This window comes from Juglans microcarpa x Juglans regia, chromosome 1D, assembly GCF_004785595.1.
Source record: "Juglans microcarpa x Juglans regia isolate MS1-56 chromosome 1D, Jm3101_v1.0, whole genome shotgun sequence".
NCBI classification, from domain to species: Eukaryota; Viridiplantae; Streptophyta; class Magnoliopsida; order Fagales; family Juglandaceae; genus Juglans; species Juglans microcarpa x Juglans regia.
Window position 1 is genome coordinate 34972362 of NC_054594.1, and position 137480 is coordinate 35109841.

Sequence of the window (137480 nt, forward strand, 5' to 3'; positions counted from 1 at the left end):
CTAATACTAATATATAGCTATACTAATCACTATAACTATATATAGTATTAATATCACTATTAGTATAATATATAATATTAGTAATAATTTAGTATCAATGTATTATTGTATTCCATAAAGTATAACATATAGTATTAGTATCACTATATCACTATAATATTACACACACACTATATGTAGTACTAGTAGTAACACTATAATAGTATAATATATAGTACTAGTATATATTAATATATTATAAGAGTTATAGTATAATATATGTATATTAGTATAGTTAACTTAATATGTTAGTATTAATATCACTATAACTATATAGAGTATTAATATCACTATAATATATTTTTAGTATTAATATTACTATTAGTATTGGTATAGTCTATAGTTATTTAGTATGATAATATATATTAATTTTGATAAATACATTTCTATACATTTGATCATATACACTCATGTAAAAAAGTGTGTCTAACCATCGTTTAATATATTATTAGTAGCATATATGTTACCATTATAGACTATAGTATTAGTAATAATACTATATTATAACTAACATATAGTACTATACCAATAGTATTACTATCTACTAATAGTATTAGTGTATTACTAATATTTATATATATTAATATATATATATATATATCAAGTTTAAATATCATAGTATAATACACTATAAATTTTAGTATGTATACAGCCACGCTCAAGTAGCCCTCCCCTCACCTCTCGCACCGTCGCACACAGCCCATCTTGCATGCAGGGGCTGCCACACAGCCCCTTTCTCTTTGGTATTTTCTATTCTTGAATCCTCTCTCCTGCATTTCTCTCCCTCATCTTGGACGATTATTCCTGCTCTAAATTTAGGAAATTTCTCTCCCACACCGTTGCACGTACAGTCTCTAGGATGATTTTGCTTTGGAAATGATTTTTTTTTTTTTTATGTATTTATATTTGTTTTATGATTTTTATGTTGTTGTACATATCTATTTGCTTGTACAGTCTGCTTAGTTCATTTTTTCAATGATTTTTTTTCATCGTCTGTTTGGTTGGTGAGAAAGCACTAGAAATAACTTAGATTGAAAATGTTGGGTATCACTATATCAAATATAAGTCATTGATGGCTTGATAGAAAACTCATCTAACTGAGCCTCTAACACTCAGTACTTTTATTTTTGGATCTGGAATTGGTCATGAATTTTGCTAATAGTAAGGAGAATGAACAGGTTGGTTTTTTTTTTTTTATCCCAAATTCTATTTTATTATTTTTTTGCTTTATAAGAACTTATTGGGAATTATTGTTAAAATCTTCCTCCTCTGGTTGTCGTATTACTAACTTATGTAATATGCCCTGCAAATATAATTCCTCTAAAAAATAATGATGTTTCATATATGGTCATAGTTGACTCATTTAATATTAGTTACATAACACTTATCCGAGCATAATATATGGTCTTTTGGAAGTATTTTTCATGTTGTCTATAGAGAATAAGAAGCTGAATGACATGCTTAATGCTATCCGAATATTTATTATGTGGGCTGTACGTTAATGCATACGTGATTGTAGTTTATTTCCCATAATTTGGTTGAGTTTGGTGATGATGGACAGTATGTATATATAAGTTCAGTTCAGTCAACTTGTCGTCAACTACTCAGATATACTAATAAGAGTCATTGTCCTGATGAATTTTGCTATCTAATATTAAAGAGGGTTTTGGGTTTTGATATGAATATAAATGTCCAATAATTGCTGGACCATTCCAGCATATAATTGCAAATCGACCACACTTTATCTACTGTGCTGGTATCAGTTTTTGAAAATGCAAAATCAGTATATACCGGTTCGAATCCAAAATTTGTCTAAAATCAAACCAAACCAAACCAAACTGGAGTGGTTACACACCAAGGCATTGGATTAGCCAAAGAGGGTCATCCAAGTTTTCATCTATAGTAACGCAAACACTCTTCTTCAAATATGAAGTGAAGTGTAGCAAGACTATCTATTATTTTATTATTATTTCACCTCAACCAAATAATACTTTTCTTCTGTAGCTTTTGGTCTTTCTCAGGCAATTTATCTTCACCTTTACTTTTCCTTGTGCGGGTTTATTCTCCATACCTGTTTACAGAAGCAAAATTTCTCTACCATCACAAATTCTAGGAGATCAAGCAAATAAATCTTTTGGTATTTTCTCTTCCTCTAGTCGAATGGTAACATCTTCACTACACTTCTCTTCTCACAATTTTTTCCCTCCCAAATACTCATCTCTGTTTTTTTTTATGTAACACCTGGGTCTAGCACCAAACTATTATCTAAAAATTATGGATTTTTACAGATGAAAAGCCCACTTGAGATTAATGAGCACTTTTTTTGGAATGGACTACGAGCCCAAATTTTATTTTTGATAGATGTCAAATATATTTTTATTGGGCTTGCTAATTATGTTAGAATCATTAAATATGTTAGAACCAATTTCCACATTAGGCACGTTCCATGTTTCATGCAATGCACGTCACTCAGGCATGGTTACCCTCTTTTTGTTCTCATCTAGGTTTTTCCAATCAACTCTATAAATAAACGTTTTTCTCTCCTGCTAAAGAAGTTGCAGCAACCTAACTTGTTTTCCAGTGAATCACCTTATTCACGTAACTGCCTTTTTCTTCCACTCAAAAACCACCGTGTGATAGCCCCACCACACAGCCTGTTGGCAAACCATGAACCCCACGTAGCCCTGCCGTTATCTCTGCGTTACCACCCCCACAGCACCGTCCCTACACCACCACCATTGCACCCTTTCTCAGCCACCGTGGAACAACTCCCACTGCCCAGCCACCCTGCCTCCTCCACGATCAAACAAACACTGATAATACCTTTGTTTTAGTCCTTGAAAACAGAGCAGTTTTCTTTTCTTCTTGCCGCCGTTCAATGCAGCCCAGCCAAGTGACGCCTCCGTCAACCCCTATCCAGACCATTACTACGTGTATCCTTCTCCTCGTGATTGGTCGTCTCACGCACCCTCAGCCAGCTTCAACTGCGTCTCTCTTCTCTATGCCCAACATTAACTTCGATTGAGTGCTCAATTGCATGGTTTTGGTTTCTTGCTTAGGTAAGACAGCCACCGTTCTCGCCGAAAACCACCTAGACAAGCCACAGAAACCTTCGTCTGTGCCACCCTCAGTCCGTCGCATCTCACAGTGAGTTTCATCTCTCTCCCTCACGTTTTGCTCTCTCACATTGTGTATCTCTCTCTCTCTCATCATTTTCTCCCTCACCTAGTGCCCTATCGCCGACCTCAACCAGCTCCCTGCGCCGTCGCACGTTCCCTTCCCTCACAATGAGCCTCTATTGCGTAAACCTTATTTCACGTATTATGAACATGTTTTCAAATAACAAATATTCGACTGAAGCTTACCGTATAGTTGGTGAAGCATATATTAATTTAAATGAAGTTACATTATTAGCCTTGGAGTTACAAGCTGTGTCAGCGTGTTTTAAAATTTTAATATGTATTAGTAGACTCTATTTTATTTATGTTTACAGAAATCATTTAAGTAATTTAAATTGTTCTGAAGTAAAGATTTCTTTCAAAAGTAAACGATAATGAAGTAATTTTATTTTTAAACACTTTAGATAGGATCTATTTTATTAAATAAAAGTTGCTGTTTAATTTAAAATATTTTGGTATAAATATATTTTCTAGTATGAAATTTTCTAGTTTGATTACATCATTAAATAAGTTAGGATTTAATGTTTTAGTAGGAGTTATTAAGTGGACACTGATGAATTTAGAGAGTGATGGTATTTTAGAGTTAAGAGAAATTTTAGATTTTTGAGGTATTAAAATAGGTATTTCAAGTGTAATTATGAAGTAACTGTTCAATTAGAGATTTATTCAAGTTGCATGAATTTTCTATAGGTGACGATTGATTTTTGTTCAGTACTACTATAGAGAAATTTTGTTAAGCTAAGAAATTCAGGTAAGTGGGGTTTCTATGCTAGACTTTGCATGAAATAAAATGATCTAATGTCAATTTTGAAAAATATGCATGTTTTGTTATAAAAAGAAATTTGAAACGGCCTCAATTATTTGTTTTGCATTACTTATGAAATTCTGTATAAGAATAAGATATTTTTCTGGCATGACTTGTGTAGACATGAGCTTATCTTTGACATTCTGTTATTGAACTGAGAAAAATGAGCGAATATGAAAATTTGATAAATTTGCATGTAACGTGAAGATGTTTTGAATCTGTTTTTAGAAAATGTGAAATGATCTGAATTTCAGTACTCTGTTTTGATATGATGTGACATCTGAAAACCTTTGGCATGACTTTCTGATTCTGTTCTGACTCTGATTCTGATATTGTATCCCGGCCCTGTCACGGGATACAATAGCAACCTCTGGCCCTGTCACAAGATACAATAGTGACCTCTAACCCTGTCATGGGATACAATAGTGACCTCTGGCCCTGTCACGGGATATAATAGTGACATTTGACTCTACCACGAGATATAATAGTGGTCTCTGTTCTGAGTGCAATCGCTTTGATAACATGGTAATTTATGTTCTGTTTGGCTTTCCGCAGAATGCACAATCCTACCACGGGAGTTAAACATGGCCTCTGTTATGATATGATACTTTGATATGATAAGATGAAAATGTTTAGTCATGTTGTGCTAAAGGGGTCTTTGAATATGAAATTTTTTTTTCTGAATATGAAATGTTTGAAGTGTCGCTCTGATTTTTTGATAATATGTATTTTTGAGATTTGCATATTGAAACTGAAATGTTTTGTTTATGCATTTTGAACTCTGTGAAAATGCTCATGTTTACATACTAGCATATGTTATCTGTTTACTGAGTTGTTGATAACTCACCCCTTATCTCCATAACATTTTTCAGATATTTTTATGATTCAGCTGGAGATTAAGTGTAGAAAATATTGGAAAAGTCTGATGATCATAGATGAATGAGTGCTAAGGGTACAAGTATTTTGGAGGATTATATTTAGTAGTTTTATCTCTAGCGGTTATTTTGGTACATCAAGTTATGAACAATTTGAGTCTTTATGGAGATGCTATTTTATTTTATTGAGGTTTTTGTTTAGTATTTCTACGGAGGGACACGTATTTTTAGATCGAACTAATAAGTTAAGTATTTTGTGGAGTTTCTGATTATTTATTATTGATTATTGGAGATGTTCCTAAGTGAACCTCTGGGAACGGGGTGTTACACTTTAGATTTCTCTTTTTCTATTCACACACAGTAAATTCGTCGGTTTGTTCCTCCGTTTTAGGTTTTTTTTTTCAATAGTTTATTTTTCTAGTTTAAAATTTGTGAAGCTAGAAATTTGGATGAAATTCGTGCAAGCATACTGGGTGAAATTTGTTTGGATAATGGGTGATATTCCAACACTGCAGAAATTGAAATTCATGTTCTTGAGCATGTAAATGGGATGTGGTTTCCACTATGAGTCTTCTTCCCACTTTTAAGTTTTGAGTTGTTGCCCCTAAATCCTTCAAGATCGGATCTATAAATACCCTCTCAAAGCTCTCTCTCCAACCTCTGTTCAAAGCCAGGGTATTCCTCCAAGCCCACTAATTTCCTCTATCATTGCTAGCTGTGATGAACCCAGGCCAGTGCTAGCTGTGATGGGGTGCATCCCTTCCTTTTTGTCATTTCATTAACACATTCAAGTTATCATTTTTGTTATGCTCCAAGTTTTCAAAATATAAGTCCGGTATTGCATTCTTGCTTAATTAAGGTTGTTTTAGTAGGATGCGTAATTGATGTATTTGAATATGTTAAGATGCTTGATGCAAGTAAACCAGCATCTTTCTTGAAGTGCAGTCTCCACAAAGGAGAAATGTCTGGCCTCATGGATGCCTTAATTAGGTTATAGCAAATAATTAGTCAAGTCTATAACAACAAAGTAGCAGCAAAGAATATTATTTTTTTTATAAGCTGCAACAAAGAATTAGTTCATCAGAAGTTAGTTTCCTATAAATCAAAAAGAGTTGATGGAAAGTCAACATTTGGTTGCTCCATTTGTTAAACATCAAAAGGAGTTCATTAGGATCTAGGTATTGAAAACCATTTGTTTGCTCCAAATGTTACAGTTTTAGTCCTCTCACGTTCTCTCTTTGAATTGATTTATAATTTAGTTCAAACCTCCAGTTTTGTGTATCAAAACCTTAGAAATCAATGTGTGATTGTGAGTTCTCTCCCCAAGCAAATACATTGTGGAGATAACTGAATGCATAGCAGAGATAATTAAATACATTATGAAGTCTGACCTGGATGTAGCCCGAATAGATTCATTATTCGAATCTAGTTTAAATTCATAAATTGCACACGTATTTTTTAGTGACTTTGGATAGTTGTTTTTACATAAATTTGCAAACTACAGCTCTGTTTTACATACAAATTTGCAAGCACCAAGAGCCTTCATTTTACTTCAGTCTCCTTCATTGCATATGTGTTTTTCACCTAAGTTTTACTTCAATCTCCTTCATTACATAGGTGTTTTTACGTTTTGCTGCTCTTGAATATTGTTGCTCTATGCTCCAATGGTGACTCATTCTTTTCCATTGTCCTTGCAAATGACCCTTACATGTCCTTGCAGTTAAAGCATATGTATTTTTCTTTTTGTTTCGCAGGATTTATTTTCCATAGCACAAGATCAGCCTTTTCGATTTCCATGTGGCCAGAATGTGTTTTGTGTTATAGTTGGTTAGACACTATATGCTCCTGTATATTTTGTGATAATATGTGGGTGGCAACAATATGTTACTATTATATTTGGATAGAATGTGAAGAATCAAGAATGGATAATTTGTGATCATATGTGGGTAGATGAGATGCTAATTGTAGAGATTGCTGAATTGTGAAAATGAAAATAAAAAAAGTATTTAAATAAATAAAAAAATTGCATTAAAAATGAAAATAAAAATTAATAATTTTTTTTTATTATAGAGAATGTAATGACTAATCTAATATGGAGTTTAAGTTTTGAGTGATTAGTCAAAAGTCAAAAAAGTGACATTAGCCAATTTTTTACTTTTTAAATAGCTAATCCAATACTAGTGCTCTTTATAGCACTAATCAATCCAAATTTTTAGAGCACTAGTGCCTAACCATTTTGGCTAAGTAATTTAAAAGTAGTTTGCATTGGAGTAGTTAAAAGTTCAAAGTTTCACTTTTGAGTTACAGTAAATTTATCACTTTCTCTAAATTTGGCCAGTCACTATTCATCTTTAAAATAATATTTTATTCTAAAAATATTGTTAATGCCTACTATTGAATAATTAGGTTGAGGAAAAAAATAATTAAAAATAATAATTTTAAGTAAAAATTAAATTATTAATTAATATATAAAGTGTATTTGAAAAATATAAAAAATTAAAAAAAATTTGACTTATAGATATTCTAATATAATTAAAATCTCAAATTTTAGTTAAATTTTACATTGTTATATATTATGAAAAATGCTTAATGCAGTCGGGCTGCATAAGCGTGGGGGAATCGCTGCCCCTGGGGAAAAGTGACGAAACGAATCGTTTAAGCTTTGCCCTCCTTCCCTTCGTCTCCCTCCAGTTCATTCTCTTCCGAGCCACGAAAGCTCTGCCTCTCCCTCTTCTTCTCACCTTTGTCTTCCCATCAGTTGTTCTGCCTTCCCACCTTTGTCTTCCCCATGAAATCCTCCTTGTTTCGAAGAGAGCAAACTCTATGTGAGGTATAGAATTAGGGCCTTAGAAACCCAGAGAAAGGGCAAGATTCCTAGCTCAACATCATTACCATCGTTGGTTTCTAAGCCTTCGCAGCTTACTTCGTGACTTTGAGGAACCAAAAAATGGTGACGAATATCGGAATGATAGACTCCGCTTACTTCGTCGGCAGATCTGAGATCCTTGCTTGGATCAACTCCACACTCCAACTCAATCTCTCCAAAGTCGAAAAGGCTTGTTCCGGTGCGATTCACTGCCAGCTTATGACGCTGTTCATCCAGGGATGGTTTCAATGCACAAGGTCAACTTCGATGCCAAGAGCGAGTACGAGATGATCTAGAACTACAAGGTTCTTTAGGACGTCTTTAACAAACTCAAGATCACTAAGCAAATCGAGGTGAGCAAGCTTGTGAAAGGAAGGCCGCTTGATAATTTGGAGTTCATACAATGGCTGAAGCGGTACTGCAACTCTGTTAATGGAGGCATCCTGCACAAAAACAATGCTTGGATAGGAGAGAGGCTAGCAAGGGAGGAAAAGAAGCAAGCAAGAAAGTTGCTCCATCACAATCTTCAACCAAAAATATTGTGAATTTAGATGTGGATGCTGTTGGCATTACCACATTATGGCCAAGGCAAAGGATTTCTAATGCTGCCGATGTCCATTGCAATGGGTCCCTTATGACTTACTGATTATCCCTTTTATGGATGTTATCTTACTTCAATCCTCACATAACAGTTTTTGTAGAATATTGCTACATATATTTCTGCCGAGTTATAAGTAAATGGAAGAGACGGGGGTTTAATGCATGCCTTTTTTCATCTACCCATGAAGAAGACCGAAGAAGACTCAGACGAGACAAACTCTGAGAGATCTGAGAGACTCAAACGACGACCAAGACCAGACGACCCATATGAAGAGCTCTGAGTGTCTTTCTTCCCATTTTTGTCTTTTTTTTTTTTTAATATATAAGCTGACGTGGTATCAGCCGATTTCTTAGTAGTTGTGCGGACCGACTGTACGTAGAAAAACTGATATATTATAGTTGAAAAGACTAGCAATGCAGGCAAAAATGGCAATGCAGAAACTGGGGATTTGGTTTCTGGGGAGTGACCTCAATGTTGCAGGCCATTAAGATCATCATCAAACTTTACGTGATTCATTATTTCAAAAAAAAAAAAAAAAAAATGGTTCACGGGATCATCATGTCCTTGCTGTTCTTAATATTGAGAAGATAATGGCTGTGGGGTCCCCTATTGAGTTTTGACTTTTATGATTAGACAGTGCGGGGCATGCAAGGTGCAACTTTGGTACTTCCATTTATCATGCATGCGAGTGTAACCGTGCTTGAATCACTTCAGGTCCCACCCACGTTCTCAGTGTCTGCATTTTCGACCGTATTTTCTGTCTAGCTTTGGTGGCTGTTTTCATTAGATGCTCTTTGTACGGCTACTAACTAGAAGTTTGATTAGATTATCATCATCGTAAAACGGTACTAAACCCGACTAGTTCTGCTGCTAATTTGGTCATCCTCCAGCTTGTATAATCTGGGCGTACGAACCGGATGACTGTCAGAGTCGGTAAATTTGATGTACGTACCTACACACCAACGAACCTGTTCTCTCTGTCCCTCTTCCATTTTTCTCTCTTTCCTTTTTATTCATCTTTATTGTGCCTAATTTGATATCAAATCCATTTTCATTTACTCTTCTGTTAATTAGAAAGTAGGATACTTTGGGCCTGCATATATATGCTTTCGTCTGTGGTCCTGGCCCATTAATCCAGGGTAACTTTTCCCCCAATGTCACCCCTCCCCAGCCCAATTCAGGTCCATCCCTGTGGATGCCTTTGTTCGCGACATGATTGATCTCTTCATGTACAGGGAAGGAGGCTTGCCCTACTTTGGCGATTCTGTTCTGTTCTTGATTATTTTAAATCCATGGATTGCAATCTTTGGAGATCTTATGAGTACTGATGATCGATATCTAGATCTAACAATTGATATTGTAACCTAGTAAGAGACAAGCTCATCAATACTCTTGCTTAATTTTGGTGTCATCTTAAATCATTACGACCGATTGCATTTCAAGCACTACGGATTAACCATATGCCAACACAACTCACACTTCCAACAAAAGCAAGAGAGTAATACACATGCATTCAACGTCAAGTAGGCTGCACCACCAGACTGCATATATACACGGGCGGGAAATATTTCACTGCTGCCTTTTTGTTTATTTGGAAATTCCGCTCTGGGGCCGCCTCGTTGATGTTGAATCTCAAACATTTAGTACTCTCTCACTGAGCCTAGCAGCTGCTGCCACTGACGCCGCTACTCCTCCGGGATGAGTCGCCAGATTAGGATTGTTCCTTAGCTCCGCACTCACCACCCCCTCGGCGTCCTGCCGAGTCGCTACCTTGTCCGCAGGCAACTTAGAGGTCGCACCCTGCCACATTTATATATATACACATGCACGATGGAATCACAAACTTGGAAACCCTTCAATCCTCTATTCTGAAAATAGTAGATATATAGCTCAAAGTTCTACCGTTAAAACATCGCTTAGCTTGATCTTATTCTCATCTCGATCAACTCGCGCATTGTAATTTGCGGCCGACTGAGCCGTGGCTGCAAGCCCTCCTGGGGTGATAACATTAGTACCTGTTGCTCTCACCTCCGCTGCCTGAATGGCAGCTGCGTCGCTCTGATCCACCGGCTTGTTTCCTGATGATTGTGCAGTGGCTTCCAGTGCTTCACCTATGGTAATTGCACTCTGTTGTATAACCTCAACCACTGCTTGTTGCACTGCCGCTGGTTCCACGTACTGTCCAACAACCTACCCAGATCAACAAGAATAATGCATATATAAACAATGTGATCAGCGACTTCTGCAAGAGTTACAGACTACTCATGCGTGTTAATTCGCTTGTGCCAGTTGAATCAGAAAGAATTAACTGCATATCCAGTAATTTATAATAACCACCACAATTTTGTAAAACAACAGAAAATGAATTACTTGTCCAGCAACTGATTCGGTGATCATGCGACTTCCAGGGACATCGCTCTCCGTAACGGTGACGCCCAGCTCGCCAGCAACGTCACTGAAATCCCGGTGACCAACAAGAGCGGCTCTCTCGTTCCGAGTCGCCGCGGATTGCATGACAGCAGCAGGCCCGCCCTTCTGTGTCTGTCCCAACGCCATTCGTTCAGCGGTCTGCATCATGGCAGCGTCTTGCGGTGCGACAGGCATGGACGCGAGATCACCGGAGACGTTAAAAACGTCGCCATATCTGATGGGTCGTTCTTTCTCATCTTGAGGCCTGCGTTTCTGTTCCTGGCTCATCTTGGAGCTTGAAAAACTTGGGAAAATTCCAGAGATTGGTGGGAGCAGCATGCAGGAACGAATGTTATAATAATATACATGGGTGCACATGGGTGCTACGAAGTTTGGAAGGAATGGAAACGTGGCTATAAGGACACGTGGCATGGAAGCAGGCCCGACAGAGTTGGTTTATAGCGGTACAAGTGGCAGCTGGATAGCATCGATCAGTCATTGAGCTGTACTTTTGCTTTTACACGTGACAACTTCTTAGCCTTCCTCTTAGCTGAGTCAACCGTGTCTTATCTAAAGTCATCTGGCTTCCCAAACAATTCTTTAACCCAGCCCTCGAGATTTATTTGGCTAAAAGCACATAGTTTATTTTGAGATTAATTAAATTACGAATATATTTTATAATATTTTGCTAACAAGAAGCATCGAACGGTGGAGAAGATGGGCTATATAAATCATGAAGAAATTCTACTCCCATATTTTACAGTACAGCCAATAGTTCTCTGAGTTCTCTCGATTACAACGATGGACTTGGTGCCAATAAAAATCAGTTCTAATTCTTCTGGCTCTTGACACTTTCTCGTTCTTAGTTTCATCCACTTCACTTGCACAAAATTCAATACCATTTCAATCACTTTTCGGTGGTGTTTCAATTTCAAATCACAAAGAACGTAGATTTGAAATTCAGTAATCAATCTTTTCCTTAAAACCCATCAGGAATTTGGTCCGAATCTTGCAAAGCAACCAAAGCTTAGCTGCTTCACAATGACACAAACTCATTTTATCCCAGCATTTCAACAAGCAAAGATGACTTCTCCGATTATTGATCTAGTTCAACGTTCTTGGGTTGGGATTTTTCAGATCGGAGCAATCAGTTTGTCGAGAACAATGTTACATATAGTTCTAGAATTTACAAACTCCACACTCATTTTGAAAAAAAAAAAAAAAAATTCAATGTTAAAAAAATAATTTTTTTATATAAATCTTATATTTATTCACATTTTTCAAAAAAAGTGCAGGAGACTTGCCCTGCAAATATGGTTTCTCTTTTCTCAAAGACGGATATTGATCAAGTGTTTCACAATTGTTTTCTAAAAGTAAAACCCGAACTAAGATGCAGTACTTTTTAAATAACACCAGTACTAGATATTAGCCATGCCAAGATAACAATTTATGTTTTTCATGAAACGCTTGTGAGAAGAATACACACATATCCAACATCAAAGTACACATTCTATTTTCTTTTCTTTTTTATAATAAGTAGAAATACACAAACATTCTAGCATGCGTAGGCCATAACATTCTCTGCAACTTATTGACTGAAAAGAAATTCCACTCTAGAGCTCCCTGTTTATTTCTCTGGAGCCAGACTTCCAATCTCCAGTCCATTACCTGCATATTTTTCAAATTCATAGATGATTTAACAAATTTAACCCATTTTACTGATCCTCCACTTATTTTTTCGTCGCACTACAAGGGCTTACCATCGGGATCAAAGAAGAAGACTTGCTTAACCTTCCCATCAGGAAGAGATCTCTCAAAGATTTTGATTTCCTTTTCCTGCAAGGCCAACTTACATTCAGCCATCAATGCCGAACATGATTATAGAATAAACACACATGCCACTCCATTGTGATTGTTAATATAACTAGACTTGCCGACTATCTCAAAACATTTGCATAAATTTCCAACCGTTCCAAACCCAGAAAACAGACAGAATTCTAAGATTCTTTTTTGGGGCAAAGGCTTCTATCCATAACTCTTCCAGTTGACACCATAAGTTACTCTTCTAAGATTATACACGCTCCCAGCACACATTTTTGGCTTTTCCATTCCCAGTTATGAAAACTATTTTCAATTTATACAATTTTTCTCTTATGTCAGTTCGACCGTCTTAAGCATTGACAAATGCGGATTATTATCTTACAATTTAAATCGAATCGATGTTGAAATTTTTAGCCTTTATTTTCAGTTAATTTGTTTAAGAAAAGTTGAAAGATCCTCTGGAGGTGGCCATCATTGAGGTGGAATATACCGAGATGAAATAAATCTGAGTAGTTTAAATACAAATAATAAATTCTTGTTATGATTTATGTAAATTTAAGGGATTTTTGTTTTTAGAGATGAGATCAGATTAAAGTTAAATAAAATAGTGTTAGAATATATTTTTTAATATTATTTTTATTTTAAGATTTAAAAAAATTAAATTATTTATTTTATTTTATATAGAGATTTAAAAAAATTATAATAATAAAGTGAGATGAGATGAGATATTTCTTGAACGAGGCATAAATCGTTACGAGTGCATGTATGAAATCATCGCCGCTTGTCAGAAGAGATGGAATTTATTATTTATTTTATATCTTATGAATAAAGGTTTATATAAGAGAGGGAGGTGGAGGGTACCTTAAGAGCTCGCACAACAGATTCGAAATTGGAGACGGAGAAGCAGATATGGTGACCTCTGGGGAGATGACTGGGGTCGGCGACGGGTGACGTGGCGCTCCAGGGACCTTCTGGAAGCCTCGAGCTAGGGTTCCTCTCGATGAGGTGGATTTGAACGGAAGCCAGATTCAACCATATGACCTTAAACTCCACGAAGTCTGGGCTTTCTATCTCCTCAAACCCAAAAATCTGCACACGGTAGTTGTAAAAATGAAACAATTTTCGAAAACAAAGAAACAGCGAGACAAAAAGGAAAAGAAAAACAAGGTTCGAGGAGGAAGACCTCCTTGTAGAAGTTGGCGAGGCGTCTGATGTCTGAGGATTCTCTGGATATGTGGCTGAGAGACGCTCCTTTTGCTACTGATGCTGCCATTTTCTACGACTGTGTTTCTATGGAAACAGAGGATGTGAGTTAGAGATAAATATATTTATATTTTCTCCCTAAAATTATTAAAATAGAGGCATCATACTTGCTTTATATTTTTTTTAAAACTAAAAAAATTTAAAATAATAATAATAATAAAGTGTCAAAAAGAAAAATTTGACGCTTGTGAATCTGTGATATTTCATTACAATTTGTGCTACTACAGCAGCAACATTACGATGATGCTCCTTTTAACTACATCTTCAATTATTTTAAACAAGAGAATAATTATGTTCCTTTTTTTAATTATCAACCGGTTTATTATTCAGAACCGTTTGGATAATAAAATAAGATAAGATAATTTTAAATAAAAATTAAAAATAAAATAAAATATTATTAAAGTATTATTTTTTAATATTATTATTATTTTAAAATTTAAAAAAATTAAATTGTTTATTATATGTTGTATAAAAATTTAAAAAAATTATAATAATAAAATGAGAAAAGATAAAATCGTTTTTGTATCCAAACGAGATTAAAATAGAGAATCGTTGTATTATCTTCTCCTTTTATATCCTTGCCCAAATATATATTCCCTTCATTAAATGGGGGGAAAATCACATTTTTATTGTCATCTGGTAAAACCACAAAAAAAATTAAGTGATAAAAAGAAACAAATGCCATTGTATTAATTCCATTCAATTTTGATATTTTCTCCGTTTAAACTTCCAAACACACTGAAGTTGACCGACCTGATTCACCAAACAAAGTCTCAACAGAAGTTCATCCCCAACCTATTCCAAGTACAGTTTATTTGCGATGTGTACCTATAGGTAAACGTTGAAATACAAGTGTGATCGATCGATCCCATTTATAGAACGAACTAACTCAAAAAGGTGGCAAAAATCAACTGCACTTGTATGTTTTATAAAAAACATTTACGATCTATAATTTTTTTGTCAGAAAGCTCTGTGCCATGAGAAAGTGTTGAAAATTTTTTTTGAGTTATCACCAATAATCTCTACAAGAGCACTGACCATCCCTAAAGCGATGAAACCGATTGTTATCTCTTACTGTAATTTCTCTACCAACAATGCCTGAGATGAACTTGATGGCACCATGGCAGTCTCCACAAATCCTAAGATTTTTTGTGATTCTTATAGGTACTCCAGGAGGGATGGTAATGAGGCCATAGGCTAGGGCAATCTTCTCGCTGTGGTACCATACTTCTGATATTTTCTCTTCTTCCTCTAAATCATAGAGAGCAAAATGGGTATCAGGCACATATCCTGCTTCCTTCATCTCCTTCCTTAGCTTGTATAGCATTGCCTGAATCTCTGAGTTCCTTTCATGGGAAGTATCCTTTGCTTGGAATACATGGACTGCATTCTTCACAGAGATCCAACTGCAGCCTACGCCCTTTTTAATACCGACATTCTTCATCTCCTTTCTCACAAGAGTGGCTTCTTCCCACCTGCATTGATTATTTGTTTAATATAATCAGTTCACCAAATAGGGAGGAAAATGAAGAAGCAAGAGAACACATGCTGTCATGCACGCATATACACACAAAAGCAAAAGCACAATAGTGTCTCCAAAGCTCCTAGTTCTACGGGCACTTTAAAATCAATACGTTCAGAATCTAGAGTACATTGCCTAAGGAGTTCATGGATGCCAATGGAAGTAAGTTCATGAGTCAAACTTCAAATAAGTAATAAATCTGTGGCACTTCTTGAGACTCGGTATGGAAAAACATGATAAGCCATGTTTTAGGAAAATGTTATTACATGCCAGCAGCTGCAAACAGGTTAGAAAGCACCACGTGGTTGCCGGAGTCTTTTGGATCAAGTTCAAATAAGTTATCAGCAGCAATCTTCCCCAGTTCTGGCTTTCCATACATCCTACAAGCCCCTAACAGAGCCCCCCAAATTGCTATCGTTGGAGGAATCGGCATTTTCTTTATAAATTCATAGGCACGCTCTACCATCCCAGATCTCCCCAGCAAGTCGACTATACATGCATAATGCTCTACCCCCGGTTCAATCCCAAATCTTGCTCTCATTGACTCAAAAATCTCCAGGCCCATTTCTACTGCCCCTGCCCTACTACAAGCCGATAATACACAAACCAAAGTCACATAATTCGGCACCACGTCATTGCTACCAGATGTCATGTCCTGTAAAAAAGCCAAAGCCATGTCAGCGTGCCCTTGGTGTGCATATCCACCTATCATTGCATTCCAAGTGATTAAGTTCCTCTCCGGCATCTCATAAAAGGCTTGCTCCGCATCATATATACTTCCACACTTCCCATACATGTCAACTATTGCACTCCCAACAAAGACATTGCCCTCAACGCACGCCTTTACAGCTAGAGCATGAACTGACCTACCTAATTCGAGCCCTGAAAGCCCAGCACAAGCACTTAGAACACTGGAAATCATATAATCTGTCGGCTCAACGCCTTCTTCCCTAGCTTGCAAGAAGACCATACAAGCCTTCTCCTCCTCATAATTTTGTAAGTGTGCAGTCATCATGGAGCACCAGGTAACATCGTTCCGTTGACACATTCTATCAAACACCATCTCAGATGATCCAACATCCCTACACTTTCCATAGAAATCAATAAGCCCGTTCGAGGCAGACACATCTGCCAAAAACCCACTTCGAATTATAAACCCATGCAATTGTCTCCCAGGCTCCAAATACAAAGCATCAGAACACGCATTTAGAAACGCACAGAACGTTATCGAATCTGGCTTCCCATCCACACGTAGAAATTCAATAAACGCGTTAACTGCATTTCTCGGCTGCCCATCGAGCACCGCATTGGACATATATGCATTCCACGTCACAATGTTTTTCTCCGGCATTTCATCGAACAGAATCCGAGCCTCATCTCGTAGCCCCGTTTTACTGTACATATCAAAAGCACTGCACCCGACGAAGACATCACGTATCTGGCCGTCCTTAACCGCAAGCGCATGAACCTGTTTTCCAATAGCGGGCATGCGAAGCGAAGCCGAGGCCTTGAACGCGCAAGGGAAGGTGAAGTCATTGGGCTGAATACGCTCACGGAGCATGTTAGAGAACTGGAGAAGAGCAGAGGCAAAACGACCGTTTTGGACGGACCCCGCAATAAGGGCGGTCCAGGTGACAACAGAGCGGGACGGGGTGAGAGAGAGGACGAGTTGGGCAGAGCTGGAGAGGTCGAGTTTGGAATACATGTTGACGAGGTGGTTGGAGAGGAAGGAAGGGAGAGGGTTGTTGAGGGTCTTGATGATCTGGGCATGGACGGCGCGGCCGAGAAAAGAGGAGCGAGTAGAAAGCGCCGACTCGACCAAGGCGGCGAGGGAGTTGGGGGTGAGGGAGGTCATGGCTGATAATTACTATAGTCATGGTTGAAGATGTTGGCAAAGTTGTTGAAGAAGCATGAAGGAAGAGGTCTGGTACTATCACTGCTACAGATAACGAGAAAGCGCTTGTAGTCTACTTCCCTATTCCTTGTGTTATCTCTATAAATAAGGACGCCAGCACATTATTCATTGCCTGAGAAGAAGAGTGTTTCTCGCCGGCGTTTTTTTAACTAGTAAGAGCAGCAACTCTTGGCAAAGAGTCTTGGCAGTTTTGCAATGGCCTCCCTGTGTCACTCTGTCTGGATAGTTTTGCAGTGCTTCTATAGACCTATAAAAAAAAGGTTGTACTTCTTAAAGTTTAGTCAAGAATTTAAAAAAATAATTACATCTTCTAATAATATAATTTAATCTAATTTGTAAGATTTAAATTTTAAATTTTTTTTTTCAAATCAAATTATGTCACGTGAATGTGTGATATAAAGACATTCAAATAGAATTATTCTCTAAATTATATTGAGCATTCACCAACAAAAATTTTGTATTCAATTATGCTAAGTGCTACATATAGTCAATTACGCATATTTCTTATGCACTTCATTGATGTGACAGAATTTAACAGTTATTTTATATTAAAAAAAGTAATGCAACTAATCAGTCGGAATGTGCACAAAAGAGTATGCAAAAGTGATTGCATATAGAGTTTTTATTTTGTGTATTATACCCTCAATTATTAGTTTGTAACTAGTTACTAAAATCAAGTTAGGTTTATTTTCATTGGAAGAAAGTACTAAATATGTGATTTTAAAAAGTGAATTATTTGTTCACCTCAATCATCTTCGTTTATTCATTTACATAATAGAATATGCCATATGGTGGTTTGAATAGTAATGGTTTGGAGTGCAGGTTGAAACATGAATATGATAGTTTTGTGTGTAAATCGTTAATTTTGGTATTTTTTTTTTTTATTTTTTGGTGTAATTTGGAAAGATTATAATTATTCAAGAGTGACAAATGAAATTATTTCCCTTTTTCCCCAAAGCATATTAAATATTGTCAATGTGAAATCAAACTAAGTTTTCTAGTTTTATTGGTCCTGTTTAGATACAGAAATACTCTCAATTCATTTCATCTCATCTTATATTATCATTATAATTTTTTTTCAAATTCTCATACAAAATATAATAAACAATTCAACTTTTTTAAATCTCAAAACAATAATAATATTAAAAAATAATATTCTAACAATATTTTATTCAATTCATCTAAAATCATTTCACTATCCAAACGAGCCCTGATTGTTTGGAAAATATTTCATCACATTCTATCCCATCTCATATCATTCCCAAATATTACTCAAACACAATCTCAATTCAATTTAAAATATTCATTCATCTATCATTACAACTTTTTCAAACTTTCAAACAAAACACAACAAACAATTAAACTTCTTAAAATTCCAAAACAAATGTAATATTAAAAAATTATATTTTAACAATATTTCAACTTTATAATATTTTTACTCAATTTTTTTTTCTTTCCCTTCTCAAAACTCAATAAAATGTCGTAACTCAAACAATTTTACCAAATCATTTAATTAATATTCACAAATTTCTCATCTCATTTAATCATAATTCACGATGCTTGAGCGCTGAATAGGTCCATTAAACATACTTACAAGGGCCTCTCAAAAAAGTATCCGGAAACATCTATCCAAAAAAAAAAAAGTGTCCGGAAATATGCCTTGATTACTCGAGGCGCGAATTGGAACATTGTAGTGAAATCCGGTGCATATAGCTTTCAAACCCGTTTCACTAACAAAAGGAAATTCAGGGCATTGGAAATAAATTGAACCGTAGGTGGTCGGAATTAAGAAGATAGCTTATCTCATTTCCAGCAGGACATATCATGTCCGGTTGTTCACAATTATTAGACGGATGATGCTATATCCAGAGACCAGAGTGGCCATCGACAGTGTATTTTTTTTTCAAATATTTTTAAAATTTTCTTAAACATTTAAAAAATAATAAATTTATTAAAAATATATATTTTTAACCATTAAGTAAAAATAATAATAATAAAAAGTAAAAAGATGTCGGTTCAAGATTAAAACTGTCACTTTTTTCAGAATGTGAGGGAGTTATTGGTAAGGTTTGGCATCATTCTGGGATCAATAATGAAGAACTTACCACTGTTAAGAGGAAACTCGAGATTTGCTTAAAGACTTTAAAACAGTGGAGTTACAGAAACGAATTTTAGTCTAGAGCCAGTTTAGTGCAAAAATAAGTAGATTGCAAGATTTGCAATAATCTGTTACAGCATATTCAATGCAGCAACTCAAAGGCCTAAAAATGGATATTGATGACATGCTTGAAAGGGATCTTGTAAAGTGGAAACAAAGGGCTAAAGTAATATGGCTACAACAAGGTGACAGAAACACAAAATACTACCACTTATGTGCAAGCCAAAGAAGGAAGAGGAATGACATCTCTAAGGTAACTGATGACACTGGAAATACTATAGAAGGTTATTTGCAACTTCATAACCTTGCAATATGGAAGTTTCTCTCAATGCAATTACTAAAAAGGTCACTCAGCAGATGAATGAGGTTCTTGTATCACCTTTCACAAGAAAGGAGATTAAGGAGGCAGTATTCCAAATGGGCCCACACAAAGCACCTAATCCAGATGGGTAGGGGGCTTGTTTTTATAAAAAATATTGGTCTGTGGTGAGAGATGAGGTAATTGATGCAATTCTGTCTTTTTTAACTTCTGACCAGGACTTGGAAGCTATCCATTTTACATATCTAGTGATGATTCCAAAATGCAATAATCCAGTGAACATTATTGAATATACCCATAAGTCTATTTAATGTTCTATACAAGATTATCACTAAAGTGTTGGCCAATCGACTAAAACAGATTCTTTCCTCTGTTATCTCCCATAATTAGTGTGGCTTTGTTACAGGAGGGCTTATGTCTGATAACATATTGGCTGTCTATGAAACTACAATGAGAACTAAGATACATGGACAAAAGGGATATATGGCATTGAAATTAGATATAAGCAAGACTTATGATCCAATAAAATGGAGTTTTCTCAAAGAAGTCATGCTAAAAATGGGGTTTGATGCAAAATGGACTGATCTAATTATGAGATGCATAACATCCTCCTCCTTTTATGTTTTTCTCAATGAGGTTCCTCAAGAAGTTTTCAAACCTACAAGGGGACTTAGACAAGGCTGGCCATTATCACCTTTTTTTATTCATTATTTGTTATGAGGTCTTAATAGCAAACCTTCAGATGGCAAAACAAAAAGGGCTAATTTCAGGAGTACCATTAGCAAGGGGACATATTAAAATCAATCATTTGTTATTTGCTGATTATAGCCTTTTATTTTGTAGAGCAAATTTGAATGAGTGGGTGTCTTTAAATCAAATCCTCAACTGTTATAAGCAAGCTTCAGGGCAAAGACTTAATAGGAAGAAGACTTCTTTATTTTTCAACAACAATACCAAGCAAGTTACAAAGGACTACGTCATGCAGGTAGATTGACTGAGAGCATCATCCAATATGGAAATGTATTTAGGGCTACCATCTATTATAGGAAGGTCAAAAATCAGAGTTTTCCAAGGCATTGTCGAAAATGTGAGCAAAAAGATTGAAAATTGGAAAACCAAGTTTCTATCACAGGCTGGCAAGTACATTTTGATTAAAGCAGTTATTCAGGCCATCTCAACATATAGTATGAGTGTATTCCAATTACCAAAACTCCAATGCAACAAGCTTAACTCAATGATGGCTAATTTTTAGTGGAATTTTCAAGATTAATTAGCTAAACTTCATTGGAAATGTAGGGACAACTTGAGCAATAGTAAATCAAGTGGAGGACTTGACTTCATAGATTTACTCAGCTTCAATTCTGCACTCTTGGCAAAACAAGTTTGGAGGATGTTTACTAATCCTACCACTCTTGCAGCAAGAATTCTCAAGGCCATTTACTTTCCTAATACTTCTATTCTACAAGCTAGAATTGGATCAAGGCATTCCTTCACATGGAGAAGTATATGCTTAGCCATCAACATAGTTAAGGAAGGTATGATTTGGAGAGTGAGCAATAGAGAAAATATAAGGGTTTGGAAAGACAAGTTGATGCCAACTAAGGGATCAAGTTTTATCCAGACTCCAGTGAAAATATTGCAAGTAAATACTAAGGTAGCTAACTTGATTGATCTTCAATCTAGGTGGTGGAATTTACAGCTACTTAGAGATATTTTTTAGGAAGATGAGGTGAAATAAATCATGAAACTACCTATTACACAGACTAATGTAGAGGATAAGTTGGTTTGGAAACATACTAAAAATGGTAGTTTTCCAGTTAAAAGTCCTATCATCTTTCTAAACAGATGCATGAGCATAAAAAAGGGGAATCCTCATCAAAAGGAGAGCAATGTGAGTTGTGGAAACAGATATGGCAAATGCAGACGACAAATCCATTGAAAGTTTTCATGTGGCGTGCATGCAATGATGCTCTACCTACAAAGCTGAATTTATACAAAAGGAAAATTCTCACAAAATCTTTATGTCCAATTTGCAAGCAAACAGAAGAAACACCAGGCCATATTTTTTTTATGAACTTGTCCATCTGCACAGGATGTATGGATGCTGAGCAGTAGGTAGTTTCAAAAAGCTTCAATTACTAAGGAAGACTTTGGCTGCATTTTCCTGTAGGTGCTTCAAAGAATTGGCAAGACAAATATTAGTCTATTTGCAGAGATTGCAAGATCACTATGGACTAGAAGAAATAAAATGGTATTTGAGGACAGCTTTCTACCTCCATTAGTATTGATCAGTCGAGCTGTAGAGGCACATGAAGAGTATCAACAAATTCAAAGAAGACATGCCAACTCGAGTCTAGCTTCAAACCAACTGGTCAGCACATTATGGGAAGATCCACTTGCAAATTGGATCAAAATTTACTGGGACATAGCAACTAGAGAGGCAGGTAACAAAATTGGTGTGGGAGTGGCTATTTGAGACAGTGAAGGTGAAATACTAGCTACTTTGATGCAACCACTGTGTTTTTGTTCACAACCTAATATAGCAGAAGCAAAATGATTAGTATCTGCTGCAATTTTGTGTACAGAGCTAGGTTTGCAGAATGTTATGTTTGGAGGTGACTCAATGCAGGTTGTGAAGGCAATGAGACAACACACAGAACCATGGGTTGCTGAGCTGCCTAGTGCAAGATGTCAAGACCATCTTGGCTGGTACAAAGTGGCTTATTAAACATATCAAGAGGGATGCAAATAGAGTGTCACATCGATTGGCACAAGAAGTTGTTATTTTGGGTACTAAAATGATAAACATTGATAACATCAATCCATGTACTGAGCCTCTGGTCCTGGCTGAATGTAATAGATCTGGTATAGGGTCTTATGTAATGGCTGAAGGCCATAGTATGGTTTAATGCAATGAAGTAGCAACTTCTCTAAAAAAAAAAAAAAGAAAAGATGTAAAAACCAAATCGGTTCAAGATGTTGGTGGACATCAAAATAGGAGCAGTGTTTTTCCCAGTCAAATTTGGATAGTGAGTTGAGATGAGATAAAAATTTAATAAAATATTATTAGAATATAATTTTTATTTAAAAACTTGAAAAAATTGAATTATTTATTGTATTTTATTTGAAAATTTTTTAAAAAAAATTATAATGAGTAGATGGTAGGAAAGAAAAAAAAAAAAAAAACAAACGTGTCGCTCAGAGAGATGGCTAGCTGTAACAGGCGAGACATATCTCTCGCATGCATGCCCTACGTTCTCAACATTTTCCCGCAAGACGCTCTCCCCCGATCCCTACTCCCCCGCACCTCTCTCTCTCTCTCTCTCTCTCTCTCTCTCTGGACTTTGGAGGAGGCGACAGAGACGAGAGGGATCCAAGCAGGGCCTTAACCGGAGGTTTCAGGGGAGGCCAAAGGTTTTTCCTTGATAATGGAGCCTATCAGTACTGGAAACCGTGCTGCTACTGCTAGTGCTCTTCAGAAGGCCGAGGCAGTCTCTCATCTCCGGGAGGGAATCTCGTTGCTTCTCTCCCAATGGACAGGCCTTCAAATGGCCATCAAGAATGGGTGGGGCGGCCATGACTCCCTCCAGAAGTCCAAGCAGCTAGCCACCGATATCTTATCCTGGTTCTTTCAATCCAATGGTTTGTATATTTATCTTTTACGTACGTTCCTATTCATCCATGTTGTTGCTCGTTTTCTTAATTTCAACGCCTTGTACGATCTAAAACCATTAAGCATTATTGTGTTGTAGCTGCAGTAAAACCTAACAAATTCTGCATATATATATATATATATATATATATATATGCCTCTTTATTAATTTGCAGCACATCTGAGTCTGGAGGATTTAGAGAATTTTCTCAATGAAAGCATGCTGTTCTCTTTCAACACGGAGATCGAGGATGGTAGCATTGAGGAGGTAACGTATACTCTTCGAAGTTTGAGTTACCAGCTGATAGCTAGAACATCTTTTTCATGCTCGCTTTATAAATTTCTTTTCAGATGGCCTTTAATACGAATAAAAGAAAGCAATGAGCATGTTTGATCTTTCCGGACTAATTTAGGTATCGAATCAAATATATATCTAGATGATCATGTAGCAGTCAAAGCTTTTCAAGATCAGTTTTGTCCCCGACATTACTGTATTTTTTTTTTTTTATATTGTTCTGATATTTATTACGGATTGGTATATAATTGAACGACATTATATATATATATATATATATATAATATTAAAGAAATTGCGTACACCATTTTAGAATATTCATGAAAGTTTAAGTCTCGCCAGAAGTTTGGTTCGACTTATATATAAATGTATCTAGTGCAACGTACAGGCTTAGTTAATGCAAAAATTGGTAAATGAAATGAATTTCTTTGGGTAATAATTAATTTTTATTTAGAAATGGACTTTAAGATGTAATTACCATACTGGTTCGAGTTTGGATCATCTCATTTAATTTATTTTAGGTATATTTCTGCTTGAAATGTACGTACGTACAGTACTTGTTCATGTCCATGCATGCATGACTGATTGAATATTTCTAATTTCTATGAGCAGGTGGCAGAACAGTTGATGATTATGCATGAAGAATATTGGCATGGAAGCCATTATTAGTCAAGATATAATACTAAAGGAAACCGACCCAACTCCGAGCCAGAAACTACTTATCTTCGAATTAAGCAGCAGGTAGCTACAGATACAGCCATCAGATCGAAGAAGTGGCCTTAAACTTCATGTCTTGCTATAGAAGCACCTAGCTGTACTTAATCCTTCAAATCTTATTCTAATATGATAATCAATGATCCGTGATTTATTGATATTATTAAATGTCAAGAATATCTTGGTACAAAATTCAGATCACAACTTTTAAATGTGGAAATGAAGTTTTGACTTCTGAAAGCTTAAGGCCTGTTTGGATATTGAGTTGAGATAAGTTGAATTTTTTATGAATCATAGTCATGAATTGAGATGATGGAGTAAATTTTGTAGGGGCCACCTAAAATAAATTTAAATGTGTCTAGATATTAAGATGAGTTTAGATGTATTTATAGAAAGTTAAAAAAACTTATGGGTCCCACATGTAAGGAGGTGTTGAGTTGTAAAAGGTTGTGGGTCCCACGTATAAAGAGGTTTTAAAAATTGAGATGAATTTAATGATTTGAATATTCGGTGTTTGGATATTAGATTCAGCTTAAAATTAGACTAAACTAAGATAATCTCAATTCAGTCCAAGTTTCAAATAAAAAATTAATTAAACTATGTACGTCAGTACGTTTATATGTATGTGAAACAAAAAAGAACAGAAGAGGATTTGATCATTTATTCATATCTTATCTTGACACAAACATCAGGTGCTTGGCAGAAGGATTGGAAATAAGGGAAGAGGGCCACCTAGATAGCTGTGGCATCGAAAGCTGCAATTTGGTGCAAAAATTCTTCAAAACTGACCACAATACAGCAGCTAGCCTAGATTATGATCAGTACATGGAGGAGATGGACTTTTCTTCAAAATGCTTGAAGACCTGACGATGAAGCTGTGTTTTTTCCTCTTCAATTTTTAACAATTCTGACGCTGGTAATTATGTGCTCCTGCTATGAGAATATTGCTGCAAATAATGCTGAGTTGAGGGAATTGAACCGCCCTATGTTCTATGCATGCATGCTCTCGATCGGTCCTTCTTTTCCTTTTTATTTATTCATCAGCTGGTTTATTTTATCCTCTATATATATATATATATATATATATATATATTTATATATATACACATTAATTAAGTGAAAAGGAGTAAAAAAAAAAAAAAAACAGTTTGAGCTCAGTTGCGCGTATACTTTCATCTGTAGGAGATGATAGTTGGTGATGGCCCTACCATCACTGAAGCGCAGATATCATCATCGCTCAGAATGCACCAGCCGGGAATCGAACCCGGGTCTGTACCGTGGCAGGGTACTATTCTACCACTAGACCACTGGTGCTTGTTGCAAGAGTCAGCTATATTTTTATTCATAAAGTAGAAATATCTTACACTCCTTTCTTTTGACTTTTACTCATCATCCCCTACATCACACATATATAATTGATCATTTTTACCCTTCTACTAGGTAAAAGTAACGTGCACGTTTGCTTAGTTTATATATATATATATATATATATATATATATATATATATATATATATTTTAATAATTTATTTTTTATTAATAAGGACATAATTTTTTGGCTTAGTTGAATAACGATGTAATGTTTATGTCATATAAATTAACATCACAAGCAAAAGAAGAGCATTAATAGAAGGTATAACATGGTCTTGTAAATAAACGTTGTCCATAGTCGTCTTTTGAAAGTTATTTGAGATAATTTTGATTCTAAGATGACGATCCAGCATTTTTCTCATCTTGCATTGCCTCAATATAGAGGATATTATAATGCTTATGTTTTTTCTCCTACAGTTTCTCTAAATCTGCATAAACTTGAATCTTCCAAGTTTTTGTTGATAATTTATCCACAACACTTTTAATATATGGTTGATGTTCCTACAAAAAAAAGAAATTGAATAGCTTTACATAATTAATTAAAACCCAATTTCGTTTTTAATTAACTCATTATAACCAAATTCAATTTTTGAATAAAAATTTTAAAAGATACCTCTCCAGAATGTTCCATCAACTCAACTGTTGAACAACCAAATGCCTCTTCTGCTACTTCACCAAACATAATAGCAGCTATCTTTCCAGTATTATCGTCCAGTTGAATATATGCTCTAACACTTTAAATGTATTGAATATATTATTTTAAATTTAAATAGTGTTAAATTCTAAATTAAATTAGATATCGATTGTAAATTTAAATTGTAAGATACATACCGTAGTTTGCAGATCCCTTAACTTTTACAATATATACAAACGAAGTTTTCATTATACTTATATCCAGTTCCTTTATTACAGCCAACACATGGCATGTAATAAAATATTTGATCCAAGTCAATCACTTTTATCTTCACTTCTGTTCAGAATTTTAGTTTCTACATTAAATCATAATCAATTTTCAGAACTCATCTCAATTTATCTCAATTCAATCTTTCTTAATCTAAACGGGATTAATTGTATATACATAAATTAAACTGTATTTGTTCGTATATATATATATGCAATGAAAGTGGCTGACATGATATGACATATATAGGCTTATAAAAATAATCATTAATTAGCAATCACGAGAAGGAGTCCACATGATGATCTTTTAGCAAATTACTCTAATTACTCTGATTACTCTGATCATGATCATCTGTTGTCTTTCTATAGTAAGGAAGGAACTATTTATTGGATACATTAATGATCTATCATTTGCAAAGAAAAGAAAAGGGTTCTCGATTATTTTTTTCAGTGCTAGCTGCACCAAGCAATGTGGTAAATAATTAAACGTACAAGAAAAGTTCTATTTTGATCGACCAAGTTATTTTTTCTAAATTTAGCCGCATGTTACTTTAATAACCAGATGATGATATATATTACAAAAAAATGAAAGTTTAATTAATTAAAAGGCGATAAATTGTAAATTTGATGATCATATCATCATCATATATGTTGAAAAATAATCACGGCTTGCAAAGCCATAAAGCTAGCGTACCTGACCCTTTCCAGGAGACTGTTTAGTCATAGTGCACTATGTGTGTAGTTAGAGTTGCCACGTTTTTATAATAGGTACTGTACAGTTCTTGGAATATATATGCGTGTACTGATCAACGTGAGTGCGTGGTTAAATCCTAATCCTAATTAATTAGCTAGATTGAGTACTGGAAATTATTTAGGCTACGTTTGGTTAGTGAAAATATCTGAAAAATATTGAGAATATTTGTGAATAGTAGTAAAAAATTAATGAAAAATTAATAATAGAATAATGAATAGTAGGTAAAGAGTAATGAATAGTAAAAGAAATAGGTAAAAAGTAATAATAAAATAAAGAATAGTAATGAAAGTACTTGAAATACTCTTAATATCCAAACATAGTTTAGATTCTCACTCTAATTTAGGGATCCTACTGTATCTTTTCCACAGACTTAAGTCAGCTGTATCTATCTCTGTACTCCTGTTAGGGTTAGACACCATCTTCATTACTCATCAGAGAAACCTAGTGTTTCAAAACCAGACCGCTTACATACATAACCCTTATCACCGACAATTTCATTTCGAAACCGACGTTTTCATAGTTTTTAATAAACAAATTGTGAACTAATCCTCGACATTCATTTCCCTCTCTCTCACTCTCTCTATCTATGTATCTCTCTCTCTCTCTCCTAAGAAGCACATTCCTTCTTCGTTCTCATGGTTTCCTAATGTCCCGACTCTCTCTCTCCAAACACCTTCTTACCTCTCTTTTCCACTTTCTCTCGAATCTTCTCCCCCTCCCACTCTCTTGCTCTCTCTGGCTTTCTCTCAATCCTCTATATATTTTCTCCCCCTTAGACCTACTCTCTCTCAACTCTCTATTTTTCGCCAATTCTCTCTAACCCCTAACCCTCAACCTCCATCTACTTCTCCAAACCTCACACACTCCGTCGCACTCACACACAACACTTTCTATCTCTCTTTCTTCTTCTCTCTCACACACACTACACTTCCCACCCTCATATTTGTGTTTGTTTTTATTTATTTATTTTTACAACTTTATTATTTTTAAATCTTACGAATTTGAGGTTTCATTTTTCAGATTTTTTTTTTTTGGGTTTTTTCGGTTGTTGTTTGTTGGTTTGCTCTTCCTTCTCTGGTTTTTGTTTTTTTTTTTATTTTTTTATTTGTAAAAATAACATCTCTGTTTATTGTTATTTTCTAATCTTTTAGAAATAAAATTTTAAATCTAACAGATCTGAAGCCTCGCCTTTCAGTTCTGTTTTTTTCAGCTAATGCATGTTGATTATCTCTGTGTGCTTGTTTCTATTTTTTTTTTGGTTAATACTTACAAATCTGAGATTATAATTCTCAGAAATCGGTATGTGTTTTTTTTTTTCCTTTTTTTTACAACTTCTTTTTTTTTTTAAATTGTTACGAATCTAAAGCCTCATCTTTCAAATCAAAGATTTTTTTTTTTTCACCTGATGGGTGTTGGTTTGTTGTTCCTTTTTTTTTTTCTTACCGATCCGAAGGTTTGCTTTAGATCTGTGTTTGTTTTTTTTTCTTTTCTTGTTGCTCAATTGAACTTTTTATTTTATTTTATCGTATGATTTTTAGTTTTTTTTCTTTCAGAAATTTTCTTATGCTTTCCTATCAGCTTCCCTTTTTTTTCATACATGGAAAGGATGAGAAAGATTGAAGCTTTTTAAAGGTTTTTTGCATTATGTACCGAGAAAGGCAACTGATTTGAATAGGAACTGTGGGTATGGTTTTTGTTAATTCTATTTCTTTTCCTGGATGTTTGTTTTCTTGATTTGAGGATCTGTTTTGAAATTTTTATTCGCTTCTTCTGTTTGTTGTATTTTTTCCTTGCATTTTGTTTGAAATTATTCCTTGCATTTTGTTGTTCTTTCTCTCGTCAAACAAAATCATGGAGCTGTCAAAAGTTTTAAAAATGGCATTGGTTTTTTTTTTCCCCGAAAATGATAGTAACTTTTCATGAAATTCTTAAGGAAATAAAACATTAAAAGATATGAACTTTAATGTTACACAGTGTTTTAATCCCTCTATTTTTAACCTCTATTAAGCTCAAATCACCATAATAATATGTTATTTGATATTCTATCGAATAATGTTGGTATCGAGGCGTGTACATTTGGGTGATTTGAGCTGTAGTTTTGTGGACCACATTTTATTTCTTCAATTCTGTTGTTGTTAACCCTTTTGTTTGTCAGTGTGTCTCACATACATACATATGTACATATATGCATGTAGTTGTAAGCAAAACGATTTAACCAATTTCTAATATCAGTTATTAAGTTTCTTTAATTGATTTTCATGTGCTATTTTATCCAAGTTATTACCTGTGTATGTGTAAAGTTTCCAATCTCAACTTAATGCCGTAGGCTTCCAAACCAAGGACTTGAGCGTTCTTATTTAATCATTTTATCTCTTACAAGTCCTCTTGTATACCATCTTGTGTACTTTGGGATATGCCTATTCTATTAATACAATCGTTTACTTATCAAAAACAAATTTTATCTCTTACAATTTTCTATGAATATTTCTTTGCTAAACTGAAATGATTTTCTGAGGACATGAGAGCATTGGTTTCATTTTTTTATATTTCCTGTTACAGCTTTTCCTTCCATGACCTGATCATAATCTGAATCACCGGTTCCCTTGTTTTCTTAACTTTTTATGTACAATTATTTGTTGCTGATACTGCACCTATATGGGGTTTGTCTCTTATTTCTTTTAGTTAGTAGTTTATAACATGGTACGCGCAATATCTATGTAGTTAACTTTCGAAATTTCATGAAATGATTAAATGTGTAGCATATTTTAATCTTAGACTCGTACATTCAAAGCTGTAATTTCAATTCCCATGGATTTCTTTCTTTGCTAAACTTGTATGTGACTATGGTCTCTTTTAATTTATTTGTGCATGACTCAGTACTTTACAAATAGAATGTAATTATTGTATATCTTTACCCTGTCATTCGTATCTGTTTATATATTTTATCCATCCATGCATTGGTCTTCATTTTAGGGAATTTGGATAGTTGCCTACTGATATTAGATTTTTGTGTTCTTGTATATTAGGCAATTTATTGATCAGTCTTGCACACACTGAATTTTCTTATTGATTGTGAAGTAACAGGTAACCCAATGAGATGCAACACATGAAGAGTTATTCTGAACTATAAACACAAAAGGTAGTTGGACTATAGATATACTATAAATATAGAAAAGCTAGTTAGACTGAAACTATAAACGTAAAACATAGCTAGACTATAGATATACTATAAACACACAAAAGGTGATTAGACTGACCTTTTCAATGTTTACTTCAAGCATTAGCACCATTGCACTGCTTCCAGACACCTGGTATGAGAGAAATAGAGCATAAAAGAAAAATAAACTGAATATGCAGTTGTAGATCTTGAGGTCAGAATATGATTTTTTTTCATTCAAATAGTTGACATAAGATTGATAAAGATACGGGATATTACCTCAAATCCAGCAAAATCTGAATATGTAAATCTTTAGTAGCTTCCAACAGCACAAAGATGAATACAGACTGAAGGAGAAACAAGGGGAATTTCTTTGGCTGAGGAGTATTTTATGCGTTGTGTTATTCTTTAAATTTTATATATTTGTATTTTTTTTAATATGTAATTATTAATTGGAGATTTGTAACGGGAGATGTAAATACAATGAATCTCATAATGATGTGCATGCAGATGTATCGTCAGGAACTGATAAATAGAGATAACTTCAATGAGTGGGTGAAAAAACAACCGTTTAATATTCTTATTTCTAATAATTTAACAATCAATAAATGGGCTTTAAAGATCCAATAAATGGGCATCATCAAATTTGAAATACGGATGGCGTAAAAGACCCAATAAATGAGCATCAAATTGGAAATACAGCGATTTAACGGATGAGAATCATTTTTAACGGGAAAACAAGGAAATTCCATTTCATAGCCTCTTTATAGATAGAGAGAGATTCAACCACACATATTGAAATGACAAATTATTGTTGGTGGGTGCTATGGGGATGATGGGTAGCATTTCTTTTTTCCAAAAGATCCGAATCTCTCTATTTTTAATGTTTCTTTTAGTTTTATTCATCGATATACCATATATTTATCATGAGAAAAAAGAATTAAAAGAGGTGTGGTGTGCCACACATCACATATGGTTTTTTATTTTTTATTTTCTTATTAAATGTGTGGTGTATAGATGATAAGTAGAATGATTCAATTAGATTAGAAAGAATAAAAAAAAAATTTAAACAAAAAATAAAAATAAATGTAGTGTGTGATTTATGGAGATGTGAGTAATATAGGTCAATTAATTATAATGTTTTATATTTCCTCCTAATTTTTTTTTTAAAAAAAAATAGCTACTGTGTGTGAGTTTATCTTACAAATTAAGTCATGTCAAGTCATCATGTGAATGTGTATCCTTGAACCGACTTATAAATAAAATTTTCTCGTATAAAAGAACATGTATGTCAAAAGAAAGAAAAAAACATATATGTCAAATAAATATGCTTTGGAAATTGTTCCTAATTATGATATTAAAAAATACAGAGCCATAATGGGCTTGATAAATTTGTTATTTAATTAAGTCGATTAATCCATTCAGTTGAGAATGAAATTTTGAATTGTTTCTCAATTATGCTCCATTTGGATAAGAAAAATATTTCATCTTATTTTGTCATTATAATTTTTTCAAATTCTTACATAAGATATAATAAGCAATTATACTTTTTTAAATTTTAAAACAATAATAATATTAAAAAATAATATTCTAACAATATTTTTTTCAATTTTTAACTTTTATCTCAATTCATTATCCAAACGACACTTTAATAAGAGCATGGATTCCCCTATAACGAGTACAAATTCCTATTACTTTATGAATGCTTTTGTGCATGCTTTTTTCCCCCAAAAGAAAAATTCTTATGAACTCTTTATCCGTGGAGTATGAGTAGCACGAAGCCATGAACCAAATTGTGGCAGTCTATCATTCTCATGTATTGAGTTCCCATCCAAGCCATTGCATCCTTTCTCTCCATGGATAATCATCCCACATTTGAGACGCAGTTTTGGTAGCTTTTAATATTTCAACAGAATTCATATTCTGTTTCCCATTATATCTGCCGCTCTTCCTCTAACCACCATTTTTGGCAAGTCTATCTCATTTTTTACCCTAAAAAATTTTTCTCACTCACATCCACTTCTCTAACCACCCCTACTGTTGCTCCTATCTGGAAGTCAATATCGTATGTCATACAAGCTAGATGAACATTATTCAATTGAACCTAGAACTCCTCTCTATCAAATTTCATCATTTGAGGAGATATAAAACCTTCGAAAGGTTTAAGAACTAGAAGGTGGTTATCAAATAACTGTGGCTTACCATCCAGAACTCTACCCTTATCCCTCTGGTTTTCGAAAGTTATCACAAATAAATTCAGATTGATCTCATGAAAAGCAAAGGATCCTCCCACTTGCCAGATCTTTGCCATTATTGATTGAATTGCATCCTTACTAATCTTCATTTTAGAATGCAGTTTTCCTACTAGACTTCTTCCCATCTCTTCCAGAACCTTCCCCACGTGCTTGGTTCCCAGTTCGATAACATCATTCTTTTCTTCTGTAAGCCCTAGTTGATCCCATATTTCCTTTAAATCCTCCATTACTTCCACTCCAAGTCTGCAAGCAGACTTAGGAAGTCTATCATCTTCCTTACTTAACGAGCACTCTGAGACTTGCACTCCACCCGTGTTTTCTACTCAGAGAAGCCTAGAGGAGAATATTACAGTAAAAAAAAAAAAAAAAAAAAACTTAAATGGACAACAATACCTCCAAATATATGTTACTGTTTTTAAATGTTATTTCCTTGTGGTCATTTATGAAATTGGTATGTAGATGTGACAATTATTTAGCTCCAAAAAGGAAATGAATAGAGGGATAATAATATATACAATTTACATTAGATAAAATAAATAGTTCTCATTTCTGTTATTTTCATTTCGTTTCAAATACTCTGTATAAACATTTTTCTTAATGTAAGAATTACAATATGGTTTTAAAATGATAAGGAATTACCAGCTTAAGAATAATCAAAGAATATTAATTAGTCCCGTTAACAAAAATTTAGATTTGTATAGAAAATGTTAGAATTAGAATTAAATAAAATGATTAACATCTTTTGTGTAAATTATTAATCTAAATGTTTGTTGTAATTTAGAGAAGTATATAAATTCCACAATGTTAAATATTGAATTTCAGTATTAGTTATGGGAAAGTATGCATGTATTCTTTTTTATTAAAAAAATAAAAATTGAAAATTAGTGCAAATGTAAATATTTATATTTATTCGTATTATAAAAAGTATAAGGGCTGGATAATGGATATACAAAAGATAATATTATCAAAATAAATTAATAAAATAACGTGATTTAATATTAAATGTCAAGAATACCTTGGTACAAAATTCAGATCACAACTTTTAATGTGGAAATGAAATTTTGACTTCTAAAAGCTTAAGGCCCCGTTGGGATGTTGATCTGAGTTGAGATGATTTGAATTTTTTATAAATAATTGCGAATTGAGATGGTGGAGTAAGTTTTATGGAGCTCACCTATTTCTGTAAAGAAAAATCTTCTTGCAAGTGATTTCGCGCACCAAATCGCGCATCAATGTTAAATGTAAAACATTTGTTTAATGAAACAATGCAAATTAAAGACGAAAATGATTTTCGTGAGACAAATGACCTTATTTTTCTCTTAAAAAATTTTTTCTTTTTTTTTAATAAAAAAAACTATGTGAGTGTTGGTATGCGATTTGGTGCGCCAAACTGCTTGTACCTAACAAGTCCCTTTCTGTAATCCTATTTCTCTATTTTACATCAAAATAAAATTTACAATTTGATATAACACATTAAATCTATAATCATATTTCTCTATAAAAAAGTATTTATTTCATAAAAGAATAATACTAGATATAATCATGGGTTGTGCGATGTTCAAGCACCGCACACCCTTTTTGAAAAGGAACGGAGTCATTTATTAAAAAATTATTTTTTATGTGAAACCATATTAACTCAATTTTTTCTAAAAGAAATGCGCAACACTTGTACAATGACTCAAATATCATCTCTTAGAGGTGAAAGAAAACCAGTCTGGACCATAAATTCTGACCGAACCAATAAAACTAGTGGTCAGTTTCGATCCAAAATGTTGATTTTCAGCTCGGTCTCGGGGTGTGGTTTTTTCGGACCATACTGATCGAAATATATATTTTCTAAAATTAATTTTATTTAGTATTTTATATAATAGTTATATAACTTAACTATGTAATTTTCATTTAATCTATGATCATTGAACATATAAAATTTTTTTATACTATTAAATATTAACTAATATATTGTATGAAATTATGAATACATGATAAATCATAACATTGTATATTTGTTTGCAATGGTACTTATTCTAGTATCCACACTTAAATAAAATAGTTAAATACATTTTTTGAAAGATACCCAAGTTACATTGATGAAATATCCAATGTACAATTATTCATTAATCATATATAAAGTATTAAAATTTTAATAGAGATAGCTATGTATTAACTATCATAATTCATACACCTACTATTAAGAATTGACTATTGAATCCTAAGTTAGAAACATCATCAATATAATTGTAATTAATGATTTTGTTAATGACTTAAATAGATAATCCACATTGAAGAGATCACTTAATTCTAATTTTATTGTTTTATATAATTTTCATCATCTAATTAGTTTGTTAAGAAAAGGAAATAGAATAAAAAAACGTTTATAGGGGTAAATAGTTTATAGTCAAAAGTGTAAATATTGTGGATTTTGTTGTATAGATGGGCCAAAAGCACACGTTAGAAGTGATTTTTGGATTTCTATTATGTTTGACCCATTTTACACTAATCCAGACTGAATTAGACTTATTGGACCGATAGCTAACAGTTTGATCTGATTTATAGAGATAATATGTCCAGTCTCAATTTGAAAAAAAATGTGAATCGAAATTTTTGATCTAATCCAAAAATCTTGAATCGGATCGATTACACTCCTGATATTATCTCTTCGTAAAATTGCAGTAATCCTCATCTAAAAAATGATATTTGCTAACGTATAATTATTTTGAAAATATATATATATATATAAAAATTAATTTTTTAATAATACAACCCACTATTTCTAAAAAAAAATTAGGCGACGGTTGCGTATACTACTATTGTACGTTACTCGTCCTCACCCAGACGAAATTCCCCAAAAGCCCAAATGTGTCGATATTGATAAGGACGATCATTTTGTTAAAGGTTCTCTCCCCACGGGCCATGCGCTCCGGCTGTGGGAGTTTAGTTAGGGTTCCGCCATCCTATTGCCTTCCCCTACTTCACCCATGTTCATTCGAGTCGAACCATTCTGTCTCCCAAAAGTCCTCGTAAAGTTTGCCCTCTCTCTCTCTCTCTCTCTCTCTCTCTCTCTCTCGTGCTGATTTCTGATTCCCGTTTCCGAAATTTTGCTTTCTCGAAACATCAAAGCCATTTCCTCTCGCGTGTTCTTCCGTACTTCATTACGTCTTTTTTAGGAATCGGATACCCCAAGCTTCTCTTCTATTTGTAAATCTGTGGAACACTGTTCGTCTCAGGTGATTCTTTTAATCTTTGCTTTTCTTCTTTTAACTACTAAGCACTATGTTTGAAATCTTTGATGCAAATTATAATTAACCAGCGTTTTGGAGTAGGACAATTAAAATGTATGCACACAGCGATTTTAGGATTTTTCGTTGTCTCAGGGGGCTTGGATCAAACCGAGAGCATTTGCTTGTTAAGGGGGTTTTCGGTGGTATTGGAGCAACGCATGAATCGTTTTTGTTCAATTATATGAATCGAGAACATACTAAAGAAAGTGAATTGTAGTCGCTAGTGAATAGATTCAATTTGCATTGAACTTTGGATAATGTGAGTTATTGTCAGTTGCCAGTTGCGACTTTGGAAGTAACGAAGAAACCCTACTGTTAGGGTAATGATGAGGAACTTAAGCGTATTGTTGTAAAACTTGGGCTTATTTGGTCATCCGGTGTAAATTGTTTGGATCAGTTATAATTTACTTAGGATTTGAAGGGATGAGTGTACCAATTTGGACGGAGTGATGGAAGCAAATTGAGGCTGCATTGAAATTCATGTCGTAGAGTCAATTTAAATGATTTCATGAATGCCGCCATCTTGATTTTCTGTACTAACAAGTACGTAAAATTACTGTCATTTTGGAATTATGCCTCATTCTTAAAAATTGGTAAAATCCAATTTAACTGGTAATTTAATTGCCTTCCAGACACCGGAATGGGCCTTAGTAATTAGAATAAGAAAAACAGTTGGATTTTTGTTGTCGTATGTATGCCATAATATTAATATGTTTCTGCAAATGTAGATTTGAATTTGAAGGGTCGTAGTTATGCTTGGTCACAATGATTGCACCTATCTTTTGGGTTTTGCATATTTGCTTTTTGAAGAGAAAGTTCCTGATTCAGTATATGCCGATTAATATGCCTTGATGTACAAAGTAAGTTTACTATTTGAATATATTTATGCCAATCGTGTCATGTTTTACCATATATCAGAACCAGTAAGATTTGGAGGATTTAAAGTTGCTCTTCCCTTTAGAAAAAAGGTTTTCGTCTAATGATATTTACATGACATTAGTCAGCTCCAGCTGCAGCCAGTTGCTAGCTGGAAAAATATATCTATGGAGATTGATGTTCCTGATGAAAGTAATGAAAGTGCACCCTGGACAGAGGAAAATGGTTCTCTTATGAGGCCGGTTTCACCTGAAGAGTCCGGTGTTGGTTTGCCATATGCTCCTGTAAATTGGCCCAATCCAGGTGATATGTGGGGTTGGAGGGTGGGTAGGAGAGTTGCCACTACTGGTCATTATTTGGATAGGTACCTGTATCTTCCAAGGCGCCTTTACCATGTCAGATGCTCAATGAGTAGAAAGCATGCTTTTGCGAGCAAACTTTCTGTTGAACGATTTATCCGAACAGAATTCCCTGGTGCTGATGTTAATGCATTTTTTGCTTCGTTCAGCTGGAAGATCCCAGCAAAGAAGTCGGCATTAACAAATGGTCAGCTCTAATTGACCCAACTTTTTTCTTATTTTTTGTACTTGTTATTTATCCAAGCTTGAGATTTCTGGTTTCGTCTTGCCATACATTCTCTATCTATGTTCTTGGAAAAATTCAATTTAGTAGTTGATAGTTTAGTTTATTGTGATGATTTGGTGTCGATCTTTTGCTAATTGCATTTTAATGGCTACCAAACTACTTGCCAAACCTTAGAAAGTTTTTTTTCCCCTTTATTCCATTATGTCTGTGGTTGATCAACTTCGCACCTGTATATTAGATAAATTTGATCATCACATTTGGTGAATAGCTGTTCATGGAGTTCTTCCAATGAATTAGATAGCGAAACCGATGCAGAACTGTTCGATTTCCTTGTCTATTTGGTTTATTATTTTTTATTTTAATTTTCCTTCATTGGGGTAAGGGGTCTAGCATGGACTTTTGTTAAGTCTTCTTTACTTTGATAATGAACTTTTGTAAGGTGTCATTTGGGGTCTTTTCCTGATTAAGCATTCAGTTACATATGTTTTTTTAAACACAGATCTACCATTCTCTGTTATATGTTATTTGGGTTTTTTGGAACTTTGTTACCTGTAATTATGTGAAACTGAATTATTTTTCATCGGTGTCTATTCTTCAATGTTGCAACTGCATATTCAGAATGATGTCAAATACTATGAGTGGTATCGTACGAGTATGTATGACTGGGTTTCACACTGGAAATCTCTTTTTCTTGTCCAATAATGTTCCTCTGTTACAGGTCATGTAGAGGGGCTTAGTTTATCCACTGTACCTTTTGGCTGGATAGCAGAATATGACGAGTCTGGTTCCCAGACTAACAATGTGGGATGTAAGGCTGGGAATAAGATGTGCAACAGTATCTTGAAACAAGTGTACAATCCACCTTTAGCAGCCATGCAATGTGATCTTTGCTGCAGTGAACCCCGTTTCTGCCAGGATTGTTGTTGTATCTTATGTAGCAAGACTATTAATTTAGAATATGGAGGCTACAGTTACATTAAATGTGAAGCAGTGGTGGCTGAGGGTTATATATGTGGACATATTGCTCACATTGACTGCGCTCTTCGATGTTACATAGCTGGGACAGTAGGAGGAAGCATTGGGTTGGATGCCGAGTACTATTGCCGTCGTTGCGATGCAAGAACAAATCTTATATCACATGCTACTAGGCTTTTACAAATATGTGAATCTATTCATTCTCGGGATGACATAGAGAAGATTTTAAGTGTTGGTGTCTGCATTTTGCAAGGTTCACGGAAAACCAGTGCAAAGTGTTTGTTGCATCGTTTCGAATTGGCCATTCTGAAGGTACAAATGATATCTTTGAGGTTTTAGTTTTCTTGCTTTTGCAGTAGTTATCCTGGCCCAGTTTCGGGGTTTGTAAAACCTGCAGTCTGACATTTGATGTTTTTACATCAGCTCAAAAATGGGACTTCTGTTGAAGATATCTGGAAAGTGGAAGATAACTTCTTAATTATGTCTGCAGGTAACTTTTCACTTCTTAATTATGTCATCTACAGACGTTTGTTAAACCAACTCTCTCTCTCTCTCTCTCTAAGCCTTGGGCACTTCTGGTCACAAGCAGGTGCCTCACACCATGGAAATGCTGTCCCAACAGTTCCAAATAGCGAAGAAACTTATGATGTCACCAAGAGCTCAGAGCACACGTTTTCCATACATTTTGACCCTTGGGCAGAGTCTCTAAAGCTTGAAGATGAGATTGACCATGTCCTGCTGGAACTGAAAAATTCACAGGAATCAGAATATAAAATCGCAGAGGAAAGGCTTTATGCACAGAAGAATTATCTTCTCAGCTTATATCAGCAACTCGAGAATGAGAAGTCTGAACTGTCATGTCGCAAATCATCAGCTGACCCAGATAGCTTTCCGGGCTGTGTTTCGAATCGAGTACAGCAGATAGAACGGGAACTTGAGAAACTTAGGGATATGGGAAAAGTAGCCAATGGTTTTGGAAAGACGTCGAAAAGAATCCTTAAGGACCACTTTGGTTTAGAAACTGAGAACTGAACCTTTACTGCCTTACAGTTTAATCTGACAACTGTTCATCGGAGTTTGGTCTTGGACTCTGTTCATCCTTCAAACCCTTTTCTTCATAGCGACCTTGCATTGAATTAAAATGAAAGATACAAGAGAAAGGGGTGGAATCAAAAAATGGGCAGTGGATGTCAATTGCAAGTCCAAGTTATTTGGCCGATCAAAGGGCAAATTTTGAGTACCTATGGTTGGAGACGTATAATCTTATGACTTGTCTGAGGAGTCGGATAATGCAGCATTTCTGACAGAGTCTGCCGACTTGCCAATGAAAAATCTGGACACGCCACATCAAAGGGATGGAAATTTAGTTGTTGAAAGAAGTAGCTACCTTGATGTTAAATCAAACATTTGTGGATCGGTGGATAAACCTTGGAAGATACGTCGAAGGGATTGTGAAAGATTTACTGGGGTGTACATTGAAGGGTCACTTCGTTAGCCTTGTGATTTTTGTGTTCGTAACTTACATATATTGGAGCTGGTAACCGTTTTACTCAAGTAAACAGTTTATAGTGTAGGTTGAAGTGATTGTATACATAGTTGGGATTTTGCTTCAATCCTACAATGTATTTGAGGAACGGCTGCCTGTTCTTCGCAGCAATTCACCCATATTTCACCCATGATGGAGGAAAAAAAAACTTTACACATTTGTGCGGTTGGGCATTTGTTTGTGACTCTGGTTTGAGAAGACAAATTGGGCAATTGTGGCATAGGTTTAAGATGGGTAGGATTCCCTTAATCAGATCTCATTTCCAAGTCCCATGAAGGATATACTTGAACTGAAAATCTTTTGTGGAACCTTTTGAATGAGAGTGTAGACGAATCGGGAGCGCAAAAGCATAAAATTCGTGGCCACCGTCACTGGACGAGATGGACGCTATTCAAAGATTCTATACTCTATTTTATTCGTCTCGTAGGTGCTGGAATCTGTCATAAATTAATTTTAAACAAAAAAAGGTAAAGAAAAGAGTAATGATATACATCAATCACTATTCACTTTCACATCTCATTCCCATAACTTTTTAATAGGGTGTGAGGATGTTTTTCATAAGACGCTGGGATATAGGGTGGTGAATAGTAATCAATGAGAAAAAATTTTCAAACCACTACCTTGAAATAAAGACGTGTGACTTTTTTACTTGGTCAAAGTGGCCATCCATGTTCAGGAACAGAGTTCATCAGGGCATAATAGATTGTTTGAACCATGCCAATGTGAGCATATTACATAAACTAGCTGAGTAGTGACTGAATTCGTGAGAATTGAAAACAAAAGAAAAGATAACAAAAGGGGAGAAGTCTTGAAGTGTGGAAATTGCTGAATACAGCCTAGTGTCTAAATATCAAGTTTCCAAAAGGTAATGATGAGCAGGAGAGGACGATCTGTCGTGTTGTAATGTAATGTACTCAAGTGTCCATGAATCTGAACTCTCCCAAAGAAAAGGTTTGCACTTTGAGAGAAAATTTCAGGACCAGAATTTAAGCACATCATCTCATATGATTTCACTCCCTATGCTTGAACAAGAAACTGATTATGATGAAACTTTTCATGCCTAACTACTGCGTATCAGATAAACTTAGTTAATCTACAATCTCATTCTCAGCATAAATCTCTTCTGAAGAGCGTAAAGAATTCATCAATTGAACTTATTTCATCTACAAACAAAAAAGTAATTTCATCACAAAGAAAAACAGAGAAAAATGTTTATTGCTTTTGGAATAGTCAGAGAAAATGGTTCCTCACTCAAGCTGGTGAAAAGCAGGATTTGGGAGAAACATGATAATTTGATTAATATGTAACATGATAATTTGATCATAATATCGATGACAACTAAGAAGATGCGCTGGACCTGCTGGGAGAAGTCTTCAGATATGAAGAGCACAAAAAAAAAAGACATCAAAGTGTCTATCAACGGGTCAACTTGGAATTAAAAGGAAAGCAAAAGAAGAGCCTATAACTCCTCTAAGGATATGGAAAGATAAGAGGTCAAATGGCCTTGTAAGATAAGGTAAATTGTCACTTGCTGGTGAAATCTAGATATGCTACAAGACACATTTTAAATTTTCAAGAAATTTTATGCATCGACCACTATTCACTTTCACACACTACACCTATAGGTTTTCACACACTACACCTATAGGTTTTTTTTTTTTCCTCAGGGTATGGGATGTGATAGTGATTCAGTAAATAGTAGCTGATGAGAAAATTTTACAAATCATAAATTCATTAACCCGGAGGCAACATGCTTCACTTATCTCTATTTTTTTCGAGATGTTGATAATTTTTTTCAAAAAAAGAGTACCGTGGAGTAACAAAGGAACCATTATCGGCATAAAACATAGAATAATGGTTTAGCTTTACCATGTATCCTGATTAATGGAGCGAGTATTCTCACAGGTGGAATCCCAGAAGACCAGACATATTAAACAGCATAAATCTCCAGGAATAGGTCAAACGTTTAAGCCAGTATAAAAATCACTGGCCTAGGTGTTCCGACTAGACGGAAGTGTTCCAAACTATCACCAAGAAAATTTAGGAATGGAAAAAGATAAAAAAAGAAAAAGAAAAAAGAATTCTCTCAAAACATAAGATCCTCCTCTTCTTTGGGAATCCACGAGTGCAAATATGTTACTCAAGCAATTACCACTGTTTGACTAAGAATTCTCAACCTCAGAAACCCAAACAACACAAGACATGGCAGAATTTCGTTCTCTGCTCCATTCTTATACTAAGCAATCGCATAAAGGGCAAGAAAACACTAAAAAGAAGCAGAGACAGTGGAAAACCTTGAGGTCTTGTTTGTTCTAAAGCAAACGCACAAAGGAAATTCTGTGCCCCTTTAACAGACCTCTCTCTATACAAATCCTACAATATATATCAAGAACAATCCGATCTCCAAAAATCGTTAGTGAAAAAAGCATGCCAAAGCAAGATTAATACACTAAAAAGGAGGATTCGATGATCATCTCCCTTGGGATCATACTTATAGGATAAAGAGAAATCAACACTTCTTGATGCAAAGTAAACATAACAAAACCAGTCCCATCCCATACTAACTTGCAAACTAATAAATACCGAATTAAAAAAGCGCCAATAATTAAATAAAAAGTTCAAATCTTCATTACTGTACAAGCACAAGCCTACCTCCGATACCTCCTCTAAAGCCCCCACCATTCCCATCTCTCCAAAACTCCTCATCTCCACCACCACCACCACCAACACCCTTTTCCCCAGCACTCTCTACTCCCACGTCACCCTTGGGCACCGTCACGATAAGCTCTCCGTCGACAAAAACCGCGCTAGCCAAGTCGGGCCTGGTAGACTCAGGTAGCCGAAACCTCCACATATCGAGCTCAAGCTCGTCCAGGGACAGTTCGAGGGACCCACTTTCCCTCACCACAATCTTGGTCACCCCGGGATAGATTTCGACGGTGTGTGCCCTCACGTCGCTGATGTCGTTGTTCGTCTCGGCGATGAATCGGAAGCAATCGGGTTTCTCTTCGATTGAGACATCAGCGTCGGACCGAAAGGGGAGCTCGAGGACCCGGCTGAAGATGTGGGGCAAGCGCCTGAGCTTCTTGGAGGAGAGACCCAAAAGCGCCTGAGCCTCAGCAAAAGTATTTCTCGCATTCATTTCGTATTGAATGGTGATGTTGCGCTTCCTGGGCATCGGGTGGACCTTCATGTTTCTTCGGTCCTGGTGCTTCTTAAAAAATTTGTTGATGGTGGTGGTGGGAGAGAGAGCAACAAAGATTAATGCTACCTTTAGTAAAAAAATAAGATGCCTTTGTAAAAAAGGAAACCCAGTTTTGTATAGGTGTCAAAGACTCGATCAGATTGTGAGTTGAAGGTCAGGAAGAATCATAAAGCAATGGTGTGAACGAATTGGATTATGAGGTGGTTGTTTTGTCTCCAATTTTTTAGCTTTTCTACTTTCTTTTCCGTCTTTTGGTGGAGAACCCAAAGGGGTCTATAGAAATCGAAGTCTAAAACCTAAGACAGAACTTATTCTCTGAGTCTCAAAAAAAGGACAGGGAAATCCGAGGCAATGGAAAAGATAGTTGTTTTCTGGGCGGAAGAAAAAAACAATGGTTGTCGCTCGCAATGAAATGAAATTTCCTTTATGCAGAGTGGTATGGGCAATCAGGATCGGCTTCAGAGATAAAGAGGATGAGGGAACAAGCATAATCGCCCTCGACTTTCCGGGAAATTACAAGTCCCTTTTTTTTTTTTTTTTAATTTTTTTTTTTAATTCCAGAAAATTTAAGGATAGGCTTCGTGTGGGGAGGTACAGATGAGATGGGTGTGGAAGCAGCTAAGCACTTTCATAGACCACCTGATTTTCTCAATCAATTAAGTTGAAAACTATTTTTCCGATTAGCCAAATGAACATGAAATTAATAGATTAAGTCCCGTTTGAATAGTCAGATGAAATGAAATAATTTTAGATAAAAATTGAAAGTTAAATAAAATATTATTAGAATATTATTTTTTAATATTATTATTATTTTAAAATTTAAAAAAGTTTAATTATTTATTATATTTTGTGTAAGAATTTGAGAAAGTTATACTAATAAGATGAGATGAAACCGTTTCTATATCATGACCTAAAACTCATGAATATTTTTAGTTCTTAACTCATATTTGACTCGAATTCAAATTTATACAACTTATAATATTTAGAGTTAAAAATTTTTTTATTGCAACCTATAAATCTGATACCAATTCGATATGAATTTAAAAAATTATGGTTAAGAGTTAAACTCATTTAATTAAATAATTCGGATTATAATTGACTCATACAATTCATGAAACGTAGCATAAGAACGCAAATTCTCAACCTTGATCGGGCTATCTTGATAGTTATTATGTTATGATATTTCCAATTAATTAAGAACTAATTAACGGGCAAGTTATAGCCAAATCAAGAATAAAGAAAAGATGGTATATTAGGATAAATAGTTATGATGAAAATTTTTATGCACACACTGAGTTAAAATTATATATGTATGATCAAAGTAACATCAATCTCAACTAATAATATAATAAAACGTTAAGAATTAGCTATATATCTACTAAAAAAAAAAGTCTTGGTTCAAAAAAAAAAAAAAAAAAAAAAAAAAAAAAGCTCTCCAAATCTGAATCTTGTTGGAGGAGGAAGCCAGCTCCTCCTTCGCTCCTTTCTACCCCTCTTTCTCTATCTCCTTCCCTTATTTTTTAGTTTTTTTTTTTCTTCCTTCAAGGTCAAAAAAGTTATTTACAGTTTTTCTGTAATTATTAAGAGACGTGCAGCACATGAAGAAGATTCTAAGGCCACAAATCGTTTGGAGGATAGTGACGGTTTTGCAAAAATCACCGTGCATGGTCCTCACACGCCATCCCTTCTGATAGCTATCCTCACCATACGCGCCGGATCACCTGAATCGCCACCACTAGATCTTACAGATCTGACTTTTGTAGTTGAAAAGATACAAGTTTGTTGCCTTCACTCGCCATCAAAATTTACTAGAGTTAGTCCAAACTATAATTCGTCTATTAGACGGTTTGTCCATAGAGGTTGAGTTCTCTCTTTCTATGAAGGGTGAGGTTGAATCTCTGTTTAGGCAGAGTACTGTCTCTTAGACGTTTATTTGTAGAGAGTATCAACAGCAGTAAAGTCCAGACTAGTCCACTAAGATACTGGTTGAGCTCCAAATAGTTGATATGGAGATATCTCTGCATGTATCCGGTCATGGATGCAAGTTTTTCTTAATAAATGAATAAATGATGACATTTCTCTTCAAAAAAAAGAATTAGCTATATATCTATATATATAGTATGGTACTGAAGATGATGATCATGAAGGTGGTGGATGTTCGAAGGAAAATTGAAACTGTAAAACTACTGCTTAAAAATGCAATAAACTAGCTAATTAAGGAAATTAATTTTTTTTTATAGGAATTAAGGAAATTAATTAGATGATCATGTGATTGAAAAAAAGAGAGCATAATTTCATGCTATTGGCGATCTGATAATATTAATTATATATAATATATATATAGTTATTTTCCTTAAATTAAAAGATAAAAAAAGTAGGGATCAATCCAATATTAATAGACTGAAACGACCTGGTCTCTAAATTTCATGTATTCAGATTTCTGATAGATACTATATATTGATCAGTGTTTATAAATTAAATTCGTCTCCTGGAAAATGAAAATTCTGCCTTAATATTAATACGCGGTAATTTTCAAGCAATTAAGCTGAAACGCGCAAGAGGAAGGTTGCATGCAAGCTTCACCATGACTAGTGAGGAAGACGAGAGATGATCAGACGCTCGTTCGTGTACTGTTTGTATACTTGGATGGAAAGAGCGTATAAACTACATATAAAGTCATATTTTTCATGCTTTCCTTTCCAGTTTTAAATCGGCCATGCAATAATATCATCATCAATTTATTTATTGATTTTTTAATGTGGTCCGTGCATGTCTGTTGATCAATGGTTTTTATATGTCACAGATCACACGGTTTCTGTGAAAGAAATTACAACTTGATCAAGTGGAGAAAGAAATTTTTTAAAAAAGGAAAAGTGAGCATATATTAAAGAATATAAAATAAATAATAAAAATATCTCTTCTAGTTAAAATAAAAAAAATTGTTTATTCAAAAAATTTAACTAATGAAAAGATCAAGATTTTTTTATTTTATTTATATCATTATTAATAACACACTCACAATTTAATTAAATATTTTATGTAGGGCGGCTCTACAGCCATCGCTGGGCACTAGTGTATTTAATGTGTTGTTTTTTACATACATTTTTTTAACATTTTTATATATTTTAAAAAAATAAAAAAAAAAATTCACAACATCATTAAAAAATACTTCCTTAAAAATGAAGTAAAAAAAAAAAAATTAAAAAAAATTCCAGCTGGAAGACTAGTATTTTCCTTTAATATATTAGGCCACTTTATATGGATCTGACCTAAACCATAGTGAATATTAAAAATAAATATAAATGACTAAATCTAACAATATAGTTATCATAATGAGAATGATTAGATATATACTATGGTTACGCATCTATTTTATTTTAACATTATATTTTATAATATTTAAATCACTAACCTGCATCAGCATGCACGGATGGAGGAGGAGGTGGTGGTTAAATTAGTTTCTGACATATATTAATCTTGAACTTCTGTGATGATCATAATCAAGGATGTAGGTAGTTCATCATGTACTGTAGGGTTATTTTCAAAGACACACCCATTCGCAGTACCTTTCCAGGCAAAAGACAATTTTCTGATTTACGTACGTTTAGCTCCAAGTGAATTAAGAAAATGGCAAAGAAAGAATTAGCTAAAGAAAGAGAATAAATGAAAGATGCTTTCTTTTAATAAAGCCATATCTATGAAGTTGATGTATGGAAGTGAACCGATCGAAGAAAAAAAAGAAAAGAGACGAAAGGGTAACACAGTCGCAGCAAGCATTCAGAACGCGACGACAGGCAATGAAGTTGCCATGATCCTTCCTCGAAAAAGGATGAAAAGTCGTGCTTTTTCAGAGCCATTAAAAAATATAAAATCAAAAATATAAATAAAATCGAAGCGTGTGGTTTTTGTTTTGGTTTGTCGCTCTCTCATTTTTTTTCTGCAACGTATCACTATAGGACAGGATGTGTGAGTCTCAATCAAGAAGGGCCCCTTTAACTATGCACATATTATTGGCAAATAAATATGGAAAAAATTCTATATATCATACTAACATCTTACTTTTATTCTATTAAATACGATATGATATATTTATTATTATTAAATGATCTTTTATTATATATTTTTTTATTATTTAATAATGATAAATATGCTATATATCATTTAGTATGATCAAAATTAAATGAGAATGTGGTGAATCATTCATCCTAATCCAAATTTATCCTCAAGGACCATGACTAGGAATTATTATTATTATTATTTTTTGTTCATTGAAAACGTAGCAGCTTTTCTGGCCATATGTAATTATCTCTTTGGAATTTAAGTGTTAGCAAAGTCGCCATTCTTTATTGGCACAATAACTTAAATACGACCAACCAAATTAAATATAATTATAATTATAATATTCCTTATAAGTTGGTGTTATAAAATTCTGGGTTTAAAGTTTAAACCCAATCGGACTTGAAAGGCAAGGACAGATGGTAAAAACTACGTACCACAAAAACCCATCCTATCTATTCTTTTACCACCTAATAATAATAATAATAATAATAATAATAAAATACTGGAGCATGTATATGTTGGTACGTTACTGTTCAATCCAACAAAGCCTATCATATTAGGCTATTATTATTATTATTATCATCATCTTCTTTTTTTATTTTTTTGAGGGGCTCATATGGAACTTCCATTAAATCGGCAGTAGGCTCAAGTGTTCGGTGCTTGAAGCGGCCTTTCATTCCGCAGTCTTGATTTTGGCAGACTTTTATTAGCTTGAAATCTACAATTTCAGATAATACAAATAACCAATGGCCTTTTATCTATAAAAAACTAAAAAGCGAGGGACGTGACTGGGGAAAATAGTTATCAGACGAAATGGCCATAAATCCCCAACTTCAATACATTACTACATAAGTCACATTGCCACACTTCAAACTCTCAAACAGACCTTCTCATAATCACAATTAATAGTTTTTTTTTTTTTTTCTTCTCTTGATTATCCCATATGTTGAGGATTTATGGGGACATCCTGATGGCGCATTCGTCGCCTCCGGTGAGATCTCTTATGGCCACGAGTATGTGTCCCGGGGAGTATGCTTGAGGTATTAGGGAGACGAATCTCCTCCCTTAGAGCCAGATTACCGAAAACGCAATCAAAAGGATTCTCCATCAGATCAATTCCAGGGTTCCCCTATAACAAAAAAAAAAATAAAAAAAAAAGACAGATAAAAAAGAAAGTTATCTTAAAGAAATAAAAAGGAGTTCTAAATGCCAAGAAGAAAAACAAGTGTGAATTCCATTTCCATCAGAAGTTAAAATGTCCCTTCATATGTAAGCCAAAGGTGAAGTTATCACAATAAGGGCAATTGAGACCGTTGAATCTATCTTGAAAAAACGTATGGATAGACACAGAAAAGGAATCAATTATGGCCAGAATGGCAATGATCACCCGCTGAGAAAGCAGAAGTCAGGATGGTTTCTCCAAGGCACGAAGATAAATAGTACATTATTGACTACTGAAAAGAAAGATTTGTTCCTTATAAGACTACTGAAAAGAAAGATGACAGAAGTCAGGATAGTTTCTGTAGGAGGTAATGACAAATGGTGAATCACTTACTACTGATTAGCACGTGCATTTTTTTATTTTTTTTAAACTCAATACCACTGTTCGCACAATTTTTGGGAATGTTCATTGTAGAGTCTAGACCGCCATGCAGATAGATCCTTGCAGCTCTGTAAACAGTTAAAACGTATCTTTAGCAGAACCGGATACATTCAATGATGTAAATGCAATATAACTTCTTCGATATGTACAGTGTATTCCAGAAATAGCTGACGAAAATCAATTCCAACATAAACCGTTTTACTCAAATTTGAGTTGAGGTTGAATTGAGATGATAAAATATTATTAAAATATTATTTTTTAATATTATTATTATTTTGAAATTTGAAAAAGTTAAATTATTTATTATATTGTATTAGAATTTGAAAAAATTGTAATGATGAGTTGAGAGGAGTTAAGAATCCAAACAAAGCCTTAATGGACATAAGCAGGCACCAGAAGTTCAGTTGCACCATAGCTAAAACCATTTTTTGGCACTTCAATTGTTGGTTTCAAACAGAATCTCCATATAATATGTTGTTCATTCTCTGAAGATTAAAAAGATTAGCGAGTGTACTTACAGGAACTTCTTTGGACTCGGAATTAGTTCTTTTGCCGTCAGAGTCATTACGGGCGTCACTGTGCATTTTGTTGTAGGAATTCGTGTGGTTTTTGTGTGAGTCACCATTGTAGTTGCTGTTGGAGTCACTTTTGGAGTAGCTGGGAGAGTCACTCTCGTGTGCACTTTGACCACGAATAACATCATTAAAGAGAGTTCGATACCGCCACAGTAGTTTTGGCTGATCTGGGTTTGTATCATCAAAAACTTCTTCAGGAAAGAAATGCTTAGAGATAAGCTGCATTCTCCAAGGATCATGCCGGTACTTTGTTAATATTCTGTAATTTGAAATATATTTCGAAAGTAAAATAACAATGGAAGTCTAGGTTCATAAACATCATCATGCGAACGTAAACAGGCAAGGCAAAGAATGGAGTAGAGGCGAACTGGTTGCAACAAAAATAGATACAGGTTTGCTTGCATAGTATAAATACAACAAAGGATAATGCAACGTACATCAGTTCAATTTGGGGGAAAGTTGGGCAGACTATTTCAGTATTAATAGTCTAATGCACATTAAGGAAATGGACGATGCTGTAATGTGATGTAAACTGCAATGATCATATAAATATGGTTGTCTAATCACAACATTGTAACATGACAAACTATTACAAAAATGAGACTCGAAGAGCTAGGGGGAATACCATTTTTTTTTTTTTTAATGACGGAGGAACCACCCCATGGCAGAGCCCTAACGACTCACCAATGGAACCTAAATCCCTGGGAGACTAGCATAGCAACCAACCGCCATGGCTTCCCACTTAAATTGCAGTTTTTGATCCCAGGGGGAATCAAACCTGTTGCATGGGGCTCATGCATACAAGTTCGCCCTTACCACTTGGGCTCCCCACGGGTGGGTGGGAATACCATTTTAAAGAAGAGATTTCTTATATGCTTCCTAGAATCGTAGTATCGTGCATCTGTTAAAACAATCCTAACAAATAAAGATCGTTTTTTCTTGTATACTTCCTGTATCCTAGAGTAGTGCCCCTGGCTATTAATAGAACTGGTTTTACATATAAAAAATAATAACAAAGATCCACCATGCAGAAGAATCATTAAATTTCAAATATAAGGATGTCAATACTGGTAAAAACTCTCATGTATACCATTTTAGAACATTGATATCTCAAACTGTGGCAGAGAAAGCTCAGATAATCGGGATAATCCAGATGAAGTTAACTGGTCAAATCATAATTGAATCATGTGGACATTCACCAAACCACCTCAGTAACTGCTTGCGAGCCCGTCCACTACCAAAGTTACAGGCTACATATCTCCCCAGTTTTTATTTTTTTATTTTTATTATTAGTAAGTAAGAACTTTATCATCAAGAAAAGTAGGCATAACCAAGTACACAGGACATGTACAAAAGCAATGCCTATACATGATTGTCTAAAGATACAAGGAAATCATGAATGTTCATGCCATTAAAATCTATTACAATTGAACTATAAAAAACGTTCTAAGCTCGTCCATTGTCCATTCGCGATCCTCAAAACTCCCCCATTCCTCTCCCATCCATATGCACTACCAGAAACAAATTGGGACTATCTTCCACATAGCTGATATTTGAGAGTTACCAGGGATACCTCTCCAACTTGCCAATAAATGAACCACCCTTCATGGCATCATCCAATGTTTCACCTCCCTTGCAAAGATATCATTCCATAAGCTCATGGCAACTTCACAATGCAATAATAAGTGGTCCACGGAGTCCCCACTTTTCTTGCACATGTAGCACAAATCCAACACAATGATTTGGCGTTTCCTTAGATTATCTAAAGTGAGGATCTTCCCTAATGAAGCTGTCCATACAAAGAAAGAAGCTTTTAGGGGGCCTTAGTCTTCCATATGTTCTTCCATGGGAATGGATTTGTATTTTGTGTCGTAAGGGACTTGTAGAATGAATGAACAGTGAATCTCCCCTCAGTTAACTGGACTATTTGGAAGCACGTACAATTTATTTTTATAGGTTCAGATTTGAACCTAGGACCAATACCATCCCACCCCTAAGTGTTTACCAACTCAGCTAAGTCTCGCTAAGCAATTTGAAAACACTAGCTCTCCAAGTTTCCTACCAGCTCAGCTCAGCCCTGTGAAAGCCCATTTGTTTAAATCAAACAATTGGTTACACTCAATACTAATCTCAAAATGTCAATAAACTTCAGAACTTTCAGAAACTAGATAAATCGAAATTCTAAAATGAACTAAAATCCAAGCGATGTTGGCTAATGCTCAGTAACTACCTTCAAAGAGCAAACATGGTTGTTGGCATGCATATTTGTTGATGACAGAAAATCAATGTCAACCGGCACATTGCAGAAACTAGAAATTCACAACCTATTCAAATGGCATGAGGATACCTACATATTTGCCAACTCAAACTGCATTCGATCTCCAGTGTGTGCAAGAACACGATCAACACATGAATCAAGGTGCCGACCAAACCTCCACAACCCAAATAAAGCTGCAGCTCCTGGAAAAAAAAGGAAAGGTTTAATTAACAAAGGAAAGGGGGGAGGACATGTAGATTTCCGTAATATGAGTTTTTTTATTTTTTTTATAGGTAACCCAGAGGGGAAATTGGGTCAGAGAATGTTTCATCATCCTATTCAAACGTAATATGAGCATAACCGATGTTGATAACTTGTAAGAGCCAGAGGTTGATCCTTACCTACTGAAAGGCTGATTTGAGAAAGCAAATTCAGTCGCCCTGTTGCTGCCAGAAAGGGACAGATCACAGATGTTACCGAGCAATATTAGAAAAAAAAGCAAGAAAAGCAGTAACAACAACATCAATATGCTGAACATATAAAATTGTTAACCACACTTAGGCACAGAAATTAATTTCTCACATCTATCATGAAATAAAAGCAAAATTGTAGTCTTACGTGATCTACATTATTCAAAAAACCCATTCAAGTAAAAGGGACTAACATAAATTTCATGCTTCAAGAATCTGCTCCAACGATGCGCGAGGTTAATATACCAACAAAAGTTTCAAGCATGGCTTTTCCCATGGACATAGCATTACATAAAACAACAACGACAATCCACAACTAAACATTACAGAACTTTAAGTGGATAAACAAATGGTTCTACGAATAATTTGAAGTGAAAATCCGTGGATATAAACAGCCATCGGGTTTCCCTAACGATTTGCCGCACAAGGTTTTATACATCAACGATAAAATACAAGTAAACATTATCTCAAGCAGACGGAAAATATAACACGTGCAGCACCGGCGATTATAAACCACATACCTGAAAACGTAAGGCAGCCGGCAGCAAGAGCGTTAAACCTAAAAAACCGAGAGGCATCGGACTTGCAAGCTCGGAAAAAGTCTTCCTCTTCAGGCCTTATTTTCTCCTGATGAAACACACATTTTAGCCTATAATGCGATTTACGGAATTGACAAAATCTAAAGAGCTTAATCTGATCAATATTTCATATATGCTTGCACTACTCCGGGCAAGCTTTGTGATTAGCAGTTCCGAAACACTTTTTTCTTGCTCTGGTAGCCAACGGAAACAAGAAAAACACTTTCAATAAGCAAAACGAAAGCAATCCCAAACAGATAGAAGAAACAAGTAGCCACTGCTACAAGAGGAGAAACCTGAAGGGAGAAAAAGTAATAGCTAGGGTTTGGTGGGGTGAAGTAGAAGAACCTTTTTGGACCTGAGAGCTTGTTCGAGATCGTACAAGATTTCGCCCATTTTTTATGTTTCAGTCTTCAGTCTTTAGCTACAGCTGCTTTCAAAGGAAAAAGCACTTTCTCCGGCTCCAGACGAGAAAAATGGAAAGATGCTAGCGTCACTAGTTTGAGTACTAGTGGCTCGTTTAAGAAAAGCGTTTGTAAGTGATGGGCCAGGGCCCCATCTTCAATAAAGTGGATCAATAGATTCAAAGTAATGGACTATGCAGCCCGAACTTAGTTCAAAGGCATTAACTTTTAACAATGAAAAACTCTTAACTCAAGCCAATTTGTACATTGAGAAGTTGGCATGGACTGATTCAATAAAACCAATCGTTTTGATTTTAACTCAGGCAAGCACAATTTTAGGTGGGATTTGAAGTTAAACGAATCTCTTTGTTGCGCCTCTTCCCCGCATGTCCTCTCTCTTCTTTAGTAATCCTCTCTACGTACCTTCCATGTAAAAGCTGGATAGGTCATTTCTTTATGCATTCAACGGGTACTAATTAATGCAACCTCTTTAGTTTCCCATTTTATGATCAATGCTATTTCTGTTTGGTTCCTCAAAAAAAAAACCATGACTACAAAATTTTTCATTTTTTCATGCAGGCTAAAGAACTTGAAACTTCTATAAAAGAGGAGATAAAAAATCGATTAGAGTTGGAGAAAGAATTAGACGCAGAAAAGGAATAAATGAACGAAGTAATCATTGACATTGAAGAAAGCAAGTGCAGGCTAAGTTCATTATTAGAACTCCAAAAAGAGTTGTTCGAAAAGCTCCAGATTTCAACAATGGAGAAGTCACAAGCCAAGGTCCAACTCTAAAAGGTAGTGCTGACAAGGGCAGAGATGGTGAGAGATATTGAGGAGTTGCGGAGACAAAGATATGTGTTCAATAGGAGGATCGAATTCTACAGAGAAAAAGACGTCGTTGGAATGCTTTCAAAGCTTAATGAAGTGAGCTGTGGTTATAGAGAGTATAGTGCTGAGGAGATCAGATTAGCCACTGATAACTTTTTGGAGAGCAAGAGATTGAAATCTAGTGGGGATTGGACGAATGTGTATAGAGGGCGCTAACCCGCTTGTACCTAGAATAACTATTCTCTTATAGAAATCTGGTGGGGATTGGACGAATGTGTATAAAGGGCGCCAACTTGCTTGTGCATAGAAGAATTGTTCTCTTACAGAGAACATAGGGAAGAAGACCATCGCTATGTGTTCTTTTTGATGTGCAAGATCGTGTTTTCTTGATATTTCTATCGTCCGCTTCATTTAAGTTCTTTGAGATTCTATCGTGTTTTGCTCTTTTTTTCATTTTTTTTTTAATACAACTAACAACAACTTTAAAAGATTAATTGGTACGCGGGTTGGTGTGCCAGCCCGCTTGTACCTAGAAGAATTGTTTAACAATATGTATCCTATGATAAATTGGAGAATCATACTTTAAAATTATTAGTTCCCTTTTGGACTGGTCTATTCTATAAAAGGAGTTTATCGGACACCAATAATAAGATGACACTTCAGCATTGCATAAAGATGAAGCCTAAACCTGGTTGCACCATAGCAAGGGCATTTGGAGCAGTTACAGAAATCCCACTTGGAATGTAAAACCTTATGGTGGCTCCAACAAAATCCCTTCGACAGAAAACAGTTGCCACCTTGCCACATGCCGAAAGCCTTTGACCAGTGGAGGAGATTCATAATAGACCAGCGCACCCCACCGTATTGTCAAAACCCCTAGGAAAGTGGCCCCAGGCTACGCCTCGATACTGTCCTTGACATGCTAAGACAACCCCTTGACACTATCATTGATATGCCAAGACAGCCCCCTGACATGCCCAGTGACATGCCAAGGCAAGCCCTGGACATTGTCGCTAACATGCCAGGACAACCTCACTGACACACCCAAGGCAGCCCAGCAGGCATGCCACGACACCAGCCCTAACATGCCCTTGACAGCCCCCAGCATCCAGCAGGCATGCCATGACAGTAGATGCCCTTAACAACCCCTATCGCCTAACAGCCCTGCCATGACATGCCCTTGACAACCCTTAGCGCCCACAGCAGCATGCCAGTTAGGTTAGTGGCATGCCATCCAGCGCACAACTCCAGCCTATGCCTTGCAGGCGAGTTAATGGCATGCCCACCAGGATTTAGCGCATGACACCAGCCCATGCCTTGCAACATCAACGCCCAGGCCACCTGCCTGGGCCATGTCGAGCCAATGCATGGCACCTCGCCATGCCCACTAGTAGGCCAATGCATGGCACCATGCCATGCCCATTAGCAAGCCACGCACGACGCCAGGCCCTGCCCACTAGCAAGCCAATGCATGACACTATGCCATACCCATCAGCAGGCCAAGCAAGACACCATGCCATGCCCACCATCAGACATGAGCCAAACCAGCCCAACCGTGGGCCATGATGCACACTGGCCATCCATGAGCCATTGCATGTCACGGGCCACATTGGCCATGCAAGACCTTATTATTTTATTATCTTTATTTATTTTATTTAATTATATTTCTAGGGATATTGGAGATTTCCACTTCTTAATCTCTATAAAATAGAACCCTTAGTCATTTAGATTACATTTTTTGACAATTTCCCTAGAAGACGTTTACATTGTTTTTGAGATCATATTGTCGGTGCTTATGCACTTGGCTACTTGGGTGAAATTTGTGAATCCCAAGGAAATGACCATTACCTTGCAATTCGTAAATAGATGTGATTCATTTTATCCAATATATGAAGTTTCCTTTCAACTTTGTACAATTCGTGAATTGAAGTTGATTTGTTTATCATTGTGTTCATTCAAAATTCTTGAGTATTTATATATTTTACATCTTGTTCATCTATATTTTCTCGCATACATTCCATCTCCCCAAACACACCATATGCCCACAATTGTGCATTCCACACTTACCATATTCTGCTATAACCCTAAAACACCATTCTTCCAATTTCTTTAACTATAACCAAAAACCCTACTTGCCATATTAGGATTCCTAAACTTAGGAATCCTTATTTCCTTCCCATACCCAATTATTCCCATCCTTTGCAAACGGGTCATACTTCCTATATTGAGATCCTAAATTCTCGGAACTCTCTTATACTCTCTCATTCATCTAATCAATCAATATCCTTTGACCATAATCGAATCCATCCTCTCCTAAATTACCTCCAATAATTTAGGAACCATTCTTCCATCCAAACCCTAGCCTCACTTATCATTCAAACCTTAAAACACAACACAAGTAGCGCCAATCCTAAAAGCTCACATTTAAGCCGTGCCTCCTATCTCAAGCCTTTGAGATCATCATTTAGTTCACCTTTTTCATCATCATCATCATATATAATACCATCACTAAACACCAAACCTCTATTAACCTAAGGACCCATCATTGCTATTATTGATCAAAGAACAAACAGGAGGCTAAGACAATCGGTCATCACAAAGAGAACCCAGGTGAGGACAACATAGTGTTTAGGGACTAGACGAGGTCCCTAACACGTAGTCGCTAGCCCTATCGTAGCAGCTACCTTCCAGACCTACCACGCCGCACTGCCCATTCCTCTTTATTCATCAATTTCTTTTAGTTATTCAAAACTGTTTTATCAAAATGGTAGATTATATGCTCTATTTTCAAAACTGTTTATATCCCATTTCAAATTTTCAAATCCTTTGATACACAATTTTATCACTTTTAATGTTTTGTTTTAATGGAGCTATTGTTATTGGATGCGTGAGGGAAGAGAAATATGGAAATGAGGCCGGAGATGAAGATGAAAATGTATAGGGTGAGATTCTGTTCTCGAACATAGCTGTCAATGATGACTCCCATTTTTTTGCTTCTTCAGATTAAGGTGACTCCAAGAGAGAGAGAAGCTCAAAGGAGAGATAGAGATAGAGTTCACAACGTATAAAAATGGCATACCTTTTTATACGATGTCTCTGGTTTTATCTGTGAGCATTTGACGGAAGGAGATCTGAGTATTGATCTCAAGATTTGGATATTTTTGTACGTTGTGTTTGGTTTGTAGCGCTGCTATTTCGAATCCCATGCCGAAAATTTGGTTTCCTTGCAAATTCTCATCTCACCCCCAAACCTGGTTTAGGGCACAAGACAAAACATAAAACTCTCATATCATCTTATCTCATTATTACACATTTTTCAAATCTTATACAAAATATAATAAACAATTCAACTTTTTCAAATCTTAATTCAACTTTTTCAAATCCTAAAATAATAATAATATTCAAACATAATATTTTAAACTTTCAAACAAAACACAAAATTCTCACCTCAGCTCCCAAATCTGCAGGTATTAGGTTTGGTAGGTGAGATAAGATGAGAATTTATGAAAATTTTGTAAATAGTATTAAGATTTATGAATTGAGAATTTATGATGGATTTGAAAAGTTTGTGGATCCCATGATATATGTTTAGATGTAAAGATGAGATGAGATTTTTTATCTTTTTTGGGAAGGGAGATATGGTGGGCCCCATTTAATGGATTATATATTTGTATAATGATGAATATATATTTTAATTATTTTATTTATTTCAAATTTATGGATAAAAATTACCCAAATTACTTTAGTAGTGGAGAAAAATCTGAAAAAATAAAGAAAAAGTAATCTCCTAAGCATAAATAGAAAATTACACTATTTAAATAGAAAATTTGTTGATTTTATATTTTAATGTATAAATCATTAAAATATAAACAAAAAATAGCATAAATTACTAAATAATGTCCAAGAATTCGTTTGGACTTTATAATAATGTGTAAATAAATTTCGTACATAGTAAAGGAAAATTGAAAGAAGATTACGCTAGTAATTATGAAATTGTTTTCCGGCATAAATAGTTTTGAACATATTTGAAAAATAATGTATTATAATAATTTATTTTTATGAAATTATTCAGATATACAAAAACCTCTTCTTATTTATATTATAATTTACGCATTTCTATTCCAAAAAGAAGGCCCACAATTTCACAATATTTCTGAACAAATGATACTAATGCATTCTTTTTTAACATATGAAAAGATCCATAGATTGTGAATTGTCATAAAATATTACTAGATTTTAATATTTTGAAATATCAATAAGTAGTGCATGTTTTTCCCAAAAACTATACATGGTAATTTTTCAATTGGTTAATGTTAAATACACAATTCAGAAACATGCTTACATTTTTTTTAGAACAGCCGGAGGCCACATGTCCAATAGTGACATCGTCTCAATTTATTAATAGTCCTCACTTATGACGGAAGAATACCGTGGTAACAAGAACGACACTAGAGATTTACAAATAAGGCACTAAAACCATCTCTTGTGTCCAACCAAAGTAAAACAAACTAAACCACAAAAAAAAAAAAAAAAAAAAACTACAATCTAACATGAGGAAGACTAGCCTTGTCCAACCTAAGAATACCTATCAGGCTACAAGGCAAAGAACTTAAATCAACAAACGTATGATTATGACCTTCCTCTCCCCTTTGAGCGAGGAAATCCGTCACATTATTCCCTTCTTGAAATTGATGTTGAATTGTGAAATACACATCCCTCAATGAGACCAAGAGTTCCTCCCAATAATCCCATAAGTACCAAGCCGTGCACTTGCGAGAAGCTAGCCAAGAGACCACCAAACTGGAATCACTCTCAATAACAAATTGATTGAAGCCCAACTCTTTACATAAGGAAATACCATGAATTAAAGCCCTTAATTTAGCCTCATTGTTCGTACACTGCCTTAAAAAAGAAGAGAAAGCCCATTTGAAATTACCATGATGGTTGCGAATGATGCCACCTCCACCACACCTCCTCGGGTTGCCACGACAACTCCTATCTACATTCAGCTTGACCCATTCTATATCCGGTTTTTCCCAATAAACAAGTCTTGGTCTAGGCTGAACACGGCCAACACAAGAAATTTCAAGAGCCCGAAGTATACTCTCATCTCTATACGACAGAGGCCAATGTTTCACCACGAGAGATAAGATCTTCCATAGCCAAATTTTTACTGTCATCCAAACCTCCAATGTCGATTCATGTTTATTTTCCATTCGTGCCTGACATCTTCGCATCCAAAGACGCCATGTGATAATAGACGGAATGATTCCAAGCAAAATTCCCTTATGGCTCGATTTCTTTGCTAAGTTGAACCATTGCAAAATAGTCGCCCACCAAGACATCCCAGCCACATAATTCATCCCCAGATTGATGGCAGCCATCTTCCAAACTTCTTCTGCTATACTACTCGTACATAATACATGGTTTAAATCCTCAGAGTGACCTTGCATGTAGCAATCACACTAAGAAACCAGAGGTATTCCTAGTGCTTGTACCCGAGAGTCCAAAGATAACCCCTTAAAGTGAGCTTTCCACACACAGACAGAAACTTTCTTTTGGAAGGAGGTGGTGCCAAATCCAATCCAAGCCCATCTACTCAGTTCCTTTTATACGAATGACTTCCCACGTCAAGGCCGACGTAAATACTCCAGATCCTACTAGTTTCCATATGGTCATGTCTTCTCCAATCTTCCCAGCCACATTTCATGCAGCACTTCCTCTGCTTTTTCACTCCCGAGAAGCTCAACAAGGAAATTCTCATCCCATGTTCCATCTACCCAGACGTCCTTAATTTTTAATTCCACATGCACAATGTCCCGATTGGCAGCAAGAGGACCACTTGCCAACCATCGATCGAACCAAGACGAAGAGTTTCCCTCCCTCACTTTCAGTGTGACATTCTCTGCTACCTCAGGCATAACCTTCATAATAGACTTCCAGAAACGAGATGCTATCCGTCTAGCCTCAGCCATTAAAATGTGACCATGTTTTAAATATTTTGCTCGGAAAAACTGGGTCCAGTGGTTATCCACCGTTAGCAATCTCCACGCAAATTTCATGTGGAGCGATCTCTGCACTTCATGAAAGTTCCTCAGGCCAATACCCCATTCCTTATAAGGTTTACAAAGACGATTCCAAGCACACAATTTCATCCTTTGCTTTCCATTTGATTCTCCCCAGAAAAAAAATTGAGAGTAATGAGTTTAATTTATTAACCACCTTGAGCGGCACATTTAACACCGACGGAAGGTGTGTGGCCATACATGACAGAACATGTTTGAGGAGTGTAAGTCGACCACCTTGAGATAGCAAATTTAATTTCCAACCAACTACTTTTCTCCGAAATTTCTCAATAAGTGGCTCTGATTCCCTTGAAGTAAGCCTATCAGATACTAGAGGGACTCCCAAATAAGTGACTAGGAACTTGCTTCCATAAAACCAATTAATTGCATGAGATTACGACGCCAAACTTCTGGAAAATATTTTGAGAAGAAAAACGTCAACTTCTCTCTGTTGATTAATTGCCTTGACCATTTTTCGTATTCCTCCAATTTGACCTGCTTCAAAATTCTTGCATAGTAGACTAGACAAAACCTCCTCCATAATAATAAATAAATATGGGAAAAGCGAATCCCCCTGTTGTAGATCCCGAGACGGTTGGAAAAAACCTTTGTAAGTACCATTCATCATAATGGAGAACTACGGTGACTGAACACAGTCCCACACCATATTACAAACCTGCGCCGAAAACCCAAAGGAAGTTAAAACATTTCGCAAAAAATTCCAGTCCAAACGGTTGTAAGCTTTAGCCATATCAATCTTCACCATAATGTTTCCACCCTTTGTTTTCTTATTCATTGACTGAACTAATTCCTGCGCCAAAGTAATATTTTCAAAAATGATACGACCTGGAATAAAAGCTCATCGTTCAGGTGAGATCAACTAAGGTAAAAATGGCTTCATTCGATGCACGAGAACCTTAGAGAGAATTTTATACGTAACTGAGCAAAGGCTTATCAGACGAAACTTGTCAAAACTCTTGGAATCATCTACCTTCAGGATCAACACCAAAAAAGAAGCCGTGTAAAATCTAGGCAGTGTAGAACCTGAAAAGAAATCTTTAGTTGCATCGATGACATTGTCATTTATTAAATCCCAACAACATAGATAGAAACCCGAGCCAAAACCATCAGCTCCAGGTGAACTATCTTTCGGGAGAGACTTCAGTGCATCATAAATCTCAGCCTCAAACGGCGCCCTACTAAGAGCCACATTGTTATCCTCAAAGATCGAACACTGAATAAGTGAAGAAAGATCCACTTGTTCAACATTAGAATGAGTAGAAAGAAATTGCTGGAAATAATTTAAAGCCCCATTATGAACCTATTCCAGCAACTCCAAAATGATATCATTCTCAAGTTGCATGTAAGAAATGATCTTATTTTTCTTTCGTTGGTTAACCACCGTATGGAAAAATTTTGTATCCTAATCTCCTTATGTAAGCCACTTCTTTGTAGCCAATTGAGCAAGTCTGGTCTCTTCCCTTTATTCCCAGATATCCAATTCAAGTTTAGTAACCAAAAAATAAAATTTGACTTCATGATTGTGGCCACCTTGAAGATGACTCTCTAAAACCTCCAATCTCTCTTCTAACTCTTTAATATTTTGCCCACCATGCCTAAAGACTTGTTGATTCCAAGCTCAGAGCGCTATCTTTGTTTTCTTCAACTTTTCTGCTGAACGTAAAAGACCCATTGCCTGAGTAGGTTTCTTCTTATCGTCTTTCACACAAGTTTTAAAATCTGCATGAGTAGTCCACATATTTTGGAAGCGAAAAGGATGAGGACCATAGCTAACCACATGTTTTTTGAAGGAAATGAGCATAGGACAGTGTTCCGATGTCTTCTTTTTTAGATATTCAAAGAAAACATTGGAAAACGATTGGTGAAATGGATATTGACGAGGGCTCTATCTAGTCTAGCCCAAATTTCTCATCTGACCCTCGTGGCCATTGCACCAAGATAACCGACGTCCCACTACCTGGAGATCCAGTAATCAACAATAGTCAAGGCAATTATTAAAATCATCCATAGAAGAAATCGGCCGTGGTTACCACCAACCCCCTTACTATTGTCTCGAATAATATTAAAATCCCCTACAACAATCCTAGTGGATTCATTTTCAACCACACTCGCTAAACTCTGCCATAAAACTCTATGCTCCATACTACTACACTTCGCGTAGATAAAAGAAATTAAGAGCTTGTCTCCGCCCATCTGAATCCACCCAGAAATGGATTGATTCGTCTTAGACAGCACCTCCCAATCACAATTTTCACTCAAAAAAATCCATATTTTGCCCTCTTCCTCTGCATTGGTACAAAAATTCGGTAACCCTAACAAATAAGCGAAAACATGCATTTTATCAATCGCAGCAAAAGGCTCCAAAATCCCAACAATATCAACTCCATACTTCTTAATTAAAGTTTTTAATCTAATTTTGGAACTACCTATCCCGCTTAAATTCCACACTAAACAGTTATATCAATTATAAATTAAGTTTAGAGGGTCGGGATAAAACCCGTTGTGACTGTCTCACCGAGTGTCTCTTTGCTTTTGACTTGACTGGTTACTCTCAAAATCTGAACTGTAGTGTTTGTTTAGGATCAGAGGTTTTGGAGCAACTTCCTCCTCATTATCTAAAAATAAAACTTGTCTGTCCTCCCCCACGACTACAACATTTCCAGGCACTACGTTAGCCCTGCATTCCAATTCTAGAAGTTCTGAAATCAGTACTGCTTGGCTCCCCTCGAAAAATGGTCCCTCCCCCACTGGCAACAATTCCACCATTAGACTCCCTATATCACACCGCTCTACACTACACCCTCCTATAAGTCAAGGTGTAAAACCTGTCTCTTGCATTATTGGCCCATTGCCTTCCGAAGCCACATCAACAACGTCTTCCTTTGACATTAGCGTCTGACCCTCAACCATAACCATGAAATTTTGTTCTGTCTGATGCTGCATCAACAACTCTGTATCCAGTTTCTCCGAACTCCCCTCCCCAACCAAAACCAAAGCATTTTCTTTTACGGATGGTCCTTCTGTATCCTGCCCAGAAATAGTCAAAACCAGACTTTCAATCACCTTATCTTTCTCTCTCCTTTTCCCTTGTTTTTTCTTCCTCACTAGATTTCCCATCCCCTGTTATTTTTTTGTCTTCACTAGATTTTCTTTCTGCACTTGATTTTCCTTTCCATACTTGCTGAATCTTTTTCTGAACACGGCCACCTGCTCCCCCCACACACGCCAATTCTCCCCCAACCTACAAACTACTTTCGTATGCCCTTGTCGGCAACACTTGGTGCAATAAAATCCAATCTTTTCATAACGTGCCTCCTGCCATATGGTTTTGTTTGCTGAAACGACAATCGGGAAACCTTGAACATGTTCCTCCTTTAAATCCACCTCCACACACATTCGTGCACTCGTGGCCCTCGTTTTATTGACTATTGCATTGTTTGTGCCCAAGTACTGGCCAAATCTTGTGGCTAAGATTTGTAAACAATCGGCTCTATACATGTGTAGAGGCAAACCAGGTAAGAAAATCCATTGGGGCACCAGCGAAGGTTTTACATGTAGATCAAACTCCTTGGTCCATTTGAATAATTGGAAAACACACCCATCAATTACACGACCCTTGCACGCCCAAGCATGCATAAAATCACCCTCAGACTGCATCTGGATGAGCACGTGAAAATCATCCATAAAACTTATGATCGGCACCCACCATCAGACCCTGAGACTTAATCACGTTCATCCGTATCTTATCAATGGATGGCCTGTAGCGTGAAAACTTTAATACCAAAGCATACCGAAAATCATCTACTACTTTTGACATTTCAAAATCCGTGGAAACGAATCATGGTTCACCATTCACATCCACCGGATACCACATGGGAAGCTTGAAAGAAAACGTCTCCTGCCTCCTAATCATTTGCGCAAAGGTCTTCTTACCCTTATCACCCTGATTAGATCCCCCTGGCAGCGTCGAAGCCACTGGTGGGGGTGAGGGCGCCACCATGGGTGAGCCCTAGCGTTGAAAACGAAAATGATACGTAAAAGGAAGTTCTAAGAATTTCAGAGCTCACAAAGGGTTTACCTTTCTATTGTCACCGTTATAAGTTATATCAGAAACATGCTTACATGTCTTTAACAAATTTCCGAAATCTTTTTACTCCCAAAATTTAAAATATAATTATAAATTATAATATGTCTCATAATTCTTTGGCTAGTCTGATGTGCCCACATCGGTAACGCAATCACATTCCTTATTACCGCCATTACTTGGGCGATTCATTAGACATGTCCACCACATGAGATGATTTACCCATATCATCATTTGCTGGCATATGTTGCATTGAAGGCCGATAATTCAATACACTCTAAATGAACTCATCGTTAGGCGTTACCATTTTAATCATGTTCTGTAGTGTACAACATGCAGTAACGATCATGCCTTACCTGATGGGGTGATATCGAGGCATGACTTTCAAAATTTGAATCCACATTTTCAACAAAAAAAATGTGCATTCAATAACGTTTCGTAGAGAAACATGACGTTAGTTGAAATAGTCTTTATATCCCCGAAAGCGATGCACATTATAACGATCTGATCGGTGATATCTCTCTCGTGGATAAGGCAGCAAAAACATTTTGACATGGATAAACTGCATCGACAAGATAATAATAACATAACCACATTTTAAATCAACCTGAATCAGTGATTTGCGAAATAAATACACTTACAAAATTTCAAAAGACAAGGTTTTATATTTATTTTTGTAAATAAAATTTATCGTCTTCTGGCTATGAGAATTGATTCTTTTCGACTCAATGCATCCATGAAAACTTGTGTATCGTGGGTTATGCCCACCTACCAAGTATACACATATACAAACTTCATATTGAAGTCATAAGCACACAAGACGTTTTGTGCAATGCGGTCATATCGATTTCTATATGCGTTACATACATTACCGGGTGCCACAACTAAGACCATTGTGTCGTCCATTGCCCCAATACATTTCTGCAAAATCATTATCATATAACGTATCTCAATCAGAACAATTATATATATTTTAATTAAACAAAAAAAATTGAATACAAACGTTTAAAAGTTGGGAAGTCATTACCTCAAACCATGGATAATTTTATGAGGATTTCCCAAAATCTAAGGATGTACCCCAGTTGTGTGTTGGCCTAATCACAGTCCTCCCTAACTCATGCAGCGCTCGCATAACCGTTTTTATGTGACGGTTAATAGTCTCACTTGAATATTGGAAGCGATCCCCAATGACACGTTGACCTTGTACATGACTAACAAGAAGGCAGAATATAACTAATGATTCCTCCATCAAGGTCCTTTTTGTAGACTTCATAATCATTGTTCCCCGTAACACATTGCATACATGACGGAATGTGGAAACTTCCATGCAAAACATTTCAAGGTAGGTACGAGGGTTCCTATTCAAAACCGCTTGAATATATTGATCCCCCCGAAGACCTATATTGTGTTGGGGCATTGGGATTCGAGTTCCAGCATTTTGCATTATCATCCACATCATATAATTATGTTCATCTCATCCATTGCATCATCATCTCCATCTCCTAGCCAAGGGGCATTTTCGTCTAGGAAGTCATCATCAGCCATTCTGAATAAACTCATTGCGTGTGCGTTAACAAAATTATCAATACACTAATAATAATAAGAAAATGTATGTGAAAGTTCAATGGTATCACTGCATAAATGGCAGGGATATGTCAGAGACAAAACAATTAACTATAATCATCTACAAGCATAAAACTTCAATGAAATAAATGTTATACAATGCTCATCCAAAGTAACAGTAGCTAATTAGCTCATGCCTAAATAAACATCAAAGAAATGATAACCATAAGCATCAAGTATGATAAATGTCAGACACAAAGTTATACAACTAAACTCCATGCCAAGTTATGAAAAAAATGCCTATTGTTTGATAAAACGATCCCTTCATCAATAAAAAAAAAGAGCTATAAACTCCATGCCCACTCACTCCTGCACTCTGCAAAGATTGCCACGAACGAGGTCTGCAATCCCGGATTCTTTGATAATAATTTAAAGGTCTTGTTCCATTGCTCAAAAGGCAAGCGAGGTTCAACTTCGTCAAGCAATCGAAAGCAACGCATCTGCATATCGATCGCAGCATCAATCTCCATGTTGTTCGATTTTCTGCGCTTCAAGGACCTCCACTCCTTAGCAGCCAATCGCCTAGCCTTAGAACTTTTCTCAATTGCCTCCAAGGTTCTGCTAAAGGCCTCATCAATGGCAGGGAACTGGGAAGGCCCTCCCCTCTGGCGTCGACGAGATCCACTACTGCATGAGGCAAAGAAAGGTCTCCCTAATTGCGTGGATCCGTCCATAGGAGTTGGCTACGATGGCCCCCCTTGATCATCTGGCTCTGGCCAGCCATGGTTTCGCAGCTCCTCGTCAAGCAGGTCCTCCTCGTTGCTGGTTGGGCCGGGTCGGTCAATGCCTGATGGAATGTCCCCGTTGCAACTGCACAGCCAAAGATTGCACACAACTCTTCATATTTTGGGCATTCATCAGTCTTAAAATGCTTGAATGAGTTTCTTACCTAAAATATTTTTCACAGTTGTGTACCCTGATTGCGTTTGCCCAGTGTTCCTCGCCTGCCACTGGGGCCTTCCTGTCTGGATCCCAGCCCAATCCTGTTTGCTTCATCAAATCCATAAATTCTCTCTACCTTCGTTTAAGGCGTGCAATCTTTCCTTTTACTTGCTCAGAGTTAAAATTCTTCAGTCCATAGTTAGACAATCGTTCAGCAAGCTGAACATGGTCGCTGTGGGTGATCCTCTCACCCCTCAGTCTATTCATGATGGTATCAACAAGGACATCCTCCATCTCCTCATCCCACAATAGCCGATCACGTATGTTTTCATTCGGCTCATCCATATGGAGCTAAAAGATGTTCAAAAATAAACCTCAACACTTGCATTTAAATAGATTGAGGTTTAATTCGTATACAAGATGTGTATTAGAACCCATAATCTTAGATGTGATAGATAACATGTTTATAGGGTAAAGATAAGAAATAGCTAATGTTCAATATTTTCCCAGTCATTCACAGTAAGGCTACATGGGAAGGAAATGAGAAATACTAACATTTTAGTACAAAGATACATGTTGTACACAATAAATGAAAAAAATGTTACCTGTCGAGATGATGACGATGATCTCGACCGCAAGTAGTAAGGCTACAGGCATGACCATGTGATAAGAAAGAAAGTGGCACATATCAGTTTGGAATGTATATGCATCTAAAATTAAAAAAACAAAATAAACATCTCTAGAAAACGTGTAAAGCTTTGATTATCCACTTTCAGATATTGATGAGTACATGAGAATCCTTACAAGCCAAGCAAACGATACAATTATGGAAAATTTTAATTTTTGCCACCACTCCTTTTTCTTGAGTAAAAGACAACAGTTTAGAAACTATGATAGCTCTATATATACCTGTTACTTTTTTTTTATAAGTAACTCTATATATACCTGTTACTATTATTTATATGAAAAATAAGAAAACACAATATTTTTTACAACATATTTCACAATCATGTTTTAAAATGATTGTGAAAAACTGTTGAACCCAAAGGAAATACATCTTACTAGCCACATGCAAGTTGCAACCTCTCCTTACCCTATGGCACTTGATTTTCTTACTATTCGATTATGAATTGGCTCGAAAGTTATTTGTTTATTAATCTTAAGCAACCACCTGGCACCTTGAGCTTAGAGGTATGATCAGGTGTAGCCAAGTCATTTAGGTTTCATGAGGTGGAGCCTAGTCATTTAGGTGAAGTTTTGAATATCGATCGACATGAGAGCTAAAATTTACAACTTGTTTTAAGGAAGGGTGAACAGCTCTAGTTTCTAGGATTTACTCTGCACTAGAATGAGACAACACTTTGGGGCAGTATGAATACAAGAAATATCCTTGTTCCAAAAATAAAAATAAAATAAAACAAAACAAAACAAAATCAAGCAGCTTGATTTTAGCCCTGAGCCCTACTTGTAAATAATAGTTATTATCAGAAACCACATATTATTTTAGTTCTTTATTTGAAGCAGGAGCACAGGTGTCTTTTTTTTTTAAGTGGTAGGTTTGGAAAAACAGCCACGATAACATTTGCTTCTCCTTGTATGTAGACTTTCTGAATCCTTGTTCTCCTCCCTTAGCTTAGGTAGGAGTTCTAATTGGTAAACTGCCTATATGCATGGGATGCACCCCTAGTACTCTTTTAATAATAATTTGTTGCTTTTACTTATATTAAAAAAAAGAGTGATAACTCCCAAGTGAACTCTGCATTCATGCGTGTATAAATTCAATTTGTGGAGCAGGATTATGGATATAAAAAAATTCAGGTTATCAGTGGATAATAACCAAATTGAAGGAAAAGCTTATTACTTTTTATATGTAGAGTGATTTCGATATTTGTGAGAGCAATAAGTTCATCTCTCTTCAGAACCTTCATCTAAGTGTGTTGATACCATAACCTTTTTATGATTCTCTCTACATGCTCACATAACATAAGGTCAACAATTTCACACAAGGATAATATGTATGTGCAAAATCATGCTAATGAATATTAAGGCAAGCGTTCCACTACATCCACCAGAGGCTGCAAGTGTTCCACTACATCCACCAGCTGGCTGAAATATTTCTCTGCTGGAAAGCATCACGCACAAGAGGATAAATGTGTCTACTGTAACCGAATGTACCATCAGTCCTATCCTGATGTACTGAGTCTGACAATGCATTTGTATTCCATTATGTGTATAAATAGGAGTGAACAGAGCCTGCAAAGATGTATGGGAAAAACTTACGTAATGAAAAGCAGAGTTTTCTTTTCAATAGTTCTCTCTATGGCTTTTCATCAAACACTCTGTGTGCGTTACTAGGCTGAGCTCTTGTTTGTTCGTTTATGGTATCACGAGCCCATAGGACCAACGTCCACTCGATATAGCCATGGCGAATCCAGAAAAATCAGAAAAAATTTCTTCCCACCCAAAGCTTATCAACTCGTCCACCCATTTTATTATGATCAAGCTTACATTGGAGAATTTTCTCCTATGGAAAGCACAAATCATGCCCTTCCTCAAGGGACATAAGCTCTTTGACTATGTGAATGGTACTCTATCAATGCTGTCTCCCATGGTCAATGGTTCTGTGAATCCCGAACATACCTCATGGGTTTTACAGGATCAGCTCATAATGTCAGCCATTAACGCCTCCCTCTCTGATGCCGTGTTAGCTCAGGTTCTCTCTTGCACCACGTCGCATGAAATATGGTCCACCCTGAACAATCTGTTCTCAGCCCAATCAACGGCTCATGTTATGCAAACCAAGTATCAGCTTGTAACTTTGAAGAAAGGCTCGGATTCCATTACCGAGTACTTTCACAAAGCTACTTCTCTGGCTGCTACTCTTGGGGCTGCTGGTCAACCTATTCCTACCTCAGAATTTACTGTCTACCAGTTGGCTGGTCTGGGTTCAGATTATGAGTCCCTTGTGACCTCCTTAACCACTCGACCAGACCCTCTCTCCACCTCATAAATTTACAGCTATCTGTTAAATCATGAGTCTCGGCTCAATCATCAGACCAACTCTCTGCTATCTAACACCCCCCTTGCTGCGCGTAACACCACCACAAATACCCCTCACTCTCAAAATGTTTTTTCTAGTCATGAGCGTGACAGCTTCTCCCTTAGGCGACGTGGTCGTAACATCCATCGAGGGTGCAACTCCATGCCTTCCAATCGCACTACCCCTCGCTCTACTTGTCAAGTTTGTCAGAAACCTGGGCATACAGCTATTAGCTGTTACCATCGCTTTAATCAAGCTTATCAAAGCCCTCCATCCTCATCCTTTTCCGCCAACTTCACTACTACGTCCCATGTCCCCTCCTCCAATGCTTGGTTTCCAGACACAGTTGCAACAAGCCATTTCACATCTAATTTCTCTAACCTTAATTTGGATGCTGCAGTTTATCAGGGCCCCGACCAAGTCAGCATTGGCTCTGCTAATTTAAACTTTTCTTCTGGCAATTTTCTTCTTCGTCAACTTCTTCGTGTTCCTTTAATTACTCGCAACTTACTTTCAGTTCGTCAATTTTGTATAGATAATGCTGTCTACTTTGAGTTTCACTCTCATTCTTTTTTTGTGAAGGATTCGCAAACCCGGGAGGCACTTCTTCAAGGACATGTTAGGAACGGTCTCTATGAACTACTTGTTGATGCTTCGGTGTCTTCTCCATCCTCTCCTGTGTCTCCACAAGCGTGTCTTAGTGAAAGAACCTCTGCTCAAACGTGGCATTTCCGTCTTGGTCACCCGTCTTCTCGCATTACTTCTTTTACTATTAATCAATTTCATCTTCCTACTACAACCAGTTCCACATCTCCTCCGCTTTGTACTGCTTGTCCACAAGCAAAAATACATGCTCTCCCTCACCCCCCTTCATCCTCTAAATCCTTATCACCTTTTTTTTCTTTGATTTTTGGATGTATGGGGACCGGCGCCTGTGCCCTCCTTCACTGGTCGTAAGTATTATCTAAGCATAGTTGATAATTTTTCTAAATATATTTGGCTTTTTCCTCTCCAATCCAAATCAGATGTCTCTACTATTGTCTTGGCTTTTCTCACTTACATTGTTACATTTTTTTCTTCAAAAGTCATCTCTGTCCAAACAAATAATGGGGGTGAGTTTCACGCACTAAAACAAAATTTTCAATCCAAAGGTATTACTCACCGGCTTTCTTGCCCATATTCTCATGAGCAAAATGGCACGGTTGAACGACGTCATCGTCAAATAGTTGAAACAGGGCTGTCCTTACTAGCCCATGCCTCTGTTCCACAAAAATACTGGGCCGAGGCATTTCAAACGGCTGTTTATTTAATCAACCGGCACCCCACTCCAATTTTAAAAAATTCCTCCCCTTTTCAGACTCTATTTAAACAGTCCCCTGATTATAAATTTTTACGGACCTTTGGATGTCTTTGTTGGCCCAATTTAAGGCCCTATAATAGACACAAAATGGATCTTAGATCCAAGCCATGTGTCTTTATGGGCTACAACCCTGATCATAAAGGGTACCTCTGCCTCCACATCCTCACGGGTCGGATTTATACATCTCAGGATGTTCAGTTTCACGAAACTGTCTTCCCCTTTTCCCATCTTCTACTTCCAACCATACGGCCCCAGCTCACATTCCCCTTCCAAATCCTACCTTAACTCTCTCGACTGGGCCTTCTCCTCAACCTATCTCAACTACCCAGCCCAATCCTGAACGTCCAGCTCTCAATATGCCCAACCCGCAGCCCAATCCCGAACGTCCAGCTCTCAATATGCCCAACCTGCAGCCTAGCCCTCACTCAATTAGGTCATCGCCGCTCGACTTCTCTGCGCCTTCTCCTTCATCCTCATCCTCTTCATCTCAACTTCAACCACACCACTCCATGGTCACCCGGTCTAAAAACAACATTCACTGCCCATTCAAAGAACCGATGGAACTGTCACTTGGCCCCCTCCCAAATCTTCTCTGCATCTCACGATTGCCGAACCTCCCTCCATTCCCGAAGAGCCTTCTTCATTTATTGAAGCCTCTAAACACCATCAATGGCTCGAAGCCATGTCCTTTAAGTTTCATGCTCTGTTGTCCAACAAGACTTGGGACTTAGTTCCGCCTACTCCCTCTCTGAACGTGCTCGGCTCCAAATGCGTATTAAAAACCAAACGAAGGGCCGATGGGACTCTTGAACGCCATAAGGCTCGCCTTGTGGCCAAGGGGTTCCATCAACAACCTGGTGTTGGCTTCTCTGAAACATATAGTCCCGTAGTCAAGCCAGTCATGATTCGCCTCCTTCTCTCCATTGTTGTATCATCTGGATGGCCACTGCATCAGTTAGATGTTCAAAACGCGTTCCTTCATGGTGATCTAGAAGAAGATGTCTTCATGCGACAGCCACCGGGGTTTGTTAATCCGGACTTTCCACACCATGTATGTAAGTTGCGAAAATTCCTTTATGGTCTTAAACAAGCTCCTAGGGCTTGGTTCTCTAACCTGAGCAATAAACTTGTGTCACTTGGTTTTATTGGCTCGAAGTCAGATTCATCGTTGTTCAGTTTTTCAACTGCTAGTGATTCAGTCTATGTGTTAGTATATGTAGATGATATTATTGTGACTGGGTCAAACCATGCTCTTATATCTGATTGCATTACTGCTTTACGTAGCTCCTTTCCAATTAAGGATCTAGGTTCATTACATTATTTTCTAGGGATTGAAATCACTAGGACATCTCATGGTCTGTTTATGTCACAGTCCAAATACACTTCTGATCTTCTTGTCAAAACTAATATGCATAACTCCAAGCCAATGGCTTCGCCTATGTCATCCTCATTGAAACTCAAGGTCGTTGATGGGTCGTCTTTTAAGGATCCTCAGTTGTATCGCAGTGTTGTAGGGAGTCTGCAGTATTTAGCCTTTTCTTGTCCTGACATCTCATTTGCAGTGAATAAAGTTTGTCAATATATGCACTGTCATAGACTTCCTCATTGGCAAGCTGTCAAACGCATCTTGCGTTATTTACGTCTCACCTCTCACCTTGGTCTTTATTTCTCTAACAAATCTTCATTTAATCTGTTTGCCTTTGCTGATGCTGATTGGGTTGGTTGCCCGGATGACCGCAAATCCACCGGAGGTTATTGTATATTTTTCGGTTCCCATCTTGTGTCTTGGGGCTCCAAAAAGCAACCCATCATAGCACGTTCCTCAACTGAAGCTGAATACAAGTCCGTGGCCAACACCACCTGTGAAATTCTATGCCTTCAATCTCTACTCAGTGAGCTGGGCATTTTCCCTTCCCGAACCACCCATCCTTTGATGTGACAACTTAGGGGCCACTTACTTGTCAGTAAATCCGGTCCTCCACTCTCGCACAAAGCATGTTGCTCTTGATTATCACTTTGTGCGCGATAGAGTTGCTGCTAAGACACTCAAGGTCTCATTTATTTCAAGCAAAGAGCAAATTGCCGACATTCTTACAAAACCATTATCTACAGCTCGGTTCAACACTCTTCGATCAAGCCTCACCATCTCTCCGGTGCCGCTTGAATCAAGGGGGGCTATTAAGGCAAGCGTTCCACTACATCCACCAGAGGCTGCAAGCGTTCCACTACATCCACCAGCTGGCTGAAATATTTCTCTACAGGAAAGCATCACGCACAAGAGGGTAAATGTGTGCTGTAACCGAATGTCCCATCTGTCCTATTCTGATGTACTGAGTCTGACAATGAATTTGTATTCCATTATGTGTATAGGAGTGAACAGAGCCTACAAAGATGTATGGGAAAAACTTACGTAATGAAAAGCAGAGTTTTCTTTTCAATAGTTCTCTCTATGGCTTTCCATCAAACACTCTGTGTGCGTTATTAGGCTGAGCTCTTGTTTGTTCGTTTAATGAATATAAACAGTCGTAGATGATTCAACACTTTTAAGCCTTGGTTCAGTTGCTTGGTTAGCAAATCCTACAGTGTTGTACTATAAAATTCCCACATGTAATAAATAATGATACTAATCTGCAATGCGTCAAGGATGATCTCCTTTCTGTGAATTTATCCTCCACATCTCATTAAAATAAACAAACGCTTTTTAATATATCATATCCTCGTGAGATCTAACAGAAAACAAATAATATTATAGAAACGACACCTACCCCACGATGTTTACAAGTGACAGGGGCAGAATGATGCGTGTAGGGTAATTTTATAGCAGCTACAACAGTAGGTGAGAAATTACATTCTGAAGCCTAGTGCACTTTCTACTCTCATTTGATAACTCGAATAACACATTTCTAGCCTTGCCAGTACATGAAAAATGATGATCTCCATTTAACTTGAAATGACTGGGTTTTGTATAGTGTAAAACCCAGAAATTCCACATTTCATTTGCTGGGTTAATCTTAATTCCATCTAAAATAAATAACTTTTCTAATGACATAAGTAATGAGAATTTATCTTGAGGCATACATTAGTGTTATTATGAACAACAAAGAGGCCTAAATCACATGTAGCATAAACTGCCACTACCAAATTTATATCTTTACATCAGTATAAAAGAAAAGAAAAATTCTCCATACAGTTTACCTCTCTCTGTTTCAGACGTTTTGAGTGAAAAAGCAGAGAAGTAGAGCTTCAAATCACCATTTCCATCTTTGAATCAAAACCACTACTTCCCAACTTCGAAAATAATAGAAAAGAATCATGTATTAAGGAACTAACAAGTAGTTTTGTTTACTCCCTTGATTCTGATATAAATGCAAAAGCAGACTTCCTAGTCAGTATCATATATCAATTCCTCGTCAAGAAGGAAACACAACTAGTCAGATCATTTCCTAAACTCCCATGAAACACAACCAGGGTAAACCATAATTGAAAAACAAACGTTCAACTTCATCAATCATCAGACATGTTCAAGCTCCAGCTAATCAGATTCTTCAACTAAAATAAAACAAAATAAACCCCCATTGTTTAAACCTGGCATAAACACTTCAACAAACCCAAAACTCAATGATCTAAGCACAAATTCAGACTGTAAATTTTTTTTACAGAAAATAAAGTTTGCATGTAGATCTGAAGCAAATATCATGGTAAATCAAGAAAATCCAAAACCAAGAAATCGCAAAAATATATCAACGGCAAGCAACAACAACAGAACCAAATTCTTTTCTTCAAAAATAAGAACCTTATTTTTCCATCCCAAGTCAGATAAACTCTTACCCGGTAGGAGCGAGTCCTGGGAGCCGTGGTGGTGGAGGTATGGCGGCAACGACATCTCTTGGCAGTTTCAGTGATGTAAGTCTGAGGCTTCTGGTGTTTGAAAGAGGTGCCTTTCCTCGATTTGGGGAATTTACCTTTATAGACCATTTTTGCATACAACAACCCCGTCAACAGTGGAGATAAGGGTCTACAATTGCAAACTCCTGCGAAGCAAGGGCTTGAATGGCAGACGACAGTGGGCTTCTGAGTTGACGATGCACGGTAGGGAGGGTTTTGGCCAGGTCAGCCGCAGAGATTCTTCTGGCAATGTGTATTTGGGCAGAGATTCGCACGGCTTCAATCGCTTCATCAGATTAGCTCATTTCGTGATTTAGCAAGCCAGTCGCATCCCTCTTGGTGATTATTCGAAATGGCGTTGATGGTGGATCTCTTTGCGTCTGTCGAACGGGTTGGCAGTTTCAGAAGGCCTCGCTGTTAACGGTCAAAGGAGGAGTTTGAGATGATAATGGGGCTCGACGGGGCAGTAAAGTTTGGAGGAAGGGTAGGGACTGTGGAGTACCGTTGGTGGAGTAACCTGGGAGGGACAGACAATTCACTGAAAAGCTGTCTGTAATGTCATGTCTGTGAACAGTTGCAACACAAATTTCAAACCCATGAGATTTCTGTGTTTTATTATGTATGTTTGGAAGTGGTATCTCATCTCTGTATGAGATTTGGGATGAAATCTTGTCATATCTTTGCCCCCAAACCTAACGTTCCTTGCAACACAATTTTTTTTGTGTGATTGTATTTTTCTAATGGGTTAGTCAATGTAATGAAATTGTAATTTCTCTTTGTTCGGAGAGAGGATAACGGTAGGGAGAGAGGGTCACAACAATGACAGAATGGGTCTTTGGTTTCATGTAGGAGGGAAGGAGATATCGGAGAGGGGACGAGAGAATGGGTAGGAAGGTGACGAAGAAAATGCATTGATACTTTGCATCAACCAATCAATGTTAGCAGCAACCAATCAATGTTAGCATGACATACTATGCCACCACACGCCGATCTATGCATATAGTTAGAAAAAAAAATCTATTTATCATTTTTTTATATTTTATCATATTTTTCCCATGTTTGCGAGCAAGATTGTGTTGAAAAATTATGAAATTTTTCAAAATTTTTTTACGTATATTTTATTAAAATTTGAAAAAGGATATAGTCCATTCAAAATATACAATTGAAAGAGATTTTTTTTCTGAGAACTCTTGTAGAGATATATGAAAATTTAAATTAGTTTTTGTTTACTCTCTTTGACTATAAGAAATGTTTATCTCATCTTATTTTATTTTATAATTATAATTATTTCAAATTTTTACATAAAACATAATAAAAAAATTTAATTTTTTCAAATTTTAAAAAAAAATTATATTAAAAAAATAATATTTTATTCAATTTTTAATTTTCATCTCAACTTACTATCCAAACTATAAAAATTTTGAGCAGTATTTAAAAACTCTTCTTTCCCATTCATGACCTCTACACCTCATTTGTTTCCAGAAATTATCTCAACTCATTTAATATAATCACTACAATTTTTTTCAAACTTTCAAATAAAATATAATAAATAATACAATTTTTTCAAATCTTAAAACAAAAATTATATTTCAACAATATTTTAAATTTATAATATTTTTATTTAATTTTCATCTCAACGCACTATCTAAACCAGGCTTGGAATTTCTTGAAATTTACAGAAAAATAAACACAAAATCCTACAACATTTATTATTTACAGTCGTAGGGTGAGTAAATGTTGTGCAATTTTTTAAAAAAATATGTAAATACGAGACTCACATGATAATAAAAAAATTTAATAGTTGATTCCACTCTTTTTTTAAAAAAAAATTGTACACTCCACGACTATATCTAATATTACTAAAAAAAAAAAACATTGAATAGTAAGTTTTTTTTTACCTTTCGTATTTTATGTCCGTGTAATCAGTCTGTGTTTCAAATATTTTCTATATTCCTTTTAGAATTATTCTCATACCACAAAACATACATAACTTTTTTAATTTTTTTTTTTTTATCTTATATCATTTTCGTTTTATAATATTATTCTCAAAAAATTGCTGCTATGCTGAGAACAGTGAGAACGGAGATATAAACGGTAGTAGTTGTGCTTTCCTTCCCCACCAAGAAGGCCACGAGTTCCAAGAATCAGTATTCATCTGCGTCTAACGAAACAAAAGCTGAACATGCACTGAGAATATTGTTTCCAGAAAGTATTTCCCTCCATTACCTACCTACCTATAGAACATCACCCATGTCAAGCATGGCCCAGACACCCTTAGCCCTCCCTCCCATCCCACCACCACCCTCTTCAATGCTCTCGAGTCCTCCACCACCCTCGCCCACCTCAAACAAGTTCACGCCCAAATCCTCCGCCGCTCCAATCACCACCGCGGCTCCAATTCCCTCCTCCTTCAACTTGTTCTCTCCTCTTGTGCACACTCCTCCAGCCTCGACTACGCCCTCGCTGTCTTCAGCCACATTCCAAGGCCCGACACCCGCCTATCCAACAAGTTCTTGCGCGAGTTGTCGCGGAGCGCCGACCCCGAGAAGGCCCTCCTCGTGTATGAGTGGATGAGGAGGGAGGGACTTAGTTTGGACAGGTTCAGCTTCCCGCCATTGCTGAAGGCGGTGTCGAGAGCTTCGGATCTGGTCCTGGGGATGGAGATTCATGGGCTAGCGTCGAAGTTGGGTTTCAGTTCGGACCCGTTTGTGCAGACTGGTTTGGTTAGGATGTATGCTGTGTTTGGGCAGATAATGGAAGCGAGATTGGTGTTCGATAAAATGCCTCACCGGGACGTCGTTGCATGGAGCATTATGATTGTTGGGTATGGCTATTGCCGGTATCTTTAATTGATAGAAACGTTAGTACTTGTTTTTTCCCCAAACTCCGATTTGAATTGCTTTGAGATGCATCGGTGACTGTTTTGGCTTATTTTGGACGCATTTTGCAGAAGCAAGGGAACATAAATGTTGGGAGAAATGCACTTGCTAGATGAAAGTTCCAGGAAAACGACAACAGAGTTAAGGAAACATTAAAAAAAGTTAGTGGTGATGGAAAGCATTAGAAAATAATACATAGTCATGTCACAACTGCATGTGAATAGAGTAGGCCACTGCATTACTGCCTCTAATGTCACCGCTGGCACCACCACCATCACCACGACCTGAACTTCTACCCTCATTGCTTCATCACATTCTCCTCTAGGGGTATCTGTTATCTTATGAAACGTTAATTTTCTAAAGTGAACATGAATTTTGACACAAAAACTTATTCGCAACCAAATGGGGAGTCACTCCACCTAGAGAGTGGTCAGTTATGAAATTTACGTTTTCTTTTTGAAGTTTTCACACTTTTGAGGAAAGTCGTAGGTGAAGAAATTTTAGTTCAAGAAATTTCTTCTTATTTTCTTTGAAAATGCTGACCTTGTACCATTTGCAAACAGGTACTCCCAGAGTGGTCTTTTGGATGACGCATTGAAACTATTTGATGAGATGAAGGCATCTAATGTGGAACCAGATGAGATTGTTCTTTCTACAATTGTTTCTGCCTGCGGCCGCAGTGGAAATTTAAGCTATGGGAAAGCGATCCATGAGTTCATCACTAAAAATAATATTGTTGCTGACCAACATTTACAGAGTGCTCTTGTTACCATGTATTCAAGTTGTGGATCTATGGATTTGGCTCAGGAACTGTTCGACAAGATGTCACCAAAAAACTTAATTATTTCTACTGCCATGGTTTCTGCATATTCAAAGGTCGGACGCGTTGAAGATGCTCGCATGATTTTTAATGAAACAGATGAGAAGGACTTGGTATGTTGGAGTGCGATGATATCTGGTTATGCTGAGAGTGATCGTCCTCAAGAAGCTCTTAAATTATTCCATGAAATGCAAGCGTTAGGAATACAACCTGATGAAGTCACCATGTTGAGTGTCATCTCAGCTTGTGCTCATCTTGGTGGATTGGACCATGCCAAATGGATCCATTTATATGTTGACAAGAATGGATTTGGTGGAGCTTTGCCTGTTAACAATGCTCTTGTTGATATGTACGCTAAATGCGGCTGCTTGGAAAGAGCAAGATGGGTATTTGAGAAGATGCCAAGAAAAAATGTGATATCTTGGACCAGTATGATCAGTGCCTTTGCCATGCATGGAGATGCTAGCAATGCACTAAGCTTCTTCTATCAAATGAAAGATACAGAAATTGAACCTAACGGGATTACATTTATTGGGGCACTTTATGCTTGTAGCCATGTGGGGCTAGTCAAAGAGGGTCGGAAAATCTTTTCATCCATGATTAATGAGCACAACATCACTCCCAAACATGAGCACTATGGTTGCATGGTTGATCTCTTTGGCCGTGCCAATCTCTTGAGGGAGGCTCTTGAGGTTATAGAGACAATGCCTTTGGCACCTAATGTTGTCATTTGGGGATCCTTAATGGCTGCTTGCCGTATTCATGGTGAAACTGAATTAGGAGAATTTGCGGCCAAACGGCTTCTTGAGCTAGATCCAGATCATGATGGGGCGCATGTGTTCTTATCAAACATTTATGCTAAAGAAAGAAGATGGGAAGATGTTGGAGAGGTGAGGAGATTAATGAAATATAAAGGTATTTCTAAGGAAAGGGGATGTAGTCGGATAGAATTAAACAATGAGGTACATGAATTTTTTATGGCAGATAGAAATCATAAACGGACAAATCAGATCTATGAGAAATTAGACGAGGTGGTTAGTGAGTTGAAATTGGTTGGTTATGTTCCAAATACCTGTAACATTCTGGTTGATTTAGAAGAGGAAGAAAAGAAAGAAGTGGTTCTCTGTCATAGTGAGAAGTTGGCAGTATGTTATGGACTAATGAGTGATCCGAAAGGGAGGTGCATTCGCATAGTGAAGAATCTTAGGATTTGTGAGGACTGCCATACTTTTATGAAGTTGGTTTCAAAAGTTTATGAGAGAGAGATTGTTGTCAGAGATAGGACGAGATTTCACCATTACAAGAATGGTGCCTGTTCTTGTAAAGAGTATTGGTAACCAGATGCTTTTTTGCAAGACTGTTTCATATAGTTGAAGTGAAACTCCTAAATGCTACAAATTTTAGCGAGCTGTATTGTGTACATTAATCCTACGGTTTACATAGACAAAATTTGAATGTGATCCCTAGAATGGGAAAATCAATTATTTGAAGTTGAGGACATTGGTTTCTTGCAATTAAATAAAACCATGAGAGGCAACGAACTCCTAACTAAATTGCACTGGCGAATAAACAAAACCATGATGTTAAGATATATTGTTTTGATAAGAGATCTATTAGGAATGATAATAGAAAACTAAGCAAAAAGTGGAATTAATCACACAAGTCACAAGGATTACGTGGTTCAACATGTATGCATCCACAAAAAACCTTAGTTAGCTAGTTAGGTTGAATTAGTAAACCCTAATTAGCCGGTTATGTCGAACTAGTAAACCCTAGTCAGCGGATCAAGTTGGATCAAGTCTTCGCTCCATCGCCCAAGTCTCATTAAAAAAAAAACTTCAAACAAATCCGTGTTGGGTCAGATCATCAAACTGGACCGCACACAAACAAAACCAGGTTCCACACAAAAGAAGCCCAACAATTCTCCCACATGGAGATTGGTACAATCGCAAGTATCAACCACCTACCTCCGAAACTGAAACCTCCACCCCTGCAACTTATAGCTCTTGTCCTTAGACTAGAAGACCAATTGAAGTTGCGTACAATTTCATCTCAAGTATAACACCATTAGTCAACATATATGTAAGGTTCTTGTTTCCACAAAGCTTCTCAAGTATCAACTGGTCATCATCAATAAGATATCAAATAAAATGATGTCTAATCTAAATATGTTTGATCATGGAATGAAATGCTAGATTGTTTGCAATGAATATGGCACCTGGCTATCTCTTGCCAACACCTCCAAGAAACTCTGTAACCAAATCATTTTCTTTGATGCTTAAGATACAACAACATACTTGGTTTTTGTGGTACATAGAACAACAATCTTTTGTAAGTTTGAAGCCCCAAGACACAACAGTACCACCCAAAGTGTAAATAAAACATGTAGTACTCTTCCAGCTATCAATATCTGTAACATACGGATCGTCAAATTAGGGCATAAAATAGTTTTAGTCTATTTATTTAATTTTAGTCTAGTTATTATTCATTTATTAAACTTGTCATTACTATTTATCGAATAGTATTAGTATTATTTAAGGGATAAATGTAGGTAAATTATCAATTTAGATTTTGCTAAGTTTTTGAATCTTAAATCAATGAACGAGTCTCGTGTAACACCCCGCATTTTAGTGTATTTTTACTAAAGGATTATTTTTATTTATTTAAAAATTTATTCTCTTATTTTAAAATTGGTTGGATTTTTAATGAGTTTATTTCTATGATTTTAATTTGGTGAAAATTATTTTTATGTACTTTCTTAATATTTATTTATTGTTATGCATTTAAATTGCTTTTATTATTTATTTAATTACTGTGGGATTTAATTATTTCAATTTGACTTTACCATTACGTTTAAATTATTTTATTTAACTTGAGGTTTTGAAATCGTCTCCGTTGGATCATTTTTGTGACCCAAGTTATGAGGATTGGACCTCATTTCTTTTCCCTCTATTTTTCTTTCCTCTCATTTTCTTTTCTTTCTTTTCTTTTTTTTCTTTTTTTCTTTTCTTTCCTCCTTATTTCCCCTCCCCGCGCGCGGACCCATCTCCCTCTCCCTCCCTCTCTCTCCGTCCGTTCTTCCTCTCCCCCAGCCCGCCGCCGTGCGCCGGCGGTGGTCGACACCGCTCGGCTCCCCAGCTCCCCCAGCCACCGGCGACGCCACACCTCTGTTTCCAGCTCCATTCGCGCCGCCGTTAGCCACCACGAGCCCATGGAAGCCGCGACACTCTTTCCGCCGCTGCGCCGCCGTTGCACCACCATTGGCCACCATTTTCACACCACTTCATTCTCGACCTCTTGGCAACCCATTGGACCCAACCCCAGCTCCGATCCGCCACCGGTGAAGCTCCACCATCTACATTTTCGATTTGGGCATTTTGGTATTCTACCGCCCATTTCGCCGCCACCCATGGCAAACCACCACCACCACTAGCTTCACCGACCTCCCTAGGCCCTACCCTATCAATCTTGGGTCTTCGTTTGCCTCCGTTTGAAAGTTGGTATTGTGACCCACGGCCACAGTATATTTTACACTGTGGTGTTGCTCAAACGTCGCATTTTTCAACTTCGTGTTCCTCGAAAAATTATTATATAGCATTGTAAGTATTTCTCCAAAGAACTTTCGTAATTTAAATATATTTTTGCACTAACCCATTTCACTGTATTTTTTGACATGCCGGACTGAGTCCGAGGAGTTCGGGGGTCGGATGGATTTGTGATTGGAGTTGTTTGGTTGGATTTGATTGGATTGGTAATTGTTGGTTTGGATATTGTGTTGGTACATGTGCATTTCATTATTTCATGCATGATCATGTTTGTAAAAGAAAACTGAGTTTTCGTGTATTGCATTCATGTTCATGTGTTTATGAAAACTGGGTTTTCATGTGAGAATGGATTTTTGGTGCGTGTGTATCACGACCCCAAGCCGAGATGGGGCATTAACTCAGTGGAGCTCCTCTGGTTACTCGGGAGCGGAATATACTGAGTAACGTCCCCTGGATTGTCGCCGGGCGATAATGGGATCGGACGAGATGGTCTCGTGCCGACTCTGTGGTCCTTCTGCTGGTGGGGACTAGAGGATGTCTGGCCACGTACGCGCTGGGCGCGGAACTGGGCATCGCTCGTTGCGTAGTGTGTGTGCTTGGCCATGTACGCGCTGGGGGCGGAACTGAGCATCGCTACGAAGCCAGGACGTGCGGATGGTCCATAGGGGAGGCCATGGTGCATATGGAAATAATGCATGGTGCATTTGGAATTATTTCACTATTTTCTGGGAAAATAGTGCGAGTTGGTTTTTGGGTAAATCATTTTCTGGGAAAATGTTTTACGGATATTTTGGGCCAAAATGGGATTTTGGCGTGTGTTGGAAAATTATCATTTTCGGGGAAAATGATGTTTTGTGGAAAAATGCATATTTCATCATGTGCATGCATGTTAGTTGCATTTAATGCATTTTATATTACGTTGTTATTTTGGGTTATACTTACCTGCTATACCATTTTGTGGTAACGCAGATTTTGATGCAGATGAGGAGAATGAGGGCGAGCCTGAGGAGACGGCTCCGCCTGAGGAGTGATCTGGGATCACTCGTTTGTTTATCTGAAACTATTGTAATATATTTTATGGATTACTGTATAACTGCTATTTAAATCTTTACTGATGGTTGATTGTAAATAAATTTTGGTACTTAGTTGACTATCCGCTGCGTTATTTTATTTGTACACTGTTGCATGTACACACACTGGCACTTCGTTGGGATGTGTGACCGTGTTGTCACCATCCTGGCGTCTCGATCCCTGTGTATTTATATAAGGGGGATTGGGGGCGCCACAGGTGGTATCAGAGCAGTTCGGCTCTGGGTAAAACCACATGTCCCTTAGGATAGTACCAGAAAATTATTTTTATTATTATTTTAAAATAATAAAATTTTTGTTTAAGTGGTGTAAGTTAAGTTATTTATTTTATATTATGAGTTTATTGCTATTTTATTTTATGTTAATTGATGTTATTTGATTTATTTGATTTTATTGCTTTAATTAGTGTTTACCTCTGATTGAGTATGGTTTTATTGGCTTTATTTATTTTATTGTATAATAATTTTGTTGTTTATTTATTTTATTGTATGTCATTTTAATTTAATTGTTTTATTTTATGTCAGATTATTTTATTGCTTTATTTATTTTATTGTGAACTACTTCATTGGTTTTATACATTTTGTCGTATGTTATTTTATTTATGGAATTTTATTTTATTTTATTTTGTTCGAAATTGAAAGGCGGGTTAAGGGTTATGTTATGACAGGAAGATGGTACGACTGAGAAGGCCATTGTTAGGCTTAAACATTGGTATAGTAGGCTTGAACTCTTGGTGATTGGTTGTTTTAATATCAAGGCTTGAACATCAGGGTCTGGGTGAACTCTTTGGATTAGGTACTCAAGTTTCTGCTAAGGAGGGGAATAGTTTTTAATTGCTTAGGATAATTGAGGATTTAGGTTCCGTAGAATTTAGGTAATGAGTCTTTAGGGTAGGAGGTTGTAAGTTCAACGAATTTCAAGGTTAGATTTATAAGGAGTTCATCTAAGGTTTGAGGCCCCATAATTTTTAGAAAATAAGTTATGAGATTTAAGCTGGTAGGTTCAACAAGCAATTAAGGGATTACTTAGGTTAGAAGTTTTTGATCTTGCCGACCTCGATAAGCAATTTGATAACATTTGGGGTTTTAGAATTTACAAGTTTTTATAAGGCGAATGTTTTAGATTTAAGTTCATCGATCTTGAGGATTTCAGGAAATGATTTATATCTGGGTTAAGGTTTTAGAATTTCAGAGTTGAATGGCTGAATTAAAATAGGATTTATCTGAGTTAAGTTACTGATATGAGAATTTTTTTTAGGGGAGAATTTCTTTGGAGATGGAAGATGTTGATCTAGTTCGGTTAATAATTGTTTTTAGCTTGAGGTTACAGTGACAGATTAATGATTTAATCCATATCAATTTTAAGGATAATAGATGGTGATGATTTAAGAAATGATTCTTATTGATTTCGAGGATATAGGTTTAGTGATGGAAATGGTAATGATGATCACTTGCACATTTGGAGCATTTTTGGTTTTGGCTAAGGGTGCATGTGATCGATGCATGGTAGTGGTGAGTGTTTATGCATATTTCGGAGAGTTCAGGTCCTAGTCTCATTTTGGTTTGAAAGAAGTGGTTTTGGTAGGTGTGGAAGAGGAGTCGACACAATAGTAGTAATTTAAGAGACCTTGGCTTGGAGTTTTTGGTGAGTTGATCGAAGTGTGTAGTCGAGTGGGTTACTCAATGAAATCATGGTTGGGAATAGTTATTGAGATTAGATTCAGGAATTAATTGTGACTTGAGGTCACCTAGGAATTTAAATTTTTGAGGCTATACTTTCTTTTAGAGTTTGAGCATCTAGTTGGTTGAATGAAGGATATTGTTATTTAACTTGAAAAGAGATTGATGGGATGTCATGTATGGTGTATAAAAAGATCTTTGAAGTTGAAGCTTAGGCATCAACAGCGGATAATATGATCAAGTATGTGGGGTAATAAAGCATTAGGATCCTTGGGTGCTTTGCAATGGCTTTTGGTAGATTGAAGATTTGATCAGTATGGTTTGCCCTGAGGTTTAATAGTGATGTGCTATTGAAGGAACTAGTTGTGTTAATACTAGCTTATTGGAGTAGGAATAGGTGGGCGAGTTACCAAGGAGGTTTTGTTAATGTTTTGGTGAAGTCAATAATGGTTCGTAATGAGTTTAGTCACCGTTAGATTAGATGTTGTTCAGAATGTAGGTGATTAGCTTTTGGGTTTAGGTTGTTAGGTAGGAGTTTATAGGTGCTCTTATTGGTTGGTCGGATTGGAATTGATTCTTTTAAAGTATGTTTCTTATCTTAGAGGAGATGAGTGTATTTTGGGTTAAAGTTGCTTATTTTTTTATTTGAGATGTTGAGGTTGTTTGATATTGATTTTCTGTCAATGATCATGGGTGTATTTTATGGAATTTGATTTTGATCAAGGCAGTTGGAGTTAATTGAGGAATTTGAGTTATAACTCGTGGTTTTGGGAGAAAGTATTTTTTTTACCAAATTGTGATAAGGGTTTTGGTTAGTAGGAATGGAGCCACCTTGTACTCGATTGTGTTAGTTTCATGAGGACGTAAGTTTTATGCATGTGGCGAATATCAGAGTGCGCAGCAGAAGCGTGGTATTTTTGTTGTAGTCAGGAGTTCAAATTGTACTGATTTGAATAATTAATGGTGACTTGAATTTTGAGAAGATACTTGTAATTGAAGTTTAGTTCGGCGTATCACCCCCAAACGGACGACCAATCAGAGCATACTATTCAGACTCTGGAGGATATGTTGCGGTCTTGTGTCATGGAATTCCCAGGAAGTTGGGAGAATCACTTACCGCTTATTGAGTTCTCTTATAATAACAGTTTTCATTCCTCCATTCAGATGGCCCCGTATGAAGTTTTGTATGGAAGGAAGTGTAGATCGCCCTTGTGTTGGGATAAAGTTGGCGAGAGCAAATTGTTTGGGCCTGAGATAATTCAAGAAATGAAGGATCAAGTTCAGTTTATAAGGACTAAAATGGCGGAAGCGCAAAATCGCCAGAAGAGTTATGCAGATATAAGAAGAAGAGACTTATCCTTTGAAGTAGGTGATTGAGTTTATCTTAAAGTCTCTCCTATGAAAGGCGTTAAGCGCTTTGGTAAGAAAGGAAAGCTTAGTCCTAGATATGTCGGCCATTTTCAGATCGTAGAGAAAGTTGGGTTTGTTGCTTATAGAGTGGCCTTGCCGGACAATTTTGGTGGTATGTTCTTAGTCTGCTCTTAGTTGAATCTTATTCTTGTCTTAGTCTTAATGTTGACCTTGCCAATTTCGAGGACGAAATTTTATTTAAGGGGGGAGGATGTAACACCCCGCATTTTAGTGTATTTTTACTAAAGGATTATTTTTATTTATTTAAAAATTTATTCTTTTATTTTAAAATTGGTTGGATTTTTAATGAGTTTATTTCTATGATTTTAATTTGGTGAAAATTATTTTTATGTGTTTTCTTAATATTTATTTATTGTTATGCATTTAAATTGCTTTTATTATTTATTTAATTACTGTGGGATTTAATTATTTCAATTTGACTTTACCATTACGTTTAAATTATTTTATTTAACTTGAGGTTTTGAAATCGTCTCCGTTGGATCATTTTTGTGACCCAAGTTATGAGGATTGTACCTCATTTCTTTTCCCTCTATTTTTCTTTCCTCTCATTTTCTTTTCTTTCTTTTCTTTTTTTTCTTTTTTTCTTTTCTTTCCTCCTTATTTCCCCTCCCCGCGCGCGGACCCATCTCCCTCTCCCTCCCTCTCTCTCCGTCCGTTCTTCCTCTCCCCCAGCCCGCCGCCGTGTGCCGGCGGTGGTCGACACCGCCCGGCTCCCCAGCTCCCCCAGCCACCGGCGACGCCACACCTCCGTTTCCAGCTCCATTCGCGCCGCCGTTAGCCATCACGAGCCCATGGAAGCCGCGGCACTCTTTCCGCCGCTGCGCCGCCGTTGCACCACCATTGGCCACCATCTTCACACCACTTCATCCTCGACCTCTTGGCAACCCATTGGACCCAACCCCAGCTCCGATCCGCCACTGGTGAAGCTCCACCATCTACATTTTCGATTTGGGCATTTTGGTATTCTACCGCCCATTTCGCCGCCACCCACGGCAAACCACCACCACCACTAGCTTCACCGACCTTCCTAGGCCCTACCCTATCAATCTTGGGTCTTCGTTTGCCTCCGTTTGAAAGTTGGTATTGTGACCCACGGCCACAGTGTATTTTACACTGTGGTGTTGCTCAAACGTCGCATTTTTCAACTTCGTGATCCTCGGAAAATTATTATATAGCATTGTAAGTATTTCTCCAAAGAACTTTCGTAATTTAAATGTATTTTTGCACTAACCCATTTCACTGTATTTTTTTGCATGCTTGACTGAGTCCGAGGAGTTCGGGGGTCGGATGGATTTGTGATTGGAGTTGTTTGGTTGGATTTGATTGGATTGGTAATTGTTGGTTTGGATATTGTGTTGGTACATGTGCATTTCATTATTTCATGCATGATCATGTTTGTAAAAGAAAATTGAGTTTTCGTGTATTGCATTCATGTTCATGTGTTTATGAAAACTGGGTTTTCATGTGAGAATGGATTTTTGGTGCGTGTGTATCACGACCCCAAGCCGAGATGGGCATTAACTCAGTGGAGCTCCTCTGGTTACTCGGGAGCGGAATATACTGAGTAATGTCCCCTGGATTGTCGCCGGGCGATAATGGGATCGGACGAGATGGTCTCGTGCCGACTCCGTGGTCCTTCTGCTGGCGGGGACTAGAGGATGTCTGGCCACGTACGCGCTGGGCGCGGAACTGGGCATCGCTCGTTGCGTAGTGTGTGTGCTTGGCCATGTACGCGCTGGGCGCGGAACTGAGCACCGCTACGAAGCCAGGACGTGCGGATGGTCCATAGGGGAGGCCATGGTGCATATGGAAATAATGCATGGTGCATTTGGAATTATTTCACTATTTTCTGGGAAAATAGTGCGAGTTGGTTTTTGGGTAAATCATTTTCTGGGAAAATGTTTTACGGATATTTTGGGCCAAAATGGGATTTTGGCGTGTGTTGGAAAATTATCATTTTCGGGAAAATGATGTTTTGTGGAAAAATGCATATTTCATCATGTGCATGCATGTTAGTTGCATTTAATGCATTTTATATTACGTTGTTATTTTGGGTTATACTTACCTGCGATACCATTTTGTGGTAACGCAGATTTTGATGCAGATGAGGAGAAGGAGGGCGAGCCTGAGGAGACGGCTCCGCCTGATGAGTGATCTGGGATCACTCGTTTGTTTATCTGAAACTATTGTAATATATTTTATGGATTACTGTATTACTGCTATTTAAATCTTTACTGATGGTTGATTGTAAATAAATTCTGGTACTTAGTTGACTATCCACTGCGTTATTTTATTTGTACACTGTTGCATGTACACACACTGGCACTTCGTTGGGATGTGTGACCGTGTTGTCACCATCCTGGCGTCTCGATCCCTGTGTATTTATATAAGGGGGATTGGGGCGCCACATCTCGCTTAAAATGTACTTCTAACTTTTATCTTAAACTCTGACCAGATAAATTTTACGTGTTTATCTTAGTCTCAAATTCTCAAGACCAATCCCGCCACCATCATCTCCATCAGAACCCATTATACACACAATTTGTGTAAATCACAACCTCTTCAAGTCCCTTCCTATTTACAAATTAATCATCAAACTCCTACGTGAAATCAAACTTTGTCAAATCTTATTTTAGCAGCCACTGTTTGACCCCAAATGAATCACGTCGTCTATATATATATATATATATTCAACCATTCTTGTGCAAATTCAACAACACAACACCATAGCCTACCTCCCTCAACCAGAGTGCATCCCAAACCTAGGGAAAAATAAATCAAAACTTTCCTTGTCACAACATCACCGTAACCTTCCCCATAGCTCCACCGAGTCTTCCTCTTCACCACTCATTTTCCGTTGCGCCACCATGACTCCCTGTTGCCAAAGCCACCATCACATTCAACCTCCTCTCTTGATGAGTCCCAAATCCGTCTCCCACAATGTCTCTGTTTCTTCAGTCCTCCTTGGCCAAGCTTTGCCGCCTAAGTCTTTGTTCTCCCTCGTATGTTTACTCTTGAGTGAAAACTGAAATAAGACCTATGTATTCCGTAAGCCTCTATGCTACTTTTATGGTTAATTTTCTGGGTTAATTCCAAAAAAAAGTAGTCCTATACAGCCTCCCCATTTTATCTACACCGCACGAATTTCTGACTTTTTTCTTTTAATTATCTCTTATTCCTATGAGTTGTACTATACAGCCTCCCCATTTTATCTATACCGCACACATTTCTGACAATTTTTATTTATTTTTATCTCTTATTCCTATTTGAACTACCTCCATTTCCCACCCCACGCATTTTCTTTCTCCCCCGTTCCCACTCCTGCATTTCCCTCCCAGCCCCCCTGTAACATCCTGTATTTTAGTGTATTTTTATTGAAGGATTATTTTTATTAATTCAAAAATTTATTCTCTTGTTTTAAAATTATCAGATATTTTTAAATGGTTTATTTTATGATCTTTAAATTGTGAAAATTAATTTGTTGTGTTTTCTTAATATTTATTATTGTGATGCATTTAAATTGTTCTTTATTATAAATTAATTGATTGTTGGACTTAATTATTTTATTATCATTTTATCATTACGTTTAAATTATTTTAATTGAGATGCTATTTTAAAATCATTTTCGTTGGATTATTTTTGTGACCCAAGATGTGGAGATTGGACCTCATTTCTTTCTCTCCATTTTTCTTTTTCCCTTTTCTTTTCTTTTCTTCCCCTGTTTCTCCCGCGCGCTGCGTCCTCCTCTCTCTCTCCCCGTGTGCTTCTCCTTCTCACCCAGCCCACCGCCGCTGCGCCGCTGTGGCCCACACCACCCCTTCCGTTCGCTTCCCCACGGGCCGGCGACCACCTCCCTCCGTTTCCAGCTCCTCCATCGCCACCGATAGCCCTCACGCCCAACACCAAGCCGCGACACCTCTTGTGCTCGCGCGCCGCCGTCGTGCCACCACCGACCACCATCTCTTCACCACTTCATCCTCGACCTCCTAACAACCCAATGGACCTAACCCCAGCTCCGATCCGTCACCGATGAAGCCTATCTATCCCCATTTCCGATTTGGACACCTTTGGCCTAAAACCACTATTTGCGCCGCCACCCACGGCAAACCACCACCACCACTGGCTTCACCGACCTCTCTAAGCCCTACCCTATCAATTTCGGATCTTAGTTTGTCTCCATTCAAAAATGGGTATTTGAGACCCACAGCCACAGTGCATTTTGCACTGTTACATTGCTGTGTCGCCACCTTTTGCACCTCTGTGATCCTTCGAAAATTATAATATAGCACTGTAAGTATTTTCCTAAAGAACTTTCGTGATTTAAATGTATTTTTGCATTAACACATATTATCTGTGAACTGGTTGGTTAGACCGGACTGAGTCCGAGGAGTTCGAGGGTCGAATAGATTGTGGACGGAGTTGTTGTGTGTTTGGTTTGCATTGTTGGTTATTGTTATGGTGTTGTTTATGTACATGATATATTGCACGCATGATCATGTTTGTAAAGGAAATTGAGTTTTCGTGTACATGCATTCATGTTCATGTGTTTCATGAAAATTGGATTTTCATGTGTTAAAGGATTTTGGGTGCGTGTGTATCACGACCCGAAGCCGAGATGAGGTATTATCTCGGTGGAGCTCCTCTGGTCACTCGGGAGCAGAATATACTGAGTGACGTCCCCTGGGTTATCGCTGGGCGACAACGGGATCGGACGAGATGGTCTCGTGTCGACTCCGTGGCCCCTCTGCTGGCGGGGGCTAGAAGATGCTTGGCCACGTACGCGCTGGGCGCAGAACTGGGCATCGCTCGTTGCGTAGTGGGTGCTTGGCCACGAACGCGCTGGGCGCGGAACTGAGCATCGCTACGAAGCCAGGACGTGCGGATGATCCCTAGGGGAGATCATGGTGCATTGGTTAATGGACTAATGGGCTGTTTTCTGGGAAAATAGCGTGTGTTGGATAAAAGGATTTTATGTGATTCATTTTCTAGGAAAATGATGTTTTATTGACTTGGGTCATTTTCTGGAAAAATGACGGATTATTGTTTTTGGGCCAAAATGAAATTTTGGCGTGTGTTAGAAAATATCTATTTTCAGGAAAAATGATATTTTTGAATCTGATGCATATTTCATCATATGCATGCATGTTGGTTGCATCAATATGTTTTTATCCCGAGAGTTGTTTGGTTTATACTTACCTGTGGTACCATTTTATGGTATCGCAGATTTTGATGCAGATGAGGATGATGAGCCTTAGCTTGGCTCCGTTGGCGGAGTGATCTGGGATTGTTCCTGTTTTTCGAGATTCGTTTTTATCGATTATTTATGTATTGCCTTTGTAATATATTTGGGATGACTGTATAACTTTTTAAGGATAATTTATTTTGAATATTTGTATTTAAAATTTTGGTACTTAGTTGACTATTATAATATCCGTTGCGACTTTTATTGTGCACCTTTGCATGTTGCACACACGTGAGCACATTTCGTTGGGATGCATGACCGTATTGTCATCATCCTGACGTCACGATTCCCTTGTTTTTGTACGTGGGAGTCGGGGCGTCACACCCCTCACGTCCCCACCCCACCGTCCCCACCCCACCGTCCCACCCCGGCATTTCCCCTCTCCCCTATGTCGTACAGAAGCCCCCCTCCTCTACGTCAGACGGAAGCTCCCAACCATCTCCCTCTCATTTTCCCCCTCCACTGCATTCGGTCGAAAGCCCCTTGCCTACACCAGTCCGTGTGAGCTCCTCCCCCACCGATAAGTTTGTTGTGTTGTGCTTCATTTAAAAATACATTTTCTGTACATGTTTGAATTTATGGCTCAACAAGTTTTTGCCTTTCCAGTTATTGGCTCCTAAACTTCTCCTTTCTTTCTTTCTAAGCTTCTCATTTCTTTCTTTAATTTATTTCATATCTTCTAAAGGAAAAGGGAAAGAAGATTTTTTAAAAGTGAAAAAGGTCAACAAAATGTCCCTCAGAACGTACTATCTGGCATTAACAATAAACCTAAGGCCTAAATTTTTTTTCTCATCGATTGAGAAACATATTGGATGAAGAAAAGTTAAGAAATCTACTTTGGTTGAGATCAGAAGCCATTAGTTTTCTGGGGAATTGAGGTTAGTGAATTTTAGTTATTTGAAAGTTCTTCAATCATTTGCTAGAAGTTGCCTCAATTGAATAATCTATGATCTAACGTATGCGAACAATAGTAAAGAACAAAAAAAAAAAATCAAATACATTGCACTTTGCACACATGGTTATTTGGCATTTTCTCCATCGCAGACCACCGTAGTCTTCTTGCTCTTTCTTTAATCAATAGTTTCCATTCCCTGTTTCCCAAGCAAAACTCCATAAAATTGTAAATTACAAGCCATTACAAGTTTTTGCCTTTCCGGTTATTGGCTTCTAAGCTTCTCCTTTCTTTCTTTCTAAGCTTCTCCTTTTTTTTCTTTAATTTATTTCATATCTTCTAAAGGGAAAGGGAAAGAAGATTTTTCAAAATAATAAAAAAATAAAGTAGAAGAAGCTTCAGTGGCTTTGCAATTAAGTAGTAATTTTCGACAACTTTTTGTTCAGTTCTAATTAGAAAATAGTATTTTGTTCACTGCCCACATTTGTCAAAAAAATCCTAATAGAAACCTTTTAAGCTTGAAAATGTGGTGATGTGTATACAAGACACCAACCACAGGAAACAAGAGTTTTTGAGTACTAATATGTCTGGTGACTGCAATCTCCTATATAGAATGCGTTCTCATCCTTATCAAATTCATTATGGTTGAATCACATGTTTGACGCTTTGCTATATAGCTAAAAGGCAATAACAACACTAATCAATTCACTAGCCCATAATTTGATGATGTAAAATCTACCTTTTAGGTAGAAGTGACTTGTGTAGAGTGATAAAGATAAGGGGCCAACGTCCTATACATTTATGCTCTTGATGATGGAGCATATACATATGATTCACAAAGGAAGAAATATAATTACTTCATTTGGACTTTATTAGATTGGAATTCTAGTCATCTTTCAAAAAAAATCTAAAATAAAAGAACTGTTTAAATATCCTTTAAAATTAGAATAACGACAAATTGAAATATTAGATAAATCTAACAATCTAGTTATAATATTAATCTCCTTGGATTTCTTCTCTGACTATTTAACATGAATCATAACAAAAGTCAACTATTTGTACTTTATTTAAATCTAAAGATCTAGTTATAATATTAAACCCCTTGGGGTGCTATTATATTGTGTTGTTTACAAAGATGTGCTGGTACTGATTTTGTGTAACTGAAGACATGAATGCAAGCTTGATGTGTCATTATATGGAGGATGTGTGGCAGTACTGGTTTCAGAGTATTTTTGTTGGGGAGTTTGTACCAATGTTTTAGTTGTGCAGTTCCGGGGGAGTTGGTACCATAGTGTAGATGATTGGTTGGTTGTGAATATTTGGAGTGTTGTGGGAAAAAAAAGTCTCAAACTCCATATTGTGTAGATGATTGTTTGTTGTGAATGGAAGGGGATGAACTTTGTTTAATTTGTTAGTGTATAGTTTATGTCCTCCTTATAATCCTTTTTCAGATTTGATGGCTTTCAAATTATACTTATCTGATTGTGGGCGTTGAAATTAGGCATGATTCGATGTCACCAGTTTTCAAGTTCTATCACTTATTTGTGATAATTTGATATTCTCTTATCCCTATTTCAAAACATACTTAAATTAAATTCATCTATGTAGAAGAAACTTGTCTGAAATGTGTGCATCTCTGACTTCGAAATTTCATGTCCATTTGATTGTCAATAAGACAGGCAAAAAATAGATAATTTGAAATCTGAAGAAATGGATTGGATGTCGTATGACTTCAAAGCTATCATTCTTCTAACATAATCTCAACCAAAACCTGAAGAGATTTTCTACTGATTACAACATATTGTTGAGGTAACTTTTGTACATTAATTTGGCATAAATGGGAGACCATTTTTTTCATGGACTGGCACTACATGAAATCCTGAAACCTACCAGGGAAAAAACATTGTGGAAAAGAAAAAGGAGAGGGGGAATGAGAGGTAGCATGGTCCCAAAGAATAGTCTGATTCCAAAGAAAAAGCTGATTTTAAAATTTCAAAACTCATTACTTCACTTGATCCCAAAGAAAAGTCTTCTATGTTCATAGCATGGTGATGTTTACGAAGCCCCTTTTTTCATACAATGCATGCTATTCCAAGACTTCAGCTAGCCAAAGTTGCTTCCATGTGGAAATCCCGTTCTCATTCTTAAGCTTTTTGATTCCTCCATAAAACCCATCTGCCCCATTCCCCTATTTCCTGTGGTCTTTCATGTTGATAATTGTAGGTCTCCACTACGAACCAGGGGTGTAATGGTTAAATTCCAGCACTACAATATCTGTGGCAAATATTGAAGGTTGTGATTAGCATTGCAAGCTGATTTGGCCTCGTTACATGTCAAAAGATCACAGCAAACTGAGGCAATTTAGTTAAAAGAGATAAGGACCTATGTATCTCCCCTAGCTTTTTCTGAATTTTGCAGAGAATTTTAATGGCCATTTGAACATAGCAGGGAAATCAAAATTTTGTATTCCATTGCCATGCCCTTTCAAAACACCCTAATAGCCTAATGTATCATGCCAAAGGTGCAAAAGCATGGACCCAAATAATCCTTAGGCAGAAGTTGATAAGGTTAAAACAACTGAAACTGGGACCAATATATAAATAAGTTTTTTATATCAGAAGTCGGTTAAATAATGGGTTCACTTGCTCACTTGCCTAAAAAATATTTTGTCTGCTTAAAGTGAACTCATTTGTTTTAACATGCAAAATTACAGCACTTCGTCAGATGGCAAGTAACAAGCACAAATTACAACGCTTTGTTCGACATATGTTATGACATTTTGTGTTAAAATGAGTACCAATTCATCCATCATCCAAGATTACTTGAAGAGTTCTTTCAAAAGAAACTAGTTGGGTTTACCGTTTACCGCCCTGAACTCAAGAAAGAATCCTAGTTGTTTATTTGTCCCAATAAATCACAAACCACATAAATTTTACTAATCATAATATTAAAAAAAATTCAAAAATAATGCGCTACCAGACACTAATTTCTATATCAAATAAGAAAATCAGTGTTCAAATAACACACAAAAATCAGGAATAACCCTAGACAAATCATGCTACCACTGCCTAAAAAAATCGTAAAATAAAATAAGAGTAAAAATAAGATACCGAATGGAAGCATACTTACCGGCTTTGAAGGAAGAATCATGGGTAGGGAAAGGGTCAGATTCGCATAGGTTTGCCATGTTGTGAGGCATTTTCGCACACGGAGAGGAGGAGATTCCCACGGAGGAGGCCCACAGGGGAGAGGAGATCCAAAAGTTCTATGGGTGTACGAAAAATGGGATGGGTGAGTGAGGAAAAAGAGGAGATGGGGAAACAGCGGATCGAAAGGGGGTGGGAAGAGCAGATCGAAATAGAAATTGGGGGGGGGGGGCGAAAGAGTGGGGGTAGGTGAGAAAAGCACGTTGAAAGAGAGATAGGAGGGAGACAACACAGAAGTCTTAAAAAAAATGACACGTGTATTCGTGCGGTGTTGAAGAGATAAAGGGAGGCTGAGTTGATAGAGAAAACTACCCTTTGGGTTTTGTTGTGTATCACCAACTACTTGACCTTCAAACCATATATTTTAACTTTCATAAGAAGTCTCCAGAGTCTCATTGTTGGTATAATTACATTAGTGATCTAAGCTTAATCTTTGTTTCCTTATTCCATAATACTCCATCTTTGCCTTTTAGGTCCCATTTGAAACTTGAACTGAATTGAGTCTGATATTAAAATACTCAACTCTTAAATAACTAAACTCGTTTCAACTCAAAACTTCTTTATACTTGAGACCCATAATCTTTTTTAACTTTTCATAAATACATCTAAACTCATCTTAAGTGGTCCTCACAAAATTTACTCCATCATTTTAACTCATTATTATTCATAAAGAACTCAATTCATCTCAACTCAATTCAACTTAACATCTAAACAGGGCCTAAGATTTGTCTCTATTAATCAAATTTTACAATCCTTTATATTTATAGAAAGTGTCAATTAACCTCAATTGCCATGTACCTTTTTCTTCCCCGACATTAGTCAAGTTGCTTTTCTTATTTGTCATTAATCAAGTTGCCTACGAAAAGGCAGTCAATATAGAAAGGTAGATGAAGTTTTAAAATGATAATAGTATTTGTTTAGACATAACAGAATAGTTATTAAAAATTATTATTTTCTATAGTATTTACAGAAGTAACAGATATGGAAATAGTCATGATACAATACCTAGAATTCTTAGTGACGTATAGTATTTTTTTTAGGTAACGAGTTACGAAGAGAATATTCAAAATCAACATTTCAAGGTAAGTAACTTGATCATAAATTAGGATTAGCATGCATTAGCTAATTATATATATTATTATTAAAACCAGTTCTTTCGAAACTAGTGTTTATGTACCACGCATGCCATGATATTTACAAGTACGTCATTCATCATGTTTCATTCTGGATATTATAGTTATGTATGTATTGTACATCTCATGTATCTCATGTTGCATAAGACACGTAAACTATCTTAAGTTCAAGTATAAGATAATATCATAACAGTATAATTAGATGATCATTCAGATGCATGGTACCAATGCAATTTCAAGGTGGGTGTGCAAGCCACAGACTCAAGCATGGTCCACTGTAGTACGCTAGAGTACTGCACAGTCAGTTTCCTTTGCTATAGCAGGAGAAGTTATTGCACAATCTTGCACACATGATTAAGTATATTGACAAGCCAAATAAGTCAAATAAGTCAGATTAATAAGTTAATTCAAATAAATAAGTCATATGCATAGGATAAGCATCAGTATGATCAGAAATGATTTTAAGTTCTTAGCATGAAATATTTTATGAAAAACTTTATGTTAAGTATGTCTACATTATGATGGATTTCTTACTGAGTCATTGATTCATTTTTTTTTTTTTTTTATGTTTTTAAACCACCACATGTGAGCATGATGATGAGTACAAGCATGAGGGCTAGGCTTAGATGGAGCAATTGATTAAATTCCAGACTTTATAGAATAAATTATTTTTATAAAATAAATTTTATTTAGTTGTTTCATCCAATTTTATTTGGAGACATGTTTTTATTAAATAATTATTTTTTGAAATAAATGTTTATTTTATTTAAACGAGATCTCTTGCTAGGAAATTTTTATGAAAACATGTGGCATCCCTAACCTATGGAAGGTGGTGTTACAATATCACCAATTAAATTAGCATCAACATAATCTTGCAATTTTGGACCAGCTGCAGTAAATTAAATACATGTATACAAGGAACCCCTTATGTACCTTAGAATCCATTTTACTACTTCTCAGTGCTACTTTCTTGGATTACTCATGTACTTATTCACAACTCCCACTACATGGGCAATATTTGGTCTCATACAAGCCATAACATACATAAAAAAAGCCAATAGTTGAGGCGTAGGGTACCTTACTCATATAATCATGCCCCTTCTCTGACTTCGGTGACTGATCATTGTTGAGTCTGAAATGAATTTCCAAAGGTGTGCCCACTAGTTTGGTTTTGTCCATATTGAACCCACTAAGCACTCTTTTAACATATTCTACCTGTGAAAGTCTTAAGTGTAGTTTGGAAAGTGAGTTGAGATGAAAGTTGAAAATTAAATAAAATACTGTTAGAATACTATTTTTTAATGTTATTATTGTTTTAGGATTTGAAAAAGTTGAATTGTTTATTATATTTTGTATGAAATATTGATAAAATTGTAATGATGAGATGAGATGAAATGATTCTTATATCCAAACCGGGCTTAATGTGCCTTTGACTTTGACTCTTATAATTCTCATGCCAAGGATTTGTTTTGCAACTCTCAGATCCTTCATTGCAAACTATTTTGACAATTGTTTGTTCAAATTGTTAATCTCCTCAATACTGAATCTTGCAATAAATATATCATCCACATACAACAATAGAATAATATAAGAGTTATCAAAATGTCTAACGTAATAACAGTGGTCTGCCTAACATCTGGTGCAAACAGAACTGTCTCACACACAAATTGGTAACACAAAAATAATACTAAGAGTAATCACAAACATATTGGAAAATACTGAAATTGTATTGATAATCTCATTTCGAGGGTGAGTTCCTCCAAATAGAATAGAGAAAGGGAATTAGAGTTTTCCGGAATATTGCTCAAGGATACCTCCCTATGGCTCTACTAGGCACTAATAACGACAATGGAATCCACACGTCAGACCCTTTCCGCCACACAACCAATCAACACAAGGAAAATAGCAGGAGTCAGAAAGTGTAAATAGTAAATGGACCCTTAATGGGCTTAATGTTCCAAATAGAAAATAACATAGCAACTGCAATTACTGATAACTGGGCCTAAGGCCCACAAAGAAAAGAAACTTCCACCCTTCTATGTTTAGCAACTAGACCCAAGCTTCAGCACACAACCAAGCCCAACCATTCCACAAAATCCAGCTCACGTGACAAAAAAAACTAGAACAATTCTCTTTAGGTAAGGCTTAAAGATCTCATTCATGAGGCTTTAGAATATTGAAGGGGCATTGGTCAACCCAAATGGCATAATCAATAATTCGTAATGACTCTCATGTGTCCTAAAATTAGTTTTAGGAATATTCTTAGCCCTTAACCTTATTTGATGATAACCTGAACATAAATCTAGTTTTGAGAATAATCAAGCCCCCACTCAAATCATCTAGTAGCTCCTCAACTATAGGAATGGGTATTTGTCCTTGATAGTTTACCATATTTAGTGTCGAATAGTTTACACACATTCTCCACGGCCTTCTGCCTTTCTTACTAGTAGAACAAGAGAGGAACAAAGGTTTTGGCTAGGATGGATCACCTTGTGGCCAGCAGCTCCCTCGTGATTTTCTTTATTTCATCCTTTAGGTAGCAAGTTGATTGAGTGATCATGGTTCTATGAGGCAGTAGCCCCTCGCGTTCTTTAAAAATATCAGAATATTGATCTAGGACCCTCTAGATAGATTCAGGAATTATCATGGTTGGTAGGGCTCCTCCTCTTCAATTAATTGGGTCCAAATAGCCATTTTTTTCCAGCTTGTTATGCTTGTTAATTTCCCCTTCTTCAATGTTGGTTGTTGGGCTCAACCCCCTCAACCGGATAGTTTGGTTGTCTTGCTGGAATTTCATCTCCCTTCACTAGAAATTTGCTTTCCATTGGCAACCTTGAGTTTCACCCTTTATGCAATATTGATTGGGATATTCTCTCTTTTAATTACTGAGGGATTAGGGAAGTTTTGGGTACTACCCAAGTTTATGAGCATAATGATGTCTTGGTTGCCCACTCTGCCCCTAACCCTCATGGTCTTTGGACTTTTGGAACCAATTAGAGCATGTAAAGAGATCTCTGGTTGGTCATTGGCTTTTAAATCCAACCCTTCTTTTACTAAGGTTACTTATTCCTTTTCCAATTCCAGTTCCTCACCACAATCAACTTCCACATCTCCAATTAAGAATAATTTGGCGTGGGTGCACTTGTGACTTGGACTCCGCTTGGAATCACAGGCCTCTATCCCTCATATCTTTCATCTGCTACTGATTTATCTTTTGGATAGGGACTATAGCCTTATATCCCCCTTTTTGGACAATCAAAGTTGTGTTGGGTTGCCTCAATATTCCTGGGTCAGGTGGAGGGTACAGAACCCTAGAGTTTCTCCTTATGAGCCCCATGTGTTATTCTTAAATCTTAGCCAAACTATAGGCTGAAAGAAGATTGTTTCGGTTGAACATCCTCAGTGGTAACCGAATGTCATCCCTCAACCCACTTAAAAAAATAACTCAGCTTGTAGGATTCAGATAACCCTTGAAGCCTATTAGATAATGCCTCAAATTTAGATTTATATTCCTTTACTATACCAATTTGTTTGAGTCTAATAAAGGACTCCATTGGGTCATCATAGGAACTAGGTCCAAATCGAGTTAAAATAGCCCTTGTAAACTCTTCCCAACTGCCCAAATTTCTAGTTTACTTTATATCCTGGAACCACACTAAAGCTTGTCCCTCCATATAAAAATAAGCAAATCTCAGCTTTTGCTGAGGCAAGGTGTTATAGTAAGCAAATAAGTGGTTGGCCTTATACAGCCACCCATTGTGGTCCTCTTCCACAAAAACTAGGAAACTCAATGCACACTGACCTGGAGAATGGCTCACCCCCCGACTCTGTGTCTCTCTATGCTGCAAGTGGGAAGCAGAAGACCCATAAATTGTATCATGATTCCTCTTCTGCATCTCCAAAGTCATGGCAACAAGCTATTGAACGACTGCATCATTTCTCCTCTGCACCTCCAACGACATGGTAGTAAGCTGTTAAGCCAGAAATTTGATTGTTGTTTTAAGGCAATCATCTTAGATTCTACAGTTTTGAATTGAGAGTCCGTGGATTTTTTTAGAAGGGCAAGACCATCTTACAACTGGTCGATACGGGTTCCTCCAGCCATCATCACCTTCAGGAATCATCTCTCTGCTACCAAAATTGTCGCACACAAATTGGTAACATAGAAATAATACTAAGAGTAATCACAAAAAGACTAAAAAAATACTAAAATTGTATTGATAATCTCACTTCGAGGGTGAGTTCCTCCAAATAAAATAGAGATAGAGAATTAGAGTTTTCTAGAATATTGCTCAAAGATTCCTCCCTATGGCTGCTAAACACTAATAACAACAGGGAAATCCATACACCGGATCATCTCTACCACACAACCAATCAAAAAACAAGGGAAATAACAAAAGTGTAAATAGTAAATGAACCATTAATGGGCCTAATGTTCCAAATAGAAATTAACAAATCAACTACAATTGCTGATAACTACAATTGCTTTGATTTATTTTAGTCTACTTGCGTCTTATTTGTTTTTATTTTCTTATCCTTATAGTTTGATGTAGTGTTTTGCTTTTATAGTGAAGGTGAGATTTTTTGGATGCCTAGGTTTGGTCTTTTTTGTTTATTTATAGCCCCTAGGTGTTGTCTTATAATCACAATTTTCCTCCACCACAAGTGATGACTTTTTAATAAAATTGGGATACCATCATCTTCTTAAAAAAAAAAAAAAAAAAAAAAAAAACTGGGCCTAAGGCGTGGCACAAGAAAAGAAACTTGAACCCTTCTACGTTCAACAGCTAGACCCAAGCTTTGGCCCACAGCCAAGCCCAACCATTCCAAATATTTCCAGCCCATGCATGACAAACTACATGAAGTTGTCAACTTTATATAGCACTGCTTTGGAGCTTGTTTTAGGCGATACAGGCATTTCTTCAGTTTGCAAACAAGAATCTTCTTTCCTTGTACTGTGAACCCCTCTTGCTGATGCATATAGATGTCTTCTTCTAAATCACAGTGAAGAAATATTTTTTTTTCACATATAACTATTCAAAACATAGACACTCTATAGCTTCCATTTCCAGTACTAACCTAATTGTAGTAATTTTCACAATTGGAGAGAAAAAAAACTCAAAGTAATCAATACCTCTCTTTTGCTGAAACCATTTCACAACGAGTCTAACTTTATATCTCTTGTTGCCATCATTCTCAGTCTTTAACCGATATACTCACTTGTTGTGCAAAGCCTTCTTTCTCTATTGGAAGTTCAGTTGACTCTCATGTCTAACTCCCTAACAAAGATTTCATCTCTTCTTTCATTGTTGACTCTCACTTGCTCAAGTTTTCATCACGCAAGGTTTCATCATAACTCTGCAACTTACTACCATCAATCAACAAAATATAATTCAAAGTGAATGAAAACCATTGTAAATGCTTGATAGTCCTGAAAGACCTACGAACAACAATTGTAAGTGTAGATTGCTCTGGCTTTAATGGTGGAACAATAGGAATTGATGCATTAGGCTTACTCTCCATGTCACTCGTACTCTTGCTCTATATTAGATTTGTCTTTGTACATGGCTTTCTTATTAAAAACCACATTCCTACTCCTGATGATTTTTCAATTCTGGTTATCCTAAAAGCGGTAGCCAAATGGCTAATTCTCATAGGCGATAAAGAAACACTTTCTCAATTTGGCATCAAGTTTGTTGCAAGCATCAGAATTAATATGAATATAAAAATACACAACAAAAAAACTTTTTAAGTGGGAAAGTTTTACCTCTTTTCCGTTCCAAACCTCTTCTAGTAATTTGCACTCTAAAAGAATTGATGGCCCACAATTAATTAGATAAACTGCAATGTTAATTGCATTTGCCCAGAATGTTGGTGGTAACCCAACATGCAACCTCATGCCTCTAGCTCGCTTAATGATGGTCATATTCATACGCTCAACTACACCATCCTGTTGTGGGGTCCCGGGAATAGTCTTCTCCATTCTGATACTATACGCTGCACAATACTTCTTAAACCCTCTATCAGTACACTCTTCACCATTATCCAACCTCAAACATTTTAGTTTCAAATTTGTTTCAGTCTCAACCATGGCTTTCCATTTATTGAATGTTTCAAATATATTAGATTTATTTCAGGAAATAGACACGTTCTTTTATGCTATAGTCATCGATAAATGTGAGGTAGTAACGAGAACCTCCAAGAGATGAAATCAGGAAATGCCCCCACAAGTCTGTGTAACAATTTTCTTAACCTCAGTGCTCTACCACCTTCAAGAAACTAACCATTTTCTGCTTCCTCATAATACAACTCTCACATATATCCAAATAAATTGATTTCATTTTTGTTAGCTTTCTATGTGATAAGAGTACCTTAATCCCTTTCCAACTCATATGACCAAGTCTGTGGTCCCATAGCTCTGCATTATTTTCAATTTTAGTTATAGTAATCATATTGCTTGACCTCGATGTCATACACAGAGTACCGATTTTCTTACCATGAGTTAAGACCATCGCTCATTTTCCTTCCATATACCATTCGAAAAAACTATTGAATGATTTTCATAATCAAGTTGTCCCATAGATATCAGTCCTTTCTTTAACTCAGGAACATGTCTGACTTTTTGCAAAGTCCACACATTTTTGTTTTGGAGTATAATGCACACATCTCTCATTCCCACGATATCCAGCGCTTCTCCATAAGCTAAACACACCTTATAAAGTTACCAACAACACAATTCTGCATGATTTCTTGGTTTGAAGTTGTGTGAAATGAAGATCCTAAGTCCAATACCTACTCACCAACTAGACTATGAACCGCAAAAAGTAGAATAATCTCTACTTCCTCAATCACCATGTTTGCATCATCATTATTAGTCTTCTTCAAATTTTTGAAATTTCTTTTGAAGTGATCTGTATTGCCACAATTTCAACAAGTACTTTGTTGCCCAGACTTTGACTTGCTCTTGCCCTTATTTCTCGATTTTGACCAATCCTTATTTGAGTTTCTATCACGTCCTTTGGCCCGAGTGTTAATATTGGGTAGGACCTGAACCCGAGGTCTCATCAAAATCTCTTTTGCGCACCTCGTCAGTAAGAGTCAAATCTCAAATATCATCATATTTTAGCTTTATTTTTCCAATAGAATTACTCACAGCCATTTTCATGGCCTTCCAACTATTCGGCAATGAAACTTACGTAAGCAATTAATTTGTGATCGTCTTAGACTCATTTAGGTGTTGAGCAACATATGTATCTTCTGCCATTTTCAGATTGAACAACTTCTTCATTAGATACACCTTGTTATTAGCCAACGACTTCTTAGACATACTAAACAAGGCTGCCATAAGATCCGTTGTGGTCTTTTTCTTGATAACGTTGTGTGTAATTGACCTTGATAGGGTCAATTGAATGATACTCAGAACCTGTTGATCTAATATGTTCCAATCTGCATCTTCCATACTTTCTGGATTCTTCCCCAACAGAGAAATATTAAGTCTCTTCCCATAGATCCTCCAATACCTAAAATCTATGCCGTCAAGTTTCTCAATTCCAGATAACTTCATTTCTTCTCTGGCCATCGTTCTCACTCAAATCTAAACTTGTCTTTTATACCGGTTGTTAGGAACGATAAGCGAAAAGGTAAAGCAAAAAAGTGGAATTAATAATATACATGATATAAGGTTTATATGGTTTGACAACGTGCCTACATCCACAGAGATTCAGAATATTTTATTCATACAAAAATCAAAGATACGTTGTGACCATATAAGGGTTTAATAAAATATATAGTAAACCCTAATTAGCGGGTCGCGTTAGATTAGTAAATCCTAGTCAACGGGTCATGTCGGACCAAGATCCAAAACGGATCAAGATTTTCCCGCCCCCAAACCCCTATAAGGCTTGTCCATGTTCACTCTGGCTGATAGGCCCAAGTCTTTGCTCTATAGCCCAAAGCCTAATTGAAATTCCACAAAAAAAAAAAAAAAAAAACCCACAAGTGAATCCTTGATGGATCGGGCATCAAATCGGGTCGTACATAAACATAATTGGAATGGATGTTTACACCCTTATCAGGTTGGACTTGAATCATTCCAGGTGGCCCAGCAACCAAAGCATAGTTGGCCAATGAGTCACATTAAGAAGAAGGAGGTCCAGGGCCAATGCGGGGAGTCGATGTGGAAAGATGGGACTACATCCCCATTAGGGGTGAAAAAAAAAAAGAGTGAACCGGTAAACCGAACCGAGCTAGACCGGTTTATATATATTTTTTAATTTTTAATATTGTATAAAATATTTTTATATGATTTTTTATATTATATATAATGTTTATATATAATTATATATAAAATAATTTTACATTATATGATAAATTACTAATTAATATAATATTAAATTTTAAAATCTTATATAAATAACTATATATTATCACTATAGTATATCATATTAATAGTTACATTAATATTATATCACTATATATTATAATATACTATAATATATCACTATATTATATCTATACTATATATAATAAGTAGGGATAGCTGTGAACTACAGTTTTGTTGTCCTCCGTGTGATTCATTTTTTTTTTTTTTTTTTTGTGTTTTGTCTATTATGTCCTTTTGTTTTGGTATTAAGAGAGACATAATTAAAGAGATTAAACGGACCTTATGATGTTTATTATTTTTCTGTAAAAATTAATATAATGTTTAATCAATATCGTAGAACTGATCATTTACATGATTTTCTCTCTTACTCTAGATTCGAAAACTCTATAAAATTCAAATGCTAAGAAAATAAATCATCACATGATCTACTTGCAATGAATAAGCTTGGAAGTATGAGATTTTGTTCTTTTTTTATTTTTTTTTTCTTAGCAAGCTTAATCATTGAAGAAACCAAATTACAGAAAGTATAGTTATGAGCATACAAACCAGTAAACACTGCACTACACTAATTACAGTAAGTAGATTAGTGCCGAGGTGGACCTTTTCCACTATGAAAATCCAGGAGATAAGGACGTAATTTAATAAGGGGTATGCTACCGAATACATTATTTGATGCGGCCCATTGCGCTAAGTTATGCGCCTATCAATTTTCATGTCGATGAATTTTTTGGGATGACCAATTCTGAAAAGCCTTTAGAAGGGATGAGCAATCTGAAATTATGTTGAAAATGGACCATTCAAGGGAAGAGGAGGGTTGCTTAGAGCTTCAGCCACCACTTGGCAATCTCCTTCTATAACTGTGTTATGAAATCTTCTGTGAAGAGCCTCCTCTATGGCCAGCTTGGCTACCATGGCCTCCCGAACACTGGATTGGTGGAGTTTATAAGTCTGGTGGTTGCAAAGATCAGTCCCCCAAGGAAGACCTGCAGATTGCCAAGTATGAGATTTTGTTCTTATATATGAAGTCATATTTATTCTCTTCTAATTCACAAATTTTAGAATCTTAAATGCGCCAATACAGTAATTTTCTTAAGAAGATATCACCCTTTCTCAAACTCTCAGGTTTTAGAAGCTTAAAGATCTTTAATTAGTTCCTCAAAAGTTATTTATTTGCATTCTACGTCTTCCGTTGGATTTAAATTTTAATTACGAGAAACCTTGTACCTCTCCGTCCGCTAGCTTCGAAATGAAATCTACGGCCCATACGCCCATACCCAAATGACCGTTGGGGTTCAAATTTGAATAATGATACTCTTATTATCATCAAATTTTAAGTCCCCGTCGTTGGGTAGAAGATTCAAAAGCACACGAAAACACGCATAACCGAAAGAAGCAAGAAGCCATGAAAATGGTGAAAACTATGCTCTTGGGATCAACAGCTGGAAAATCAAGCACCACCACAGCTTTGGAAGATGACCACTCCGAAAGTCGAGACAGTTGCTACTTCCCCGGCTGCCGAAAAGACGCTAATTGTAACTGCCCGATTTTCTTGGCCAGCATCAATGCCCTACTCTTGACCTCAGACCCATCAGCATCCAGAAAAGCTCCCTCACTAAGCTCTCCGCTTCTCAGCCTGGCAACGTGGAGTGCACTCCTGTCTCATTCAATTCTTCTATCTTATCCACACGTAGATCGAGTGCTAATTGGGTTCCTCCCCTCCGTTTCTTGAATCAAATGCAAGATAGAATTTCAACGAGGAGATGAGGAACAGGAAAAGAGAGTGGGATTTGAGAGAAGTCGTTTGATGAGATTGGTATTTGGTTTGATTTTGATCTCCGTGGCTGAGCCCGGGCTTCATTGTGGGCTTTCTGGGTCTTAAGACCCCGTGTTATCGCGGGATATAGTTAAGCATGTGGGTGAGAAATCCTGGGTTGTGCAAGATTTGAAGGGGAGCTGAGTTTTTTGCAGAGGGAGTTGCAAGGTCTTGTCAACGGGGAGGTTTCAAATTGCAGCCATACTGATTCTATTAGGGAAATTGATCAGGTGCCACATATCAAACTCTTCTTTGGAAATCATAGATTCATTCAAAAATTTGTCATGTTTCTTTTAGGAGAGCAAACTGAAAATTCTTGTTTTAAAAAGTCGATGAGAGATCAAACAAAATTTCATTCTTTTCAGGACGGTTTGCTCTTGATTTCGCGTTGTACATTGTACTAGTCAGCAATGGAGGAGGTTAGTGTATGGGGATGGCCAATGCAGACAGCGGGATTGCTCACAACTGGATTTTCTTCCCGATCTTTCACTATCTTATTCCGGCAGAGTTACAGAGGTAAACGCAAAACACTCTTGATATCTGATTGACTAGGCAATCTCAGTTTCTCTAGAAAGCTTCATATTGGTATGATCAGTAGCCCTGGCAAAACTAAAATGTAAACGCCACTAGATTCTTTTTTTTTTTTAATTTTAGAGTTGTTTCGTAGCATAAAATACACGGTTTTTGTTCACTTTGGGTGCAAAGTGGTCCGGTGGGAAGGTTGGGTATTTGGTTTGGTAGGCAAACACTTCATGGGCACACAGGAAGTGGGGCGCCTCGGTCGTGCTATTAAATCCCAATACCTTGAGTATGGGAGAAGCTCAATGCCGGATAACAGATTATTTTCAGCAGCCGTAGAGTTTTTGAAGTTTCGATTTCAAAAATGTTTGGAAGCAGAGTGAAGCAAGCGGTTTGACTCTTCTCTGCTTTTAGATGCAACTATTTCAATTAGTTTACAGCAAAACATGGCGCCGATCCCAACTTAAAGAAAGCTGACGGATAATGGGTATGCCTCCTCATCTTCTCTCGGAAAGTGTCCAGCTCTCATTTCTTGTAAATATTGGTGTGAGAGGAGAAATTCCTAGAGGTCGGGCTAGGTTGGGTTGGCCCAGGAGGCCCAAGAGGAGGAGCACAAAGCAGTATACTGACAAAAGGACGAAAGGTAAGGCAGGACAGCCTGACACCATATCTGGCCGACCGTCAGGGACATGCCCTGTCCCTGACCCTGATGTCCAGAAGGTGTAGGATGACAAACGTGCCTGACCAAGACCACGTCGCATTTAATGGAACGGGAGCAGGCACGTCATGGCAGGAGCTACGCTGCATTCAATGTGTCCTTGGAGTTGGCACGCTACAACATGCTCCCTGGGTGTCAACGACAATCGTGGTCAGGCCTAACAGGTCTGCAGGGAAGCAAGAAGCTGGCAGGGACACTCGATCCTGGTATAGAGCTGCATACCAGCCACCATCACCTCGGGGTTCACCCCGACCAGATATAAATACCTCCTATCTCACCTTGGCGTTACTCACACTCTAGAATACTTCTACTTTCATTCTCCTTAAGCTCTCATTTTCTCTCTTCATCTTTTACCTTGAACTGACTTGAGCGCCGGAGGTACCACGACCCTCGAGTCTCCATTTTCCATCTTAGCATGAATTAGGCCTGAGCCCAACAACATGGAGTTACCCAGGCCACAAAACACAACATCAACAGTGGCACCGTCTGTGAGATTTTATTTTCTATAGTAGCATGTCCTTTGTATGCCAGCAACAGTGCACTGTCATGCCTCGCGACGTGAAGAAGAACAACCTGAATTGATAGAAGGAAGAAAGCAAGTTGAAATGATACGGAAACTCATAAAGGAAGTTACGGCTCTCCGCCAAGAAAATATCTCCTTGCAGAAGGCCGGCGGGGAATCGGAGGAGACCAACAGAGCCACCACTTTGAGTCATGTAGCCCCTTCAAGGTAGCAGTAGCTGAAGAAAAGCACTGCTGAATGCGCCTCGAGATTTGGGAGCTCAGGGACAAGTACGCAAAGATGTACAAAACGGTAGGCACGACGTCCACAATGGACCATCTGCTCACCAAAGCGGAGCTAGCATACAATGCCAAAGTCATGGCAGTCCCTTTTCCCTTAAAGTTCCCTAGATTGACACGCATGATGGGTTAAATGACCCTACACGGGTTCCCAAGAGAGGTTGCGTACAAGGCATTCTCACTCACTTTGAGGGGAACATTAAGAGTATGGTATGGCTCCCTGCAGCCCGGGACAGTCGACAACTTCGCTGAGCTGGCCCAACTTTTCCTGACATAGTTCATGGAAAGTCGGAAAAGAGGTGACCCACAGCCTACCTCTTAATTGTGAAACAATGAGACGACGAAAGCCTGAAGTCGCACCTCTCTCAGTTCTATAGGGAGCACATGACTACAGACGACCAGGACAAAAAAATCACCTTGGCAGCTCTGTTGGGGGGGATCTGGCCCCAGAACCCCTTCATGAACAAGATCGAGCGGAAGACCCCCGACTTCATTGAGAGAGTTTATGGATCGAGCTGACAGTTCTATCAATGTTGAAGACACTCTTTGGGCGTTGACAACTCCCCGAAAGGCTGAGTTGGAAAGGACAGGCAAGAAAGTGGTTGGCCAGGGAAGCGGGGTGAGCAGGGAAGGTAATAAGAAGAAGATATGCGAGACCAAACGCACGAAGGAGCAGCCCACAGGAGGGCGGGTCGTACCCCACACCCATTCCAGCCTAGTAGTAAAGGCCGAAAGGGATCCAAACCCGCAGGGCATGCGGCGACAAGGCTCGACCCACTCTAAGTACTGCACTTATCACAAAACTGATAGCCACCGAACGGAGGATTGCTTCACCAAGAAATGGAAGATGGAGGAGTTGTAGGCCCTACTAGACCAACGGGGTGACGAGAGGCGCTACCAATGACCCAACGACCACACACGGCCTCGCAAAAGTGAAAGTCCAGCAAGAAGAAGGGTTGAAGGGAGACCTAGAGCGAGCCCGCGTCAAAGAAGCCCAGTCAGGGGAGACGGCCCAGTGGGTGAAATTCGTATGATAGAAGGAGGGTACGTTGGAGAAGGAACCACCTCGTCGGCAAGGAGGAGGGCCCACGCAAGAAAGGCCAGATATGAGGAAGTGTTCACAACTTACAGGGCAGCTCCGGGTGCCAAGAGCCACTCGAGGGAGCTTGTCATAACCTTTAGTGAGAAGGATGAGGAAGGCATTTTGCGCTCCTAAGATGACGCCCTAGTCATGACCGTGCAGATCGCCAACTACTTGACAAGGAGAGTCCTGATCGACAACGACAACTCTGCCAACATCCTGTTCTAGGAAGCGTTCATTCCTATGGGGATCAAGCCTGATCGATTGTGCCCTGCCTCGACACCCCATCAAGGGCTTCACCAAAGATGTAATCCAGCCAATCAGGGCAATAACCTTATCCCTCCTGGCAAGAACGACCCCAAGAATGGCGGCTACCATGGTGGATTTTCTTGCAATAAAGGCTCCCTCCTTCTACAGCGCGATCCTGGGGTTTCCAAACCTGAACCACCTTAGGGCGTTGAAGTCCACCTATCACCTGAAAATGAAACTCTCAACTCCCATAGGGGTGGGCGAAATATGCGACGAGCAGAAACTAACAAGAGAGTGCTACGCTCGGGAGTTGAAGCCCGAGACTATTGAGGTCCGAGCTTTCGAAGGAGTGCGAGAGGTTGAGGATGTCGGCCCGCCTCCGGCTTCGACCCTGACGGAGCTGGACGAGGAAGTTAGGGATGAGGAGGCCCTACGACAAGCAGAACCCAACGAACCTCTGGAGTTAGTAATGGTGGATCTGTAAAGACCCGAACGCACTGTCCGGGTAGGAACCAAGATGACCCCCGAACTGAATGGAATAATATTATAATTTGGTGGCTACAATGCTTCTTCATCATCTGAAATTTCTTCAATAATTGTCCTTGAGTTTAAGTTCCATTGATATTGATGGGATTCAATTCTATGTTTAGAATCTAATGGCTTCACATAAGCATTATTGATGTAGTGTGATTGGAATATATGCAAAGGAATATATGCAAAGTTTCATCGCGCAAATCAATATATTTATCAAACACGGTGGCTTGCAGTCGATTACCTTGCAAAATATTAAAATAATATATTTTCCATTGAAACTAATATGGTTATTATTATTAAGATAATGTTTTACATTATGAAATATAAAGTTACAATTTTTTATAAATATAAAAAATAACAAGTACCATACCTCATAATCAATCAAGGTTAATATTTTAACGGTGAATGTTGTGTTGTACATTTTGGAGACTTCTCTACTACAACCATTTTGATTTTTCAATTTCTTGTGCTCGGCGTGATATCCTTGATGGATGTATAAAGTTTTCGCATCTTGGACATTGATCACATAAAAAAGAAAAAAATGAATTAGTATTTAAACTTGAACTTTTATAAAATAATAACAATAGAAATGTAGACTATTCAATAACTTATTTGTATAATGTTAAGATGAGAATGCGAAACTTAATAATTCTCTATACACAATATTTTTTTTGTAATTTTGTTGAGATGTATTAGTTGATGTTGGCTTGATTAGAATTTTTGCTGAAACAACAGTCTTAGCTCTTGATAATACTATATACAATTGTTCATGAGAGAACACAGATTGTGGCAAATATATGGCCTTATGCTTTGTTGATTTTCATTGCAAAGTTTAGTCAGATAGGAAATTGAGTTATCTTGAATGGAAACCCGTTGTTTTCATCGGAATTTGGTAAGAATGGAATTCTTGGTATAAAAACTCTTTTACCACAATGATGACAAATTGCAATTTCTGCATAAATGAAATTACGTTCAAAATTGTGACATATCAAACGAGTTCTATTGCGCAAGCCTTCTAAAGGATTACTATTTCGAAGCAACATGATTGGATAATTTTTCTGAAATAGCAATTCATGAGGAGGAACCTCATTTGGTGTTAAAGTATTCAAAAAGTCCTACATAATGCCTTGTTCAAATGTATCAATTGTTTCTTTGAAGTTATAATATTGTTTATAAGTATAGCATTTATTTCATCAACAGAATTGTTCATCGGTGTCAATATAACTCGATTCAATATTTCAGACAAATTTGCTGAGTAATCATGAATGTTACAAAAAATAACATTTATTAATTTTTGTAAAGAAATAGCATAATTTTCTTAACTGATAAGCATATCATCAGGAATTCTTGTCTTTTCTTCAATTATGATTGGCAAAATACTTTGTTGCCTAATTGAAGTAAGTAATTTGAAAAACCTGGATTTAATTTTGCTCACATGTTTTGAGTTAAACAAATCTTGATCAAAGTAAGCCATAAGTAAAAGAAGAGTCAACTTGTATCAATCTGTTACTGTCTTGTACTTTTTTGAACAACAGGTAAAATTTGTCAAAAATATCCACCAAACACAACCACCTTACCACCAAATAATAATTCTGAATTATTGATGTCCCGAAACATTATGTTCAATACTTCTATAGATTATTTTTTTGACATAGGGGCTTCATTCCATATGATTAATTTTGCAGTACGTAATAATCTTGCAAGTCCACTTTGTTTACTAACATTACAAGTGTTGCTTTTATCAAAATTTAATGGAATTTTAAATTGTGAAAGTGTTGTTTGGCCTCTAGGTAAAATAGATGTAGCAATACCAGATGATGCAGTTGGAAGCGCTATTAGCTGTTTAGATCTTAATGTAGCAAAAAGCGCTCTGTATAAAAATGTTTTTCCTGTTCCACCTGAACCATCAATAAAGAATGAACTTGCTTGATTAGAGAAAACCTTTAGTAAGATTGAACCATAAGCATGTCGTTGTTCATCATTGAGAATTCTTGATGCTAAAAGATCTTTTCATGGAATTATGATAGCCAATTCATCATTAATCTCTATAGATTGAAGTTGGTCTTCATCAAAACAAATATCATCATCTAAAAGATAAAACATGTTGATATCGTTTCTCATTGACTCAAATGTAGAAGAAATATGCCGTAAAGCTTCTCTTTTGACATTCATAGAGACATTTTCAATCTTTTTAAAGTCAACTGACATATTTTCTTCAAAATATTTCCATAATTCTCTTAGATTTGTAGGATTACAATAAACCAAGATTGTGGCAAATAGTCACCTCAAACTATATGGAATTTGGTACAGTGATACCTCATGTAAACAATCTTCCAAGCTATTATCTGTTTCTAATAAGCCATGCAATGTAATTGCTTCACCAAATGTTGGAACAACAACACCATTAACCGTTTTGAGGTGATTAAAAGATAGAAGACCCCTTATATGATTTAATAATATCCGCATACAATACCTTTCATCTTTAAGTGGATTTCCTATAATAATTTTGCCAATAACCGTCTGTTTCTTTCAAGGGGTCTATATTTTATGTTGATTGCTCCAAACAAAAAACTTAGAAAGTTCTTTATACAGTAGGTTTTTAGAGTTTTCGTTTACACAATTTGTTGAAAAAACATTCTGTTAACATTGATTTTGCATAAAAATCAGAATTCACAAGATTGTTCAAGTGATTTGTAGGAAAAATACCAAATGTTGATCTTCAAGATGTAAGTGTGGGTTATATACTGCTGGATGCATCTCATTTATAATAAACCCAAAAATCCTCCACATAGCTTCAGGTGCAACAATTCATCGAGCTGATTGGAATAATTCAATTTCATCAATGGTTTGATTATCTTATTTAGAGATTACATTAAAAGCAACACGTTCATAACCTTCATATATGTACTTGTAAAGATACTTGACTACTTTAATTGTAGAGCATATCTCAACATTGATGTGAGAATCAAATATTGCAACTAAATACAAATTATATGAAACAACCCAACAATTATCTAACTCTTGCCCTCTAACCTTGACAGTAATTCCATTATCACAACGCCTATATTGTGGATAACAATCATTTCCAACAATTGTATTAGGTATAAAGTTCTTCAAATAATGATTTTTGTAAGTACCATTTTTCACCATATAGACATTAGTTGGATTTAACATTCCATATAGGTCATGCATCATATGTCTGATGTTGATTTATAAAGATGCGGATTTTTTATTTTTATCAGGTATTTTTGCTGATATAATTTCATCAAAAGATTCTGAAGTATAAATCTTCTAATCTATTTGAAAAAATAATTAAGAAATGAGCAAATATTATACCTCTTTTTTGGTGCTCAATCACATAAACATATACTGCAACTTTGCTAAAGATTTGTCGCTTGAATAGTTGATCTTTGAGTTCTTCTAATTTTGCTTATAAAATTCTGGATTGCATGTCCTTGTTAAAAAATATCTAGTTTTTCATAACGTTGGACAAAAGCCATTACTTCCATATGTCTTTTCTACATGTCTCTTGGTCCTCCAAGAAAAGAAGAATGCAATATAATGCGTTTACCAATTTTTGAACCATTTGTTTCTCTAAGTGAAAAACTATCAACAATATCTTGATATACTTCAGATCGAACTTGTTGTTATTTACTATAGAAATAATCTAATCTTGATGTTTCAATCTTAACATACATGTCAACCACGAATTGTTGCAACAAATGACCAGAGCATAACAAAATAGATCTAATGTTTTCTCAGATCTGTAACTTGTAACAATAATATTCACGGCATGAAACAGTTGGCACTTTCCTTTTTTTGGAGCACTACAAAAATTAAATTTGAAAAGATAAGATCATTCCAAATTTAGGAATTAGAACATTACAATATCATAATATAAAACTTATTCTAACCTTGTGTTTCTCTTAAAAGTAAATCATCATCTGAGGTTGATCCTTGGGGACCAAGCAGTGTTGATCTTTCATTCGATAGAAATTGTGTACATTTTTTTACTCCTTGTATGCCATTGTGCCCACCAATATTACCATAAGGAAATAATAATAGATATTGAAGTGTGTCATAACATCCAAAATAGTATTGAAGTATATAATTACCACTTGAATGATTGTGAACTATAATATTTCTTCCACTCAATTACTCTGAATCATTATTTTCAATCAAAATTACTGCTACTTGTGATGATATATGAGCTTAAAAACACGTTGATCTAAATTAGGATTTGATCTCATATAGATTTTGTGATTTTTCAAGTTGGGCATATCACCAAGTTTTCAAAAAAAAAAATTTGAATATGGATTAACAGAAAAAATGGCCATAAGTTGAGCAATAATTAATGCGTCCAATCCTTCCGAATTAGAAATACGATTCTGTAATATATTTTCAGTATCATAGAAATATAACTATAAATAAGAAGATGTCCATCCAAATGAGTCAAATCATTAATATAATGATAGATTTGTCCTTGAGTCTAAAATGTATAGATTCATTTATTTCTTCTGCAGAGATCTCTATCAAATTTAACTCCAAACGATGTAAACGTAAATTTGTTGTTATATGTGCACACATAGGTTAAAAATTTGGCAATCTCAGTTGTGTTTGAACAAAATAGATGATAAAATTGATCAAGAATATCGTTTATAGCTAAACAAATTGTTCCATCAGCATAGCAAAAACTATTTGTTTTACGATAAAATTTTTTTACTCCACAATATTTACAACATGGCACCAATGACAAACAATTTGTCTCATTTGGTACAGTTTGTAATATTTGTCTAAAGCGAGCAAATTAATGATGTCGTTTACCTAAGGCACAAAAGAAAGATATTGTAAAGACTATAAACAAATTTTTAAAATTTTATACAAATTCTCATAAAAAAAAAGCTATTAAAAAATAACAAAATACTAAAAAGGAGATGAAAAGAATGATTTAATGTTATAGTTTTTTCTTACGTTGACAAGATCTCGATGTACTGCTTTCACAATTGAATTGGTCTTGTAGAGTACAAGTAGCCTATTGAATAAAATGTTTACCACTTTCAATATAATATAAAAAATAAAAAGTTTCATTTAAAAAGATAAAGAAAAATGAGGGCTACACAATAAACATGTTCGATTACAACTTGATGACATTTATTTGAAGTTTTTATAGATGTATTTGTTGATCTTGGTGGCAAAGAATTTGTTGAATTGTTTTGATTATCATAATCCGTTGTATTGAGCGTAGATGCATTCATTTTTTGATTAGTCAAAAAGATACTCATCTCTAGAAAATATCCAACATCTTATGAAAGGGAGATCTCAATTGGATTGATATCATCATAAGAGACATGTCTTTTTGTTGTAGAATATCAGCATTTTTATTACTGTTGAGAATCTATGTATAATCATTCAAGACATTTGTTTGATAGACATTAGATTGTCCAAGTTGAATAGCACTGCCTGTTGATGTTTTCTATGGATGATACATTTCTCTTCTTTTTCGATGCAATTCTTCTTTTTGTTCTTATGATAAGAGATTATATGGAATTTTTTTCGTCAATTGTTTTGCACGACCTTGTGAATTTTTTTAAAAGAAATTAGATAAAAATATTGATCAAAAATATTTCTAATGAAATTGTCATAATTTGTTAAAATCATCTTACCACTAGTCATTTTGTTTGTCAAGAAAAGATGTATGACAATTATTGCGTCAAATTGGAAAAACCAAATCCAAGTGAAGGAATTATAAGCACAATCAATTTGGAATTGATATCTAGAAGGAAGTACAATTGTTACTAATAAAATATGTAAGTGTTTATACTGAGATGTAAAATTGATGTAAAAAAATTTATATATAACAAAGACAATTGTAGTAAAAAAAATATAAAGATGAAAAGCACATTTATGAAACAAAATAATACAACAAATAGATACAAAATCAAAGAATTGAATAAATAAAAAATAAGAATTACAAAAAAGAATAATAGCTAAAGTTAATGTCCACAATATTGAAATAATAAAAGCAAAACAAAACATAACCTTAAATCAACAAATAAAATATACAAAGCCAACAAATAAAATGAAAAAATATAAAAAAAATCTTGATAAATGCTCAAAGTAGTCGCAACTAATAATTAAAATCAAATAAGTACAAAATCAAATATTTAACAGATAAATATTAAATATTTATGCTCAACAAATATTGACAATTTTAAAACAAAATAAATACCAGAAATAAATCAGCACATTATTCATATATTATAACTAAGGGATATTACCATTCTAAATTAATAGATAAAATTTAGAAAGCTAACAGACATAAAATAAAAAAATATATTAAAATCAAAACTTAAATCATACCAGGGACTACAAAGACTTCGGCACTGTATGCTAGCTCTGCGCTGGTGAGCAGCTGGTCCATTGTGGACGTCGTGCCTACCCATTTGACCATCTCTGCGTACTTGTCCCGGAGCTCCCAGATCTCGAGGCGCATTCAGCGGTGCTCTTCTTCGGCTGCTACTACCTTGAAGGGGCTACAGGACTCAGAGTGGTGGCTCTGTGGGTCTTCTCCGGTTCCTCAACGGCCCTCCGCAAGGAGATATTTTCTTGGCGGAGAGCCGTCACTTCCTTTATGAGTTTCCGTATCATTTAAGCTTGCTTTCTTCCTTCTATCAATTCGGGTTGTTCTTCTTCACATCGTGAGGCATGAGAGCGCGTTGTTGCTGGCATACGAAGGACACGTTACTATAGGAAATAAAATCCCATAAATGGCGCCACTATTGATGTTGTATTTCGCGACCTGTGTAACTCCATACTGTTGGGCTCGGGCCTGATTCCTGCTAAGATGGAAAATGGGGGCTCGAGGGCCGTGGTACCTCCGGTGCTCAAGTCAGTTCAAGGTAGAAGATGAAGAGAGAAAATGAGAGCTTAGGGAGAATGAAAGTAGAAGTATTCTAGAGTGTGAGCAATGCCGAGGTGAGAGAGGAGGTATTTATATTTGGTCGGGATGAACCCCAAGGTGATGGTGGCTAGTATGCCGCTCTATACCAAATTCGGGTGTCCTTGCTAGCGTCTTGCTTCCCTGTAAACCTACCAAGCCAGACCACGGTTGTCGCTGACACCCATGGGGCATGCCCCCCGGGACACATTGAATGCAGCATGGCTCCTGCCATGGCATGCCCGCTTCAGTTCCTACGCCGTCTAGACATCAGGGTCAAGGACAGGGCATGTCCCTGACGGTCGGCCAGTTATGGTGTCAGGCTGTCCTGCCTTACCTTCCGTCCTTTTTTCAGTACACACCAATATTTACAAGAAATGAGAGCTGGACACTTTCCGAGAGAAGATAAGGAGGCATACCCATTATCTGTCGGCTTTCTTTAAGTTGGGATCGACGTCATGTTTTGCTGTAAACTCACTGAAATGGTTGCATCTAAAAGCAGAGAAGAGTCAAACCGCTTGCTTCACTCCGCTTCCAAACATTTTTGAAATTGAAACTTCAACAACTCTACGGCTACTGATGTTGATGTGTTGAAATTGAGCTTCTCCCATACTCAAGGTGTTGATGTCGTGTTTCACAGCCCAAACAGTTCCGCAAAGCCCAAGCTTCCAAGTACCTGCAACTAAGAAGAAGATGAGGCTCCCGTGGCATCCGAGATCACTCCGATGCCTAAGTCAGATGATTGTTCTTTGGAAAAGGGGAAATACAATGTAGAATAAGAGTTGTACAAATTGAATCGACCTCCTCCCGTAAGAAGGTTACCCCTATTTATACCTTAGTCGAGCCCCTCAGTTGAGGCAGATCGTGGCTCGTCAGATGTCAGGCCTGCCACCACTCATTCGTTGTCGCCTTAGGGGGGCTAGTCTGCGGCCTAACGAGCGTTCGCGCAGTATCTACTGTCCTACGTCTGTGCGGCCACCACCTCTCTGTCATGCCAAGAGATGTCAGATTGCGGATGAGCCGTCCTTGGCTCGTGGGATGCTCCACTGTGTGCCGAATTTCCTGACATCGATCTGGGTTGGCTCGTGCCTGGGATTTGATACCCTGTGGTCGAGGGTATGACGATGCGTTGCCCACCGGGCCCAATAACTCAATTTGGCAAACCCCGATCCTCCCGAACCCTTAATGGAATGGCCCGGATAGACCGGTCCCGTGCTTACTCGATTTCCCGACCCTCTCGCCCCGAGTCTTCAGCCCCCTACTTGGGCCCGGACTTCACTGTTTAGCCTTCCTAGGCCTGGGCCCTTCAGGAATGGGCCTCGGCTTTCTTAGGCATGAGCCCTACGAGAGTGGGCCTTCCCTCACAGTACCCCGCAAATTCCTACTGCGGACACGCGGTGGGAATTCCATCCTTCCTCATCCCGGTTGGTTCTGGTTCCCGTCACTCCGAGTCTTCTGAAGCCCTTCTCCCACTGTTTCTTGGAGACGGCTCAGTATCTCCCGATCTGACTTCCCAAGGGTTGTTGAGAGGCACGGGTAGCTCCTCATTCCCGAGGGTTAGTAAATGCGCCTCTTTGCCTCTGTAATTGTCCCGCTTCTCGAGGCTCGATGAGACGTGCAGACTGCACCTCTGACTGTCCTGACACCTTTCTGGTGCGTGTCTGGTGTCCCTTTGCCCCTCCGTTCTGTGCTGCGTGGCACTATCAAACATCACTGACCCTGGCGTCGTTTCGCTTCCCGAGCTTCATCCTGCCTGTTTCTTACCTATTTAAGCCGCTCTTCTTCCCCCAATCTTCCTTCCTTTTACTCTTGCCTTCCCACCTGTTACTTCGTCTTCTTCCTTCGCTCTCAGTTTCCCAACCACTCTCTCTTTCTTCTCATTCCTTTTGTTCGACAACCTTCTCCTCGCACACTCGATGGCTTCCATGGACGTCGCTACTTCACTCTTCGGGGGAGACATTGGGTATCCTCAGTCACTGGTGCTGACCTTAGGGTGTTTCGCTCTAAGTAAAGGATTCTCTCCTCCGTGATTTTGGAGATGCAAAGGAGTGAACACGCAGTGGGTTCTGACGGCACTGCGACGAGGGTTGCTTTGTTCCAGTTGATGTTCCAGTTTTGAACTTCCTCGGGTTGGCCCTGGCGCAGCTGCACCCCAATGTGTGGTGTCTCTTGATCTCCAGTTGCATCATCTACAGGATGGTTCTGAGCAAGACCCCTAAAGAGTATCCTAATTTGACTCCGAGGGAATTCTTCTATGCGCACCGGCTCGTCTACCGCCTTGGCAACATCGTCAGCTTCCAAGCCCGGTCTTCCGCTGGCAAGATAGCTTCTCTCGAGCAGCGTCACTCGAGTATCAAAGAGTGGTTGCGTAAGTTCTTTTTCGTGTCCAGACCGGGTTGGAAGTACCCTGAAGGGAAAGCCCTTCACAAAGAGTTCCCTGTTCAGGCAAGTTGGGGGTACCATTCGTCAGCCGAGAGCTTGGAGCTTACCCTCAACCGGAGGGAGGAGGCCCGGTACGAGTTGGTCACAACTTGGGTGAGGGCCCATCCCGGAGAATCGAACACTGATGCCGTTCTCTTCGACGAAAACATTTACGGCTACTTGTCATCCCCCCACCATTTGTATGCCTTAGGAAGGAATTTTCTGGGCAGTGTCCTGCCTTCAGACGCCCGCCCCCCTCTCCAAAAGAGAGCCGCACGCCCTTCACAAAGAGTTCCATGTTCAGGCAAGTTGGGGGTACCATTCGTCAGCCGAGAGCTTGGAGCTTACCCTTAACCGAAGGAAGGAGGCCCGGTACGAGTTGGTCACAACCTGGGTGAGGGCCTATCTCGGAGAATCGAACACTGATGTCGTTCTCTCCGACAAAAACATACGCGACTACTTGTCATCCCCAACCGTTTGTACGCCTTAGGAAGGAATTTTCTGGGCAATGTCCCGCCTTCAGACGCCTGCCCCCCTCTCCGAAAGAGAACCGCACGCCCTTTCGATGGTCAGGCCAAGCAACCTCGGGGGCGGCATGACTCTCCCCTGCTGAGCAACGTTGCCAGGGGTTCTACTCCATCCATGAGCCGGGCTGGCGAGTCTCAGAGGCAGGGATCTACCCCAGCCAATGTTCCAGCCCCCTCGTCACGAGGGACCACGTCCTTTCCGATGGGCCCAGTCCATCCGCTTCCACTAGCTCCCGCGTTGCGGAGGCCTCTCAAAGCCCGCTGCCCCACTTTGAAGAAGACTTGGAGGCTTGCAACCTTCAAGCGGCCTTCTTTGCCTCCCTGGCGCACCCTTCTCCCCACGAGCCGAGCTCGTTCACAACCTTCTCCTCCTTCGAGGACACTCTCTAGGAGGAGACTGCTGCTGCGTCTGCTCGAGACGACTCGCCAACGGGGCTACGAACGGCCGAGCTTCCTCCTTTTGAAAATCTGGTCTTTGGCGGGAGTAGAGACGAGGAAGACGATGCCTTCCCAGGATCCAGGCCTCGTGAGGGGGTGCGGAGCTCTTCACCCACCTCCGGTTCGGGGGGCAGCGAGTCGGCCCCTCACCATGCCCCTTTGGGCCCCACGAGGAGACGAAAGTTCCCCGGGACAAGGTAGGCGACCACGGCAACTCCATGCGCGAACTGAGATTGCGGGAGGAAAAGCCTGGTCCATTCGAAACTGGAAGCCCCGAGGAGGGACCGGCGGGCCTTCCCTTCAAGACGAAGAAGGATGGAGCGTTAGGGGTGATAATGCCAAGGATCTAGTTCCCGAAGTTTCCCCCATCTCGGTTGAGATCATGTCGGAGGTTGCTCCCCCGGTCATCGATCTCAGCGATGACAAGGAGTCCCCAGTTTCGATTCCAGTGGCACCCGGGCCATGCGATGAGACTTGGGAATCTCTTCCCAATTTTTCTTGGCAGTTGGTGACTGCCGACCCCTCATCCTCTTCGGGAGCTGAAGGCTCTTTGCCTCCGCCTTCAGGTCTGGATCAAGCCCGGGCCTAGGCTACCAAGCGAGTCAGCCGCATGCTGAGGCCCTTGTTCGCCCAGGTGTGCTTGTTCTTTGCAAACTTGCTTCATTCCTGGTTGCAGTTTATGTTGTCTTGTGACTGAGCCCCTTTTCTTTTGTGTTTCCTGTCTTCGTAAGCCGCATACCAACTTGTTGGCTCGATCGGGAGCGAGCTGGGGGAGCTGGAAGAGGCCAACCGGGGGCTCGGTTCCTTGGGTCTCTTCGATTACTTTAAGCTGAAGCAAGCGACCCGGCAGATAAAGGAGCTAAAAACATAGCAGAGGGATTTGATGAAAGAGATAATGCTCCTTAAGGACCAGAACTGGGACCTGGAGGTTGCTGTCGAAAAGCAGGACAAAAAGATGAGGTTGAAAGGCCTCATTCACGACGCCGAACTGGAACTATCTCACGTAGTTTCGAAGAAATAATGACTGGAGGAGGCCTGCCTCTCCTCCGAGCGCGCCCTGATCACCCGGGAAGCTGAGCTCAACGCTTCCCAGGCTCAATTGGGGTCAGTCCGGGAAGAGCTGTTGAAGACCCGGGAGGAGACAGAATCCTTTCAAAAGGAGGTCGAAGAGTTTTGCCAAGCTCGGGCCTCAGCGGTCGGGCAACGTTCAAGGTTGTTGTTTGAGACCTTTAGGCATTCTCACGAAGCCCGACACCTGAGAGATTAGTTGCGACAGGCGACGGCTCGGGTCGGCAAGCTAGCGCAGTTCGGGATCCAAAAGAATCTCAACCTTCTATCACGCGACTGGGAGATTGCCAACTTGAAGTCTCAGATGGGCGATGTCGATCGGTTCACCAAAGAGATCCGGTCCTGGATCGCGAATACTAACGACATTCGTGACGCCGCTTGGTCCTACGGTTACAGCGACGGCCTGAAAAGAATATAGCAACATCTGCTGCAGCATCCCGAGCTGGACCTGCGCACCTTATCCTTGGCATCTCTCCCTCCTGGTTCTGAGGAGCTGGCCTTTGTTAGGAATTTCGAGAAGCTTGAATATCCTCTGTTCCTCCTTGGCGATCCCTCAGCCCCTCCATCTTAGCGATTAGGCTTTCTAAGCGTCACTTGTAATAGTTACATATGTACTTTTTTTTGTTTGACGGGTGACAGCTCTTGTACTCTGTATATTTTGATAATAAAATTTTGATAATACAAAGGACTTTGTGATCCCTTTCTCTTATACTTTTTTCGTATTTCCTTTTTAAGGACTTGACTTAGCTAGGGCGGGGTCCAGTTCCAAGTCCTAAGACACGGAAGGTACCTCGCAGCTTTACCGAGTCAAGGGACTTGTCTTCTTGCGAGTGTTAGGACTCGTCTTTTTATTAAGTCAAGGGACCCGTCTTCTTGTGAGTGTTAGGACTCGATTTAGTTGGGACGAGGTCTGGTTCCGAGTCCTGTGACATGGAAGGTACCCCGCAGCTTTACCGAGTCAATGGACCCGTCTTCTTGCGAGTGTAAAGACTCGTCTTTTTATCGAATCAAGGGACCCTTCTTCTTGCGAGTGTTAGGACTCAACTTAGTCGGGGCGGGGTCCGGTTCCGAGTCCTGGGACAGGGAAGGTATCACGCAGCAGCTTTACCGAGTCAAAGGACCGTCTTCTTGCGAGTGTTAGGACTCATCTTTTTATCTAGTCAAGGGACCCGTCTTCTTGCGAGTGTAAAGACTCGTCTTTTTATCGAGTCAAGGGACCCGTCTTCTTACGAGTATTAGGACTTGACTTAGTTGGGGCGGGGTTCAGTTCCAAGTCCTGGGACAGGGAAGGTACCCCGCAGCTTTACCTAGTCAAGGGACCCATCTTCTTACAAGTGTAAGGACTCGTCTTTTTATCGAGTCAAGGGACCCGTTTTCTTGCGAGTGTAAGGACTCGACTTTTTTGTTTGTACAATAGGAGTTTTGCAAAAGGAACATTTCATCATTCTCATTCATTAGCAATTGCTCATACATGTTGCTGCCACATATGGGGCACGGTAAAGTCTCTATACATAGAAATTTTTCAAATGTTTAGCGTTCCAGGGGTGAGGCAGGTCGCATCCTTCACTGTCTTTGAGGCGATAAGAACCGGGTCGGTTGCTTGCCGTGACTACGTAAGGCCCCTTCCATCGTGCTCCCAACTTCCCTTCTTCTGTGGTGGTTACTCCCGCCTCTCGTAACACCATGTCACCTACTTTAAAGGACCATGGCCTAACCCGTTTGTTGAAATATTGCTCTGCCTTTCGTTTGTTGTTTGCCGTCCGGATAGCTGCTTCCTCCCTTCTCTCTTCTAGGGTATCCAGGTTCTCTGCTATCCTTTTATTGTTCGTGATTGGGTCAAAATGCTAGAAATGGAAGGTGGGCATCCCGACCTCTATAGGAATCACAGCTTCACTCCCGTAGGTGAGAGCAAATGGTGTTTTGCCGGTGGGGGTTCGAATAGTGGTTCGATATGCCCAAAGCACGCTCGGGAGTTCTTTAGCCTATACTCCTTTGTGTGCCCCGATCCTTTTCTTCAGGGTGGAGAGGAAAGTCTTGTTGGTTGCCTCGGCCTGTCCGTTGGCCTGGGGGTGACCTGGCGAGGAGTATTTTACCTTAATCCTGAGTTCTGCACACCACTCCCGGTAGTGTGCGCAATCGAACTGTTTTCCATTGTCCGAGATAAAGTTTTGTGGTATGCCAAATCGACAAACTACCGACTTCCACAAGAACTTTGTTATGGCCCGGGAGGTGATGCTTGCAAGTGCTTTCGCCTCCACCCATTTGGTGAAGTAGTCGACTACGACCATGACAAACCTGCCCCTTCTTGCCACCAGGACGGGGCCGATCAGGTCTAGGCCCTATTGGGTGAAGGGCCACGGGGCCGTGATTGAGGTCAATTCCTCTGCCAGACAGTGCAAGACCGGTCCGTGCTCTTGGCATTTTTTGCATTTTCTAACGAATTCCTCCGCATCTCTAAGGGCATGGGGCCAATAATATCCGGCTCGAGTCACTCTTGCAGCTAGCGCTCTCCCTCTCGTATGGCTACCACAAATGCCTTCGTGGATTTCGGCCAATACATACTGGGCTTCGTCAAGTGAGATGCACCTAAGGAGCGGCTCAGAGAAACCCCTTTTGTACAGTACTCCTTCAAGCAGCATGAATCGGGCTGCCCGGTTCTTGACCTTCCCCGCTTCCTCTGGGCTGCCGGGCAGTTGTCCTTCTTGCAAGAATCTCGGATGTCTATTGCCCATTCGAGGGAGGCTGGGGTTGTAACAGATACTTCTTTCCCAATGGATGGAGCTTCGACCGTCCTGGTCACAGTGTGCTTTGGAAGTTGGAGTTCCTCTTGCCCAGACACAGCCATGGCCAGAAGGTCTGCTTCCTGATTCTCCGTTCTTGGAATCTGCTAGAGGTTAAAGTAGAGAAAACAATCCCGCTCGTTACAGACCAACTGGAGGTATTTCTTCAACCTTTCCCCCTTTGTAGCGAACTGCCCTAGGACCTGATTGACCACGACTTGGGAATCAGCTCTAACTTCTATCTCTTCAGCCCCAAGTAGCAGCGCAACCGTCATTCCGATCAGGAGTGCCTCATATTCGGCTTCATTATTTGTTACCTTGAAGGCCAGCTTGATCGCATAACTGTGTTCCTTTCCCTGCTGGTTGACAATGTGCACTCATGCTCCCCCTCCAGCCCAGCAGGAGGAGCCATCAACGTAGACATGCCAAGGTTTTCCTCGTGGTGTGGCCGATACTTCTTCTGGGAAGTTGGTGCACTCAACGACAAAATCTGCCAATATCTGTCCTTTGGTCTCGACCCTGGGTTGGTACTCTATGTCGAACTTGATGAGCTCGATTGCCCGCTTGGCTAGCCATCTCAACGTGTCTAGTTTTTGGAGTACCTGTTTGAGGGGGTGGTCAGTAAGTACTTTGATCGAGTGTGCTTGAAAGTACAGCCTTAATCTCTGGGCTGCAGCAATAAGGTAGAATACTAGCATTTCTGTTCAAGGGTATCTTGCTTCTGCGCCTCGGAAGGCTCTACTCATGTAATATAGGAGACGCTGCCCTCCTCTCGTTTCCCGAACCAATGCTGCCGATGCTGCGTGTGGCGACACTGCCAAGTACACTGTCAAGGTCTCTTCTGGTCTCGTCTGGCTTAGTAGCGGTGGGTGGCTGAGATATGACTTCAGCTCAGTGAATGCTTCCTCACACGCCTCATCCCATTTCTGCACCTTCCTGAATACCTTGAAGAAAGGTAAGCATCGGTCGGTGGATCGGGCGACGGTGGATCGGGAGATGAACCAATATAGGGCCGCCACCCTCCCGACTAACTTCTGGACTTCATGGACACTACGTGGTGAAGGCATTGTTATTACCGCTTCTATTTTTTCGGGATTCACTTCAATCCCTCTTTCTGAGACCATGTATCCCAGAAATTTACCTGTCTCCACCCTGAACGCGCACTTCAGCAGGTTAAGCTTCATCCGATATTGTCGGAGGACGGAGAACGCTTCTCGCAGATCGGCCAAATGCTTCTGGGTTTCTTTGCTCTTTACTAGCAAGTTGTCCACATATACTTCCATGTTACGGCCAATTTGTTGTTTAAACATTCGGTTGACCAGCTGTTGATAGGTGGCCCCTGCGTTTTTTAGTCCAAAGGGCATCGCTCGGTAGCTCAGTGATGAACGTTGTTTTCTCCTTGTCGTCTGGGTTTATCTTTATCTGATTGTATCCAGAATACGCATCCATAAAGCTGAGGAGTGGATGTCCCGCCGTCGAATCCATTATCAGATCGATGCGCGGTAGAGGGAAGCTATCTTTTGGGCAGGCCTTGTTTAGGTCAGTGAAGTCTACACACATTTGCCACTTGCCATTGGGCTTTTTCACCAGAACCACATTCGACAGCCATTCCGGGTATCGGACCTATCGGATAAACCCCGCAGTGAGGAGTCGATCCACTTCTTCTGCTATCGCCCCTTATTTCTCAGTGCTAAAGCTACGGCATTTCTGTTTCACTCTCCGGGCGGTCAGGTTGACACAAAGCCAGTGCTCGATGATGGAGTTGTCAATCCCGGGCATGTCCTCGTGGCTCCAAGCGAATACATCCCGGTGTTCAACCAGGAGAGATATCAGTGTTGCCCTCATACTTGGGCCCATCCTAGTGCCGATTCGGACTTGCTGCCTGGGCTCCTGTTGGTTTACTACTACAAGTTCCAGTGGTTCGTTGGGCTCGGCTTGTCAAAGGGCCTGCTCGTCACGGATTTCCCCATCCCACTCGGTCAGGACAGGGGTAACCCGAGCATGGGGGCCTCTTTTGGGGCTTCTATGGCCGCTACGACTCGTGGCTCATGTCTCATCCCCCTGTCGTAGCATTCCTGGGCTAGGACCTGTTCACCGCGGATTTCGCCGACCCCCGAGTCGGTGGGGAACTTCACCTTTGGGTGAAAGGTTGACGTCAACGCCTTCAAACTGTTCAGGGTCAAATGCCCCAGTATGGCATTGTATGAGGACGGGGCCTTCACAACCAGGAAGTCGATCATGGTGGTGGCGGTCTTGGGTGCCATTCCTACCAGGATTGAGAGGGTAATGACACTTGCTGGATGAACGACATCTCCCGTGAAACCCTTGAGCGGCATCAGGGCCGGGTGCAACCGATCTGGATCGATGCTCATCTTGATGAAAGCGTCCCAAAATAGGATGTTGGCCGAACTGCCGTTGTCTATCAGGATTTTTTGAGTCCGAAAGTTCGCAATCTGCATCGTCACCACCAATGCATCATCGTGCGGGTGGAGAATTACTTCTACATCTCTTTCGTCGAAGGTTATCGCGACACTTTCAGTACGTCGTTGTGGTCTGCTTACTCCCTTTACGGCACTGAAGACTTCCTTATAACGTGCCTTCCGGGCATGCGCCCTTTCGGGCCGACAAGGTGACTCCTCCTCCTGCATACCCCCCTGTGATAGTGCTTATCTCTCTGAGCGGCCCATCCTCCACAGTAAGGCTTCTTCGCCTGCCATCCCTGACATCCCGTCTTCTCGGGACTTCCCCTTGTCGGAAGTTTGGGCGCCTTTCTTCGGATCAATTCCTTCCATTCCCCGACCGACGCGCCCGGTTCTTCTGCTCTTCTTCTTTAATCTTCTTTAGGACGTAGCAGTCGCGCTTGCTGTGTCAATTGTTCATGTGATACTCACAAAACGGGCAGCTCTCCACCCCACGGGAGCGTTCTCCTTGGTGTTCCACCCGAGCGTTTCCTTCTACTGCCAAGTTTGCCTGGGCGCGGCTTGCTCCCTGAGTCCAAGCCGGTGCTTCTCTCTTTCTTTTTGCACCTGGCGATCCTCGCCTCTTTCCTCCGTGGTTATCACGGTTGACACGTTGCGTCGGTGCCTTTATCTCTGTTCATTCCATCTCAGCCCGTCGAGGGGCTGTCAGTGCCTCCAAAGTATCTTCTGCATTGATAAACTCATCTGCTCGGTCCATAAATTCTCTCAGCGTGGTGGGGGTCTTCTGTGCTATCTTGGTCATGAATGGATTCAACGGCCAGATACCTCCCAACAGTGTTGCTAATGTGATCTTCTTGTCCTGGTTGTTAGTGGTCATGTGTTCCCGATTGAACCGCGAGACGTACGACTTCAGATTCTTGCCGTCTCGCTGCTTGACCGTCAGGAGTTAGGCCACGGGGCATCTCCTCTTGCGGCTGGCCAGAAACTGTGGCATGAAGAGGCAAGCAAGCTACTCAAAGCTTCCTATCGTTCCTGACGTCAGCCCCCTGAACCAGCTCCGGGCCGCTCCTTTCAGTGTTAGGGGGAAGGCCCGGCAGGCGACCTCTCTCGGGAAGCTGTGTAAAGTCATATGGGCCTTGAAAGTTTCCAGGTGCTCCAGTGGATCTTTGGACCCGTCATAGGCTTCCATCTAGGGAACTTTGAATTTTGGAGGAAGGGGTATAGCCAAGATTTCCTCACTGTAAGGGAGGTCAGAGCTGATTAGCAGCTGGTCTACAGTCGAAAAGGTGTCCATCTTCTTTTCCATTTCAGCACATTTGTCTCTCAACTCTCAAATTTTTAGGTGCATTTCACGCCTTTCTTCTTCCGCCGCAGTGTCGACCAGGATTCTTCGCAAACCCTCTTGCTCGTTGCCACTCGGCTCTGCACCTCCCGCCAACTCCTCGTTCGCAAACTTGAGGGCTACGTTTTCTTGGCAAAGCGTTCCGGCCTCCTCAGTCAGCTTCCTAATGGTCTCCTCCATGCTTGCAAGTCGTGCTTCCATTGTTTCTTCCTCGCGGTCTTCCCTTCTCGTAGCCTGGGACGGCATCGCTGCCGGCATGCGAAGTACACGTTGTTATGGAAAATTTATCCCACAGATGGCGCCACTATTGATGTCGTGTTTCGCAGCCCGAACAGTTTTGCAAAGCCCAAGCTTCCAGGTACCTGCAACTATGAAGAAGATGAGGCTCTCGTGACCTCCGAGATCACTTTGATGCCTAAGTCAGATGATTGTTCTTTGGAAAAGGGGAAATACAATGCAGAATAAGAGTTGCACAAATTGAATCGACCTCCTCCCGTAAGAAGGTTACCCCCTATTTATACCTGAGTAGGGCCCCCTAGTCGAGGGAAATCGTGGCGCGTCAAATGCCAGGCATGCCACCACTTATTCGTTGTCGCCTTAGTGGGGGCTAGTCTGCGGCCTAGCGAGCGTTTGCACTGTGTCTATTGTCCTACGTCTGTGCAGCCACCACCTCTCTGTCATGCCGGAGATGTCAGATTGCGAGTGAGCCATCCTTGGCTCATGGGATGCTCCACTGGGCGCCGGATTTCCTAACATCGATCTGGGTTGGCTCGTGCCTGAGATTTGATACCCTGGGGTCAGGGGTATGACGATGCGTTACCCACCAAGCCCGGTAACTCGATTTGGTAAACCTCGATCCTCCCGAACCCTGAATGGACAGGCCCAGATAGGGCGGATAGACCGGTCCCGTGCTTTCTCGACTTCCCGACCCTCTCGCCCCGAGTCTTCGGCCCCCTACTTGGGCCCGGACTTCGTGGTTCAGCCTTCCTAGGCCTGGGCCCTTCAGGAATAGGCCTTGGCTTTCTTAGGCATGGGCCCTACGGGAGTGGGCCTTCCCTCACACAAGGTATTGGGATTTAATAGCACAACCGAGGCGCCCCACTTCCTGTGTGCCCATGAAGTGTTTGCCTACCAAACCAAATACCCAACATTCCCGCCCGACCACTTTACACCCAAAGTGAACAAAAACCGTGTATTTTATGCTACGAAATGCCTCTAAAATTAAAAAAAGAATCTAGTGGTGTTTACATTTTAGTTTTGCCAGGACTACTGATCATACCGATATGAAGCTTTCTAGAGAAACTGAGATTGCCTAGTCAGTCAGATATCAAGAGTGTTTTGCGTTTACCTCTGTAACTCTGCCGTAATAAGATAGTGAAAGATCGGGAAGAAAATCCAATTGTGAGCAATCCCGCTGTCTGCAATGGCCACCCCCATACACTAACCTCCTCCGTTGCTGACTTGTACAATGTACAACGCGAAATCAAGAGCAAACCGTCCTGAAAATAATGAAATTTTGTTTGATCTCTCATCGACTTTTTAAAACAAGAATTTTCAGTTTGCTCTCCTAAAAAACCATGACAAATTTTTTAATGAATCTATGATTTCCAAAGAAGAGTTTGATATGCGGCACCTGATCAATTTCCCTAATAGAATCGGTACGGCTGCAATTTGAAACCTCCCCGTTGACAAGACCTTGCAACTCCCTCTGCCAAAAAACTCAGCTCCCCTTCAAAACTTGCACAACCCAGGATTTCTCACCCACATGCTTAACTATATCCCGCGATAACACGGGGTCTTAAGACCCCAGAAAGCCCACAATGAAGCCCGGGCTCAGCCACGAAGATCAAAATCAAACCAAATACCAATCTCATCAAACGACTTCTCTCAAATCCCACTCTCTTTTCCTGTTCCTCGTCTCCTCGTTGAAATTCTGTCTTGCATTTGATTCAAGAAACGGAGGGGGAGGAACCCAATTAGCACTCGATCTACGTTTGGATAAGATAGAAGAATTGAATTAGACAGGAGTGCACTCCACGTTGCCAGGCTGAGAAGCGGAGAGCTTAGTGAGGGAGCTTTTCTGGATGCTGATGGGTCTGAGGTCAAGAATAGGGCATTGATGCTGGCCAAGAAAATCGGGCAGTTACAATTAGCGTCTTTTCAGCAGGCTGGGGAAGTAGCAGCTATCTCGACTTTCGGCGCGGTCATCTTCCAAAGCTGTGGTGGTGCTTGATTTTCCCGGTGTTGATCCCAATAGCATAGTTTTCACCATTTTCAGGGCTTCTTGCTTCTTTCGGTTATGCGTGTTTCGTGTACTTTTGAATCTTCTTCTACCCATGGACGGGGACTTGAAATTTGATGATAATAAGAGTATTATTATTCAAATTTGAATCCCAACGGTCATATTGGGTATGGGCGTATGGGCCGTAGATTTCATTTCGAAGCTAGCGGACGGAGAGGGGTTTCTCGTAATTAAAATTTAAATCCAACGGAAGATGTAGAATGCAAATAAATAGCTTTTAGGAACTAGAGATCTTTAAGCTTCTAAAACCTGTGAGTTTGAGAAAGGTTGATATGTGTGATTTGGATAGTAAGTTGAGACGAGATAGTTTTAGATGAATTGAATAAAATATTGTTAGAATATTTTTTTAAAAATTATTATTATTTTGAGACTTAAAAGAGTTTAATTGTTTATTATATTTTGTCTGAGAATTTGAAAAAGTTGTAATGATGAAATGAGATTAAATGAATTGAGTTGAAATCACTTCTCAATCAAAACGGATCTAATTTACAAAATTACTGTATTGGCGCATTTAAGATTCTAAATATGACTTCATATATATAAGAACAAAATATCATACTTCCAAGCTTATACATTGCAAGTAGATGTGATGATTTATTTTTATAGCATTTGAAGTTTATAGAGTTTTCGAATCTAGAGTAAGAGAGAAAATCATGTAAATGATCAGTTCTACGATATTGGTTAAACATTATGTTAATTTTTACAGAAAAATAATAAACATCATAAGGTGGTCCGTTTAATCTCTTTAATTATCTCTCTCTTATACCAAAACAAAAACATCTATGATGTCTAGGAAAAAAGGCGTACATTTGTGTCGGCCCAAAACATCATCAACGTGTAAATTAAAAGTTACCATCAATAATATCATACTCCAAATTATGCCAATAACATGTCAAGTAGAACAACCAACTTCAATTAGTGAGTTAGATAGAGAGAGGCCCTTGAGCATGGTTAATTGAATGCATCCATATATGATGCCCTTGAACAGCTTTTTTGACGAGTCCATTCAAAATTATTTTACCTTTTTTGCAAGTCATTGTCTCACAGAAAGTTATACAGGCATGTAATATATAACATATTTGCATGCTTTGAGTAACCCTATATACTTAATTCTACATTATCTTATATTATTAGGGGTTGAAACTTTTTTGTTGTTTAAGTAAGAGAGTGTTAAATGTTGGAACTCTTTTCCTTTGGTAGAGAAGTGCTATACAACATCTTGTTTTCATTATCGTTACACCGTCATTTAATGTAGCACGAACTGATTGGATAATTATTTATCATTTATTACTTCTCATCCAATCATTTAATACTAAATAATTCTTCTCATCAGTCAGTATTTACTACCTTACATCCCATACTCTATGAAAAAAAAATATCAGGTGTCGGGTGTGGGAGTTAATAGTGGCTGATGTATAGTAAAATTATTTAATATCACGTAAGAGAATGATGAGAAAATTAATAGGAATTAAAATGATGGTGGATAGAATTTTTATTTCTAAAATTTTTTTCAATAATTTATGGTATTTAATCTAAATTATCTTCTTATATAACTTTTACAAGACCTTCAAGATGAATATATAATGAAGGGGGGAAGAAAATATTTGTCAAAACCAATTTTAGGATGTTTTTAATGTTCTCGAATAAAGCAAGGTGTGTTGCAAAGACCCTGTTAGGTAGACACGTAACAAATAATATTGAGACTGCGAGAAATAGACACGGCCTAAAAGATGCTTGTTCGAAGATGGCGGGGACCTGCAGTTTGCTTGGAGAGTTCGAAGAATCATAGAATTAAACATGGTTAAGCGTATAGATTTATTCGCTATTTTGTGTCTGAGACACGCTTGAATGGATCAATACCTATGTGGGCTGCAGGCATCTTAGGAATTATGGTTGAGACTTGCAACATGAACTCTGTAAATTGAATGCCTTGCTATTACACACTCCTGACAACAAAAGTACTGTGAAATGTGCAGATGTTGACTCATGAATAAGCACTCCATCTGTTCACATGGACCCTGAGTGGCACAAAACTGCAGCTCTTTCCACAAATAATCTCATTTTCTTAAGAGAATGCATATATGCCCAAAAACCATCATTATCATTGATCTGATCATATGTGATTTTCTTAAGAGGATTCTATCTAACATGCATATTTACACATTAAACTTTGTTTTCCATTTTGTAAGGCCAATCCATTTTCTAACCTCATGAGTTACACAGCTTTGGGCTGTCTTATTACAAGCAGATAAGTTCTTTTAATCAAAGAAATATTCAAGCTTATCTTAGGAACAGAAATGGAGATCATTGGGTAGATCAAACATGAAGTACTACTTGGTTGATATTCCAAAGATCAAGGGCTATAATACAGTTACTAAATGCACCCCATTCACATCTGATCAGTACTGCAAAGCCTAGCTTATTACAAAAATAAACATGTTTCTCTTGTCAACCACTAATCATCTAGAATGGGGAAATTAATAATTTAACCTAAATAATTGAAGCTTAGGGCATAATGTTGAGGTAATTGTCCTTTATAGTGGAGTGGGAAGTTGACCCTTTCTGCTACAATTTTAATACTAGAAAACAGAGAATTGTTAATGAAGTTAATGTTTGTACAATCAACTTGATAGTGATCGAGTCAGGTAGGAAGAAAAATATCTTAGGCATCAAGAAATTAACCCGGAAGAGTTCAATTTTGTATATTCGAGTTTCAACCCCATGCATTAATATACTTCATAGTTATTCATTGACTTGCAGATCGACTTCATGAGATCTTTAAATTTTTTTAAGGAAATTTCAGTTCTACTGTCCCGATTCTCTTTACAAACATCGAGTCATCAAAAGAATGCAACGATGATCAGGGAAAATTTCTTCAAGGACAGTCAAGAATCCAACAAAAGAGCTAGCTTATAAGGTTCTTTTTTTTCGTGGGAATTGTAAGAAAGTTTTCTTTTCAAGGAATAGAAAAGGCAGAAGATTTTATTTTTTATTTTTTATTTTTTTCCCATGCCAGTATGATTATAAGTTGGGAGATTACCTCATTTTTGTCCTTTCAGCCGGAAAAAAAAAAATGAAAAGAAGAAAAAAAGGGAGAGAAAAACATACCAATATAAATCAAGAACTAGGGAAACCGAGATGCAGCCTCCATTTGAAATGATATGATCCCCTGTACAAGTACAAGTTGAAACTGGCCTTGCAATGAAAGGCTACCTTATCAACATGATTAATTATTCCAACCATATACAAGATCAACATGGCATGCAAATCCCCCTCCCTAGCAAGAGCTCTACTTCTTTTCCAATAATTAGTACAATGAGAAAGACGATGCATCGCTCACTTGTGATGTACTTCCTGACCTTGAATACTTCTTACCGGACGATGGAGAAGAAGATGAATCCCCTGACCTTCTCCTAAGCATCTGCCTCATCCCATCTGCAACTCGAACCGCCGGGTTTGATTTGAATTTACCACAAAATGACATGTGAGCCTTCACAGCTTCTTCCATTCCGAATGGCTTTTTACCTCTGCTAACTTCATCTCTTACAGCTTCTGAGCACAACCCACAAAGCCATTTGCCATTAAATTTGGCCTTGACTTCGGTTATGTAGTCTTGGGTACAATCTTCTTTGAGGCCACAACACTCGCACTTGGCTGATTCAATCTCCATAATTTCTTTGTTCTTATAATTTTTTTGGTTGGTTAAGAGTAGAGTACTTACTACCTGGGAAGAGTGACCCGAAGTTTTTTTTTTTTTTTCTTTTCTTTCTTGCTTTTTTCAAGTGTGAACGGATTTGAAAAGAGTGATTGGCAAAGGAAGTGCAAAAATCATGGCTGCTTTTCTTGTTGGATTTGATTGCAATGATAGTATAGAAGTGGGTTTCTGTTACTTTCCTTTTGGCCGTGGCTTCTCAGTTTTGGCATGATGGGTTTTGTTGCTTCAAGAACTAGGGAAGTGTTTGGGAGGGGGGGTTGTATGAGAGCTTTTATGGTTGGGAATCCGCCATAATTTCCTCCATGTTCTAAGGGACATGGGGCAGTAGAAAATGAAACGAAGGGTCCGGGGGTCGGACTCGGAGGGGCCCTTCCTAGCATTTAAAACTTAATTCCGACACTCCTCCCTCTTCTTTTTCCAAACCAAACCTCTTATTAATAATACTCATAACATTAAAGAAAATTCATAACTAATGAGTTCTTGAATCAGATTTCTTTATTTTGTTTTGTACTGTTAGTAGCTATTTCTTTTCTTTCTGGTGTATAGTTTTTTTTTTTTTAAGTTGATTGACGGTTACTTTCGGTTAACATAGTTGAATTGACTTGCCTTGGATTTGGCTTCATCACTTGACATGGCTCTGTCGGCTCAAAACATATTGATTGAGCTTGGTATAGGGTTTTTTTTGACCCGGAAATTAGGGGGGAGATGAGGAGGTCATGTTGGAATTGTTTATCCATGCGTAATTTATTGTAACATATCTATCTGTTGGGGAACCTATGATGCTTAGGAACCTAGCTAGATGGACATGTGATGCAAGTTAATTTGGACGAACCCTAGACATTTTTTTCTAGATAGATCGGGTTATAACTTGACTTTAATCCTATTATTATTGTAAGGAGTCCTGTTAGGGAGCATCCTATATTTGACAATCATAAATATATATATATATATGAATTTTCTTTTAAACTGCTGAAATTTCTTAAAATTTGAAGAAATATAAAATATTTAAATTGTTGTTTGATAAATATAAGAGAAATGTTGTAAGTATAAAAAGATTTTATAAAAATAAACTCACAAACTAGCGTGACTTGATGTTGTCCGTCAGATTGTAAAGCTGCAGATCTAACATAAAACCTAATATAGATCTAACGTACTATATAAAATCACTGTCAGTTTATGAATATACTAAATCTCTTTGTGGGTCTTATAGCACTTCTCTAAATATAACTTGTCAAATGAGATACTAAATATTATTTTTATATAAGAAATTAATAGATAGAAATAATAGATAGGACTAGTTTGTTTGGTTATCGTGATACCATGAACGTGTTGAGCAATCGGCTTTGAATATGTTGGATAGCTTTTTTAATCGGTACAGGGTCACCATCACAGCCATGCTTTTATTGACCACGTAGCTTCGGTGGTTGATCAACATGAACAACCAAAGAATATTGATCAAACGATGGGAACTGTTTTAATGGCTAATTAATTGTTATCATAGATAGCTTATATACGTACGAGTAAGGTTCTTTGAAAAAGGTGAAATTTTATATAAAATAGTGAGCGTAATCCTTTTAAAAAAAAGCGAGATTTATTATAAAATATAGTAAAAGAAAAAAAAAAAAAAGTAAGACTTATCATAAAAAGACTCGATATTTCAGTCTCATCTTTTTCAAAATGCTTGCCGAAATTTGTATATTTTAAAATTGTACAAATAATTTTTCATAAACATTTTTATGACATATTATGCACAAATCTCGCCTTAAATGAAGTCGCATCGTGCAATATATGAGATTTGAGATTTATCTCATATACATATAATACGAGAAGTATGAGGTTATTATATACATGTTGTCTTTTAAGTTGGCGAGTGCTCTTGTTTATTTTCACAATTATTCAGATCTCATCTCATCCTATTTATTAATTATAATTTTTTTAAATTTTTATATAAAATAAAATAAATAATTTAATTTTATAAAATTTTTAAAATAAAAATAATATTAAATATATATATTTTAATAATATTTTATTTAATTTTTAATTTTTATCTTATCTCATTTCTAAAAATAAACAAGACTACGCGGATTTATAATGCTAGTTATAATGCTAGTTATACAAGTCCTTGTTGCGAGTTTGCGCAGAAAGCTGATCTGATAATTGATATCGACTCTACGTGGATCCCAGCAGACAAAGAAAAGCAAAAAAAAAAAAACGGTGGATCCCCGACTCTAGTTAGGTTAGACTTCTGCTAATAGCACAACTTTTATTTTTCCTCCCGGGCAAATTTGCATTAATAGTTGTGTTTAGATTTTGAGTTGAGTTAAAATTTTTATGAATAGTAATGAGTTGAGATAGTAGAGTAAATTTTATGAGATCTATTTAAAATGAATTTAAATGTATTTAAATATTAATATGAGTTTAGATATATTTATAAAAAATTAAAAA

At 37.9% G+C, this 137480-nt stretch overlaps 10 protein-coding genes, 1 long non-coding RNA gene, 2 other non-coding genes and 2 pseudogenes across 22 annotated transcripts; 5 read left to right on the top strand and 10 right to left on the bottom strand.

Annotated features, from left to right (window-relative positions):
- Positions 1-7584: 7584 nt before the first annotated feature.
- LOC121246952 lies at positions 7585-8410 on the top strand (annotated as a pseudogene).
- Positions 8411-9773: 1363 nt separating this feature from the next.
- LOC121237061 (late embryogenesis abundant protein D-34-like) lies at positions 9774-11110 on the bottom strand. The gene is made up of 3 exons (XM_041133623.1): positions 10736-11110; positions 10268-10555; positions 9774-10165 (listed from the first exon to the last, which is right to left on the bottom strand). The coding sequence occupies exons 1-3, from the start codon at positions 11060-11062 to the stop codon at positions 9998-10000; spliced, it is 783 nt and encodes a 260-aa protein (XP_040989557.1). The 5' UTR covers positions 11063-11110; the 3' UTR covers positions 9774-9997.
- Positions 11111-12207: 1097 nt separating this feature from the next.
- Positions 12208-13916, bottom strand: LOC121237067 (lactoylglutathione lyase). The gene is made up of 4 exons (XM_041133637.1): positions 13779-13916; positions 13457-13684; positions 12535-12610; positions 12208-12442 (listed from the first exon to the last, which is right to left on the bottom strand). Exons 1-4 carry the CDS (start codon positions 13866-13868, stop codon positions 12402-12404), a joined length of 435 nt encoding a protein of 144 aa, XP_040989571.1. The 5' UTR covers positions 13869-13916; the 3' UTR covers positions 12208-12401.
- An 848-nt stretch (positions 13917-14764) lies between these two features.
- Positions 14765-17518, bottom strand: LOC121240434 (pentatricopeptide repeat-containing protein At4g14850). The gene is made up of 2 exons (XM_041137888.1): positions 15647-17518; positions 14765-15333 (listed from the first exon to the last, which is right to left on the bottom strand). Exons 1-2 carry the CDS (start codon positions 17233-17235, stop codon positions 14868-14870), a joined length of 2055 nt encoding a protein of 684 aa, XP_040993822.1. The 5' UTR covers positions 17236-17518; the 3' UTR covers positions 14765-14867.
- Positions 17519-23024: 5506 nt separating this feature from the next.
- LOC121234677 (pre-rRNA-processing protein TSR2 homolog) lies at positions 23025-25577 on the top strand. 2 transcript variants are annotated; one of them, XR_005934436.1, is made up of 4 exons: positions 23025-23414; positions 23601-23692; positions 24332-24460; positions 25126-25577. XR_005934436.1 is itself a non-coding variant. In XM_041130730.1 (3 exons), exons 1-3 carry the CDS (start codon positions 23201-23203, stop codon positions 24386-24388), a joined length of 363 nt encoding a protein of 120 aa, XP_040986664.1. In that variant the 5' UTR covers positions 23027-23200; the 3' UTR covers positions 24389-24872. The 2 variants fall into 2 exon arrangements, 1 of the variants encoding a protein (XP_040986664.1); XM_041130730.1 differs by lacking the exon at positions 25126-25577 and having other exon boundaries at positions 23027-23414; positions 24332-24872.
- A 6-nt stretch (positions 25578-25583) lies between these two features.
- LOC121243561 lies at positions 25584-25672 on the bottom strand. Its single transcript, XR_005936179.1, has one exon. It is a non-coding gene; the product is annotated as a small nucleolar RNA snoR114 (small nucleolar RNA).
- A 4-nt stretch (positions 25673-25676) lies between these two features.
- TRNAG-GCC lies at positions 25677-25747 on the bottom strand. The gene has a single exon. It is a non-coding gene; the product is annotated as a tRNA-Gly (tRNA).
- A 9971-nt stretch (positions 25748-35718) lies between these two features.
- Positions 35719-40388, top strand: LOC121265937. Of its 5 annotated transcripts, none has more exons than XM_041169626.1 (5): positions 35719-36093; positions 36241-37569; positions 38327-38895; positions 39007-39073; positions 39173-40388. In XM_041169626.1, the coding sequence occupies exons 2-5, from the start codon at positions 37191-37193 to the stop codon at positions 39613-39615; spliced, it is 1458 nt and encodes a 485-aa protein (XP_041025560.1). In that variant the 5' UTR covers positions 35719-36093; positions 36241-37190; the 3' UTR covers positions 39616-40388. The 5 variants fall into 5 exon arrangements, with proteins under 5 accessions (XP_041025560.1, XP_041025529.1, XP_041025534.1 ...); XM_041169595.1 differs by having other exon boundaries at positions 37148-37569; XM_041169600.1 differs by having other exon boundaries at positions 37152-37569.
- Positions 40389-42570: 2182 nt separating this feature from the next.
- Positions 42571-43798, bottom strand: LOC121234601. Its single transcript, XM_041130604.1, has one exon. The coding sequence runs from the start codon at positions 43320-43322 to the stop codon at positions 42759-42761; it is 564 nt and encodes a 187-aa protein (XP_040986538.1). The 5' UTR covers positions 43323-43798; the 3' UTR covers positions 42571-42758.
- Positions 43799-48073: 4275 nt separating this feature from the next.
- LOC121234350 lies at positions 48074-53390 on the bottom strand. Of its 4 annotated transcripts, none has more exons than XM_041130274.1 (6): positions 53225-53390; positions 52820-52925; positions 52230-52268; positions 51923-52031; positions 49515-49830; positions 48074-48522 (listed from the first exon to the last, which is right to left on the bottom strand). In XM_041130274.1, exons 1-6 carry the CDS (start codon positions 53270-53272, stop codon positions 48328-48330), a joined length of 813 nt encoding a protein of 270 aa, XP_040986208.1. In that variant the 5' UTR covers positions 53273-53390; the 3' UTR covers positions 48074-48327. The 4 variants fall into 4 exon arrangements, with proteins under 4 accessions (XP_040986208.1, XP_040986201.1, XP_040986225.1 ...); XM_041130267.1 differs by having other exon boundaries at positions 52230-52274; XM_041130291.1 differs by having other exon boundaries at positions 48280-48522; positions 49515-49790; positions 52230-52274.
- Positions 53391-75423: 22033 nt separating this feature from the next.
- On the top strand, positions 75424-80177 carry LOC121246978 (pentatricopeptide repeat-containing protein At4g14820). Its single transcript, XM_041145312.1, has 3 exons — positions 75424-75462; positions 77312-77895; positions 78514-80177. Exons 1-3 carry the CDS (start codon positions 75424-75426, stop codon positions 80105-80107), a joined length of 2217 nt encoding a protein of 738 aa, XP_041001246.1. The 3' UTR covers positions 80108-80177.
- Positions 80178-106446: 26269 nt separating this feature from the next.
- On the top strand, positions 106447-107821 carry LOC121246412. The gene is made up of 2 exons (XR_005937108.1): positions 106447-107413; positions 107549-107821. It is a non-coding gene; the product is annotated as an uncharacterized LOC121246412 (long non-coding RNA).
- A 19414-nt stretch (positions 107822-127235) lies between these two features.
- LOC121246989 lies at positions 127236-127904 on the bottom strand. The gene has a single exon (XM_041145322.1). The coding sequence runs from the start codon at positions 127902-127904 to the stop codon at positions 127236-127238; it is 669 nt and encodes a 222-aa protein (XP_041001256.1).
- A 2340-nt stretch (positions 127905-130244) lies between these two features.
- LOC121246999 lies at positions 130245-131335 on the bottom strand (annotated as a pseudogene).
- A 2270-nt stretch (positions 131336-133605) lies between these two features.
- On the bottom strand, positions 133606-135475 carry LOC121242689. 2 transcript variants are annotated; one of them, XM_041140616.1, is made up of 3 exons: positions 134696-135475; positions 134404-134489; positions 133606-134359 (listed from the first exon to the last, which is right to left on the bottom strand). In XM_041140616.1, exons 1-3 carry the CDS (start codon positions 134988-134990, stop codon positions 134357-134359), a joined length of 384 nt encoding a protein of 127 aa, XP_040996550.1. In that variant the 5' UTR covers positions 134991-135475; the 3' UTR covers positions 133606-134356. The 2 variants fall into 2 exon arrangements, with proteins under 2 accessions (XP_040996550.1, XP_040996559.1); XM_041140625.1 differs by lacking the exon at positions 133606-134359 and having other exon boundaries at positions 134434-134489; positions 134680-135471.
- Positions 135476-137480: the final 2005 nt, after the last annotated feature.

Coding starts and splice junctions, on each gene's coding strand:
- LOC121237061 (XM_041133623.1), bottom strand. CDS start 11,062: ATGAGCCAGGAACAGAAACGCAGGCCTCAAGATGAGAAAGAACGACCC. Junction 10,556..10,735: donor CCGAATCAGTTGCTGGACAA/GTAATTCATTTT, acceptor TGATCTGGGTAG/GTTGTTGGACAGTACGTGGA. Junction 10,166..10,267: donor AGCTAAGCGATGTTTTAACG/GTAGAACTTTGA, acceptor TAAATGTGGCAG/GGTGCGACCTCTAAGTTGCC.
- LOC121237067 (XM_041133637.1), bottom strand. CDS start 13,868: ATGGCAGCATCAGTAGCAAAAGGAGCGTCTCTCAGCCACATATCCAGA. Junction 13,685..13,778: donor TCGCCAACTTCTACAAGGAG/GTCTTCCTCCTC, acceptor TACCGTGTGCAG/ATTTTTGGGTTTGAGGAGAT. Junction 12,611..13,456: donor CTGTTGTGCGAGCTCTTAAG/GTACCCTCCACC, acceptor TTGGCCTTGCAG/GAAAAGGAAATCAAAATCTT.
- LOC121240434 (XM_041137888.1), bottom strand. CDS start 17,235: ATGACCTCCCTCACCCCCAACTCCCTCGCCGCCTTGGTCGAGTCGGCG. Junction 15,334..15,646: donor CTGTTTGCAGCTGCTGGCAT/GTAATAACATTT, acceptor TAATCAATGCAG/GTGGGAAGAAGCCACTCTTG.
- LOC121234677 (XM_041130730.1), top strand. CDS start 23,201: ATGGAGCCTATCAGTACTGGAAACCGTGCTGCTACTGCTAGTGCTCTT. Junction 23,415..23,600: donor CTGGTTCTTTCAATCCAATG/GTTTGTATATTT, acceptor ATTAATTTGCAG/CACATCTGAGTCTGGAGGAT. Junction 23,693..24,331: donor AGGATGGTAGCATTGAGGAG/GTAACGTATACT, acceptor TTCTATGAGCAG/GTGGCAGAACAGTTGATGAT.
- LOC121265937 (XM_041169616.1), top strand. CDS start 37,191: ATGGAGATTGATGTTCCTGATGAAAGTAATGAAAGTGCACCCTGGACA. Junction 37,570..38,326: donor GAAGTCGGCATTAACAAATG/GTCAGCTCTAAT, acceptor CCTCTGTTACAG/GTCATGTAGAGGGGCTTAGT. Junction 38,896..39,006: donor TCGAATTGGCCATTCTGAAG/GTACAAATGATA, acceptor TTTTTACATCAG/CTCAAAAATGGGACTTCTGT.
- LOC121234601 (XM_041130604.1), bottom strand. CDS start 43,322: ATGAAGGTCCACCCGATGCCCAGGAAGCGCAACATCACCATTCAATAC.
- LOC121234350 (XM_041130267.1), bottom strand. CDS start 53,272: ATGGGCGAAATCTTGTACGATCTCGAACAAGCTCTCAGGTCCAAAAAG. Junction 52,926..53,224: donor AAGCTCTCAGGTCCAAAAAG/GTTCTTCTACTT, acceptor GTGTTTCATCAG/GAGAAAATAAGGCCTGAAGA. Junction 49,831..51,922: donor CAGTTTGAGTTGGCAAATAT/GTAGGTATCCTC, acceptor TTCAAATTACAG/AATATTAACAAAGTACCGGC.
- LOC121246978 (XM_041145312.1), top strand. CDS start 75,424: ATGGCGTTGATGGTGGATCTCTTTGCGTCTGTCGAACGG. Junction 75,463..77,311: donor TCTTTGCGTCTGTCGAACGG/GTTGGCAGTTTC, acceptor ACCTACCTATAG/AACATCACCCATGTCAAGCA. Junction 77,896..78,513: donor TGGAGCATTATGATTGTTGG/GTATGGCTATTG, acceptor ATTTGCAAACAG/GTACTCCCAGAGTGGTCTTT.
- LOC121246989 (XM_041145322.1), bottom strand. CDS start 127,904: ATGCAGGAGGAGGAGTCACCTTGTCGGCCCGAAAGGGCGCATGCCCGG.
- LOC121242689 (XM_041140616.1), bottom strand. CDS start 134,990: ATGGAGATTGAATCAGCCAAGTGCGAGTGTTGTGGCCTCAAAGAAGAT. Junction 134,490..134,695: donor ATCTTCTTCTCCATCGTCCG/GTAAGAAGTATT, acceptor GTACTTGTACAG/GGGATCATATCATTTCAAAT.